We start from the raw sequence: 144179 nt of genomic DNA on the forward strand, positions 1-144179 counted from the left end.
TGCTTCTATGCAGATATGTTAAAAATGTTTAATGTTAGATTGGAGATTAGATTTTTCCAGAGACCAAACGGCTTTTACTTTTTGAATACGCTTCATATATTTCTTTGTTTCACATATATGCTATTTTGATTGGATAACATCGTCTAGTAGGCTACCTAGTACATAACTCTGAAGCCTGCAGACTCATTCTCTCATAATACTAATTCAAATTACAAAAAAGGAAAAATCGAATTGATATGATAAAAATTTGCCATAGAAATACTCAACAGTTTTGAAAATTGAATCTTTCAAAAACAGACTGTTGAAAATTAAAGTATGAATTAATGGAAGAGTGCTATTATAAACTAATTGACAGATCATGTACATATCGATACAGAAGTTCAGCAAGAGTCAGGAAATGTTGTCTTGAAAGGTCTTCATGGATAGGTGGTTTTACTGCGTTTTCCTTGCGTTCCTTAGCGTTTTTTCTGAGTTACCTCACATTTTCAAGAACTAATTGAAAGAAAATGTTCAAATTTGGTACAAAAGTTCAGCTAGGGGTTAGAAATTTTGTTTTGAGAGAGCTTCTTGATCACGATGAGGATACGACAAAAACTAGCGGTTTTTTGTGTTTTCCAGTATTTTTCTGCGTTTTCTCATCTCTTCCAAAATTTAATTCACAAAAAATTTTCAAATTTGGTAAACAGGTTCATCTGAAGTGCTCAAATGTTCTATTGAAAGGGCTTTGAAATTACGCCAAAATATACGTCCAAAATCAGCGTTTTTCTGCCTTTTCAATAACAGATTGCCAAAAAACGTTCAAATTTGATACAGAGGTTTTGCTAGGGTCTAGAAATTTTGTGATGAGAGGACTTCAATATTTCGTCAAAGATACGCTCAAAATTGGAGTTTTCTCCAAATGTTACAGCTTTTTCATTATCTTATAGACACAAATTGCTAAAATTTAGTACACAGGTCCGTCAAATATTTTTTTTTGGATTTTGAGTAGGCCCAAGTTTTTTCAGCGTTTTCAGGATCAAATAATGAAAATAACTCTAGAGTGTACAAAGGTTAGCTTAAGATTAGTGGTAGTAATGGTGGTGCTAGATCAAAGGGTTTCTTTTCACAAGGTTTTGATGCATTTTTCTACACATTTCAATTCATACTTAAGAGGATTTGACATCTTATCCATTGCTTGATGGACAGTTAGACGACCTGGCTCATTGTTTTCAAAATCATTGGATCCAACCATCTCCAACACATAATCAGATTTAGTCAAGTTCTTTATAAACTGAGTTCCATTAGCAAAGACCTGTTCGAGTTTTGCTCCCGGCAAAGTATGCCCTATAGACAAAAATTTCGAAGTAGTCAGACAAGCATCTAAGGTACCGTATTTAAAAATATCTCTACCTTGACTATTAACCAGTATATTACTCTTTACTGATTCACTGATTAGATTCTGATTTAGTGACACACCTACTTGTTTTCTTCTTGTCAGCAGGTGTAACGATTGCAGTTCTATGCACCTGGGCTCTTATTACTTTGAACGTATGCTTATGTCCTCCTGCCATTTTCAAAGGAAGTAACTCAGTCTCCTCAGTATCAAGGGCCGTAAAACTATTGGAAGTCTCTATCGCACTGCCTCCGAAAAAACGGGGAGTTTACAGGTCAACCTTGGGGTTGCAAAATCCATTGGGGAAGCTTTGTATTTCTTCAATAATGTAATTTCGGTTACCAACTTTAAAATGTTATCCGCTGTCTGCTGTGCATCACTTTGTAAAAGATTAATAATTGCATGCCTGGAACTGAGCTCAACCCTTAATTCGTTAGCAGAAGCTTCAATTCTTTGAGCTTTACTTTCAACTGCTCTATCTCCGCATCAGCATCAGCCTTCTCCTTATTACACAGTGAATCATTCAATTCATTCAATCTGCCCCTCTTTTATGTGCAAGTAATTCGCAATCAGCTGATTGTTACCAGGAACACAGAATTGCAATAAAGCCGCGAGATGTGAGACGAAGGCATGAACCAAACATTCGTGGAATACGTCCCATGTGAACAACTCATAGTGAGTTTGCCTCTGACGTCACCACGCGTGGAGAAAGTTTACGACCGGTGTAGTATGCGCAGATCGCCCGCTATGTACAGATGTACCATAGGCGAAAGCATGAGTTAGCACAGTGCAGCTAGTGAAGAGAGAGATAGTCTATGCGGAGATGGACCATCGCTTGACGTCACAGTGTCATACGTCACACGCACAGTCGACTCCCTTCTCATCGATCTCTCTCATTCTAGACTGTTGCGCGCGCATTCTCACAAATGCAATCAGCATTCACGCACTCGCATTCCCACTTGAAACTTCCAGCTGATTTTTACTGAAAGAAAACCAGTTTGCGCTATGTACAGATGTACCATGGGCGAAAGCATGAGTTAGCACAGTGCAGCTAGTGAAGAGAGATAGTCTATGCGGTGATGGACCATCGCTTGACATCACAGTGTCATACGTCACACGCACAGTCGACTCTCTTCTCATCAATCTCTCTCATTCTAGACTGTTGCGCGCGCATTCTCACAAATGCAATCAGCATTCACGCACTATAGTGAGGTCCACGTTCTAATGGCAGGGTGTGATTTGCAATGGTGTTAGAAATAGAAATAGAAATAGAAACTTTTATTTGCCATAAAAAATTAAAATAAATACAAAAAATAGTGAACAATAGATTACAAATCTCAACAAAAGAAAAGCAAAAGTAACATTGTGTTCAAATACAAGCAAACATAATATTATGGCAAATGTACTGGGCGCAAAGAAATGAAATTTCCGTCCGCGCACAGGAGTATCAATAAATCTCTAAAATTACAATACAAGGACTATTTTTGAAAATAAACTGAAAAAAATAAACATCCATAATATAATGAGTAAGTTAATGAAAAAGAAACATTGTTATAAGAGTAATGAGAGTAATGAGGTCTATAATTAGAAAAAAAAAAAAAAAAAAAAAAAAAAAAAAAGCTATTCTATTGCTACTATACTCTGTTGCTATCCTTGTCTATCGTACAACAAAACAGAAGGCGCTGTCTCTTTCACGCATTGCAATGTTGCCACATCGGTTATCAACAGGGTAGAAATGCAACTAATTTACAAAATATCTCAATCATGAAAATTATAACATCCTTAATAAATATTTTCTCTTTACAAATAAAATATGATTAACTATTTTCAACAATAATGTACAGTTAAATTCATCAGATAAACCTGTATCAGCTGTTTGGGTGGCAAGGCTGAGATCTGGCAACCCTTTTCTCCTATCTTCCTACACTGCCATTATAACGTGGACCTCACTATAGCATTCTCACTTGAAACTTCCAGCTGATTTTTACTGAAATAAAACCAGTTGAAATGAGTACAAACATCTTGTGATGTACCCTCCCCTCTCAACAGCCACCGTTTCATAAAACTAATTTTTATTATTATTGTTCTCATTTTCTCATTCCTCCCAGATCTTTTTCTTTCAGCACACAAGTTAGAATAGAATAGAATAGAAATAATGCTTTAATCTTCAAATTTGCAACATACAATGAATGAGAAAACACACATTTATACGGCTTGATTGAACAATCGTCAGCCGGAAAGTCGGTAAAACCCAATAATACTATTATTACATAAATCAAAGCTATGCAGAATGTTCTTTTAAATAGTGAAACAAAAACAGAAAAAACAACCTTAGAAACAAAATAAATCAGTAATGTTGAATTCAATAAAGTGAACATTCCATAAATTAGTTTTAATAGTAACCTACATTCTAAACAAAATCCATTAATTTCATAAAAAGAAAGCTATACTTTTTATATTATGATAATAACTGTCAGCAGTTGGGAAATCATAACATAGAATTAATATTCCCTTTCATTTCGTCTTCCTATGATGTCCTCCTGAGAATATTCGAATAACCTATATTGTATTATATTATTATAACACGATACTTCTACCCAACTCAGATTCAATAAATAAGTTTCAATTTATTATACTAAGTTACCAGTTAAACTCCTGTGTAAGTAATCGCCTACAACGCCAGGCATCTCTACAGTAGGAGGCCAACCCTACCCAATCTCTTCCATTCATAAAAGAAACGAAATCATCCCTTGATAGCTCCCCAATTCCAAACCATTTTCTTCTCCATTCTCTTAAACAAGGACATCGAGCTATGAAATGATAAATATCCTCAATTTCTTTCAGATTACACATGGAGCAAACATAATTCCCATCAGCAACCCATGGCTTGTAGTTTAAATGGATCAGTTCACCCCTTGCTTTAAGTATCCACCTCATGACCCACATTTCATAATTATAATTTTTGTCACCCAGTTCCAAATTGAGAGTTTTGTACCATGTGTGGAAACGCCCATCTTGAGCATCCGGCAAAAAAATTCCCTATGCATCTTGTTTAAACCTGTGATTATTTTTTTAAATGAGTCATCCCAATTAACTTCGTACTCATAATTTATACCAATTTGATTACTTAATTTCTTCCACTCTTTGAACCAGAAACACTTCTTTTGAATAACTTGTTGAGCCAGGAATTTAGGGAGCCTTTCATCTTTCATTTTCATAACTCTTAGAATATAATTGTAATGGAGTCTAAGGCAATATTCGAATAGAGGTGTTAGTTGAGTTTCAATAAACAACATATAATTTGGTGTATTTATTGGAAGTGCAAAAATCTTCTTGATGAAAAGGCGCTGCAGCTTTTCTACACTATCATATTGTCTAAAACCCCACACCTGTGCTCCGTAACACAAGATCGCCCTTGCACAAGCTTTGAACAACTTACATTTGGCTGAAAAATCTACACTACTACTATTTAAAATACCTTTCCATGCCACATTCAATGCTAATTTTGCCTTGTCTAATTTATCACTCACTTGAGCTTCAAAATTCAAGGTTGGAGTTAGAACTACCCCCAGATATTTATACCTGTTGACACACTCTATCTGCTCATTTTTATATGTCCATTTCTCGCTCCTAGCCATTTTTCCCCCGTTCCTAAAAACCATTACTTTTGACTTATCTAAATTAGCTCTTAATTTCCACCTTCCACAGTAACGCTCTAAATTGTTTATCATGTACTGGAGTCCCACTGGCGAGTCCGAAATCAAAGCTATGTCATCGGCATACAATAAAACCCTAATCCTCTTACCACCTATTATTAATCCTCCCCCTAATTCATCATGTAAGTCATTCATAAATAGGGAAAAAAGCAACGGGCTCAACAAACAACCTTGCCTCAAGCCTGACTTCGTTTCAAAACGTTGGGAGAGACCCCCATTGGCAGTACACCATACACTAGAAGTTGTGCCTTCATTCAATGCCCTCAAAATATTCAATGTCCTTGTTGAGAGACCTAAGAGACTAAGCTTATAAAATAGTGCATTCCTATCAATTGAGTCGAACGCGGCAGAGTAATCCACAAAAAAGCAATATAGTCCTACTACCCCTTTTTTTCAGCCAGCCGCAGACTAATGATGGATGTTAGGGCGAATATATTATCAATGGTCGAGTACCCCTTACGAAAGCCAGCCTGAAACTCGTTCAAGATTTTATCTTCCTCCACCCAGCAGTTGAGTCTATTAAGAATTAACCCTGCAAATATTTTGAAAAATGTTGATAAAAACTAATGCCTCTGAAATTAGCTACTACATCGCACTCACCCTTCTTGAAAAGGGGAAAAAATATTGACGACTTAAAGCTATGTGGGACTCTACCTGATGTAAATATAGAATTGTAGACATTCAGCAATTTGTTTAGAAAGTTATCAGGTGCATTTTTATAATACTCGAATGGGATCTGATCTTCACCAGGCGCTTTATTATTTTTTACTAATTTTAAAACTCTACTCAGCTCTTCCCTACTAAAATCTCTATCTAATCTGTTGTCAACTATGTAAGGTTCAGCATAGAAATGAGGTAAAGCTAACATTTCGGGATTCAAGATGTGTTGGAAATAGTTTACCCAGTCTTGAGGAGTTATGGCGTTTTTACAATATTATTCCTTAATTTAAATTTATTCAGTGCTTGCCAAAAGTCCCTAGAGTTTTGTGCGGCAGAAATTGAATTTATTAGAGTCTTCTCATAGCTTTTACGTTTCTCGTAACATATTTTTTTAAATTTATTTCTCTCATATAAGTACAATTTTCTAGTGCAATCATTATCGATACGGTGATACAAAAATTTAAAAGAGATAAAACCTTGCTTCTGGCTTTCCAACACTCATTATCAAACCAAGCTTGCTTTCGTTCAAAACTAATTGAACTTTGACCGTTTCCTAGAGCAAGACCCACTTCTCGAATACATTCTGTGAGAGTTTGGCTTGCCTGATCGACATCATCACTTAATACTACATTATTAACTCTACTAGCTATCTTATCTTTATATTTTTCTCCGATAACTTTATTCCAAGCCAATTTCGGCAGTAACGGTAAACATTGATACTTATCAACTGTTTTCTTACCTACATTCAATACAACTTCGATAGGCAAATGGTCAGAAAAAGCCTGAGGAACTACTTTAAAATCAGCTACATAATTTAAATAATCTAAATTAATAGCTGCAATATCATTGATTATTGGGCTCAATAATCACGCCGTCAGCGGGGTGGAAGGGTTGTAGGTAACCAGGTCACTTGCCGCCCCTTCAGGGAAGGTGTTTTTCAAAAAAATGTGAAACTAGGTATGAAGGTATGAAGAAACTCGTCAAAAATATGATACAGTACCAAGTTCTGAAAAGCTAAAATATCATTGAATAATCATTTTTTAAGAAAAATAAAATGAAAACTTGAAAATCAGTTTAATGTCCAGGTCAGAAGGTTGGATATTATTCAATTCTGATTATGATCTAACATAAAATTGGTGAAATTCTTATAACTATGTTAGTTTTGAATAGATTGATTTGAAACTCCATGGGTGTGTTAATTGTATGAAGGGAAACGTTCATGATTTTTTGTAGAATTTCCCAACGTTCCCTTCTCCGTCCCAAACCAATAAAACATGGTAGTTCTGATGCTACATGCGAGAAAATTCAAAAGTTGCGCTATTCTGAGCTTCCTCTTTGCTTCGCGGCAAGGAACAGGATTGGATTAAATCGCCCGCGGAACAACACTATTGGTCTACTCAGAAGCGCGACTTTTGAATCCTCTCTCATATACCATCAGAACTACCATAATATGTTTTCGGTTTAGGAGTGAGGATGGGACGTAGGAAAATTCTACAAAAAATCATGAACGATTCCCTTCATACTATTAACAAACACATGAAGTTTCAAATCAATCTTTCAAAACTAACAAAGTCATAAGAACTTCTCCAATTTGTTGTTAGTTTATAACCAAATTGAATAATAACCAACTTTCCGACCTGGACATTTAACTAATTTTTGAGTTCTCATTTCATTTATGTTAAAAAAAAAGATTATTAAATTATATTTTAGCTTTTCTGAGCTTGTGATCATATTTCATATTTTTGACGAGTTTCTTCATACCTATTAACACAATCAGGTATCTGATATGATACATGAAAGATTATTATATCTTATATGATATAATCTTATATGATACAGTTCTTGAGTAATTATCATTCATTCTGTATACTCTTGTATATTTTTGTCATTGAGTATACACCTAACTGGATGAATACTTCTTGTACAAATCAATTCGTATTCCGTATAATTCAATAATATTCTAGTAATTTGAATTAGAATAAAATATTATATGAGGAACTGTCATAAGGCTGTTGGAGAATGTTTATTATAGAATGTAGTAACAGTTTGTAGTATTCAACGTTTTAATTCAAGTTCAGTATACTTTCTTGTGCATATCATTTATCATTGTCATATACTGTACGATAGGTATCGATTGAAACTTGGAATAAATTTGAATATTAGGCGGTGTATTTAAAAAAAATAATAGGCGATGTTTGGCAAAGATGAATTATTCCAAACAATATTGTGATTGTGTTGTCGAAATGCAATAAACCTTAGCTGCAATAAACTTGTAGATCTGGGAATTTTTTTATTCTCTAACTAGTCTATCAACCTCCTGCACACGTTATTCAGCTGTAGGTCGGTCAGAATAAATAAAATTTAAACGACCGCCATTGTGTTTTATGAATTCGAAAAATTGTCATAATTTATTCTTTTGTAGCTCTATCTAGTCACAAATCATTGTGCAAAGTTCCTATTCCTATTAGAAAACAAATTGTAAGTTAAAATAACAAAATGGCAGGTGTTAGAGTAACTGAGGACTTTCGGACAGTTTGAAAATTAAATAGAAAAATATGTTTTGTACCTAGGAACAATTCCCTAGAATATTGGTAGGAAGCTCGGAAACACTCTGTATATTGGCTTTGAACATCTATTGATCTGCACTCTGATAATCATAAAAATTCAACTCGTCAATCAGGCCATAATGAAACATGTTCATTGAACTTGAAAATTATAGTGGCGACGTAGATGAACTCAGTTGGCCCTTTAGAGGCGCACTAAGAAATCTTTTGGCGATATTTCAACTCTAAGGGTGGTTTTTAAGGGTTCTAAGTTCGTCTTTTAGCATGTATATTCTTGTTATTCCAATATCTTAAAATTATAATTGAAATGTCCATGCCATATGTTAATATAGAACTATAATCTAGAGAGAGTACCTCTTCGAACACAGTTGTTCTGGTAACTAAATTAAAAATTTTGTCAGGTTGGCATTAAGTAATAACGCCAAAGATACGCCTAAAATTGAAGTTTTCTCAGCTTTTCTGCGTTTCCTCACCTTTTTCAATAATTGATGGAAATATATTTAAAAAAATTCAGTACACAGGTTTAGCTGAGGTTGAAGAATTTTGTTCGCCAAAGATACGCCGATATAGTAACAGGTGTTTTCCGAGATCAATATCGATTGTCTGATTATTCAGAAACAATTATTGTTGTTTTGCATTAGGATTCTCTAGAAAATTATAAGTGATCAGAGAATCGACAGTCTTTAAAAAGTTGAATGAATATAAGTTTTGCGTAACCTTATCCGAGATAATGAAAACCGAGTTGAAAGTAATCAATTTATTATAAATATCGTTGAAATAAAGATAGTCATTAAAATGTGATAAGCATCCTCAAATTCTTCTACAACTTTGTCACACTCCATTCTCCCCCTTCGCAAGGACGTTACAAGGGGGTCTTGGTCTGGACCCACCTCCCGAAATTCATATTTTCATTAAATTTCAAAAAATAAAGATGTTTTGAATCTTTCAAAAATGTTGAGCAGATTTTGCGTTTTATCAGCGTTTTCGAGGATACAGATGTTTAAAATTAATATAGAAGTACAGTTAGGGCAGATCAACTTTGTCTTTGAAAGGATTCGAAATTTCATTAGAGATAGGCCTACGCCCGAAAATAAGGGTTTCAGCGGTTTTCCAGCCTTCTTCTGTGTTTCCTTAGCTGCTGCTTGATGATACGCCTATTTCCTAAGCATTTGGAATGAGCTTTTCCTAGTTTTTCAGTAACTACTGAACTTGAAAAAGTTTAAAATCGATACACGGGTTCAGCTTAAGTGCTGTATTGAAGGGTTTTTCCCCAGTATTTCATTGCATTTTTCTAGATTTTTCAAGTGCATTGGAACTCAAAGAAGTTGGATGGAATTAATGTTTTGAAACTACTTCTCTACTTATCATTTCTATGTCAAATTTCAAAGTACTAGACTGAAATACAAAAATCCTTTTAAAGTATCATATGTAAAGTAACGTATGTGTTACATACGTCTTCGTATAACGTACTATGTCTCTACATGGGAATAATATTTTTAATAATCTTAATTAGAATAGACAAAGATATTTGCAACTCTAAGCTACTTGGATGTAATTAATTAAACAGTAATTGCGTCGAACTTGAAAGTCTCTATAATCTATTAAATATTTGAAGGGAGAATGTGGAATGTAAATGGAGGCGAGTGAAGCGAGCCGACTCTTTTTGTGTGTCATACCTCTTTCTTTAACAAGCAATACTTATTTTTCCAATACTTCCAAATATATCATGATGCCATAATGTGAGCATAGTGTAATAAATTGTATTTGTGGAAAAATTGATGGATTCTCCAAACATATTTGATTGCAATTGCCAATAGGGCTAGTCCCATATTGATACGCGACGCGGCGGGACACGAGTCTGCTAGATGAGATAATATTATTTTTATGATCATAATATTGTAATTTCCACAATGAGACAAAGTTCATTATAAATCAAATATGAGACAAAGCTTCATTGTAAAATAATGAAAATTACTTTATAATATGATGTTAACTCATATAGCAGACTGGGGTTACATCATGTCACGTCGCGTGTCGTCGCAATATGTGACCAACCTAGAAGTTAGGTTTCAAATCTTGGTTTTTTATAAAGTTTATAAATTAATAAGTGTATAACATTAACCAGGTTTCAGAAATCTACAACCCCTTTTTCTATAGGTGCGTACAGACTTACGCGCCACAATCACGCGTATTTCGCTTTTCATCAGCTCTATATCTTCTGCATTTGTACAGAAAAAGTAAAATACAGATATAATAGGCATAATATTAGCTGATGAAAAGAGAAATACGCATGTTCGTGGCGCATAAGCCTGTACGCACCTTCACAATGAACAGTTCTCACTCTTGAATGTTCCCCTGTCAAGAATAACTTATGCTGCATACCTGAGATAAACTGATATTTGTATGATGTAGCGCACCTTAATATAATATAGCCATGAATTATAATATCTGATTCACAAATAAGGTCCATATTGTTCTTACGTGACTGTGTTTTTGATATAAATTGTATTTGGTGAATACCAACCTATGTAGGTAATCATTAGCCTAATTATTGAATATTTAATATTTCACTTCTAGCCCCTCCCACAGCAATAAATAAATCCTGGCTATGTCTTCAACCCTCAACTGACAATAAGAGTAAAGATAAAGAAAAAATAGAATTGGATCGTTTTCAACTGTTGCAATTATTTCACAGAAACTTGAATTTATATTGTTTTATTTTTTACAATAAAAAAATTTTATTTTTATGTTACAAAGACTGAAAGCTCAGAAGCTTAGGCGTGGATAATATCGTACAGGACGACAGTTCTGGAGACTTTTTTTAATAACAGATTTTTCTGGCGATTTGAGCCCTGAATAATTTGTACTGCATACTAAAATATTATAATTGATATTATTGATTCACAGCCAAGTATAGATATTCAGTTATAATAAACCAGTGTGTACGGTTAGTGGTTTTGGGTACGAATTAAAATGGCTGGTGCATTGAAAAAGGAGCTTAATGTGGATTATTCATGATATTAGATAATGGTGATGAGTACAGTAGTAAACGTTTTATCTGTTCTTATTACCATTATTCATAATGGTGGTTATTTATAATAATAGTTTGATTATCTGTTTCCCAAAACTGTCTAGTCCTCAGTCAACCTATACACAATACTACTAAATTTCAAATTTTCTGCTTATTGATTTTCGAAAAAAGCTTAGAAAACGTAGAAATAGTGACAAGCACTGAACACTAATGAATGATCAGTTTTCAGGAATAACCATTTTCAACTACAATATGGGAGAAAGTATTTTGATGGGAATTCCCTTACATAATCCAGATGCATTGGAATCCTGGTGATAGTTTGTTCATAATATACTGAAAATATGTATTGATCTCTAATGAATTTTCTACAAGCTCAGTTTTTACCAAATAAATTTTTCAAATTGAAGATCTTGTAAAGTTGATACAATCAGAATCCCGTGAAAGCTGTGCTATACAAAATTCATAGTTTATAATAACATTTTTCCAAATTTTGGACGCATTTTTGAATGCGTTTTATTGAAAAATATAGTAATAGTAATTCTATAATATTATAAAGTATAGAATTGGCTTACACACAAATGGGATGGGAAATTCGCGAATGAGGCATTCGCGTGAGAACTACTCAACTGATTCACTTGAAATTTTGTACGATGATTCTTGATTTACTGAGGAGGATTATGTTTTATTCCTACCTACATCATGTTTGTTAATTAATGAGTAATAAAAACAAATTTATTTATTCTGTGATACAAAGTATATGTGGGATGAAAGAGCCAATCGAATCGTTTTATTATTGATTGTCCATATCTACAATTGAATATGTTCAATATCAAAACCTAAATTCAATCTAAACCACTATTCAGTGCTTAAAAAATACCCTTGCGGAGTATGGTTTAACTGCTGGTATTATTTATATTTATGATTATAATTATTCTATGAGTCTAGTTCAAGCAGCATAATTATTCAAGGTTTATTGATGATAATAAACTGGGCTTCTGTATATGGCACAAAAAAACTGAAATCCATTCGAAGACAAAAATTTAGATTCTATCATTTTAGATTATTTTAGATTATTTTGGATTATATTTATTATGTATTCCAACGCTGGTGAACAGTGAGTAAATAAAATAACTGTTGTAGCTTATAATATTGTTTAATTATTATTAAATAGTATAATAATATATGAAAATAATACTGTTTAATTATTATTCTAGAAGAATCGCAAAGCGTAGATTTGTAGAGAGAAGAATAAAAAGAATTTGATTTATGTAGGTACTGAAATTCCAATTTCCAATACAGTTTATCAATATAGATGTAATAACGACATGATAGTCATTATTCAATAACATTCCTAATTAGCCAGATATAATCGATTATATCTGTATAATCGGTATTTACTCACTGTTCACCAGCGTTGAAATACATAATAAATATAAGCTCTTGTTCTATAATGAAAGTTGTTCTATAAAAAAAATATTTATGTCAAGTGAATAGTAAGGGAGAGTAGGTGAACAAGAGTGTGAGAGAGAAGTACTGTATAGAAGTGTGTGCTTGTGTGAGAAAGAAGGAATGTATAGGATTGATTGAAAGATACATTGACAGAGCATCAGGTACGCGCGCGCGCGCGGAATTATTATTTTTTCCTTTTTAATATTACTATTGTGTATGGTGTTCTATGAGAGAGAACGAGTGAGAGTGAATGTCGAGAGAGAATGATTGTACTGAGCGAGCGGTGGGAGGGGAGCACGTTTGTGAGAAAGAGGGAATGTATATGATTGAGAGGAAGAAACTTTGACAGAGCAGAGTCTTCTATGAGAGAGAATGAGTGAGAGTGAGGTTTGAGCATGGTGTCGAGAGAGAAAAAGGGTATCGAGCAAGCGGGGGGAGCGGAGTTGTGGGGAGAGAAATACCCCTCAATGACGTCATAGTTTCGATAGGATAGGTGTGACGTCATTTACGCGTGACGTCATTCATGGGCGTTCTGTACATAGTGGGCGATCTCCGCATACGACACCGGCCACGCTTCAGATTAAACCTGTTGAATTTTCAGGCGTGAACTGTGCTCACAACAGCTCTACAGCTGTTTATCATTTTTTTCTATTTCCTGTTTTGTTGTATTTCTGCTCCAAACCACCAAAAATATTTTTATTTATTTATTTATTTATAAGGTTAGCAAAAAAATACAAGAATCGGAAAAGAAAAAACAGGCTATTGCCTAAAACTTCTTCAATTTCCTAATTTAGTTTTAAATTGTCCAAATATTATAGGTTATGTCCATTCGAATTTCTACACCAAATCACAATCTAAAATATAAATTAGAATAAAACAAACAATTTTAAATTTGGATGGATTAATAATAAGAGTTTCTTGAAAACATGAAACAAACTATAAATTGTATAAACAAACTATAACTATATATCAGACGAGCTTGTGAACCAAATATGAACATTTTCTTTTGATCTGTTCCCAAAAAAAGCCGAGAAAATGCAGAAAACTCAGATGTTGAGTATATGTTAGACGCTCAAATCTCTTTCAATACAACATTTTTTACACCTCAGTTGAACCTGTAAATAGAATTTTAACATTATCTGTCTGTTGTACCCCTCACTAGATAAATTATTACGGTATTATTATTATTATTATTATTATTATCATTATTAATATTATTATTATTATTATTATTAGCCTGCCTCATAAGCCTGAATGATATAGCAGGATTCCCACATATCAGTATCAGAATTAATGCCAGGTTCACTGAAAATATTATTTCCACGAGGTCTTATAGGAATAATGGCCGGCAGACTCGCTTCGCTTGCCTTATCCGTCTAGCCAAGGGGCTCCGCCCCCCGAACCCCCGGCTGAATCATCCATGATTGAGAACAGCAGACTCGCTTCGCTTGCCTGAATTCTTTATTTTGAGCTTGCTTCCTCACTTTAAATAGTAAAATACAGACTTTCAGGCTCGATTCAATCACTAGTTGACTGAAACAACACAGAAAAACGCTGAAAAACTCCGCCGATTCTGGTCGTATCACAGGAAAAAGTTTGAAGAGAAGAATGCTTTGAAAAGCTGTAGTAAAGGAACCCTCTAAATTTTTAGCCCCGCCATTACCTCAAAAAACCTGTGTATTGAGTTTAGACTTTCAAGTTCAATTTTTCCTGAAAACCCCTTTGCCAGAATCTTGAACACCTCTCTCTCCACAACACAACCTCTCTAGACTCTATAGCTGAATCTCTGTAACAGGTCTAGACGTTTTCTATCCATTTGTTCTCAAGGAAGCTGGAAAAATAACGATAGAAAACGCTAGACAATTTGTTATGGAGAACGCCGATTATTTTTGGCGTTCCCAATTATTTCAAAGCGCTCTTAATACAACATTTTGTACGCCTTAGTTAAACCACTGTACCAAATTTCAAACTTTGCTGTCAATTACTTATCACTTCTCATAAAACTGTTGAAAAAAATGGCAAATTCGAGCGTGTCTTCGACGAAAATTTTGAAGTCCCTCTAAAACAGAATGTTTGCTCTTGATTAAGGTGAGAAAATGCAAAAAAAGCTGGAATAACAGCTCTAATTCATATCTGGCGTAATTTATAAGGTCCTCAACAACAACACCTTATTGTACACCTTAGCTGAACCCACGTACGAAATTTGAACATTTTCTATCAATAAACTATTGAAAAATCGCAAAAAACGCTATGAAAACGCTGCAAAACCTTCTATCTTGGGCGTGATTTCTAAGTCCTGTCTAGAGAAAATTTTTAGACCCTAGCTTAACTTATGTACCAATTTTTAAAGTTTTCTGTGAATTAGTTCTTGAAAGAGTTAAAAAAATGCGCGAAAAAGCAAAAACGCAGATTTTGGGCGGTCCTTCAGAATTTTTTCAAATCAAACTTAATAAACCTGCCAAATTTGAAAATATTTGGTTTGGCAGATTTTAAGTTCTGTTGATTATGAATCAGTGCCATTTCGCATTATATATTTTATATCATTTGTAAAGAAGATAGGTAGATTGATATTCGCTCGGCTGGGCTGAGTGAGAGTATTACCTACCATTATAACTCATGGGAAGACTATTTCCACTGAACTGGACTCTGATTCTGATACTGATAAATGATAATCCAACACTTATTTACTACTAAACATTTTATTACTAGTCATTAGTTACACAAAACATAATATTAGATGAGCTGAATTGAATTAAAGCTAATTGGGTTTTCAAGGTTCCTAATTATAATAATTGCCGGTATTTTGTAGCTTGAATTTTTTTTTTGTACTGTTCATTTAGAAAGAATATAATTTTTATTACAGAAATCTATTCTTATTAATGCGCAGATGCACCGCTTAATGAATCGTGATTATAAAGACGCTGTATTTTAGAAAATCAGAAATATTCAATTCATATAATTTGTTGAAAAATTGCAAATAATTATATTTTTTCGTGATTAAATTATCCACGTGCAATGCAATGTGTCTTCTTATGCTCTTTCATCAACTTATGCTCTTTCCTCCTTATTATGTTTATGTGGTCATCAACAGCAGCAGACAAAACATCATTGTGTACTTTTCATGAAAACGTTCCCACAGGATATTTACTGTATTTCTATTTCTTCTTAAAATATTTGCTATAACCATATTTTGATGTCTGCATAGAATGTATTTTGATGGCTGTATTATGGAAAATTTATTAGCGTCTTCTAATTGAAATGCCAATTTGTGAATTTCTAAGGAAACCCTTGAAGAGAGCAAAGGAGAATCTTAAAAGTAATTATAAACATTATCAACTCGAAACAGTTGTTTTTAAAATAATTGATCAGGTTACTGGAAGCGTTTAGCTATGTAGTCACACTGATAGCTTACAATCCATCTGTAACTATGAATTTTTAGATTTAGAGATTATGTATATAAGGTGTCGGTGATTTCGTTCTCCTTGTTTGAAGTACCTATAGCAACAATCTATTCTCTTACTTCAGCGAAGGTTGATGAAAAATAATTTGTTGGTTACCAATAAATGAGTTCTTACTACTTATTTTTGAAACTAAAAAATAATATCAACTCCATTCCATGAGCCTCTATTGCTAACGTTTTAAATGATATATTGTTTCTATTCTTTAAACAAGGGGCACAAAATCTTTGACTCTATATATAAATAATCTGTACCTCTATCTTTCTCTACAATATACCTCTAAGTGTAATAATTTCACTTGGTACTTCAGCCCCAAATGAACTTTACCAAACTTAGGCTATTTCACAACTGTAGGTACTTATCAATCGAATGTATCAACATGTTTGATAATGTTTTAGCTATGACGTTAAAAATGATTAGTTAATCAGTTCAGCTTTGTAAAATATTATCTGTTTTGAGACTCAATTGCTAAAATTGAAGTATATTCGTCGACCTTTTTCCATTCTGATCTACTAGGTAGGCCTAAAGGCCTATGCTATGAAATTTGAATAGGTCAACAATAATAGTATCAAATGATAGCATCTTATAGTATTTCAGATGCAGATCCTACTAAACTCATAAACAGTACACCGTACTATAGGGTGGCCAACTAACTAAGGGTGGCCACTAACGACAGGACAAGTGTGTTAAACATGTGTGAACATTTATATTCTCGTTATACATAGGCTATCATCAGCGAAGGGCTTCGAACAAAATTTATTGAGGTAAGGTTTTTGTATCTTCGATTTTTTTATATTTATTTTTTCTTTGCTGCTTATTTGAAGTCAACATTTTTGTAGCCTACTTGTAATTATAATTTGTAATACAGTAGTTTCACATACAGTGTAATTTGTATACAGTAGTCGGAAAAGAAAAAACAGGCTATTGCCTGTAAAAGGCGTATAGTTGGAAATTTTAATAACCAGAACTGATTCACTAAGTTAGTTACTGGTTACTTATTACTGGTTAATAGTCACCAACTCCTGACTGCGATTTCTCAGAACATGTTACATAGTCCTATACCAAGTATTAAATCAAATTATTTATCCACTCAAATATAAAAACTATTCAGAAAATAAAGCAGAATTCAAGAAACAAATAATTATCATACTTTCAATTCATAGGTTGTCTGGTTTAATTTTTCACATCATCAATTAGAATTATTTTAATATTTTTAATATTGATTAGAACTGAACAAGTTACAACCGTACTCATGAAAAGTTCAATGCTGGACGTGGTTCGTGAAGTGAGTGGGATAAACAAGTTAAGGATATATTGATACACAAGAATAAGCTACTGCAAATAATTGCCATTTTGTAGACGCAAATAAACTATCTTGATTCATTCACAATCACGGTAGAAAAGCATTTCTGGACTTTTTATGTAATAGTATATTTCGCACCTAGGGTCGAAAATGTACATTTTCCGGCTCGAGATCGCGGTTTTCAAGTTCGAGACGAAGTCGAGAACTTGAAGCATTCGAGAGCTGAAAAAAACATTTTTACCTGTGTTGCGAACACTATTTTTCGCCACACCAAAAAAAAAAAAAATGTTAAGTTGGCAATTTTGAATGCAAAATTTTAAGGTTATGCTACTATAAATCATACAATGTTAATGAGGTTATGATAGTATCATCGTATTCTATTGTTCGGTATCAAAACTACAAAATAATTCATATCAAGTTATAGAAATGATCATTTATTGATAGTTTAAATACCTATTTAATTATACTAGATACATAAATACATATTAAATTATAAAACATAAGCATTATTGACAGTTAATTCTTTGTTTTTTATGTAAAATAAATTATACAATCATTATACTTTTTATACAACAAATCTCTATTATTTTATTCTTTATTATTTAAATAGAAGTCGAATGTGCAGTTATGATTGTTTGAGAACATGAATCCTCTAGCAGATTCTACTACTTTTTTCTGAGAGGTCAAATGTACATTCAAATTGTTTGTATTTACAGTTTATTCTGATTGGTTCTCATGACATTTAATCTCAAATATTTAACAGACTTTTGTGCAATCTGGCCTTATAATACAGTATTATAAATAATAATTCCAAAATAAATAATAATTCATCCATTTATTGGATGAAATTCATTTACCAGATAAAAGCGCTTTGCGCCCGGTGTCGTATGCGGAGATCGCCCACTATGTACAGAACGCCCATGAATGACGTCACGCGTAAATGACGTCACACCTATCCTATCGAAACTATGACGTCATTGAGGGGTATTTCTCTCCCCACAACTCCGCTCCCCCCGCTTGCTCGATACCCTTTTTCTCTCTCGACACCATGCTCAAACCTCACTCTCACTCATTCTCTCTCATAGAAGACTCTGCTCTGTCAAAGTTTCTTCCTCTCAATCATATACATTCCCTCTTTCTCACAAACGTGCTCCCCTCCCACCGCTCGCTCAGTACAATCATTCTCTCTCAACATTCACTCTCCCTCGTTCTCTCTCATAGTACACCATACACAATAGTAATATTATAAGGAAAAAATAATAATTCCGCGCGCGCGCGCGTACCTGATGCTCTGTCAATGTATCTTTCAATCAATCCTATACATTCCTTCTTTCTCACACAAGCACACACGTCTATACAGTACTTCTCTCTCACACTCTTGTTCACCTACTCTCCCTTACTATTCACTTGACATAAATAAATAATTTTTTTTATAGAACAACTTTCATTATAGAACAAGAGCTTATATTTATTATGTGTTCCAACGCTGGTGAACAGTGAGTAAATACTGATTATACAGATATAATCGATTATATCTGGCTAATTAGGAATGTTATTGAATAATGACTATCATGTCGTTATTACATCTATATTGATAAACTGTATTGGAAATTGGAATTTCAGTACCTACATAAATCAAATTCTTTTTATTCTTCTCTCTACAAATCTACGCTTTGCGATTCTTCTAGAATAATAATTAAACAATATTATTTTTATATATTATTATACTATTTAATAATAAGTAAACAATATTATAAGCTACAACAGTTATTTTATTTACTCACTGTTCACCAGCGTTGGAATACATAATAAATATAATCCAAAATAATCTAAAATGATAGAATCTAAATTTTTGTCTTCGAATGGATTTCAGTTTTTTTGTGCCATATACAGAAGTCCAGTTTATTATCACCAATAAACCTTGAATAATTATGCTGCTTGAACTAGACTCATAGAATAATTATAATCATGAATATAAATAATACCAGCAGTTAAACCATACTCCGCAAGGGTATTTTTAAAGCACTGAATAGTGGTTCAGATTGAATTTAGGTTTTGATATTGAACATATTCAATTGTAAATATTGACAATCAATAATAAAACGATTCGATTGGCTCTTTCATCCTCTTTGTATCACAGAATAAATAAATTTGTTTTTATTACTCATTAATTAACAAACATGATGTAGGTAGGCATAAAATATAATCTTCCTCAGTAAATCAAGAATCATCGTACAAAATTTCAAGTGAATCAGTTGAGTAGTTCTCACGCGAATGCCTCATTCGCGAATTTCCCATCCCACATGTGTGTAAGCCAATTCTATACTTTATAATATTATAGAATTACTATTACTATATCTTTCTTAATGAATTAATTTCTACTGGATGTTATGATATTTTTTAACTAGAAATAAATTCATTCATTTATTTATCGTCTATTTTCTGTTTATCAATGTTCTATATGCATTTTAAACATCATTCTAGAATGATATTATCATGCTTTATATTGAATATATTGATGCTACAAAATAACACCAAAGGTACAGGCTTCCTAACGCTCTGTGAACTTGTAGTGCACAGGTGTCGAAATATTTTAGAAAAATTGAAAAGAAACTTCAAACTTCACGTTGTCAGAATATGTTGTGAAGCTTTAACTTTGTACAAGCATAGTCTTTTCAATAAAACGCATTCAAAAATGCGTCCAAAATTTGGAAAAATGTTATTATAAACTATGAATTTTGTATAGCACAGTTTTCACGGGATTCTGATTGTATTAACTTTACAAGATCTTCAATTTGAAAAATTTATTTGGTAAAAACTGAGCTTGTAGAAAATTCATTAGAGATCAATACATATTTTCAGTATATTATGAACAAACTATCACCAGGATTCCAATGCATCTGGATTATGTAGGGGAATTCCCATCAAAATATTTTCTCCCATATTGTAGTTGAAAATGGTTATTCCTGAAAACTGATCATTCATTAGTGTTCAGTGATTGTCACTATTTCTACGTTTTCTAAGCTTTTTTCGAAAATCAATGAGCAGAAAATTTTGAAATTTAGTAGTACTGTGTATAGGTTCACTGAGGACTAGACAGTTTTGGGAAACAGATAATCAAACTATTATTATGAATAACCACCATTATGAAAAATGGTAATAAGAACAAATAAAACGTTTACTACTGTACTCATCACCATAATCTAATATCATGAATAATCCACATTAAGCTCCTTTTTCAATGCACCAGCCATTTTAATTCGTACCCAAAACCACTAACCGTACACACTGGTTTATTACAACTGAATATCTATACTTGGCTGTGAATCAATAATATCAATTATAATATTTTAGTTTGCAGTACAAATTATTCAGGGCTCAAATCGCCAGAAAAATCGTATATTAAAAAAAGTCTCCAGAACAGTCGTCCTGTACGATATTATCCACGCCTAAGCTTCTGAGCTTTCAGTCTTTGTAACATAAAAATAAATTTTTTTATTGGAAAAAATAAAACAATATAAATTCAAGTTTCTGTGAAATAATTGCAACAGTTGAAAACGATCTCAGTTAATCTCAGGTATGCAGCATAAGTTATTCTTGACAGGGGAACATTCAAGAGTGAGAACTGTTCATTGTGAAGGTGCGTACAGGCTTATGCGCCACGAACACGCGTATTTCTCTTTTCATCAGCTAATATTATGCCTATTATATCTGTATTTTACTGTTTCTGTACAAATGCAGAAGATATAGAGCTGATGAAAAGCGAAATACGCGTGTTTGTGGCGCGTAAGTCTGTACGCACCTATTAGAAAGAGGGGTTGTAGATTTTTGAAACCTGGTTAAAGTTATACACTTATCAATTTATAAACTTTATAAAAACCCAAGATTTGAAACCTAACTTCTAGGCTGGTCACATATTGCGACGACACGCGACGTGACATGATGTAACCCCAGTCTGCTATAGGCCCTATGAGTTAACATCATAAAATTATAATGTTCATTTTTTTATAATGAAGCTTTGTCTCATATTTGATTTATAATGAACCTCTGTCTCATTGTGAAAATTACAATATTATGATCATAAAAATAATATTATCTCATCTAGCAGACTCGTGTCCCGCCGCGTCGCGTATCAATATGGGGCTAGCCATATTGGCAATTGCAATCCAATATGTTTGGAGAATCCATTAATTTTTCTACAAATACAATTCAGGTTGTATAACACTATGCTCGCATTATGGCATCATGATATTTTTGGAAGTATTGAAAAAAGAAATATTGCTTGTTTAAAGAAAGAGGTATGACACACAAAAAGAGTCGGCTCGCTTCACTCGCCTCCATTTACATTCCACATTCTCCCTTCAAATATTTAATATATTATAGAGACTTTCAAGTTCAACGCAATTACTGCTCAATTACATCAAAGTACCTTAGAGTTGCAAATATCTTTGTCTATTCTAATGAAGATTATTAAAAATATTAATTCCCATGTAGAGACATAGTACGTTATACGAAAACGTAACATATACATTATATGATACTTTAAAAGGATTTGTGTATTTCAGTCTAGTACTTTGAAATTTGACATAGAAATAAATGATAAGTAGAGAAGTAGTTTCAAAACATTAATTCCATCCAACTTCTTTGAGTTCCAATGTACTTGAAAAATCTAGAAAAATGCAATGATACACTGGGGAAAAAACCCTTCAATACAGCACTTGAGCTGTACCCGTGTATCGATTTTAAACTTTTTCAAGTTCAGTAGTTACTGAAAAACTAGGAAAAGCTCATTCCAAATGCATAATAGGCGTAATTAATAGGCACATAGAAATAGGCGTAACATCAAGCAGCAGCTAAGAAAACACAGAAGAAGGCTGGAAAACCACTGAAACCCTTATTTTCGGGCGTAGGCTTATCTCTAATGAAATTTCGAATCCTTTCAAAGACAAAGTTGATCTGCTCTACCAGTACTTTTGTATTAAATTTAAACATCTGTATCCTCGAAAACGCTGATAAAACGCAAATTCTGCTCAACATTTTTGAAGGATTCAAAACATCTTTATTTTTTGAAATTTAATGAAAATACAGTATGAATTTCGGGAGGTGGGTCCAGACCAAAACCCCCTCGCAACGTCCTTGCGAAGGGGGAGGATGGAGTGTGACAAAGTTGTAAAAGAATTTGAGGATACTTATCACATTTTAATGACTATCTTTATTTTAATGATATTTATAATAAATTGATTACTTTCAACTCGGTTTTCATTCTCTCGGAAAAGGTTACGCAAAACTTATATTCATTCAACTTTTTAAAGACTGTCGATTCTCTGATCACTTATTTTCTAGAGAATCCTAATGCAAAACAACAATAATTGTTTCTCAATAATCAGACAATCGATAATGTTGGCGCCACCTGTCACTCCCCTCCTTGTCCATCCATTGTGAAATTGAGTTGAGCAATGTATATTTAATGAATGAAAATTTATTGATAAATTAAAAAATTTCCTGGATTTTGTCCCTATTCACTCCTGCGTCCCTATTCACCCCGGTTTACGGTATACAAAATGAATGATAATTACTCAAGAACTTTATCATATAAGATTATATCATATAAGATGTAATAATCTTTCATGTATCATATCAGATACCTGATTGTGTTAATAGGTATGAAGAAACTCGTCAAAAATATGAAATATGATCACAAGCTCAGAAAGCTAAAATATAATTTATAATCTTTTTTTTTTAACATAAATGAAATGAGAACTCAAAAATTAGTTAAATGTCCAGGTCGGAAAGTTGGTTATTATTACAATTTTGATTATAAACTAACAACAAATTGGACAAGTTCTTATGACTTTGTTAGTTTTGAAAGATTGATTTGAAACTTCATGGGTGTGTTAATAGTATAAAGGGAATCGTTCATGATTTTTTGTAGAATTTTCCTACGTCCCATCCTCACTCCTAAACCGAAAACATATTATGGTAGTTCTGATGGTATATGAGAGAGGATTCAAAAGTCGCGCTTCTGAGCAGACCAATAGTGTTGTTCCGCGGGCGATTTAATCCAATCCTGTTCCTTGCCGCGAAGCAAAGAGGAAGCTCAGAATAGCGCGACTTTTGAATTTTCTCGCATGTAGCATCAGAACTACCATGTTTTTTTGGTTTGGGACGGAGAAGGGAACGTAGGGAAATTCTACAAAAAATCATGAACGTTTCCCTTCATACAATTAACACACCCATGGAGTTTCAAATCAATCTATTCAAAACTAACATAGTTATAAGAATTTCACCAATTTTATGTTAGATCATAATCAGAATTGAATAATATCCAACCTTCTGACCTGGACATTAAACTGATTTTCAAGTTTTCATTCTATTTTTCTTAAAAAATGATTATTCAATGATATTTTAGCTTTTCAGAACTTGGTACTGTATCATATTTTTGACGAGTTTCTTCATACCTTCATACCTAGTTTTACATTTTTTGAAAAACACCTTCCCTGAAGGGGCGGCAAGTGACCTGGTTACCTACAACCCTTCCACCCCGCTGACGGCGTGATTATTGAGCCTAAAATTGAAAGTGGTATCACATGATAGCTGAAGTTTTGTTCCATCGATTTCTATTAATTTTTTCTGGAATACCCTTTCCCTGGGGGCGGCAAGTGACCTGGTTACCTACAACCTTCCCCACCGATCTGGTGTTATGCGCAAAAAAGCTCTCAGTTTGGTCGTGCTAGTGGGGGTATGTTACTAGGTATTAATAAAACCTCAGATTTCAGAGATAAGTTGAATTTTAAAAATATTGATAATATATGAAAGCGATTGTTATAAAATTAGATAATTCTGTTTTCCTAAATGTATTGCCTGTATATCAACTGTAATAACTGGGAAAGAGATTTTCAAGAGATGAACAATGTATTGCTGCAAAACTCAGATGAGGGATTTCTAGTGATAGGAGATAAAAACGTTCGAATCGGTAAAGAACAGAAAATGTCTAGTTATGTAGGTCGGACTGTGTATAGTGGGTTAAGTAGTGGAAGAAATTCAAAAGATACTATAGTTAACAGTAGGGGGCGTAGATACTTACTTAGATATGTGTACAGAATTGGGATTTATTATATTAAATGGAAGAATGGAGGGCGATCTAGAAGGAGAAATGACGTTTGTTGGAGCAATGGGCAATTCTGTAAATGATATTGCAGCTATTAATTTAGATTATTTAAATTATGTAGCTGATTTTAAAGTAGTTCCTCAGGCTTTTTCTGACCATTTGCCTATCGAAGTTGTATTGAATGTAGGTAAGAAAACAGTTGATAAGTATCAATGTTTACCGTTACTGCCGAAATTGGCTTGGAATAAAGTTATCGGAGAAAAATATAAAGATAAGATAGCTAGTAGAGTTAATAATGTAGTATTAAGTGATGATGTCGATCAGGCAAGCCAAACTCTCACAGAATGTATTCGAGAAGTGGGTCTTGCTCTAGGAAACGGTCAAAGTTCAATTAGTTTTGAACGAAAGCAAGCTTGGTTTGATAATGAGTGTTGGAAAGCCAGAAGCAAGGTTTTATCTCTTTTAAATTTGTATCACCGTATCGATAATGATTGCACTAGAAAATTGTACTTATATGAGAGAAATAAATTTAAAAAAATATGTTACGAGAAACGTAAAAGCTATGAGAAGACTCTAATAAATTCAATTTCTGCCGCACAAAACTCTAGGGACTTTTGGCAAGCACTGAATAAATTTAAATTAAGGAATAATATTGTAAATAACGCCATAACTCCTCAAGACTGGGTAAACTATTTCCAACACATCTTGAGTCCCGAAATGTTAGCTTTACCTCATTTCTATGCTGATCCTTACATAGTTGACAACAGATTAGATAGAGATTTTAGTAGGGAAGAGCTGAGTAGAGTTTTAAAATTAGTAAAAAATAATAAAGCGCCTGGTGAAGATCAGATCCCATTCGAGTATTATAAAAATGCACCTGATAACTTTCTAAACAAATTGCTGAATGTCTACAATTCTATATTTACATCAGGTAGAGTCCCACATAGCTTTAAGTCGTCAATATTTTTTCCCCTTTTCAAGAAGGGTGAGTGCGATGTAGTAGCTAATTTCAGAGGCATTAGTTTTTATCAACATTTTTCAAAATATTTGCAGGGTTAATTCTTAATAGACTCAACTGCTGGGTGGAGGAAGATAAAATCTTGAACGAGTTTCAGGCTGGCTTTCGTAAGGGGTACTCGACCATTGATAATATATTCGCCCTAACATCCATCATTAGTCTGCGGCTGGCTGAAAAAAAGGGGTAGGACTATATTGCTTTTTTGTGGATTACTCTGCCGCGTTCGACTCAATTGATAGGAATGCACTATTTTATAAGCTTAGTCTCTTAGGTCTCTCAACAAGGACATTGAATATTTTGAGGGCATTGAATGAAGGCACAACTTCTAGTGTATGGTGTACTGCCAATGGGGGTCTCTCCCAACGTTTTGAAACGAAGTCAGGCTTGAGGCAAGGTTGTTTGTTGAGCCCGTTGCTTTTTTCCCTATTTATGAATGACTTACATGATGAATTAGGGGGAGGATAATAATAGGTGGTAAGAGGATTAGGGTTTTATTGTATGCCGATGACATAGCTTTGATTTCGGACTCGCCAGTGGGACTCCAGTACATGATAAACAATTTAGAGCGTTACTGTGGAAGGTGTAATTTAAGAGCTAATTTAGATAAGTCAAAAGTAATGGTTTTCAGGAACGGGGGAAAAATGGCTAGGAGCGAGAAATGGACATATAAAAATGAGCAGATAGAGAGTGTCAACAGGTATAAATATCTGGGGGTAGTTCTAACTCCAACCTTGAATTTTGAAGCTCAAGTGAGTGATAAATTAGACAAGGCAAAATTAGCATTGAATGTGGCATGGAAAGGTATTTTAAATAGTAGTAGTGTAGATTTTTCAGCCAAATGTAAGTTGTTCAAAGCTTGTGCAAGGGCGATCTTGTGTTACGGAGCACAGGTGTGGGGTTTTAGACAATATGATAGTGTAGAAAAGTTGCAGCGCCTTTTCATCAAGAAGATTTTTGCACTTCCAATAAATACACCGAATTATATGTTGTTTATTGAAACTCAACTAACACCTCTATTCGAATATTGCCTTAGACTCCATTACAATTATATTCTAAGAGTTATGAAAATGAAAGATGAAAGGCTCCCTAAATTCCTGGCTCAACAAGTTATTCAAAAGAAATGTTTCTGGTTCAAAGAGTGGAAGAAATTAAGTAATCAAATTGGTATAAATTATGAGTACGAAGTTAATTGGGATGACTCATTTAAAAGAATAATCACAGGTTTGAACAAGATGCATAGGGAAATTTTTTTGCGGGATGCTCAAGATGGGCGTTTCCACACATGGTACAAAACTCTCAATTTGGAACTGGGTGACAAAAATTATAATTATGAAATGTGGGTCATGAGGTGGATACTTAAAGCAAGGGGTGAACTGATCCATTTAAACTACAAGCCATGGGTTGCTGATGGGAATTATGTTTGCTCCATGTGTAATCTGAAAGAAATTGAGGATATTTATCATTTCATAGCTCGATGTCCTTGTTTAAGAGAATGGAGAAGAAAATGGTTTGGAATTGGGGAGCTATCAAGGGATGATTTCGTTTCTTTTATGAATGGAAGAGATTGGGTAGGGTTGGCCTCCTAAAAACTGTAGAGATGCCTGGCGTTATAGGCGATTACTTACACGGGAGTTCAACTGGTAACTTAGTATAATAAATTGAAACTTATTTATTGAATCTGAGTTGGGTAGAAGTATCGTGTTATAATATAATACAATATAGGTTATTCGAATATTCTCAGGAGGACATCATAGGAAGACGAAATGAAAGGGAGTATTAATTCTATGTTATGATTTCCCAACTGCTGACAGTTATTATCATAATATAAAAAGTATAGCTTTCTTTTTATGAAATTAATGGATTTTGTTTAGAATGTAGGTTACTATTAAAACTAATTTATGGAATATTCACTTTATTGAATTCAACATTACTGATTTATTTTGTTTCTAAGGTTGTTTTTTCTGTTTTTGTTTCACTATTTAAAAGAACATTCTGCATAGCTTTGATTTATGTAATAATAGTATTATTGGGTTTTACCGACTTTCCGGCTGACGATTGTTTAATCAAGCCGTATAAATGTGTGTTTTCTCATTCATTGTATGTTGCAAATTTGAAGATTAAAGCATTATTTCTATTCTATTCTATTATAACTTGTGTGCTGAAAGAAAAAGATCTGGGAGGAATGAGAAAATGAGAACAATAATAATAAAAATTAGTTTTATGAAACGGTGGCTGTTGAGAGGGGAGGGTACATCACAAGATGTTTGTACTCATTTCAACTGGTTTTATTTCAGTAAAAATCAGCTGGAAGTTTCAAGTGAGAATGCTATAGTGAGGTCCACGTTATAATGGCAGTGTAGGAAGATAGGAGAAAAGGGTTGCCAGATCTCAGCCTTGCCACCCAAACAGCTGATACAGGTTTATCTGATGAATTTAACTGTTCATTATTGTTGAAAATAGTTAATCATATTTTATTTGTAATAAAGAAAGTGTTGATAGCAACACCATTGCAAATCACACACTGCCATTAAAACGTGGACTATAGTGCGTGAATGCTGATTGCATTTGTGAGAATGCGCGCGCAACAGTCTAGAATGAGAGAGATTGATGAGAAGAGAGTCGACTGTGCGTGTGACGTATGACACTGTGACGTCTGTAAAGCGATGGTCTATCTCCGCATAGACTATCTCTCTCTTCACTAGCTGCACTCTGCTAACTCATGCTTTCACCTATGGTACATCTGTACATAGCGAAAACTGGTTTTCTTTCAGTAAAAATCAGCTGGAAGTTTCAAGTGGGAATGCGAGTGCGTGAATGCTGATTGCATTTGTGAGAATGCGCGCGCAACAGTCTAGAATGAGAGAGATTGATGAGAAGGGAGTCGACTGTGCGTGTGACGTATGACACTGTGACGTCATCGATGGTCCATCTCCGCATAGACTATCTCTCTCTTCACTAGCTGCACTGTGCTAACTCATGCTTTCGCCTATGGTACATCTGTACATAGAGGGCGATCTGCGCATACTACACCGGTGCAATATCTCATGGATAAATGGATGAATAGAATTTTCATTACTATTTTGAAATAATGTGATGAAAAAAAAATTAATATAATTGCATGTTTCACAGTTTTGTCTCAAATTACTCAAAATATATCTAAAAAATGATTGAAATTTAAAAAAAAAGTAAGTACAGTAACTAATATAAACCAGTTTTTTGGACTCAGGGGACCTTGAAACGTATAGAAATTTAGAAATTGGGGTACCTTAATTTTTTTCGGAAAGCAATACTTTCCTTACCTATGGTAATAGGGCAAGGAAAGTAAAAATAGCTAATAAAAGTCAAAATTCATCAACAAAAAAAATGTCATTGACCGAGATTCGAACCTTGATCATGCTAATCACCGAATTATGAGAACTGATGTATTATGCCTTTACGCTCTCGGCCATTGCGTATTGTTGAACATAGGGGCCTGACTCATAAGACTAAGCAGACACGTAATACTGTACTGTGAACTAGACTTCTAAAGTTTACTTCACTCCTAAAAAGCATACAACAGACTTAGACTTTGGCTCATGACTTATATCAGAGAAAACTCCTATAATGAGAATAACAATGTAGTGCATTTATAATATCACACATAAGTTAGTTCTGCATTGTCCCACCAGATCGCATAAGCATGTCAACAGTCGCTTGTAACGGCTTGTAATGAGTGGAAGGAGAAAAGTGGGCTGGCATGGGAATATGGAAGGAGAGTGTCAGTCTTTTGATCCGGTTTTTTATAGCTGCATCTGGCAGCCTGCCAGGCTTTCAACTCATTTCTGAGGAAGCCTCAACAATAATATTGCAAGCACAACCAAAGGCCAATTAGTGGCCTATTATAAAAGACAAACAATTTCATTCCTTTGTGACATGTAGCTTTCTGCTGGGACAACTCTAGAGCTGAATTATGAATATATATAATTTCTATTTTTCTATAATCTGTTGATATGAGAAGTTCTTTGATATGATAAGGAGAAGAAAAGGAGGATGATAAGAATAATGAGAAAAATAAGAAGAAAATATTATTTGATGATCATGAGTAGAAAAGAGTAGGATGAGATGATGATAATAATAATAAGAGAAGGAGGAGTGATGATGGGATATGACAGATAAGGAGAAGAAAGAGAAGAACTTCTGATCATTTTCTTTCCCTCTCATAATTATTATCCTTCTTCTCACTTCTTCTTCCACTATTATTCTCAGCTCTTCATCTTCTTCACGTTCTCTTCCTCTTCCTCCTCCATTTTCATCTTCATTTTCTTCTTCTTCTCCTTATTCATTTCTTTGTTTCTTATTTTTCTCCTCCTCTTCTTCCTCCTCCTAGAAGAATAAGAAGACACAAAGAAATAGCAGAAGAAGAATAAGATGGAGATGAATAAAATGAAGATAAAAATGGAGGAGGAGGAGCTGAAGGAAGAGAAGGAGAAGGAGAAGAAGAAGTAGTAGTAGAAGAAGAAGAAGAAGAGGAAGAAAAATAAGAAGGAGAAGAAGAAGAAGGGGAAGAAGGAGGTGATGGAGTAGGAGGAAGTGTGAGTGTTAACTATTGTTATATTCTTATTGTTGAAGTTAAACTAACAATTTCTTCCAGGTTTCAGACTGGACAGACAACCAGTCCTCTTTTGAAAATACATGTTCTATCCAAAAATTGTTTTTGTTCAAAAAAAGGTCTGGTAAGCTTTGTTATGAAATACAGTCGAATCTCTGAAAAAGTCTCTCTTTGTTTTTGGGGACCCAGGAGAACATAAGAATGTTCACACATATCAGGTCACATCTCTCATCATTATCATCATCAGTCTCATCACCCTTATACAAACCATGACATGGGCATCATCCCCAGCAAAAAAAATTCTCACCAAAATATTAGATTAATAGAGTTTTTGATGTGAGATTTCAAGTTATAAAATAAAATCATGGTAACCATGCTCTTAGTGCCACAGGTTTATGCAGTCTAGTAATTTCAAATTATATTCTAAATCTGTACATGAACTGAATCACATCAAAATAACGAAAGTTGAATTCCATAAATTTAACTACAACCCCTCCACATTCCCCAACCGCAAAGATTAGGCCCGGGCTAGGGACCGGCTTGCGGCTGTGTTACATATACGAGATATACATATATTACAATTCATATAATAATTAATCATTTCTCATCCATATAAATGGAGTATATATGAGTATATTGTGATTCCAGGCTACTAACATCCTGCAAAAATTCAGCTTCACCAATATTATGGATAGGGTGACTTATGTAGTTTAAATGAATGTAATAATAGTAATACATCAGCTTCTTCTTCTTTTCTCATGTTATCTTATTCTCTTCATCTCCTACTTATTTTTCTTCATCTCCAAACTTATTTTTCTTCATCATTATATTGTAGCTCATCTTCTTTTTCTCCTACTTCTGCTTCTTACTATATTATCTTTTTGTCATCATGTTCTATTATTTATTCTTCTTCTTCTACTCAAAATCGTCATTTTATTCTTATCATCTACTCATCTTCTTCTTTCTCTTCTCCTCTTCTTCATCATTCTATTCTTCCTCTTCTTCTCCTTCTTCTTTATATTTTTTACTTCTTCTCATTGAAGAAAGAGAAGAATGGGAAGGAGTAGCAAGATAGAAATAAGAAGTGGTAGAACATGAAGAAGAAGGAAGAAATCTTCTTCTTCATCTTCTTTTTTCTTCTTCTTCTTCTTCTTTTTTTCTTCTTCTTCTTCTTCTTCTTCTTCTAGGAGGAGGAAGAGAAAAAGAAGAAGAAGGAGTAGCATATGAGAGAAATAAGAATTAGTGGATCATGAAGGATGAGAAGAGGATAAGAAAAATGGAGATATACTATACAATAGTGATAAAAAAATAATAAATATTTAGAAGATGATGAACTGAAAACTTCATATTTTTTCTTCTTCTTCTTTTTCTTTGTCTTCTTCTTCTTCTTCTTCTTCTTCTTCTTCTTCTTCTTCTTCTTCTCTTCTTCTTCTTCTTCTTTTTTCTTCTTTTTCTTCTTCTTCTAGAAGGAGGTAGAGAACAAAAAGGAGGAGGAGTAGCATATGAGAGAAATAAGAATTGGTGGATCATGAAAGTGTTGAAGAGGATAAGAAAAATGAAGATCAACTATACAATAGTGATAAAAAATAATAAATATTTAGAAGATGATGAACTGAAAACTTCATATTTTCTTCTTCTTTTTTTTCTTCTTCTTCTTCTTCTTCTTCTTCTTCTTCTTTTTCTTATTCCTTCACTTCTTTACATACAATAGTGATAAAAAATAAATATTTAGAAGATGATTAACTGAAAACTTCATATTTTTCTTCTTCTTCTTCTTCTTCTTCTTCTTCTTCTTCTTCTTCTTCTTCTTCTATGACAATGAAGAGATTAGAGAAGAAGAAGGAGTAGCATATGAGAGGAATAAGAATTAGTGGATCATGAAGGAGGAGAAGAGGATAAGGAAGATGAAGATATACTATATAATAGTCATAAAAAATAATAAATATTTAGAAGATGATGAACTGAAAACTTCATATTTTCTTCTTCTCCTTCTTTCTCTCCTCCTTCTTCTTCTCTTTTTCTTATTCCTTTACTTTTTCTTAACATAGCATTCTCATTCTAACAGAACACAGAGTAATATAAATAATGATACAGTCATGAATCAGGTGTGAGTTTCCCAATCATCAGGAGAATGTTGGGATGAAATGCAAAGAAAACAGAAGACGGTTGAATAATATTATTATCACAATAGTCCCATAATTGCTATAATTGCTTCACATGTTGACAGGTGTCTGGTGCTGAGTTGACTGTGTGGGTGCGTGTCTGTGTGGTGTGTGTGTGTGTGATAGTGTTGTAGGAGTGAGGGGCGACTACCTGTCAGTGGAGTGGGTGATAGATTTGTTGTGACAACGGAGTGCGGAAGGGGGGAGAGCAAGACCGGAGTAGGGTTTTGTGCGCTATCTACAATCTGGCAAAGGAACTACTCGATTACGCGTGAACAGTATGTCCTATTCCACTGGCCTTCTGTTGTAATTCTGTGCTTATATTATTAAAATTAATATATTATCTGTCTCACAATAAAATTTTCACTCTGAATTAAGTCAGGTAACGTATCTAGGCTACTACTATAATATAGTGTATAGCAGCAAATTTTATTCCGGTTTGCTGGCATTTTCACAACAAAATATTGCTCTGAAAATAGTTAAATCATAGAGAAAACATTCGAAGATTCAATCTTGAGTGGGCCTAATGTTTTCTCTATATGGTTAATATTGAAGAAAAAGAGTTTTAATAATGAATTTTGGAAAAATTACTAGGAATTTTCAGTCAAGGATGAGTTTCACCAGTAGGCTTACCGTACCTTAAACTTCAGAACTCTGCTGTATTTTCTTATTATTATTGTTGATTGTATTGCATAAAGAAGTGGAATTCGATAATAAAAAGAAACAATAATTGTTAATAATTATTATTAATTTCAAATATTGATACAATTATTGTACTTTGATTTCAAATTCGATTCTTCACTTTTAAATACTAGCGATACGTACCTTTCTGACAATGGACAATACAGCCAACACTATATATGTTGAGGCTATTTATAAATATTAAATTATGAAACAGTAATTTATAAAATATATTATAGACATAATACCGCGATTCACGATACATAATTATATAGATTATTACAGTCGTTATGAGATTATCTCTCTATGATTTGTGAGATCGAACACGATCAGCTGTTATTCAAGGTCATTTTACAGCCCTAGGGCCGTAAATTTTTACCGGCCTGGTCGGAAAACAATCACTTTCGGCCTCCATATGACGCACGTAAACCAGCTCATTACATCCAAGTGTGGCGAAAAACATTTTTCAACTACATTGCAGCAATTAATCAATCATTCGAAGAAATAATGACGCATGCTGGATATTGCATGGATAGTCAATATCCAGAATCCAGAGTAAATGTAAGTAGGTATTGACTATTCCCATACCATTGATTTCGTACGTTAACACTTATTTATCAGAATTAGCAAGAAAAAGACTCACAATATTCTATGTGAAAACTGTGTTACATCATTTGAAGTTCCACAAATGCTACACTCAGCTGTTTGCATCATCTCCCACTGTGTGCATGGAGAAATAATTGAATTTAGAGTTTTCTATGAAATACTTTATTGTATTATTTAATTACACATCAAATACGATAAATTGTATCAAATTCAAGACCATGAACTCTTAATAAATTATGGTATAAATGTCACAGTAATTTATTATAATTAATAATTCATTTATTTGGAATAATTTCCATTTTGTTTTCTTCCTTTGCATTTAGTCCGAATAACTCGGAAAACATGTCGGTACTGGTATCTGGCTTACTGAATGAATCGACCATACTATTCCATTCAGCAAGATAATCTACCTCTTCATTTTCCGCTCTGGTTGATGCACTCAATTCAGCCTGCCGCTCAATCTTATTGGTGTCTCTTTTGTCTCGTTGTCCTTCTCCAAATAAATTACTGAGTGTTTCTTTGAATTTATCAAAATCCATGAAGCCAGAATCGTTTTCAATTTCAGGATCCTCCAAGTTTACCGGCTGTAAAATTAAATCTGTATCTTAATAACGTTTACTAAGAATGTCAGCAGCTTGTTGTGAAGTAAAGCCAGGATTTTAGTGGATTAATTCCACAAATTGAAACAATTTGTTGGATTATGCCTACATACCTTTTCTGATTGTATTCAAACAATCAACGATCTTCTGTATGGCCTACAATCACTGAATGACACTCTATAATTAGTCAGTCAAACAGGCAACCTCTTATTCAAAAGTACAATAGGAAAAGACATACCGGTACTAGAGAAATAGCATGTCTCATAATATGTTGTGCATTCCTTAGAGGTATATTTCAATCCTATTCTATATGAGTCTGAGAGTCATAATATTTTTGTTCTTGAGAATTAATCTTATTCAAAAGTTGTATTTTTGATAAAAAAATAAATATTCGGACTTCATAGGCCGACTACTAATCATCCTTGATTCTAAATTTCACTCGATTCCAGGGGGTCTTGCTCTTCTGGATATAATAAATGTAAACATTATATTCAAGGGCATTTTTCATGAATATTATCCTCCACTGATCAAATTTTATTTCATTATCAATTCAAGATTGTATACAAACAGTTATCACGATTTCTGTTTTTACAATTACACATATCTCATATCATTTCTTCAATTACTGTATTTATTGACATTTAATCAATCAAGTTTCATTGGATCATTTATGTTTTTCTACTCACTTCATGAATGAATAACCTTTTTCACTATTCTATTTGAAAATAATTATAAATTATTTATTGAGGATTCTCATTATACGGTATTTCATTTTACTTTCAAAATTTCCAACTCTTAATTAATTCATATCATTCTACATAAATATTTGGAATTTCATTCCTAATAATTCAAGCTTTGCTTCAAAAGTATTGTTCATATATTTTCATTATTAATTTCAATCATCAATTACGTTCTCTACAAAACCCACTTTATATCCTTTATAAAATTCATATTGTACTAAAAAAATAAAACAATTCTTATTTCACGCTACTCAAAGAAGAGGTAGGTAGTCTATTTTCCCAATAAAGACCAGACTTCTCTCCATTCACAGGCTTAAGCCTTCGTGGATGAGAAGCATGATAAATCTTTTTTCCTCTCTTCTCAACAGAAATGCCAAGATTATGGAGGTTGTCCAATGATAATAAATAATTCATATTGAAACTTCCATGTGGATTATCATTTAAAAGTATTCTCATATTTTCTATACTCACCCTTTCCTCAACGTCAAGTTCCATAGGCTGAGACTTTATTATATTTGTTTGACCTGAAAATAAAATCAATTATCAAAATAAAAAAAACATTGAAATTAAGTGTCAAATGCAGTAAGCATACACTTTATTCTCTTTTAATGTTTTTCTGCTTATCAAGATCACTCTTATTCAAGAACTAGCAAATAATAACTTACTATTCATTCCAATCAATACATCAGAAATAGAAAATCTATTTTTATCTTGACAATTTGAAGTAAAAATTATTAAGGTTCAAAAGGTAAATACCTTATTTATTATATGTCTTTTTCTTCTGAAAAGTGCTTATTAATATTGACAGAAAGGGAAATTTTGGTTCAGATTTTCGGTTAAAATAACAAAAAGGTAAAATTATACTTATATTATGAGTAAGGAATATTGATATTTTATTTGAACAAACTATAAGATGATTAATTATTGATGTTATTAAAATGTTATCCAATAGTCATATGTATGTTTTCATATTAATTGGTATGGCTATGTATGATTAAATGCTGAATTGCGTATATTTTATTATTCATTTATTTATTCCATTGACAATCACAAAAAAAATTATTATAATATAATATTTTGATGAATAAAAGTTTCGAAAAAAGAATGCAAGGTTATAATTTCACTTTTGACTTTAAAGTTCAATTTTAACTTTAAAACTAATAATTTGAAATGTTGATATTCAAAATCGAATTAAAAACAACAATAATTCACTCAAATCTCTACTACCTAATTGAAAATTTTTGAGTAATTTTGCAAAGTTATGGTGTATCTATTTTTATTGTGTATGATGCCCAAACAATTTTTTTCACTTTTGCGTTGGTAATAGGATGAGACAATGAAACCTTTACTGTATGCCTAGCGGAGAAATTTGAACCCTACTAGACCAGGCAGCGCTAGCAGATTGACGGGTGCAACTCGGTTAATTTTGCAGGAATTTTTCATTGAAAATATTTCTGTTGAATATTTTTTTTTTATTTTAATTTTCCGCATGATATTTTTGAATATAAATTCAAGAAGGAATTCGTCTCTTTGTTGTGGATCCTTTTAATCCCGTGGATGAATTTTCAATACTAAGGTGAAATGAGAGAGATCTTGTCAGTTCCACTTAATATGCACTTTTAATGCACTTGAGGTATCATCATACGAAAAAAGAATAGATAATTCTCTGAATACGGTATACAACGAAATCAGGTACGGTAGTACATCATTACCGTATACATTCGAGAATAAATCAATAATACTTGCCACGTCGGGAAACTAAACTACAATCAAAATAATAAGTACAAGCATTATTTCTTAACTAGCTAGAAAAAAATAGCAATAGGACAATCGCCAAAAAATGATTTAAAACTCAAAGTACTATCCAAGATGAATGCACTTGAATGGGTTTGAAAATAGATAATCAAATATCAAATGAATTTGAAAATAAATTACAATTACAAATATAGGGATTGCAAATGAATTAAAAAAGTAAATACCGTATACCTTCAAACATTGTGCGTGAGGGCTAATTGAAGAAAGTGCATGTGTGATGATAAAATATTATCAAACGTGCATGGCCTATTGGAGAACTTGTGCCCACGACTAGGAGTATAACAGGATGAAAATGCAATGCCCAGTTCACTAAAAAAGATTGGTTGTCTTTTTATACATTTTGCCAATTTATTTGAACATTTTAATTCCTTATGAAAGTTCACAATAATTGAAATGTCAATTTCCAATAAAGCTTATAATTATGAATTGAATAAGGTTGAATATTTGGATTCAAATGGATTGAATATTTAATTATATAAATATTTAATTATATCGAAGCTAGCCTATGTTTCGAAACTCTTATTGGATTTTTTTTGTGTTTCTTACTGTAATTTCCCTAATCGATTTTAGGAAATAAGACAACAAATATTGTGAAAGATAGAAATTAAGAAAGAATTGATTCTTAGATACGGTATAGCAGCTCTTCAGTAGCTATATATGATTTAATCTAGACTATTTTTATTTTTTCATCTTATTCTATTTCATCTGTAGGTTAGTCTGTGTCTGAAGAGCATGGATGTTTAAAAGCCTAGCAACACTGAAATCACGAAAATCATATGTTTATAAGTTATATAATTAATAAGTTCTTGCCAAAATGTAATATGATTTGCTTCTATCGAAACGCGTACCGCAATATTATTCTCCCTGAACAGCTATTGGAAAGCTGAGAGCTAACTTTTATGGAACAGGAATGGATACTTGAAATAAGAGTATGACATGATACACAAAACTAGAATGAACTTATTGTAATATTGAAAGTTATTACAATCAAAATAAGTGTAAATTCGGCGGCTATATGTATGGGAACCCTCCAATGAGTTGGAAAATGTTGTAGATATAATACTGTATCTTTCAGGATAGTACAGAATACTCGTAGGTACCGTTATTGGTCGAATACTTTTCCTTTTGATATAGGCTACAACTGAATTTCAACTTTTTCTATGGGAGTGACTGAGGGGTCCCAACCCAAATTTAAACACCCATTGTTAGTACATAGTTTTAAATGGTTTTCTAAAACAATGAAATCGGTATCAATAAACACTTTCTATGACAGGTACTTGTATCCAAAATAGCGGCTGATTGATAAGCTTCAGTTTTTTAAGAAGTGATGAAACTTATAGAACAACAGTTCCTTGAATGAATAACGAAATGCATTGGAAAAACTGGTTATTCATTTAGAAATCTATTCACTACTATTTAAATTTTATTTTGAATGATGCTCAAAATGCCCTCCTCTCGTTTGACAGAGTATGCCAGTGTGTCATGAAATGATGATACCACATTAATTAATGACTCTCCGGTGATGGTTTATGCTGCTTCTCCAATTTTATTTCTTATTGTGAGGTTCACGTTATAATGGCATTGAATAAAGGAAGGAAATGATATAATTTCTCAAAATGCTAGCTTTCAACACATCAAGTGTTTTTCAAGGCTAGAAATGAATTGATCCGCCTCAATAAATACTCATTCAATGGGAACAAGTTCTGTTTATTATGCAATAAAAAGGAGGAGGAGGATGTTAAAAATGTCATTGGAACAAGTGCCATATACTTGTCAGATGGCAACATTATGACAGGGCAGCATAATGACGGGAAGAGCTGAAGAACTAGGTACCTGAGCGGAGTTTACTGGCTGAAGATACATGCATAGGCCTACTTTGTTGATGCATGCAAATTCAGACACTACATACAGTCTCACAGTTTAATTGATAGTGAGTTGATAAATTTCGAATAGCTTACTCAAATATGACATATGTTGTTAAAGTAAAAGTAAATTATTCATTCATTTAAGATAGGAGAACAGCGTTGCCGATTCTCTACCTTGCCACTGTCTTCTATAGAGGATAGCCGATACCGATATATCTGATGTAATATTAACTGGTCATTCTTATTCAAAATAGTCTATTATATTATATTCGTCTGGAAAATATGTTTTCAATCATTAAATAATATTTTTTTTATAATTGAGATGAAATATTTTGTTAATTGATTATATTTCTATATTTTTACATTATTGGATCTGGCAACGTTCCAGAGCTAGAAAAGGATAGCGCTATCTGCTTTGAAGAATGATAGCAACACCAATGTTAATCAAATACTGCCATTATAACGTGGACCGAACTATAGCTCATTGATATTTTGCAGCTTCCTACTGTAGAAAATTGGTACTTTTTTAGTGGCCCCATGAAAAGTAGGGGTTGATCTCGCTCAAAATAATCCAAAAGTGTCGAGGCGGGTGATCTTTTGCTGGCAATTCGATACCGGTACCGTATTCGATTGCCCCTCTTCATCCTATCTTCCAGGAAAAACTAATATAAGTTAAGTTTACGATTTGACGGACCCAAATTCCATAACGTGGTGGGGCATACAATTTTATTGATACCAAATAAAATTGTTGATCAACATGGAATAGAATATTGAAGATGCACACAAACTATCATAGAAGATTGTAATATTACATTTTTCTTCTCACATTTGAATCAAATCTTCAATTCGAGATCTATGGAACTTTATAGTAAATGTCAGAGTCATCAATAGATGGATAAACTTTTTGACGGAGAATTTATTATCGTAAATGTTTGTTGCATTGTTCCATGATGTCACCGAGGCAGGGTTAACAAATTACTAAATAAATCGTTTATTTAAATAGAATATATGTATAAAAATTTAAAATAACATTTTCAAAATAAAGTTTTATTGAGAACAGATGTAGAATGTGAATTCTAAACTTGTAAATTATAATTTTGTGTTGACGTGTCTGTAAAAATCGATACTGAACGAGGCGTTGGCTTTCGTGACTTGCAACTTGTGGTCTTTTCCTGTTCTTCCCTTCTTCTGAAAACATGGCTGGCTGTTGTTTGTGTAATTTTGTGCTCTGACTTATTGTCAGTTTAAGTGAATTTATTAATGTTTTAAATTGAGTTTTATACAAGTTTATTGTGTACTAGTTTATTATTAAATAGCGGTTTGTATTTTCAAGCCAATAGCCACTGTGTTTCAACTGTAAACTAGATAAGTATTTTAGTTCGTAATAACTCTGAAATAATTAGGCTTAAGACATATATGTTTCTTTGTGTATTTGTGTATTTTCATCTGAAGATTATAAGTTAATTTGCTCTGAAAACTAGATTTCTCATTCATAGGCAATAGATCCATTCACAGTTTATCAAGAATCTATTTTATTGGAGCCGACAACTGTCCTTAGGTTGATAGGTGTTAAATGCTATTCCAACCGTTTAAGGAAAAATTGGTAGCACGGCAAATGTTACCCCTGTGGTGGGACCGAATTACAAAATAAATATGTCCCAAATGGTACACTATGAAATCCCTGGTTATAAAAATTATTAGTAGGATAGATATCTTGATAGGTTATGAATGGTTTGTTGCTGAGTGGGAAATCGGTTCAAGAGAGATCAAGTCCTAATGAATATATTATCTGTGCAGACTAGCAAAATGGCATACAATATGAAAAATATTAAAAATGATGATGAGTTAATAGCTGCCTTAACACAACTGTTTGATGAGCAAAATGCTAATTTTGATGCTAGGTTTGATGATATGAAGCAAGAATTTGCTAGCATAAGACTAGAGCAGGTTAGTATAAACCTTCTATTGAAAGATGCACATGAAAAATTGAGTGATAATCATGAAGATGAAAACAAATTGAAGCATGATAATAGTAGTGTTAAGATACAAGATCAGCTCATTCAAGTTTCTGACAATGTAGGCCTAGTTACTGTTGTTGGAAAAGTCAACCCTAGTGAGATAGTAGAATTGAATAAAGAAGTAGGTAGGGAGTTGTCTTCACTGAAAGTCAACTATCATGAAAGTAATATTGCTACATTGAAGGTTAGGAAAACTATAAGTAAAGTGAATGTTTACATGAGACAGGTTTCTGTGGAGGTTAGGAACAATGTAAACAAAATGAATGTTGCGTTGAGTCAAGTTGATGAGTTCAACTTTCAACTGAGAATTGAAAAGGTGTATGCTATGCATTCTCAAGTGAACATGACTAACTTTTGTAGGCAAAACGGCTTTGTTGAAACAAATGAACCCATGAATAAAATCATGCTATTGAAGAAAACAAAACGCAAAGTCACCATTGATGTATTAGTATTCAAAGGTTGTTTCAAGTTGCTTACTTACAAAATGATGACAATGAATCACATGATGAAAGGGTATTCCCCAACACACAATGATTAGGGATCCTGTGTTATGCCGGGATTCAGAATAGCATAATCGCTACACAGTGTATGGTAAGAGTCCATAATTGTGTCTTTTTTCTTTCCTGTAGCCTAATTTTCTTGGCCCTTAATCTTTTCAATTTTCGATTCTTTCCTGTCTTTGTGTAATATTCAGTAAATTTCTTCTATGAAGCATATCTTAACCAATCTTGTCCATAGTCATTTAAATTTGTATTTTTTCTGAAATAATATTAGAAGTTGAAATAGTAGCTTATTTTCCTAATCTTTATTTGTTGATAAAACTTAACTTTTCTAAAATCTATCCATTGTAGTGTAAAGAATTGTTTGCTTGTGGTATATTTTTTCATCATGTATTACATATTTTAATCATGTCTATTTTTTTTTAGGTATCATATTAGGTAATTAGGTTTTTCAGAGCAATTATGTCCCATGTTCTCATCTTTCATTGCATATTGTGCCATAAGCCATATGTAATTAGGTTATAGTTTTCTTCTGGGCTTTTAACCCATTTTGCATTTTATTTTTTCTTTGCTGTCCAATACTTTGGATTTTTGGTAGACAAGTAGGTGTGATTCTTTTAGAGGTGTGGGCGTGAACCACATATGGCTGGACTCGATTATCTGACCTACTTGTTTGCGATATAAAAACCTTATGACTGCAACAACAAATGTTTGTAAAACCTTTTGCATACTTTTGTTTTTGTGGTCCGATACTAGAGTCTGCTATCACATTGTGCAAAATGATGATTAATTATGAATATTGTTTGCCTTTGAAGCAAAATATTATTGATGTTTTGAATGGTTTCTTGTTTAATGATTGATAGTAAAGTTTTGTCATGAAATGTAGTTTGTGTTTAGAACATTGAAGAGTCGAAATAAACTATAGTATCCAACAAACGATGATTAACAATATTAAATAATTTGCTTTTTATACAATTTTGAACAAAATTAGAACTAAATAATTTTGTAACCCTGAATGATAAATCATAAATGTGAAATGAACATGCTATAAATGAAATGTTATATTAAATGATAATGAAATGCAGATATATTATGAAATGATTGTGAATAGAAGACCAATTGTCTGAAATTATTGAAATATGTATTGAAATTAAATTTGTTGTGATAATCTGATGTTTTTTACAATTTTGATAATGATACAGGGTGTTATGAAATTCTATTTCTATTTTGAAGAATGAATTAAAATTTTGATATTTGAACAGTGAATAGATGAAAATGAATGATTTTTTTTTAAATTTATCATTGATATGTCCATGTTTCACAATTTATGTATTGCTGACTGTATAATAAGATGTTAACAAATTTCAATTTCATAAATACTTAAAAGTAATTTTTATGTGTATTAGATTGTATTGATAGCCTAATCAAAGTTTTTCTTTTTAGTTTATAAGCATTTTAAGATAACAGGTACAGCACAGACATTAACATTGAAATAGTTATCATGTGAATCTCGAAATCAGTAACAAGTGAACGCCATGAAGAGTGTTAAGAACATTTGGGTGATTTTCAAACTAGTGTGACATAACTACGCCAATATCTACGCCTAAATCTACGCTGCGGCCTACACCAATAACTACGCCAATGTCAACACCAATATCAACACCAATAACTACGCCAAAATCTATGCCGATGCCTGTGCTGATGTCAACGCCAATATCAACGCCGATGCCTGCGCCGAAGCCAATATCTGCGCCAATGCTGATGCCAAAATCTGTGCCAATGCTGATGCCAACAACAAAAATCAAAGCCAATGCCTGCGCCAATGCTGATGCCAACACCAAAATCAACGCCGATGCCTATGCTGATGTCAATGCCTGCGCCAATGCCAATAGCTACGCCAATGCCAAAATCTGCACCAATGCCAATGCCAATGCCTGCGCCAATGCCAATATCAACGCCGATGCCAAAGCCGACACCAAAGCATACGCCAATAGCAATGCCAATGCTTATTGCTGACTCTGTATCTCAAACTTCAACACTACTGCATTACCTGGAGGTAATTGCCATCCATGTTCACATTCACAACTTTGAATTCAGAAGAACAGTCACAGTATCATGAAAGAATTGATTCAAAAAATCCTCTCCTAAATTATTCCTGTATGCAGAACTCTAAACCTTGAAAGCTGAAAATATCAAAAAACCAAACCTTACCTAAATTAATCCTCACCTAAATTAATCCTGTATGCAGCGTCTATCTCTTTTCCAAAAAACGAATTACATTGTCATTTCAAGCCTGAAATGTACATTGTATAATTACAAATATGATACAAAATTTATGTGACTCTGTATTGAATTTGGAATGCAGCCGTCTACTACAAACATGAAGCAATGCTAACTGAGATGTCACCTGTATCGAGTTTGGTATGCAGCAGTCGACTACAAGTATCAGCCCAACACTACGTGCATCCAGATCAGCCCAACACTTAACGTCATCACATTGGAGTCACACTTAACTGAAAATCATACTGAGTGCCTTAACGGACTGTTTTCCAAAATGTGCATCAATAAAATCAACCGCATCAATAGTGAAAGAAATGAACATTTTTTGATTTATTGAAATTTTATGTGAAAATTAAATGTAACAATTCATCAATTCATTTAAAAAAAAATAAATAAATAATAATAATAATAAATTTTTCATTCAACATACTAAATTTGTTTTATGCAATAAAAAATTAAATTTTCTATCTATTAAATTTATGTGCAATTTCAAAAAACTATTCTTTACATATTAAACTTTCTGTTGAGATATTTTCCTTTAAATTATAAAGCTAAATCAAATATAATATTGATATTCTATATTTTGAGATATTGTTTGGAAACATATAACAAATGCTATTGATGAATTTTTATAATAATTTTCAATTATAGGGTGACATGTATTGTTTTTCTAGAAAAAATTGTTACTGTTCTCAAATTTAAATTTCAACAATTTTCATTAGGGTCAATGTAAATTTTTTCTTTAAATTTTCAAACAGTAAAATTTTTTTATGTCAAGAGGGGGGTATTTGTAATATTACATTTTTTTCTCACATTTGAATCGAATCTTCAATTCAAGATCTATGGAACTTTATAGTAAATGTCAGAGTCATCAATAGACGGATAAACTTTTTGACGGAGAATTTATTATCGTAAATGTTTGTTGCATTGTTCCATGATGTCACCGAGGCAGGGTTAACAAATTACTAAATAAATCGTTTATTTAAATAGAATATATGTATAAAAATTTAAAATAACATTTTCAAAATAAAGTTTTATTGAGAACAGATGTAGAATGTGAATTCTAAACTTGTAAATTATAATTTTGTGTTGACGTGTCTGTAAAAATCGATACTGAACGAGGCGTTGGCTTTCGTGACTTGCAACTTGTGGTCTTTTCCTGTTCTTCCCTTCTTCTGAAAACATGGCTGGCTGTTGTTTGTGTAATTTTGTGCTCTGACTTATTGTCAGTTTAAGTGAATTTATTAATGTTTTAAATTGAGTTTTATACAAGTTTATTGTGTACTAGTTTATTATTAAATAGCGGTTTGTATTTTCAAGCCAATAGCCACTGTGTTTCAACTGTAAACTAGATAAGTATTTTAGTTCGTAATAACTCTGAAATAATTAGGCTTAAGACATATATGTTTCTTTGTGTATTTGTGTATTTTCATCTGAAGATTATAAGTTAATTTGCTCTGAAAACTAGATTTCTCATTCATAGGCAATAGATCCATTCACAGTTTATCAAGAATCTATTTTATTGGAGCCGACAACTGTCCTTAGGTTGATAGGTGTTAAATGCTATTCCAACCGTTTAAGGAAAAATTGGTAGCACGGCAAGATACTTAGTTTCCGGTTTCCCATTAGGGAACTTTGGAATATATATGGCGAGGTGGAACTACCCTTGGGTATCCCCACCATTGAAAGCCATACGCTAATAATAATAACTGAAGAGTCCTTAATTAATGCTGTACCATCGTTTTACGACAGACTGGCATATACTGTCAAACGGGAGGAGGGCATTTCGAGAATATTTTTAAATGAAATGTTAATAGTAGTTAACAGATTAGTAAATAAATAACTAGTTTATTCAATGTATTTAGTTATTCTGTATAGAAGTCCAACCTAAGCGCATTTTATGTGAATACAGAGCTCAACAACAGTCATTATCAGTGATTTACTGAATCCTGTCATCAACAATTGCGATTTATTCCAACATTCATTTGAAATATTTTGAGTTCATTCATTTACTATGCGACTAGAATTTTTGCTATTGTGAAACATTGATACTTGTATTGTAAGTTACTCCAAGTATTTCATGATCAAGATAAATCTATTAAAAATCTATTTTGAAAAACTCCCCATAATTCATATTTGAGAATGACATTGTAGCCAATAAATAAATGTATAAATAAATGATTTTCCCTGAACATCAGATAACGATCAAGTCATTAGATTTATTCAAGATAGAGGGCGATTTGTGAAACCGAGAAAGAAATAGTGAAGGAACGATGAAAAAGCTGCTCTGGAAGAGATTGTGGAACTGTATCTCTCCCAGTTATTTCAATGAATTGTACATAATTTAAGTTGATTATCAAACACTGCAACAAATTGAATTACCAGATCTCTTTCTTTGAAGAAGTGGAAGGAGCTTAGTGAGAGAACATCATGAGTAAAAATAACTGTAAATTATTGAAATTTTATTGAATTTATTGTAACCATGAGAGACTTGTTCCGGGTGTTACACCATCAACAATTAGAAATAAACCAGGAGAGCTAGAGCTAGTGACAATATAGTATTATAACTATTACTGAAAAAAGCATACCGGATACTGATGTAAGATAATAGAATAGAATAATCAGATTTTTCGCTGGAAAAACTCTTTTTTCTAGAAGCAGAAAAGAGCTACAAATTTTATAATTTTTGGTTATCCTACTGGAACATACTACTTTTTCTAGTTCAATTGGAAAATTCTACTTGAATGCTTGGAATATGGAATGTGTGACACCTACTACAAAATTAAACGAAAAATACATTTATAATTATTGAAAGATAATAGCATAAAATATTTTCAATATGTAGATCCAAAGACATACCTACATAAGCCTGCGTATTCAGAATACATTACATTTCTCTGGAACATTAGTTACATTACAGTATATGAAGTTGAAACATCAAAGGACAAGAATTCTCCTAGAATACATAATATTAGATACCGCATATTAAATTTTAGAAAACACTTCACTTATATGGGCTACTTTTGTTCAAATTTAACAATAAAACAATATGAAAACTTGTAGTACCCTTTATTATTAAAAACTTTAAAATATTTCAACGACTAGTTTCGACCATAAAAATGACCTAAGTTATGGCGAAACTAGTCGATGAAATATTTTAAAGTTTTTAATAATAAAGGGTACTTCAAGTTTTTATATGTTTTTACTAAATTTTAGAATCTCAATCAATCCTTTTCCAACTGATCCTGATGTATTATTTATTATAATATTCTTATTTAGCTCTTGACTGTGTAGTTAACATTGATGTGCTTATCTAATCTGTACCGTACTTACTTTTTGGAATCATTGTGAATAATAACAAAGGTGTGATGAGAAGAGCTGGTCTAATTTCGATGTGAGCCATTTCGAAATCTTCTGATGTCTGTAAAGATATTCGAAAAATTGCGACTCTTATAAACCACTTCAATCCCACAATACGCGATACAAACATATAAATAACAATTTTTGTAGGCGTGTCAGCGTTGTCAACGAGAACAAACTGCAAACTGCACCAAATTATACCCACAGTTCGCTCCAGCGAATTGAAATTCACAAGGGGAGATTATCTCATTCCGAACAATCATTAGCATATTGGTTAATAATTGACAAGCATAACTATCTTTCGATTGCGTCTACAGGAATGATTTACACCATTGAAACCACCTTCCAGGTTCATTAACCTAAGAATAAGCTAATTCTTATGCAAATAAATTGCATACACATAATGTAATTAAGGAAGTCACGGTAATGATTGATGTTTGTTCTTATAGTAAACTCTAGATAGTTCAAGTGAAAATTAGCAACAAAAATACTTTAAGACGAGATACTATGAAAACATGAGACTTTTGGAAATTTTAAATATAATATTATAATTATTACCTATTATTAGCGTACCGTACTTCTTTATTGAATTCAACTACAGATATTTTGATCAACGGGGTTTCCGCTCATCTATGGCTATACACAATAATTCAGAGTCAAAATATAACTTTGGTAGGCATAACGGCAGCTACGGCACATAGGCTACCCAGAGAGAGTACCTATATAGAATGTAGGTACTTAATTCTATACTCTCTGCACATACCACGTCCTTTAGGATTCATAAACTCAACATAGTTCGATATTATAAATTAATGTTGAAATACTTTTTGTCCTCAGGCTACATCAGCAGTATCAGCGGATAGATGAAGGATTTGATTTTGTTCATTATTATTAGGTAGGCTACATGATTGTAGGGCCTACCGTCCCAAACCGAAACTATATCACAATGAAGTAATATAAAATTCAGTTCAAGCACCTGAAATCATTGCTCAATCAGTAACAAAGGTACGATATCATGATGTAATTAAAAAGCAATAAGAAATTGCAAAGCAGGTTGAGCTAGCCGCTATTTGCTGCTCCTGTCCAAATCTATAAATTAACCAATTACGTCACCACGTTTATATGAGAGAGGTCGTATAATATATAATATATAAACGTTGAAGTCGGTAACATTCAACTGAACTACTCCATAATACATAGCAGAGAGTTGCTACAAAAATTTACTATATATGCGTACATTGATGATAGATAAATGATTATTTCTATGATAAATAGAATAAAATAGAAAAAAAAATTTATTGAATAAATAAGCTATCTTAAGCGAACCTTAAAGAGGCTGCTTAACAATGTACCATATAAAAAAAACATATATATATATATATATATATATATATATAATATATATATATATATATATATATATATATCAGTGAACGTTATTTTACAAGAATTAACTTAAAAGTTAATATTATCATGATAGGTATTAACTGAATATAGTTGGCTCAGCTCTCAAAATACTCAAGTGTTATAATGTACAGTGAGCCTGAACTTACATACAAGAAAAAAATAGAACGAAATGATTAAAAGAAAACAATACATTGATCATGAATTTCATTATGCTACATCTAAAGTGTAATTTTTCAACCGAATTTTTAAATTTCTTTTCAGTAAGTGCATATTAACTAACAAACTCGGCACAATGAATTATCTGATGGTAAATAATTGAATGTTTTTTGTACGATATAGATTAAGGTGTTTCTGGTTAAATTATTCGAAGGAAACAGAAATATTCCTTTTATATATTCAAGACCTTAAATCTATTCGAAAGGTTTTCATATGAAATTCTCCTTGAGAATTGCTGACCACACGTGAAATCTTCCGATGTACCGAAGATATTCTCCTAAGATAAACATTATTGCTTGCAAATCCCCTACCTTGCAATCTCATAACGGACATACACCATAATTATATATATACCTATACATCATCCTCTTCACTCCATTGGGTATTATCTTTAATCTAATACATTTTGGTCAATAACTGTTTGAGTCTATTACAAACATTCTTTGTATGAATATCCCAACGAGAATGATTGTCGACTATTATTCCTAAATGCGTATAATTGATTCAATTTTTGATATGAACTGACAATCTCTTGTAGGCTACATGAGAAAAATTTTGGCTCTTGCAGTTGGAAACATTCACAACAATGGTGCCTAATTTTGGGTTCTTTAAGACTTTTCATGTAGGATGAGGTTATAGTAAGAACCTTGGTTTTGGTAACATTTATATTCAAACAATTATTATGAGTCCATTTACCCAGATTATTGGTTTGTAACCGGGTTTCGGCCATATCTAACGACTCATGAGAGGAAATCAACAAAATATCATCTGCAAACATAAACATTTTACAGTGAATCAAATATCTAGGTGAATCATTTGTGTAAGGTAGAAACAGTAAAGGTCCCAGGACTGAACCTTGAGGCAGTCCCACATTTGAAGTCCTCTCTTAACTTAAATAGTTCTCAATTTTAACAATAAATTTTCTATTCCCAGATAACTTTCAAATAACCAGATGCGTAGTAAGATTGTTAGTAATATCGTTGAGTTTTGGTTCAAATGTTCAAGAAACCCAAGGAAGTTTTCTGTAAATTCTAATATTCATGTATCATAAGCCCAACTATGAAACAGAGTCTGTGATCTGTCATGGTCATAGTACCAAGGTACAAGGTACTATTATAACAAGTATGCTACAATATTTCATATAAATAATTGTACCAGGGTAACTAAGTAACTTGGTCTATATGGTCGTGGCTCGAACTATACAAATTAACAGCACTAAACAACTGTTGCCCTAAAAATAGATGTTATATAGATTATAATTATAAATTTATAACAGTAACATCTCATTACTATTAACAGCTGATAAACAGCAACAGCATATAATATAATTGCGATTGTTATATTCTTCATTTTCATTCTATCAAATTTTTTTGAATCTATTGTAGGCTATTTCGCAGCATTGGTTTGACAAGGTTCTAACTGCTTCACCATAAGTTTCCAGATATTTGAGATCAAAGTTTCATCGACTCATAATTTTGTTAAATTTCAAATAAAGTTGTGGTTGTAATTTTTCTTATGCTTTTAAATAATAACTTATGTATTTGAATGAGGAAAATGGAAAAAAAAATTTAGAATGTTATTGCTGTAATAGGCCTTTGTTCAGTTTTGCAGTTAGAATCTTTTTTTATCCAAGATATGAAATATTGAATAGAACAAGGTTCTAAAAACTACACTTGAAGCCCTTTCAAACTAGCATTACTAGCAAATAGTAAGGATCAAATGGAGAGTTCCAAATGTCATGAATAATTTTCAAAATTAATTTATTAGTGAAGGTCATGAATAATTGATACTGCACTTTCCCTAGATAATTTTTTACCCGAATAAACCTATCTATATTTCTAGATAGCCTGCATATAATTTGGCGGAGTTGGAGAAGGGTAGAGCTATCTGTTTTGTCCAAGAACAGACAAGGATAGAAAACCAATGTTAGCCAGATGCAGACCTGAATCTCACTATAGCTTAGTCAATAATCTGTCCTTTTTTGTGTTCTGTATAGCCATGAGCCATGCCTTCAATATAGTAAGGGACGGATTATCCAATGATTTAGTGTGTTATAGCTTTGTAGTATACAGAGTGAGTCATATCGTATGTATGGGAACCCCTCAATAAGTTGGAGACATAATACTGTTGGAGATATAATACTGTTGGAGATATAATACTGTAACTTTCAGGATAATTTATTAGTCGAATACTCTACCTTTTGACGTATAACTGAATTTCCACCCCTAAGAGGGTGACTTAGGGGTTGTAACTCGAATGTTTTAAACATAAACACCCATTGTGTGGTACATAATTTCAAAGGCCTTTTTGAAACAAGAAAGATGGCATCAATAAAAAGTTTCTATATGATACTATATAGTATCTTGTATCAATATAATGGCGGCTGATTGAAATTTTAGTTTTTAAAGAAATGATTGGATGGAAGCCATTTTGAATATGGGGTATAGAATTAGCGAAACAAATAGTTAGCGAGTTCAAAATCTCGGAAAACATCTGGTGGGAGGAAGCTAGAAAACTGCTGAATTGCTAAAACTGGAGCTTAAAATTGCTTGAAGCTGAAACTGCTTGTACGGTACCAGTTGAGGCTGTGCAAAGTCTAAAAATGAACTTTTTACTGGTCTTTTTCCTTTCTGCTTTGAATGATATTGATTAATAATGTGAATATCTTCGGAACGGTTTGAGATATCAAAGTGCGGTTTCCGTCATTCATTTTTTCTTGAAATTCCGTATCGAGATTATGTATCGCAAGACCACCTTCCCATTAAACAAAATAGAGTTGCATTCAAAATGGCGGACCAGATTTTCAAATTCATAGTAAAGTGATAAAAATAAGCTGGAAAATATTTTTATAAATTAATAAAATAACTTTTTCATAGTAAAGTAGTACTTTCCATTTGAGTAGAATCCCCAATCACACCCACCGTCAAATTACCTTTGTGTATAAGATATTAAGCCGTTCTCGGACTTTTAACCCATCCTGTATATCTTCAGCTAACAACTATCAAAATGAGACACATAAAATTAATAAAATAACTCCAACAATAAGATTCAGTATTTATTAGCCTAATTCTTTGGTTATTAATATAAAGTTATGTAATATGTTAATAAAGTAACATATTCTAAAGATATTGATGACATTGCGATTATAAATGAACACTTATTTTTAAATGTAACTCATTCTGATAACAATTTTATCTTCTTTTTTCTATTTACAAACTTAATAAACTGAAATTATTTTAAATGACATAATGACTTAAAAATAGCATGAAGTTGATAAACTGTAAATTATTTTCATAATGACATAATGACTCAATATTGTCATCAACTCAATTAGCTGGAAAATACTTTTATAAATGAAAAAAATTATTCAGTCATGTACAAAATTATTACACTTATGTGAGAAGGCATATGCCCAAAACGGTCTCTTCTCAAATTTTAAATACAGTCCAAATCAAAATGTAGGTCAAGCTACTATCATTTATTAAAATAACAATTCACACTTCAAAAAAGAAACAAATTACAATTAAAAATAGATATAATGAAGAACTAAATCGTATAAAGTGGTAAAATTGATTAATTTAGTTCACTTATAATACAAGCATTTGAGTTAGTTAGCACAGCTGTGCTTCTAGTAGAGATGATTGTTTTAATTTTCGGAACAAAACATTTCAAATTAATATTTATTTATTTGCTAAGTAGAAGGAATTTTGTTACCAGTTCGGATCTTAATCTTTCTAAATTCAAAATTGATTGTTTCAAGTGTTTGGTACCGTAAGAAAATTGGACAAAATTTTATAAAGTGAAGAAAACATAACCCATTTTCTGGACTATTTTAATGAATCAAAATTCGGGGGAGGAACAGTTTTAAGCTTTATCCTCCCCAAATCATTTTACATGATAATTTTGTATCATTGAATCTATAAAATTATAATAGTAATTTATATATTTCAAACACTTATGATAACAAATAATAAAAATTAGTCACGAAATAAAATTATAATAGTCACTCGTTGATAAAAATATAAAAAATGTCATATATTTTAGAGGTCTTAGTACATCTTGGACAGGAAATTCCATCAAGTTCCTCATTAAACGATCGTTTCACTTGTTCTAGGCATTCATTGCACATTAAGTGTCCGCACTTCTGTACTACCATATTGATATTCCGCTGCTGGCTACAGCGATAGCAAAAGCAACAGAATACCATAGATAAGCTCCTGTAAAATAAAATCAAGTTATTAATTTATAGGAGATGAATAAACTCAAATAGATAATTTTTGAGCTGGAATAGTTTATACCAAAAATACAGTGACAAAAGTTCCTACTTGTTTTAAGGCATTACCATATAAACTTGAAACTGTTACTGATAAATAGAGTTACAATATACACGATCACGGAATAAGCAATCTAAGGAAGCATTAATAAACAATTAGAAGTTTTCTCTGACAGGTGTTTCTAAAATAGACCGTCAAACTTTGTGAGTGTTTTCCTTTCATCCAAATAAAGAAAAAAGTTTCCGTGAACTGGGGTCCTAAAATGCATTGTTACCGTGATAATGATGGAAAGATTGCACATTTTTATCCAATTTTATAATATTATTTTGTGGTGGCAGTATGAAATAGCCAATGAGTATAATGATTTCAATGAATCAAAAATAACACTTTTGAAAATAAAATCTCTGCGTTGATCAATAAAATACCAACCAAAATTGTGAGGTTTGGTTTCTTTTTAGAAAAACAAAGTGAATGAACATTTTTTATTCAGAATTACATTATCTACAAATCCCTCTTATCCAAAATACAATTTGACTATGATTATAATAATAATATCCTTTTTAAATTGAATAATTACGTCTTTTGAAATTTCTTTCATTGTCTCAACAATCATTGAAGTTACAAACTCCTAATTGGTTATTAAATTTCTTATCTATTTGTACATAAGAACCAATCAATTAAGTATTGTCATGATACAGACACCACAAAATAATAACATAAATTTGGAAAAAGTGTACAATCGTCCGACATCATTATTTCGGTAATGATGCACCTTAGAGCTAATGTTTACAATAACTTTTTTCTTCATTTTGATGTTAGGAAGCCACTAACGAAGTTTGCTGGTCTTTTTCAGAAACACTTATATTCACTACACACTCATATAATGAATTTACTTATATTGTAACAGTGGATAGAGAACCACAACAATTGAACGAAATTCAAGAAATCCTTTTTTTATGGTTACTGCAAATAATAATTATTCCTCGTTGGAATTTCAATAGCAGCTGTCACCAATAATTATAGTAAACTCTGGTTACTAAAGGTGACTTCAATTGCCTACATAGAGATTGCCTTTTTGGCATTCATCTGCTAAAATTCATAAACACCCTCGTACCGTAAGTTATATGAATGAGACAAGATAGATTTAAGCATTCCATAATCAATAATGTTTATCAAAAATATTTTAAATCATTAATTACGTATTTATTTAAAAGAATATATGCGCAATATGTGCAATCTGTCATTGAAAACAGATTATTCCAAATAGTTACGATTAATAATATTCGAATTTATTCTTTGAAATTGTCAATTAATAAATATTGTCATGAATAATTATTATTGTAAGACTATACTCTATAGCACCTAAAGCTAAGAACCATAGAAAACTCATGAACATTAATATTGATCTATTCTATGCTTAGAATAAAAAATAGATAGATGATAACAGAACAAAAATACCACTTGAAAGCTTGAAAACATTAAGAGTGAGTTTCTATTAAAAATATATCAATATTCAATGTCATGATCGAGCTGTATTGTGAAAACCGTAGAGTATGTAAAACTGAGTTGAAAAAGTTTGAAGAGTTACCTAGTTTATACATATATATATATATAAATAGTTTATACTAGGTACATGTATTGACATGTTGTGATGTTCACATAAATTTTTTACACTATAAATTGTTAAACTTTTTTCACAATAAAAACGTAGAATAATGAGAAGAAAATGAAATAAAGAACACAAGAGAAAAAGCTGATTGGTTAATTTTTTATATTAAAATTTCATCTTTTTCAATGTAGAGGAAATTGAGAGTAAGCTGTAATGAAAAAAGAGGAATATTAGAAGGGAAACAGTAAAATTCCAATGAAAACTTAAGGAATACCATAGAAATCATGAAAAAAAGTTATGGTAGATTCTAAACTACTAAGTTAATACAGGAATAGGCAGGCGCATTAGGCGAGTCCTCGCGTATTAACGCTGTTAGGTACACTTTTTTCCTAATTTAAATTGGATAATCATTCTCAATATAATTGTTAAGATCATTATACGAGTGAGAAAACGTGGCAACTGAAATTTTTACGTGGTCTAATAAGCGAGTTATGGGTTGTTGAAAGTGCTAACTCCGTTTTCTTTCCAGATCATAAACGGTTTCGAATTGTCCATTGGAATTGTTTTTTAATACATTCAGTACATCATTGGCTTTGTACTAATATGCGTTTTTTCGCGATTAATCCCAAAATAAACAAGTTATCGAATTTACAAAAATGTTACTTTTTTATTAATGAACGATATGGGGAATAAAATGTTTTAGTTTGGAAAGATACATTTTTTGAATTTTTATGAGAAGTTCTGTTAATATAGTCAAAACTGTTTATGATCTGAAAAGTTAGTACCTCAACAACCCATAACTCGCTTATTAGACCACTTAAAAATTTCAGTTGCCACGTTTTCTCACTCTAATAATGATCTTAACAATTATATTGAGAATGATTATCCAATTTGAATAAAAAAAGTGTACCGAAGAGCCTTTTAAAAGGTTATGAACTACTTACTAAGGTCTAAACTACATAATTAATTGAATCGCTAATTGCAGAAAGGGAACATGTCCAACTTTTTCAAAAATCGTTTTTTTTTTCAAAAAATCAACTAGGTATTTAATGTAAGATACATGTCCAACTGAAAGCATTGTAATGACGTTTTGAATATATAGTTTACTACAGGTTTAGATTCAGGTTTAAATAAGTTTTTTGTCTCTCCTGTAAAATTATGAAAACTGGACATGTTCCCTTTCTGCAATTAGCGATTCAATTAGGTTTATTACCTTTTTTTAAAGGTGTCGCCTCTTCTTATTTGCTAAAAAAACCATAACCAAATTAATTAGTTGTCATTATAGATAAAATATCACATGCAAATGTAATACAATATAATAGGATAACACACAGTAATCGTGAAGGTATTGCAGAAACAAAAACCATCAAATAAGAACGCAAAGGAAAAATATGCTAATAATTTGAGAAAAACGATATAACAAGTTTGTGAATTTGAAATAAAGTTAATTTCCAAGTAACAATTATTTTTAATGGTCTCCAGATTTTAGTAGAAATACGATTTCACCTTTGACCACTAGCCTATCAGATAAGATAACATGACCAAATATTTTGATGAAATTCCACTACAACCAGATTTCGTTCTTACCCGATTTCTTTATAATCTGGACTTAATGAAGCTCTTTGGCCAGTCGATTGCCTTAGTTCAGTAACATTCCTTATTGGTGGTCCTAATAGGAATTTGAACAAGTATATGAAAAAGTGCATATTTGAGAAAGTGAATAATGTATTTATTAACAATAATAGTTTAACAATAATTATTTATTGCACTTATATACACGATTTTTCACATATTCCATGTGAATTTTATCGCCATTCTATCGAGAAAGTAAAGATTCAACTTAACGAATAACGAATTTAAAAATCCTTCACCTTCTTCTTGAAGAAAAAAGACGTTTTCCACAAAAACCGATAATTATCAGGCAGAATAATACAGTTATAGAACATATTATTACTGTAATACCAAAATTGACTCATTGATATAATAATATTATAATGTTATCTATTTGATAGTCAATAATATTAAAAATAACTCATCAATAAATAACAATTGAACTCATGAAATGTGATAAAAGTGAATTTTGAGTTCCTATAAATCGGTATAATTCAATTCAAATACAGTATGGTATATTGCATTGAATACCTGTATGACTAGAAATGGACTGTCTAGAAAGCTGGCTAAGAAAATAGGTCAAGTTGGTTTGAGGATTGGATGGGTTGGGATGAGAAGTATAGATGTAGGTTGGCTGGATTCCTGATGACAGAAATGAATGGAAACGAGAGTTCAAATTTTTGTATGAGTGAATGGAAGAGTAAAATTTGCAAAGAGCAGCTTCAACGCAATTTCATAGCCCATACATCCTGCTGGACAAGAAAGAAGAAAGGAGCTAGTTGAGATTGAACTTTGATAACAAGACGATAGGCTTCATACTCGAGACACATTGTGAACTTCTGAATTTGAAGTTTGATATTGGACAGAAGAGGCACAATGACAAAATGACAGACTATTTGAAATTTGAGACAATGAGAAGACATAAAGCGTATCCTAGGAGTTCGTCCGGTTCTAGTGGGGATACAAAAATGTATTTGGGAAAAAACATACTAATGGATACGGAGATAATAGAGTGATTGAATGAAAAAGAATGGAGTATGTTAGAGCCTTATGTGGAAAGGGCAGTTTCTATTGGACACGAGTAAAATTTGCAAAGAGCAGCTCCAACGCAATTTCATAGCCCATACATCCTGCTGGACAAGAAAGAAGAAAGGAGCTAAATTAGTTGAGATTGAACTTTGATAACAAGAAGATGGGCTTCATACTCGAGACTCATTGTGAACTTCTGAATTTGAAGTTTGATATTGGAGAGAAGAGGCACAATGACAAATGACAGACTATATGAAATTTGAGACAATGAGAAGACATAAAGCGTATCCTGGGAGTTCTAGTGGGGATACAAAAATGTATTTGGGAAAAAACATACTAAAATGGATACGGAGATAATAGAGTGATTGAATGAAAAAGAATGGAGTATGTTAGAGCCTTATGTGGAAAGGGCAGCTTCTATTGGACACGAGTTTATAAGCGATTTTAGATATTAAATTCATTTGTGAAGCAAGTAGTAGTGTTTATTACTCTGTATTTATTTTCCGGATTCGAGTCATAATTTTGTATTAAATAATTGATTAACTCTATAGACGTAGTTGTGAAATTTGTAGACGAACGGTTCAGTTTACAAGGTTAATATATTTATTTTTATTTTGTTTATTCATTTAATTGCATATGTGTGTGAAGTTTTGCATCACTTTTGTGTTTGTACAAGATATAAATGGAGTGTAGAGATGAAAAATAATATGATAACGACTCCTGGCAGACAACCTTTCTGGTTATGTCATAAATTTTGTCTTGTGTCATTATATTTCTCATAATACAATCACTTTTTATTTTTTCTACAAATATAATTTGGTTAGTTTTTAGACATGGCTTTAGTGTATTATTTTATTGTTTTTAATAATAAAATGAAGGCATTTTCTATTCTATTCTTAAAGTTGATACGATCATCGTAATCTAACAAGCCATCTGATTTATTTCACAGAGTGTCAATCTACACAAGTCTTTTAAAATTCACAACTGAAAATAATTTTCATTTGTATGACATTCATATTCAGTCATACTGTATTAGAGGAGTGGTGATAAAACTTTCTTCATCATTTTTAAATTAATTTTTGGAATATAAAATTTTTATTGTATTTATGCATGCGAAAATTTCTTATTTAGAAAATTATAATTTCATAGTACCATATTATACAAAGGAACCACTACAGAAATATATATTTAGCTCACTAGCGGTAGAAGAAACCGTATCAAAATACGAAAATACAGCTGAAGTTCCATCCTATAGCATTAAGAAAAAGAAATCTATATTGAAAAAGCACTGAAGAATATATATAAAACATTGCACCAAGATCCCGTGCTGCAATTAAAAGTTTGTACAGACTGTAGAAGTAAATAGTATGTATCCTAGTAGTAAATAGTATGTAAATATAAGTTAATAGTAGTGGTATCCAACCAGAATACCTGTATTGGATTGATTGAGGAGTTTGAATGGATCCATATCTATAAAAATATTTTTAAAAGATAATTGACATGTACCCTGTTTAATCTTGGTACTGCTACGCAGACACTGCGCCGGTAACAATGCTGCCTCGGCTATTCTGGCTGTCACCGATCTGGTTGGTACCGCACGTACTGGTAAGGCAGATATAGGCCTACTGCTTGCCACTCTATCATCTACAAATATACAATTACCACTATTTAATATTCAAAGCCTATCCCTTGTAATCAAACGAAATAAAATAAGATATCAATCTATAAAAACGTATCATAACAATTGTAAAATTGAAAGGAAAGCTTCTTTGAAAAAATTCAGCTGTAGCCTTTTCATGTATATTGTAAGGCAGACGTACACAGCAACATAGAGGGGAGAAAAATCCCTCCTCAAATGTTGCACAGACGTCCGTTTGTATGCATAATATGTCTGCTCACGTCTGTATGCAGACGTTTGATTTTTTCTCCGTCTGTCTGCATACTTGTGTCTGTTGATGTGCGCATTCGCCTTTAAGCCCACAATGTGGTAGGTGAAAACTTATGTGTAGACATTATTTACTAATATTTTATTATTCAAGGTCGAAATTGGAGGAAATGCTATCACAACAAATTAACGAAAACATAGCAAGACCATCAGTAAAAATTACAAAAAAAAGTTCCAAATCAGCTTCATGATAGTCATATATAGGAATGGCCAAGATGAAACTTCTAGCTAGAATTTACTGTTAATGGAAAAATATTGATATGGATATTGAATATTTGGTAAAATTTGCATTTCTTGACAGCAAAAAGTAAACAGTCCACCAGAGGTAACAATACATCCCTGGCAGCCTCCAAGCAGACCTTGGGTTCGCATCCATATCGATTTTGCAGGACCTCTTGAAGGATGAAGGTTCTATATTGATGCTAACAGCAAGTAGCAAGTTCAAGCCGTACAGACAGTGAAGTCTCTCTTATATGCCAAGGAAGGAGATATTGAATTTTTGGAACCTTTACTCAAGATCAGCTGTGCTTTTAGAATTAAGTTTGTTTTTCGGTAATTCTTCAAAATTATATTTTTAATATGTGAATATTTCATATTTTAGTTATAATAATGTGAAATATTTCTTACATTTTTAGTTTTGGAGTTTCTGAATTTGAAAATCTACTTTGTGAAAATACTTGAGGACTGGAAATTTTGTGAATTGAAGAACTGCAAGACTTAACCCATTTCAGACTATGTTATCTAAATTTGGGAGAGGAATAGCTCAAATTTCTCCTCTACCTATCATTTTGATAATGTACTTATTGCATGAATGAATAAATGGAAATATTGGAAAAACAGTGACTTGAATACAAAAAATACCTGTCTGGGCCCCTTACTGTTTCTGTTGTATGTGAACCAATTACCAAAAGAGTTAAAAGATCACAGAGCTCTGTTGTTTGCTGATGACACATCGCTTATCTTTAACAATTATTTATTAGATAGTCTAGAAATAAATGCTTTTACTGGAGTACAGTCAATTGTCCAATTCTTGAAGCAAAGGCAATTAACAATAAATAGTAAGAAATGTCAATTCCTACAATTCAAAAGTAAATATAATTCAGTAGATGATAGAGAAATAAATGTGTTTGTAGAGGAAAATGAATTAAACCAAGAAGAGAAAGTAGCATTCTTGGGAATTTTATTGGACAGGAAATTAACATGGCATCCTTACATTGAGAGGATATGTAATAAGATATCATCTGGGGTATTTGTCCTGCGGCAGCTTGCTAGGCTGAATGATAAAAAACTACTGTTAACTGCTTACCATGGACTTATACTATATCATATCAGGTATGCTTTTTTAGTATGGGGTAATTCATCTCAACAAAATATGGACAGAGTGTTTAAGATTCAAAAGAAGGCACTCAGATGTATAGAGAAAGTGAATAGGTTAGACTCTTGTAGGCCTTTATTTAAAAAGCTTGGTCTATTAACTGTGCCATCTTTGTATGTATATGAAGTTGTAATGCATGTGAAAACGAGTGGTGTGATCCAGAATTCAGATGTTCATGAGTATAATACGCGAAACAGAGCAGATTATCATATAATGGGTCACAATAGTAGGTTATTTGAACAAAAACCAGATTATATTGATAGGAAATTTTATAACAAGCTACCTCAAATCTTGAAAAGTAATGATGATTTGAAGATTTTCAAAAAACAAATGAAAAAATATTTAGTTGATAGAGCTTTTTATAGTGTACAAGAAACTAGGTTGAACTACTTAGTGTTAGAATTATTATGTAATAACATGACTTGTCTTATACTCCATGACTGGAGTCTTTAGGACGTAGTATAAAAAAAAAATACATGTGAGCTACTTTTAAATGAAGTAGTTATTAAAATGGAATAAAAAGATAATTATACCTTCAGGTGATTGATAGTTACCTGCTGATGCAACTGAAGTGGGCCTAGTGGTTGTTTCACTTTTTCTATTTTTTGATGGAGCTGGAGTTGGCCTAGTGGCTGCTCCACTTTTACTACATGTCCTTCCAACTGCAAACAAAAAACATAATTATTATCAATTATTCAATCATGAAGTTCCACCTAGTTTCTTGAAATTTAGATGACTAGTTATAATGTAAAGAATATAATGTTCAACTAATTAATTCATTTGTTAATTTATAGCATGATCGCAAGTAAAACTTACGGCGGCATGAAACGCCCTGGCAGTGCGTTACCAAGATATTTACTTTCAAAGTGTGTATACATTTTTTAGACCCTCTCGCTGTGTTCAGAAGCCTACGTTATATACTTGGAAAATATAAACTGTAAATAATAATAATCTAAATTATCATAAATAACAAAGGCTACGGTACTTTAAGTAATAAAAATAGAATGAAATGAAAAAAGTACCGTTTTTGAAAACACGTTATATTTTTCTGAAAACAATAGACGTTTTTAAATTATTGAAACATTACTGAAAAGTGAACAATTTACTTTTTGAGTAAGCTGAGGAAAGATTTTAGTCGGCTAGTGCGAATGGAGAAGATAAGAGTAACATCAACTGCTCTGACTTTCTTCCCAGTTCATAAAATATTGTTTTGCACTATACAGGCCGGTAATATCAAGTAAATAACATACTTTTTGTAGATACAAGTTTCTCTCTCCATTCACATCTCTGTGCCTTTCTACTTTCTAGCAGAGCTTGATGTTTCCAGATAGTATTGTGAGATACTGGACTGGTTGTACATATAAAAATGTGATCAATTTGATCAAATTTCAAACCATTCAAACACAAAGCAGCACTTTTGCGTGGTTCACATTTCCCTGATTCCCATGACTAGCAAGTTCTCTTTGACTCTTAACTAAAGGCAGAAAGTATATAAATCAGTTGTTTTTTTATTAACACCGCGATCTCAATATTCAATGTTAATTCCTTATGATATGGTTGTATAAATATATATATATATATATATATATATATATATATATGACCCCCTTTGTCAATCGAACAGGAAGTAAAGTGGTGCAGATTTGAACATTCCAACGGTCGTGACCCCAGAGACGCGGTAGAAAAGTTGTGTAGACCACAGAGCATGGACGAACGGAGGCGCACTGATTGAAGGAGCATTATGGGATTAGTTGGTGGGCTATTATGGGTTACAAGTGGGAGATTTCAAATTTGAGTGGGTTATGGATGAGTAAAGGTGTAGATTATGAATTGATAGAAAAGAGGACATTTAAAATTAGAAAATGGAATTATAGAATTGAATTGGAATGAAATTTATTTTTATTTTTATTGAAAATTTATTATATATTTGATAGCTGTGAAATTTCTTATATATGATGAAATTTATTTCAATTTAATTGAATAGTTGGTGTAGAGATGATGAAATTTTTTTTCAATTTAATTGAATAGTTTGTGTAGAGTTGATAGTTATGGTACTATTGCTGTTTGTTGAGACCAGGACTGGAAGCAGCTCCAAGCACTTTTCAGCAGCTCCAAGGCTTTTATTTGGGTGCTTGGAGCTGCTTCCAGTCCTAGTCTCAACGAACAGCAATAGTACCATAACTATCAACTCTACACAAACTATTCAATTAAATTGAAAAAAAATTTCATCATATATAAGAAATTTCACAGCTACCAAATATATAATAAATTTTCAATAAAAATAAAATTTAAAATAAAAATAAATTTCATTCCAATTCAATTCTATAATTCCATTTTCTAATTTTATTCTACTTCATTTTGGATATCTAATTTTAAATCTCTCTTTTAAATCTCCTCCTTCAATCAGTGAGCCTCCGTTCGTCTATGCTCTATGGTCTACACAACCTCTCTACCGCGTCTCTGTGGTCAGGACCGTTGGAATGTTCAAATCTGAACCACTTCACTTCCAGTTTGATTGACAAAGGGAGATAAATATATATATATATATATATATATATATATATATATATATATATATATATATATATATATATATATATATATATGAATTACAACAGGAGACATAAGACATAAATAGATTGAATACACTTGAAAACTTACATTAGAAACGGAAATTTTCGAGGACTGAGTTCCCTTCCTCAACCGAGCAGACAGCAGTGAGTGGTACAGTACGAAATCCAACGGTTGTGACCACACAGTACGCACGGAGAATCACAGGAAGGACAGGCTTGAGGTTCTCAATCCCAGGGAAGTAGGTAGTACAGAGCTTAGAAGTTTGTGGGATTTGGGAATTTTTTGTGATTGGATTAGTGCCAGTTTTGGAAGAGATTTGTTTCTGTAACAACCTATCAGATTAGTTACATTTCAGAAGGGATTGGTGGAGTTTTTTGAGGTACTGGTCAAGATGGTGATGATCACTGCAAATTTTTTGACCTCGGATTGAGAGGCCAATATATATATATATATATATATATATATATATATATATATATATATATTGAAAACTGCATTCTGCTCGGTTGAGGAAGGGAACTCAGTTCCCGAAAATTTCCCCCATTTCTGAAGTAAGTTTTCAAGGGTTTTCAATCTATTTATGTCTTATGTCTCCTGTTTTAATATATATATATATATATATATATATATATATATGACCCCCTTTGTCAATCAAACTGGAAGTGAAGTGGTGCAGATTTGAACATTCCAACGGTCGTGACCCCAGAGACGCGGTAGAAAAGTTGTGTAGACCACAGAGCATGGACGAACGGAGGCGCACTGATTGAAGGAGCATTATGGGATTAGTTGGTGGGCTATTATGGGTTACAAGTGGGAGATTTCAAATTTGAGTGAGTTATGGATAAGTAAAGGTGTAGATTATGAATTGATAGGAAAGAGGAAATTTATATATATATATATATATATATAATATATATATATATATATATATATATATATATATGGTATATATATATATATGTATATTTATATACCATTTATTCAGTCTAAAAAAACTGTGTATTCATAGCTATAATCACATACATAAGAAACACAACTGTACTGGTATTTTACAAGTAAAACAATAATGTGTTGTTTGATCTAAGGTGAAATATGTGAGCGACACTACAATGATTGATTAGTAAGATTTATTATTATCCTGGAATGTGAATAAGTTTTAAACCGTTTGAGATATCAATGTGCGGTTTTCGCCATTCATTTTCTCTTAAAATTCTATATCGAAATCATGTACAATATCATATGTACCTATGACCACCTTTCTATATGGAAAGCATTGTATTAAAATGACAAATCCAAGAAAAGTAGTTTCTTATTTTAAATAGGATCCCAAATGAAGCCTACTGAGAAAATATCTATGAAAGAGAAATACAGTAAAAATATTTTTCCATAATTCTAACCAACCTTTTATAACATGGCCACTACTAAGTCAAGTACCTGGCCACTACTAAAATTATCTGATTCAGAAACGGCCTCTTCTAAATAGAAATTGAAGTTTCAAGGAAAAATCATTATCATTATGGATGGAGTGGATTGAGGAATATTCACACTGTATAGACAAGACGATTTTGTCAAAGTATTTGATATACTGTACCAAGGAAGGAGATATTAAATTTTTGGAATCTTTATTCAAGATCAGCTGTGCTTTTAGAATTAAATATGTTTTTCAGTAATTCTACAAAATTATATTTTTAATATGTGAATATTCCCTATTTTAGTTATAATAATGTGAAATATTTCTTCTATTTTCAGTTTTGAAGTGATTCTGTTATCTTAATTAGGGAGAGGAATAGCTCGAATTTTTCCTCTCCATATCATTTTGATAATTGCATGAATGAATAAATGGAAATATTGGAAAAAAATGAATCAATACAAAAAATACCTGTGAGCTACCTTCAAATGAAGTAGTTTTCAAAATTGAATAAGAAGATAATTTTATTTCAAAATCTATTTGATTTCAATTTCAATGAGCAAAATTCATTTCATTAAAACACGTAATTGATATTTTGAATAAAAGCCTTCAGGTGATTGATAGTTACCTGCTGATGCAACTGAAGTGGGCCTAGTGGTTGTTTCACTTTTTCTATTTTTTGATGGAGCTGGAGTTGGCCTAGTGGCTGCTCCACTTTTACTACATGTCCTTCCAACTGCAAACAAAAAACATAATTATTATCAATTATTCAATCATGAAGTTCCACCTACTTTCTTGAAATTTTAATGACTAGTTATAATGTAAAGAATATGATGTTCAACTAATTAATTCATTTGATAATTTATAGCATGATCGCCGTTTTGAAATGGACATATTGTTCAAAATTGGGAGATAAATCTTTAAAAAGGTATGAAACTTATGGCGGCATGAAACGGCCTGGCAGTGCGTTTAACAATAAACGTTTTTAAATTATTGAAGCATTACTTGAAAGTGAACAATATTCGTGTAAGCTGAGGAAAGATTTCAGTCGGCTAGTGCGAATGGAGAAGATAAGTAACATCAACTGCTCTGACTTTCTTCCCAGTTCATAAAATATTGTTTTGCACTATACAGGCCGGTAATATCAAGTAAATAACATACTTTTTGTAGATACAAGTTTCTCTCTCCATTCACAGAGATGTGCCTTTCTACTTTCTAGCAGAGCTTGATGTTTCCAGATAGTTTTGTGAGATACTGGACTGGTTGTACCTACATATAAAAATGTGATCAATTTGATCAAATTTCAAACCATTCAAACACAAAGCAGCACTTTTTGCGTGGTTCACATTTCCCTGATTCCCATGACTAGCAAGTTCTCTTTGACTCTCTTAACTAAAGGCAGAAAGTATATAAATCAGTTGTTTTTTAACACCGCGATCCCAATATTCAATGTTAATTCCTTATGATATAAATTCCTTATATATATATATATATATATATTTATATATATTTATGACCCCCTTTGTCAATCGAACAGGAAGTAAAGTGGTGCAGATTTGAACATTCCAACGGTCGTGACCCCAGAGACGCGGTAGAAAAGTTGTGTAGACCACAGAGCATGGACGAACGGAGGCGCACTGATTGAAGGAGCATTATGGGATTAGTTGGTGGGCTATTATGGGTTACAAGTGGGAGATTTCAAATTTGAGTGGGTTATGGATAAGTAAAGGTGTAGATTATGAATTGATAGAAAAGAGGACATTTAAAATTAGAAAATGGAATTATAGAATTGAATTGGAATGAAATTTATTTTTATTTTTATTGAAAATTTATTATATATTTGATAGCTGTGAAATTTCTTATATATGATGAAATTTATTTCAATTTTATTGAATAGTTGGTGTAGAGTTGATAGTTAGGGTACTATTGCTGTTTGTTGAGACCAGGACTGGAAGCAGCTCCAAGCACTTTTTAGCAGCTCCAAGGCTTTTATTTGGGAGCTTGGAGCTGCTTCCAGTCCTAGTCTCAACGAACAGCAATAGTACCATAACTATCAACTCTACACAAACTATTCAATTAAATTGAAAAAAAATTTCATCATATATAAGAAATTTCACAGCTACCAAATATATAATAAATTTTCAATAAAAATAAAATTTAAAATAAAAATAAATTTCATTCCAATTCAATTCTATAATTCCATTTTCTAATTTTATTCTACTTCATTTTGGATATCTAATTTTAAATCTCCTCTTTTATATCAATTCATAATCCACACCTTTCCTTATCCATAACCTACTCAAATTTGAAATCTCCCACTTGTTACCATAATAGCCCACCAACTAATCCCATAATGCTCCTTCAATCAGTGAGCCTCCGTTCGTCTATGCTCTATGGTCTACACAACCTCTCTACCGCGTCTCTGTGGTCAGGACCGTTGGAATGTTCAAATCTGAACCACTTCACTTCCAGTTTGAATGACAAAGGGAGATAAATAAATATATATATATATATATATATATATATATATATGAAAACTGCATTCTGCTCGGTTGAGGAAGGGAACTCAGTTCCCGAAAATTTCCCCCATTTCTAAAGTAAGTTCTCAAGGGTTTTTAATCTATTTATGTCTTATGTCTCCTGTTTTAATATATATATATATATATATATATTATATATATATATATATATATATTATATATATATATGACCCCCTTTGTCAATCAAACTGGAAGTGAAGTGGTGCAGATTTGAACATTCCAACGGTCGTGACCCCAGAGACGCGGTAGAAAAGTTGTGTAGACCACAGAGCATGGACGAACGGAGGCGCACTGATTGAAGGAGCATTATGGGATTAGTTGGTGGGCTATTATGGGTTACAAGTGGGAGATTTCAAATTTGAGTGAGTTATGGATAAGTAAAGGTGTAGATTATGAATTGATAGGAAAGAGGAAATTTATATATATATATATATGTATATTTATATACCATTTATTCAGTCTAAAAAAACTGTGTATTCATAGCAATAATCACATACATTAGAAACACAACTGTACTGGTATTTTACAAGTAAAACAATAATGTGTTGTTTGATCTAAGGTGAAATATGTGAGCGACACTACAATGATTGATTAGTAAGATTTATTATTATCCTGGAATGTGAATAAGTTTTACTGTACCAAGGAAGGAGATATTAAATTTTTGGAATCTTTATTCAAGATCAGCTGTACTTTTAGAATTAAGTTTGTTTTTCAGTAATTCTACAAAATTATATTTTTAATATGTGAATATTCCCTATTTTAGTTATAATAATGTGAAATATTGCTTCTATTTTCAGTTTTGAAGTGATTGTGTTATCTTAATTAGGGAGAGGAATAGCTCGAATTTTTCCTCTTCATATCATTTTGATAATTGCATGAATGAATAAATGGAAATATTGGAAAAAAAATGAATCAATACAAAAAATACCTGTGAGCTACCTTCAAATGAAGTAGTTTTCAAAATTGAATAAGAAGATAATTTTATTTCAAAATCTATTTGATTTAAATTTCAATGAGCAAAATTCATTTCATTAAAACACGTGATTGATATTTTGAATAAGAGCCTTCAGGTGATTGATAGTTACCTGCTGATGCAACTGAAGTGGGCCTAGTGGTTGTTTCACTTTTTCTATTTTTTGATGGAGCTGGAGTTGGCCTAGTGGCTGCTCCACTTTTACTACATGTCCTTCCAACTGCAAACAAAAAACATAATTATTATCAATTATTCAATCATGAAGTTCCACCTACTTTCTTGAAATTTTAATGACTAGTTATAATGTAAAGAATATGATGTTCAACTAATTAATTCATTTGATAATTTATAGCATGATCGCCGTTTTGAAATGGACATATTGTTCAAAATTGGGAGATAAATCTTTAAAAAGGTATGAAACTTATGGCGGCATGAAACGGCCTGGCAGTGCGTTTAACAATAAACGTTTTTAAATTATTGAAGCATTACTTGAAAGTGAACAATATTCGAGTAAGCTGAGGAAAGATTTCAGTCGGCTAGTGCGAATGGAGAAGATAAGTAACATCAACTGCTCTGACTTTCTTCCCAGTTCATAAAATATTGTTTTGCACTATACAAGCCGGTAATATCAAGTAAATAACATACTTTTTGTAGATACAAGTTTCTCTCTCCATTCACAGAGATGTGCCTTTCTACTTTCTAGCAGAGCTTGATGTTTCCAGATAGTTTTGTGAGATACTGGACTGGTTGTACATATTAAAATGTGATCAATTTGATCAAATTTCAAACCATTCAAACACAAAGCAGCACTTTTTGCGTGGTTCACATTTCCCTGATTCCCATGACTAGCAAGTTTTCTTTGACCCTCGACTCTTAACTAAAGGCAGAAAGTATATAAATCAGTTGTTTTTTTTAACACCGCGATCCCAATATTCAATGTTAATTCCTTTTGATATTTCAAAAAGTAAACTCCCATCCTAATAGTACACTACCCATCCTTTGCAATCATTGTTATTGTAATATCTTATTTATGCTTTAAACTAATTAATTGCACTGTGGAAATTAAAATTTCATCCTCCCTTTATGATATTCACTAGATTTGAGTTTCTATACAGTTGAGTAACATGTTGAAATATTCTGTTATACAATCCCTGTGTTGAGAAAGTGTATGATCGGTCATATCCACTACGCACTATAAAAATACAGTATTATAAATGCAGTGACTTAGAAATCAAAATATAAAACATACCAGTGAACTTCTCTAGTTGAACGAAAGCTATAATAGTGCAAAATGGAGTATTAATTTATCAAAAGGGGATATTCTGTTTGCAATTTATTCGATTTCAATTTTTATTGAAATGCCTGCCAATTTAGCTGCTGATACGGATGTAAAAGAGGCCACCCATGCAGGAGTTGCATAAATTGATCCTCTTCTTTTTGTAGCATATGTGCAATTATTGCAAACGAATAATACAATGATTACCCATATAATAATTTCATGTGATTTTTAGTCTTATCAACCAATCGAAAACATAATCGCTTTCAAAACGTAGACAACTATTTGGAATGCAGTGTGTGCATTAAATTCTCAAATATACAATGAAAAAATAATTATTTCATTTAGAACTTCACATTTGAAAACAATTATACTGAAATTTGGAAACAATTATTGGATATTGGATTCGAATATTGAATATTGAGTATTGACTATTTGGGAATTGCTCTTCCTGTTGGTATGAGAATTTCAAATTTTGAATTTGTAATCCAATAATAACAATGTCAAGTGTCCTCTGGCTGGCTTAGGTCTGGTGTTTTCAGGTCGCAACTGATCGATTTCAGGGCCTCCAACGTGTTCATCCGAAACACAGGAGTGGCCCGAGACAAATATCTTGCCCGAGTCAGGATTTGAACCCAGGCCTCTGAATTATAGATCAAGCATCTAATCTACTCGACTACAATGGCCATTGTAATTCAATATATTTCTTTTCTATAGTATCAAGTGCAGTAAGTAAGGTAGAAGACACATCTATTACCTCATTTTGATAGTCTTGTGCATTGCTCATCCTTGCTTTAGTTTAGACATGTAAGAAAAGCAAAATTAATCTCAAGAAAATTCTTCTTAAATCATTGCAATCAGAATTATCATTAGTTTCAATAAGAGAAAAATCTAATTGCAATGAAAATCTTTGGTAAGTTGACTACTTTCCTTACTATGGTTATAAGGAAAGTAACCGTCTATCAGAAATGTTTGGTCCACCTCATTCAAAAATAAATTCATCAGGTTGAAAAATAGGGAGGTGGTTATATGATACATGATTTCAACACAGAATTTCAAGAGAAAATCAATGGTAAAAATCGCACATCGATATTTCAAACATTTTCAAAGCTATTCACATCCAAGGATAGGCCTACTAAAAGAGATACAAAAATGCATTTAATTAGTACATAAAAATCAGTACAGATCAAACTTTCCTGTTAGAAGTGTAAAATATGTGAGTGGATGTTATTATATTACTATAAATGTTTACTGACAATTGAAAAAGTAGGATTATCATATATATATATATATATATATATATATATAATATATATATATATATATATATATATTAGAGATAGTAATAGTATGTAATACGGGGAATATTGAGAGGTTTGAATTGTAGTTTTTGTTGTGCTTTTCTTTCAGGATGTTGAACTGAACAAAATTGAACTGAATTTTTCCAATATGAGCTCTAGTGAACCTTGATTTTGATTGTTAAAGAATTTATCCATACCCAAAGTAAGCACCTAAATTTTGGGTTTGCCATAAAAGATTTGCCAACTTGCTTCTTATCCATCAAAATTTTTGCAGTCTTCTAGCATTTCCATATTACTGGCTTGGATTTCGTAATGGAATTAATGCAAATGTATTTAGAAATGTATTTGAACCGTGCGACCCCACGACGTTTTAACCTGAAATTAGGCCGGGCGCTCCACGTGTTATCTTGAAAATTGGAAAATTTGAGTGGAAGAGCGGCAGTTCTAAACGAGTTGTCACCGCGAGGAGATGTGGTCACAGAACAAGTCTCGGCCTCTAAAATAGGATTCAGCTTATTTAGATGGAAAATATCCTTATTATTTATTATTTTGTATATTTTAAAAGCATGTAGTCTGGAAAATAGTAGTTAAAATGTAAACGTGAGTGTGATTGTGAGTGCCGATTTACTTGTTAAACTTTCGATTCCATGGTGAGTGCCAAAATTAAGTTCGAATAGATTGACCAAACAAATTGACCGAGGCCCTAAATTTATTGTAGAGTGAGTTAGCGAATTCTTGTCTGAATATCAATTATGAATCGTCTCGATAAAGTCCTTATTTGAGAAATATTCTTAGAAATTAATTTTTTTAATGTTGTAATTTAGAAACAAGTAATTGAATAAATAGCCGGAGTGGTTACAGTGAAGATTATGATTCGATGTAACAAAATTTCAAACATGACCGATAATTATTGTATTTTTAAATACAACTAATAAATCAATATCAGTAGCATTTCTAAAAGATCTCTTATTTGGCATTCCTGGATCGTGATAAGTTACTTAGTTGCTAAAACAGGTGTTGTTAATACTTAATAGTGGATATCTTGGCATTTGCATGAACGAATCCATCCAAAGCTCCCAACCGTGGATTCAAATAATTTAAACAGGTTAATAGTTGAGTGGAGATTTTAAAAACAATTATTATAAATTTTCCTTGTTACAAAATGTGGGACTAACAAAGTCCCCCTGGCCTCCCACCGTTACAAATGATGTCAAGTGTGGAGTAGTATTATATTAATACCTCCACCCGTTACAATGATGTCAGGTGTGGTGTAGTGGTGTAGTGTTATAGATACCTCCACCCGTTAGTATAAATACATTTTTTGAATATCTCAATATGTGTTTGAATCGATGCATCTGAAGCTACATTACAGGCTATAATCATAATATCATATTTATTTATAATTTATTTTATTGATATGCGGCCTACTTCAAATAAAATAAGATTCAGAAGCAATGCTCATCATTATAATAGGAGCATATCATATGATTGAAGTGTCCACATGTGGGCTGTCCCAAGGTGGGCAGATGGTCATAGCTTTGTTTTAGACAGAATAACTAGAATAAAAATAAGGAGTACAATGATGTTGTATATGTCAAAATATCCATAAAATAATACAGAAGGCATATTAGGTATGAGACTATCTTTGAATGGTGAATTTTAAGAGTAAATATTAAAATCCCTCTCCTCAAAAAAAAAATCTTCGCAGTTAAAAAAAATGTGTTTTCAATTTTTTTTTATAACAACTGGTGCTACAGTTGGAATTATTATTTGTGTAAATAAGGCTATGAACAGCTGATAAAACAATGCAGTTGTTGCCAGCCTAACACTCACTAATTTTCCACAACTTGAAGTGTCCCAAAGTGGGCTAGTTTACCCTATCTACTATTGTTTATTGTAATCGAATTTTAATATCTTATTGGTTCAAGTCACAGTAACAGTTACTATTGACGTAGGACTAACTCCCTTTTGTGGTTTGAACTGAACAACATGAGGACACAATAGTAGTATTTTTGACAGTTGTACTGATCACTTCGATAATTTTGATAATTTACCTTCCTCTTATAAGATTTCAAATGTGTTATTAAATTAATTTTCGAGACTATCTGATCACAATTGTAAAAGTTCATGTGCCTGTTACAATGAATCTTGATTAGTCCAAGAGCATGCTTTAGTCAGTGAGTGAATATTTTATATTGTTCTAATACAGACTACAAGTCGTCATTCCAGTGTTTGAGTCTTGAATGTGTGTATGTGTGTGTGTGTGTGTGTGTGTGTGTGTTGTGTGTGGTGTGTGTGTGTGTGTGTGTGTGTGTGTGTGTGGTGTGTGTGTGTGTGTGTGTGTGTGTGGTGTGTGTGTGTGTGTGTGTGTGTGTGTGTGTGTGTGGTGGTGTGTGTGTGTGTGTGTGTGTGTGTGTGTTGTGTGTGTGTGTGGTGTGTGTGTGTGTGTGTGTGGTGTGTGTGTGTGTGTGTGTGTGTGTGTGTGTAAGTGTGTGTGTGTGTGTGTGTGAGCTTTCTTTTCATGCTTTCATACTTCAAACTTTTCATACTTGTGTGTGTTTGTAAGAGGGGTCATACGGGGAGAATTGTGCTCAAGCACAACACGAAACGGGGAGCGGTTACCAAACGGGGTGCACCCGTTTCGTACCTCAGTGTGCATCCTCTCAAAACGACTTCTAGGACTGTTCTGAATCCGAATCACTACTTTACACACTTTTTTCCAAAGTTACCCCGTTTCGCATCTAGAGTTCACATACTTGCGCTTACAGAAAAATCCACCAGATCCGCGCCACATTCGTCATACACACATTCATCATACACTCTTTCCGGTTGGACCTACAAAACGGGACTCTGAAGTGTGTATTCTCCATTATTATGTAGCCTACGAAATGAGATGATCTGAGTATGCCTTTTGAGTTAATATCCTACTAAATGGGGTACATAACCGGTATTTATCTTCACATATTTTTGTCTATTATGTTTCGAAAGTGGAAGTCTACAGGTTTTTTCTTTGACAGGAAGTCACTGAAAATTGGCAACACTGTCTATAGTCAAGTCAATGAATACATTCAGTGATAACTTCTACTGCGAGATCTATATGGATTATCTACACTCTCCACACCACATGTTATTATTCAAAAACATAACAATGTTTCAAAAACCTCGTACCTCTCCCTTGATGTTTCCAGCAAAACTAAGGGAGGGAAGCTAGAACTCTCTACAATTTGAAGCAACATTGCTATTTTAGATTGTGCTTAGAAGTTTAGAGGGACTTTTGATATGGTTCACTGTTAATTTCAATATAAGAGTTTTTAAATTATTGAATCACTGACACAATAATATTGTTGTATAAGCTGTAAGAAATGAGTATGGGATTTCCACAGTTTCAGATTTTTCACTTGATTATAATGAAGTTATATTACTGAGAGTATTCACTTAAAATGAATAATAATTATGTTCAAAAAGGAAAACATAGGGAAGAGTTGTCAGAAGAGGAATGCTTTGTATTATGAGTTCATACTATGTAAATTAATGAATTAACATTCAATTCTAATCAAAATAATGAAAACGAGACTCCTCAATAATTCTCGAGGAACAAGAAAACTTCACACTGTATTATAATTGTAGAACTTGATATAATAAGAGTATGATGTATCAGAAGTTGTCTATTATAGTAAGGGATCATTTATTCAGTATACTTATACAGTATATTTATACAGTATGCAATCTCCCTTTTTATTCGGATTAGTTGTAGGCTACGGTATGTTCAAATTGAGAAGTTTGTTTTGAAATTCATAGAATTGACGAAATTTATCCCATGTTAACATTTCAAGTAAACTCTCAATAATATTATTATTCTGTAATCGATAAGAATTATTTGAAACTTGCTTGAATTCTAAAGCTGATTAATGCAGTTGAAGATTGATATAATGTATAAAAAATGATGAAACTTGTGAGAGGTATAGAATCGTCTACATTTCAAGTCAGATTGAAAGCTTTAAATTTGAAAGAATTCTCTATTTAAGGGCCGGTTTCCGAGCTCGGGATTTAGCTAAGTTCACTTTTGATATGGTTCACTGTACATTTCAATATAAAAGTTTTCAAATTATGATAACACTGACACAATATTGTTGTATAAGCTGTAAGGAATGATTATGGAATTTCCACAGTTTCAGATGTTTCACTTGATTGTAATAAAGTTGTATTACTGAGAGTATTCAGTTGAAATAGATAATAATTATGTATGAGAAGAAAATATAGAAAAGAATTGACAAAAGAGGAACCCCCAGTATTGATAGATCATACTATGTAAAATTATGAACATTCAATTGTGATTAAAATAATGGAAACGAGTAGAGTTCAATAATTCTCGAGGAACAAGAAAACTTTACACTCTATTATAATTGTAGAACTTGATATAATAATAGTGTATTGTGTCAGGAGTTGTCTATTAAAGTAAGAGATCATTTCTAGAGTATATATGCAATCTCCCTTTTTTCGGATCAGTAGGCTATGTTCAAATTGAGAAGTTTGTTTTGAAATACATAGAATTGACGAAATTTCTCCCATGTTAACATTTCAAGTGAACTCTCAGTAATTATTATTCAGTACCGTAATCAATAAGAATTATTAAAACTGGCTTGGATTCTAAAGCTGATTAATGCCGTTAAAGATTGATATGATGTAGAAAACAATAATTGAACTTGTGAGAGGTACAATTGTCTACATTTCAAGTCGGATTGAGAGCCTTTAATTTGAAAGAATTCTCTATTCAGATGGTATTGTCTGAATAGAATAAAATTATTCGAGCTCAGTAGAGTTTTTTTGAAATTACGAGAATTCACCCTCCACAAAAGAAATTGAAGAAATCTCTGAGAAATTTCATTTTATTTATATTACACGTAGGCTATAGACCAAAAAATATGAGGTTGAGAATATAGTCGAACCTCTCTATAACGTACCTTCACTTGACGAAATCCTCTACACAACGAATTTTCACCTGGTCCCATGACATTTTGGAGTTTTGTCTGCTTATTTACCTCTATTTAACGAATTTCGGACCTCTCAACAACAAAGTTTTCTCTTGACTTCAACATACAAAATGTAGTGTGTATAGGAAGTAGACGATCATTTTCAAGGAATTGTTTATTCAACAGAAAGGTCAATAGACTGAAAATAATGACAATTCAGGTAGGAAGAAGATGGGTAGTGGACAGTCAATAGAGGTTGAAAGACATGTCGGTAATTGAATGCAAGTTACTCTAAATTGAATTTCAAGAACTTGTCATTTGTAGACCAGGCAGGTGAACGACTGGACTTTCTAAATCTTGCTTTGTCACACATTTCAATTCTTTGAACTGACTAAGAAGATGATGGTTGTGACGAACTTGAGGAGAAGAATCCGTCAGATCAAGAAGTTCTAGAAGCTTTCAAAATTATCAGGCAAGGATTACATCTGAAAAATAGTGTTCCAGCCTTTTTATGTTCGACTGTTTGAATAGATGTGAGTCGTTTATTGAACATGATGTTTTATTCAAATGCAGAATTCAACCGAAAATTACTCACTTTTTCAAATAAAACATTAAAAAATAGGGAAGTTGAGTTATTATAGTATTTATAGTGAATTTATTGTCAAAATTACCGTATTTTGCGTTCAATCTAATACAGTAGTAGTGTAAAAAGTACTAAAAAATCTTTGGTGAAGGAAGTTGAAAAATATTGTTACTGAGTATGAACTTTGATAAAACTCTACTAATAGTACACATCAAGCTTTCTAGAAATAAATTGGTGAGTTTACTTACCTATTACATTCTATAAATAATTAAAAAACAGGGTTTTTTATTTTAAACAGAATGAATTTTCAAATTTCCATATTTATATTGGCCTAATAGGTACCCTACCTACTTTCGAGATGATATATTTTATGTACCATATTCATTTATTCACCGCCGTGATACCATATTACAAGATCCATAAGATCGTGGCAGTTTTCTTGACAGAACAACCTCTCAATAACGAATACCTTTCAGCAGCGAATTTTTTCTCGGGATGATCGACTTCGTTATACAGAGGTTCGACTGTATTTTAAAAATTGTGTTATATGATAGAAATTAACATACGTGAGCTTCATCTGTAGTGGGAGTAATTCTCATTTAAGAAATACGGAATGTGAAGGACTCAAATCTCGTTCAAATTGCTCTGGAGTTTTGCCCTCTTTTCGAATCATAATGAGCGTTCTCAATTATTTACTAGCTATTGAAGAGTATTGCAAACCTATTGAAGATTAAAAACCTATTAACATTACTTATTTATCTCAAGTTAGTTTCCTATTGACGAACCTCTAAATATAGATGATTTCTTTTATGTTTCAGATGTTAAATATTCTGAATAGTTATAATATAGCCTACTCTCAACTCTCAGGTGATTGACAATTACCTGTTGATGGTTTTGAAGATGACTTGGTCTTAGCGGATGAAGCTCCACTTCCTTTGCACGCGCTCTCAACTGCAAAACAACAACACAATTATTCAATCATAAAGTTCCACCTACTTTCTTTCAATTTCAATGACTAGTTATCATGTGAAGAATATAATGTTCAACCAATTCAATAATTTAATAGTTTATAATAATTGAATTTTTTTGAAAATACTCTAAGGTCAATTACCAAAATTCTGAAGTACCTAATTGTAATTGATAATTACCTCCTAATGCTGCAGACCAAGCTCCTTCATCCTGGGCTCTTGCCACTGCAAACAAACATAATCTATTAACATTCTTGAAACTTCTCATTATTCAATGAATAAGTGACATAGAAACATTCTAGTATTCCCACAAACATATCAGTTATTCAAGAAAAGAAAAAATATAGTTCAGAATAACATTATCCACATCATTGCTCAAATTAATTCGGATGTTATAGGACTTGGAGAAAATTTCAGCATAGAAACATTTGGCAATGGAAATGGATGGTGGTTTGCATACCACTTAAATCTCTAGCTTATAAGATTCCACCTAATGAGTGAATCACCCTATGTGAAAAAAGACAATAAAAAAAAGCGTGATAGTACTGATAAATAGTTATAAAATATATTATGTTTACAATTGAATACCTAGTCTCTCCATCAAGGACCTTTTTCCCCCTCTTTCTTCAGCCTTTTCTTCCTCTATGGTTTGTAGAGGAATCGTTGGTAACAAGTATATGTTACTTGTGGAGTCGGAAAAAATCGCTAAAATATAACAAAATAAAACTTAGAATGTTTATACCTAAAAATATTTCTTTAGAATCTTATAGATATTCATTGATCAGAACTAGAAAAAAAGTAAATTTCTATGGCTTTTGTTGGAGTGGAGTTCCTTGAAGGTCTTACACCTCACCTAAATTCAAGCCGTCAATGGGCCTTACGACTGTTTACTTCAGCCGGGACCAACAGTTTAACGTGCCCATCCGATGAAACACTGAAATGACCATGATCATTATTATTATTGTTTTGACATGTCACCAGTCATTTGATTAATACTCAGTGGCGGCGCTTCCATAAGGGCCAAGTGGGCCGGGGGCCGGGCCCACCCAAATGAAACAGTAAAATACATTTTAAAATGCTTTAGGTTATGTGGCTTATTATTATTGAATAAAATACAATATAAATTAATTTTGAACTGTCAACTGGAAAAAAATCTTGTTGAAATACCATGCAAATGCATCCGTAGCCTTCGTAGAGTACGTACGAGCTCAATATATTATTCAGTATATCACTGAATAGGTACGAGTTCAGTATATCACTGATACTGAAAATGTGATGTACCATGTGACGATTGTGAATAAATAAATAAATAAACTTTGAAGTTGACAGCTTATTCTTATGACTGATATCAGTTTTGTTTCAACGTTTTGGACAGTGAGACTCTTCAAAGAATTGAGAATTTTTCCACTACCTTTAAAATACAATCCAAAAACTGACTTCAATAAAAAACCACAACATCACCAACAAACATAGAATACTAACACTATAAAAAATATAATATTTATTGAACACTAACAGAAATAATTTTGATAATTGTAAAAATACAATACCTAAAATTAACCAAAATTACTCTAGGCAAGACACTCAAAGACATTCAATTTATTAATTCATTAACTTCTTAATTTAATAAATTAGCTCATTTATTAATTTTTCATTTATTCATTCATTTATCTATTTATTTATTTATATATTCATCTATTCATTTATTCACTTAGCTACTCATTTATTTATTTATTTAACTATTTATCTATTCATCCATTTATTTATTCAGGTAGCCTATAATAATGTACCGTACAACAGTATGGGAGTACATGGAGAAAATCTCAAAAATAGCTCCCCAATCAAGAGAATTACCAAACAATTAGTTTAAACTGATTGACAGAAAGATAAAATATGAGGAAAAATACTATATTATGTTAGTAGAAACAAAGAACAGAAACTGAGTTAACAAAAATATAAGATAAGAAAGAGCGAAACAGGCCACTTATGATTCTGAGGTCCAACATAGGAAAGTAGGTGTCTACATTGGGCCAAGCTGATAACATGCCTTCTTGAACTGACCAACGATCTATACTGTACAGTCCGAGCGCAAATGCCATGAATAAGGCATTCCGTGGTCATTTTCGGGTAACAGCCGTGGGAGATGTCTCAATTTCTTCGTTAGGTCTAGCATAAGTATAGTGATGATGATAAGTCGAAATCACATGCAAACGCAAACACCTCGGAAACAAGATGGACGCCATAATTTTCAGGGTTTTGCTATATCAGCGTTTTGAGTTCAAAAATTGAAACATGTCCTAAAAGGACATCATTTTGGAACTCTGGAGAACATTCAAAAGACTGTGACCGACCAGTTAAAAGCCATACCAATTGAAGACTTCCAGCGCTGCTACCAAGAGTGGAACGACGACTCCGCCGATGTATAGCTTCCCAAGGGAACTACTTTGAAGGGGATAACATTGTTGTTTGAAAATAATAAAAACTTTGGTTAGTATGAAATCAGTCTCATTATTTTTCTAACACACCTCATAAATCATATTTCAGGAACTGAATACAACTGGAATATCAAAGGTAACTATGCTTACATTATATTTACATAGCTCTATAATATAATAGCAATATTGGTGAAGTGTAGTTTTAGAGCAGAGTCACAGTGATCCATCACTGACTATTTGTTTCGTTTGAACGCCTGATCTGTTGTTCTGTAATAATTAAGTACGTATGATTACATATCAATTTGAAGGTCTTCCTGTGTTCTAGAAGTTTTATTTGTAACATTGTGTTGTTCAAAGATTGCATAATAGCCTTTTGAAGAGAATAGAAATGTATGCAAACGTTGGATATCGAACCATTTTAGCTTGCACACTGATAACTACCAAGCAGTCGCAGCTAAAATAAAAAGGTATGACATCAATTGTAGGGAATTATGTGAGGAAGACATGGAAAGTATTTTACAATAAGATACTATCATTTTATTTGGATGAATGAAATACAAATAAGATATTACAGTATAAACTATTCAAATTCAATTTTCAGAGTATAATAAAATCTAACCTCATACCTCATAGTACTTCGTTTATCGCGAGACCTGGTGGATAATTTTGGAACTACTTGGGCAATATCCATGGTGCTGAACGTTTTTTTAAATAGTTTATGAGACGGAATCAGTCTATGCTTCTAGAATTGAAAAGAGTTCTCTGCAATAATATAGGTACTATCATTTTATTTGGATGAATGAAATACAGATCAGATATGCAGGGTGATTCATAATTATGGTAAAATACGTGATAGTAGAGGTAAAAATAAGAAAAAAAGTTCATATAAACATATATCCATAAACGCTTCATTAGCGAGCTATACAGGGTGAAAGATTTCGCCCGGAATTCAGTTCCTCTGGTGAAATACACTGATGCTGAATTGTTTGGGGACTAGTTTTTGAAAAACTTATGCTGGATTCATATGGAAAAATATAATAAAATCATCTTATTGTCATTTGAAAGAATAAAATAGTATAAACTCAACCTCCCACATAATTGAACATAATCTTTTAGATTATTTAGACGAATCAGAATAAAAAATACTTGGTCAATTTCCTGTTATTCAGATTACCTTTTTAGATTCGATAGAGCTATGACCTTCCACTTTTGCTTTCGGAAGTGCTTAATGAACAATTATTCTCATATATATAGACTATATATATATTGTTTATTTTTCTGTGTGGCGAAAAATAGCGTTCGCACCACGGGCAAAAATGTTTTCCTCCACCTACTGTCTAAAGTACTTACTTTACTCCCTGAAACCTAATACTAAAGTGTCACTTTTTCGCTCTCGGTAGTAAAAAACAGAAAAACTCCCCAGGGAGTAAAAGTGACTCCATTTAAATAACATGGGGAGCATCTCTATTTTGAAACTCACATTGTAATAGGTTAGAAGGTCTAAGCTCAGATGAGAAAGCATAATAGAGGTGTCTGTCATTGAGTCAACTGAATTCAATACCACAACCAGAAATTTGATTAACTCATGAAATATATGTTTGTATGATAATTATTATATTCTTAATATTAGTGGACGATAAAAATTTATACAATTTTAAAAATATTTTATTCTATTCAAAATACCAGCCAACAAATATTTTTGATCTGCAATTCAAATCTGATCCGCATGATCTGGAGTCAGCCATTTTTGATAGCTGCTCAGCTGATATAATTGTTACAACTTTTGCTGATAGATAGCACAATCGGCAGTGCCAATCAGACGACCGGTTTTTAGGTTTTAGATTTAGGTTATGTTATAGGAATCATTGTAAACAATACGTAAGTTATTAGAATGGCTTTATTTGCAGTTTCTATAGAAAAATGTAGATGGAGGAAAAATGTTGTGTACATCACAAGTGAAAAATACCTTTTCGCCACACTTGGATGTAATGAGCTGGTTTACGTGCGTCATATGGAGGCCGAAAGTGACTGTTTTCCGACCAGGCCGGTGAAACTTTATGGCCCTAGGGCTGTAAAATGACCTTGAATAACAGCTGATCGTGTCCGATCTCACAAAAATCATAGAGAGATAATCTCATAACGACTGTAATAATCTATATAATTATGTATCGTGAATCGCAGTATTATGTCTATAATATATTTTATAAATTACTGTTTCATAATTTAATATTTATCATTGTGTTTTTGATATCAAACAATAGAATACGATGATATCTCCATAGCCTCAACAATATAATGTTGGCTGCATTGTCCATTGTCAGAAAGGTACATATCGCAAGTATTTAAAAGTGAAGAATTGAATTTGAAATCAAAGTACAATAATTGTATCAATATTTAAAAGTGAGCTAGAGTAATAATTGTTTCTTTTTTATTATCGAATTCCACTCTTCTTAATGCAATACAATCAACAATAATAATAAGAAAATACAGCAGAGATCTGAAGTTCAAGGTAAGCCTACTGGTGAAACTCAGCCTTGACTGAAAAATTCCTAGTAATTTTTCCGTAATTCATTATTAAAACTTTTAGATAATTTGTCTTCAATATTAAACCATATAGAGAAAACATTGGGCCCACTCAAGATTGAATCTTCAAATGTTTTCTCTATGATTTAACTATTTTCAGAGCAATATTTTGTTTTGAAAATGCCAGCAAACCGGCTTCAAATTTACCGCTATACACTATATTATAGTAGCCTACATACGTAACCTGACTCAATTCAGAGGCTAAGTGTTATCAGTCAGGCCCCTTTATTCAACAATACGCTAAGGCCGAGAGCGTGAAGGTGTAATACATCAGAACACAGAGCTCAGTGAATAACAAACATGATCTAGGTTCGAATCTCGGTCAATGCTTATTTTTTTGTCGATGAATTTCGATTTTTATTACCTATTTTTTATATTAGTTACCGTAATTTAAATTTCAATCAATTTTTTACATATATTTTGAGACAAAACTGTGAAATATGCAATTATATTCATTTTTTCATCACATTATTTCATAATAGTAATGAGAATTCTATTCATCCATCTATCCATGATATATTGCACCGGGCGCAAAGCTCGTGTCTAATATTAATAGTATAAAAATATGGTCACTATTGTAAATTATTAATTAGTAATATTGAAATTAATTGACAGTAAAAGTTGTCATAACCAAGATTCTAACTATCAAAATGGGCTGTTTGAATTTTATTTATTTTTTAATTTCTTATATATTGGGAAGTTTTTTTTGGTATATGATATATTGCACCGGACACAAAGCTCGCGTCTAATATTAATAGTATAAAAATATGGTCACTATTGTAAATTATTAATTAGTAATATTGAAATTAATTGACAGTAAAAGTTGTCATAACCAAGATTCTAACTATCAAAATGGGCTGTTTGAATTTTATTTATTTTTTAATTTCTTATATATTGGGAAGTTTTTTTTGGTGTGGCGAAAAATAGCATTTGCACCATGGGCAAAAATGAATTTCCGGCTCTCAATCTTTTCTAGTCCTCGGCCTACGGCCTCGGACTTAAAAACCAATTTCGAGCCGGAAATATCTCATTTTCGGCCCTAGGTGTGAAATATACTATTTCTCCCTCAGGAAAATTGCTGCCCTCGGCTTCGCCTTGGGCTTCAAACTTTTTCCCACAGGGAGAAAAAGTCATACTTTTCACTCTAGATATACAAATAACTATTTTCCGGCTCTCAATCTTTTCTAGTCCTCGGCCTGTGGCTTCGGACTTGAAAACCGATTTCGAGCCGGAAAAGTCTCATTTTCGGCCCTAGGTGCGAAATATACTATTGTTGCAATATTCTTATTAGAACTAAAGATATGGACGATTTCCGTAATGCTTGCCAGAAAGCCTTGAGACAGCTAAGGCAAGGTACCCAACCAGAGAGTTGAGTGGTCGAGTATGCTCCACTCTACGGGAAGGCAGCTCTATTATATTCTAGTATACTCTTTGCATGCAGTTCGCTATCCAGTTAGTATACAGAGTGGGTGAAATGTCCGAGAAGGCTTAATATCTCATACACAAATGTAATTTGATGGTGAGTGTGATTGGGGATCTTACTCAAATTGAAAATACTACTTTACTATGACTTCAAAAATCTGGTCCGCCATCTTGGATCCGCCATATTGAATGCAACTTTTTTTTTTAAATAGGAAGGTGGTCATGCGATACATGATTTCAATACGAAATTTCAAGAAAAAATGAATGGTGGAAACCGCACATCGATATCTCAAGCCGTTCAGAAGATATTCACATTATTAATCAATATTATTCAAAGCAGAAAGGAGAGAAAAAAGTATGAGAACGGCTTAGTATCTCATGAAAGATTGTGATTCCAAGGTGGGTGTGGTTGGGGCTTCCTCTCAAATTGAAAAAACTACTTTACTATGACTTCAAAAATCTGGTCCGCCATCTTGGATCCGCCATATTGAATGGAACTTTATTTTTTTAAATAGGAAGGTTGTCATGCGATACATGATTTCAATACGAAATTTCAAGAAAAAATGAATGGTGGAAGCCGCACATCGATATCTCAAACCGTTCAGAAGATATTCACATTATTAATCAATACCACTTATGTATTTCATTTCTGATATGCATGATATTTATTAATAATGTGAACATCTTCTGAACGGTTTGAGATATCGATATGCGGCGACCTTTTTTTTAGAAATTTCGTATCAAAATCATGTATCACATGACCACCTTCCTATTTAAAAAAAAAACGTTGCATTGAATATGGCGGATCCAAGATGGTGGACCATATTTTTAAATTCTTAGTAAAGTAGTATTTTCAATTTGATTAGGATACCCGATGACACCCACAATAAAATTACCATTGTGTATGAGATATTAAGCCGTTCTCGGACTTTTTTCTTTCCTTTCTGCTTTGAATAGTATTGATTAATAATGTGAATATCTTCTGAACTGTTTGAGATATCGATATGCGGTTTCTGCCATTCTTTTTTTCTTGAAATTTTGTATCGAAATCATGTATCGCATGACCAACTTCCTATTTGAAAAAAATAAAGTTGCATTCAATATGGCGGATCCAAGATGGTGGACCAGATTTTTGAAGTCATAGTAAAGTATTATTTTCAATTTGAGTAGGATCCCCAATCACACCCACCGTCAAATAACCTTTGTGTATGAGATATCAAGCCGTTCTCGGACTTTTCACCCATTCTGTATATAGATCGTTAAGGAACTGACTGGGCGTCTTATATTAGTAAAGAAACAATTTCGTCGCGGGACTGGGATTACCTGTTTCCTGATGCACCGTAATTATTCCAGATGAAGTCCTGCGATAAACAGGCGCGTACTTCACAAATTTCCTAGCTGGACGATAAAGCGGTCGTTGAGAGTGATCAAGGTCTGCAATCAATTTTTCACATCTTAGAAAACATACAACGTATTTTGTGAAACATTTATATAATTTCAGAAAACAATGAATCCTAACAATATTCAAAACATTTTTATTTTTATCTCATTAGAAACGTTTCCATTTTGGAAACACAAACTACTAAAACCAATATAACCTAATATAATTTATTAGTTATGAGTAAGTGAGTGAATCAGTGGCATTTTGCTTTTAAACTTTTAAACTCCCCACCAATATTCTAGGGTCTAGGGTATTGTTCCTGGGTACATGTCTAAATATCATTTTCAAAAGTCCTTAGTTACTCAAACAGACGTAATTTTGTTTTTTCACTCACTATTATTTTCCTAAATAATGGCTGAACATACAAAAGTGAAACTTTGCACAATCATTCATGACAACTAGACAGCTACAAAAAATTATGACAATTTCTCCAATTTATAAAACAGAATGGCGGCCGTTTAAAAATGTATTACTTGAATAACCAAGGAACCGTGAATTTTATAAAACAAAAAAAAAGAATAATTTTTATAGTAAATTAATATACGAATCGTTCAACCCCTCATTTTTCTAGATTCTACGAATATTAAGTGATATATGACAGCTTTAGTAGTAGGTAACCTAGCTTTAGAGGGTAATCTAACGTTTTATTATTGTTTAAAGTAATTCAAATTCGGCTTCCATATCTTACTAATAACATGCGATGCAATTTGAGATTGTTGCATTATTGAGGCAGACTTTAACAGCATGCCTTGAAGTGAAGTTCAGTGGTAGCCTATCACTAAAGCTACCATATCTCACCTAATATTCGTTCAATCTTGAAAAATTGGTTGTCAATCGATTTGTAATTGAATATACTAGAAAAAGTTATTCTTATGTACTTTTTTTGTTAAATAAACGGTTTTTGTTATTCGATAAATAATATTTTGATCAGTTCCCATTTTACAATATGAATTGGAAGAATTGCCAAATTGTAGCTCTGTCAAGTTGTGATAAATGATTGTTCAAAGTTCCACTTCCTTATGTTCAGCCATTATTTAGAAAAAAATAGTTACTTTAAAAAACAAAATAGCGTCTGTGTGAGTAGTTAAGGACTTCCGGACAGTTTGAAAACTATATTTAGACATCTTTCGTACCCAGGAACAATGCCTAAAAATTGCTAGGGAACAGGGGAGCCAAGCCCCCCCAAGGGCAATGGCGTATGCCCCCCCCCCCAATCCAAGTGTAATGCCCCCCCACAAAGTACCCCAATTCCCAACCATTTAGTTTTTAACATTAGTCAGTGTATGGCAATATAATTCACATCTTACATTCTAATCTTCCAAAGGTCATTATTTACCTTTGGTCTTGTAAGGAATTCTTTCTGTTTTCACAATATTGTAAAAATATATACATTCTTATCTCTTTTAAAATAGAAATAAAGTATCGTTTTGATATCATTTTTGAGACTAGCAGTGCACCCGTTCTTGTTCGGGAGGACTAGAAAGTACTACATTACATCAGGAAAAACTACATGACAAATATTTTAATAGTATGTTGAAAGATAAGTTAGGGAGGCTTTGTTTTTTAAATGTCAAGGTTTCTTATAAAAAGTTGAATAATAATACTATCATTGATAATTCTTTATTGCAAAAGAATATTGCATAGCAATTTTGGTAAACATTCATACAAATTTGGAACGATTTTAATCATACAATATATTATCATGTCGGCAAGTTTAGGTATTCTAAATCCTATACTATTAAACGAGCAATTTCTGTTTAGATGGTTACGGTATATGTATTTCACTGGATCTCGAAAACGGCTCTAACGATTCTCACGAAATTAAGAACATAGTAGGTTTATAATATAAAAATTTGATTGCACTAGGTCTCATCCCTGGGGAAACTCACTGAAGGACATTGAAAGAATTTATTCATCCTTGGAAAAACAGCTGATAATTTCGTCGTCTGTTGATAATGGAAGTGAGTGAGCGAGAGCATGTGTGTGGGACTGAGACAAAATTATGACTCAGCTGTTGAACTTTTGTACCTAATTCAATCAGGTACTTAGTGGCAGTTGTACAAAAGCCGGTCAAATTTTAATCCTGATTAATTCCAGTAGAACCAATCAGATAAGCTATCTTTTGAGATGGTCTTCTGTGATTTGGTTCACGTGAAATTAATCAGGATTAAAATTTAACATGCTTTTGTGAGAGAAATTTTTGCATTCCTCTGCGAATTAAACTCAATCCACTGTGATTAGATAGAACCTTTCTGTATGAACTATGAATATTTATTATAATTTCTTCTTTCGTAATAATTTTTATATGCTTTTGTAGGTATTCCAGAGCGGAGCTTGGTGCCCCGATATTTATCATAAATTGGAACAGGTTGTCACTGATGTTGTGTTATTGGTAGTATTCACTTTTTAACATTACAGGAGGAAATAACACAAGTTGAACAAAATGTACCTTCAAATGGTTTGGTTTTTGGATATCATCTGAACAAGTACATTTTGTAAATTCTATCTATTAATACCAAATATTAGGGCAGCGAGCTTTGCTCGTTATTTATTCATTGATAAACAGAACTCAATTCTTTAAAATGATTGGGGAAGGACTAACAGACACAGCCCAAAACTGTTTCTTCCCCGAATTTTGATTTATACACAATAAAATTTATAGTTGGAATATTTAATATTCCAAAAAGTAGGTTATGTTTCCAAAAAGTAGTATATAGTGTTAAAACTTTAAACACTTATAACTTTTGACAGAATGATCAGATCTGCTTGTACTACAGCTCATTCTTCTCGCTAGTTCGATTCGCATTGACCGCTCAAGGCGGTTCAAAATCATGTATCATAACTGAAATTTGATAGAAGAATAAAAAATTCCTCCTTTAGTGTATTTTAGACCATATTTAACACAGATAAATGGCCGATTTCTATATTCAAAACTGTGTATCTCGGTAACCCGAAATGATAAAAAATGGTACTTGGTCTTGATTTGAAGAACTTCTCTTTCATGTGAGGTAAATGAATTTTGTAAAAATATAATCGTGAGGTAAGATACGTTTCTTTAAAAAAATCAAGAAATTTGCGTTATATTCCTCATTTTCACAGTCTCGACAGTTTTTCGATAATAAACAGTCATGCAAGATGGATTTAAGGCAACGTAGCTAGCTTATAGAGCATGTAATTCTCTTTCATTTGAGACCAATCGCAAGTTTCTATAATGTACCTCACTCGTTTTAGAGACTCTTGAATAACAGTAAAGTCGCAGAAAAAAATGAGAATAAAAATAATCATTTTCCCAATTGGCTTCAACTTTTGAACGGTATTACAATACAATATGAAATTTATTTGCCATAACATTTTACAATCAGTACTTACATTGAAAATATGATAGATACTATAAGTAATATTATAAATAAGTAAATTTATATAAAAGGCACTACCGGCATAAGTGGAACTTGTTCGCCAGCAGTGAGTGCGATTGAAAATTACAAATATTATAACATTAATCAAGACTAAAAGTGGATATATACTATAATATCCATAGTAGAGAATCAATAAAAACGTACTATAAGAGACGTATTATACACTATGATCTTACAGTTATTACAAAATTATCATTTCATACACTTATCTTAAAATAAACTCTAGATTTTACCCAGTCTTCTATTTCACTACTTAGTTTTTTTGTTATTCTATTTTTTTGTCGGTATTGAAATCAGATAAACGATTCATGAGAGCGAAAAGAGGAGGAAATTCTCTACAACCTTGACTTCTTTTTGGACTTTTTATCTGAAGTGTTTCACAAGATATGCAACTTTGAATATGCGAAAAATTTGTGTTACATTAATCATTTTCACAGTCTCGCAACATATAGAATCACTAGTATCCTTTCATTGTCTTTGATGTCAGAAAAAAATAAAAATAAAAGGGAATGAATGATTCTGTATAATATAATGTAATGTCAAACTTGTTCCAGAAAGCACAAATGATGGACTCACCTTGATTTATACAATACATAGAAAAAATTATTGACAAAAATGTAAATAAGTGCTAGTGCGTTGCCAATATCATTAATGGAAAATATATTTTGTATTATATTGGAAAATATAATTGAAAGCTGGGTACATACGTAACTTTGAGAGTGAAGTATCATCATCAGAATGATTATCTTCAGAATCATCAACATCAGAATCACCATCATCATGGCTAGGTGCGTTTATCATCATCTTCTGCAGGTGGTCTGAAAAAAACATAAGTATGATAATTTAATAATATTACTGGATACCAATTAATCGAGTAAAATCAATCGCTGTGTGAAACCAACATGTAAATTTTTAATAATTAGGTATCATCTTTTTTTTAAAGCACCACTTCATAGTCTAATTGTGATAACTACTGTAACGTAGTACATTTTTATACATTTTCTTGAATACACTACCGGTTTTGGCTAACTACACTACTCTCAAGTATCCAAATGAATTATATTATTATTATCAGGCAGTTAACTAATAACATGCCATATTCCAATTCTTCACGAATATTCTTCTTCTTGAATATCAACGTTCTTAGCAGCTTATTTATTAATTATTTTGTCGTTTTTAGACTTTTCAAGTATTGGGTTATGATTTTGAGCATGTGTTCAACATATTATATGACTTACTGTAGCCTATAGAATTTTGAGTGTCAATTATATTTTGAATTCTTCTTCCATGTTAAATTCTCCAGTATCATTTCCATGGCACAATATTGTCACATAATAAATTGATAGAATAGAATAGAATAGAATTACTTTTTTCATTAGAGTGGCGATGTTTGGACTTTAATTTCCATTCTATCACTTAACGCTGTAAAGCGTTATTTAAGCTACCCAAAGCTATGTGAATTATTCTCATATTTGGAACCTAGTTAAACATTTCTCAATAGAGTCACATGAGGTCATGTGACAATTTTCATTTCGTGATAATAATAATAAATTATCATATTTCGAAGGAGAAAAGCAACAAAACGTTTGAGAATTGGAGCCATGATTAACTTACTTATCAAAGAGTAAGTTGTTTGCTATAAATTATATCTGAAAAAAGGTATTTTTGTGATATTTTCTAAAATCCTAAGTTTTTAGTTATTTAAGAATAAAATTTCAATGGCCGCCATTATGTTTCATGAATTTAAAAAATTGTCATAAATGATTGTGCAAAGTTTCACTTCCATATGTTCAGCCGTTTTTAGAAAGAAATAGTAAGTGGAAAAAAATAGTGGCTGTGTGAGTACTAAGGACTTCCAAACAGTTTGAAAATGATATTTAGACATGTTTCATACACAGGAACATGGCCCTAGAATATTGGAGGGTAATTCTGAAAAAAAACATGTATTTATTGTGTAGAATCACTATTATCCTTTCACTCTATTTGATGCAACCAAGAAAAAAGGGAATAATTATTACAACATATACTGAAAATCATAACCCATTATTTGAAAAGTTTAACAACAAAATAATTAATAACTAAGCTGCTAAAGACGTTAATCAAAATCACAATCCATAGCAAACATATTCAAAGAAGCAGGCTACAAAACAGCATTTAGAACCAACAACAACTTGAAAACCCAACTAAAAATACGGATGATAGACAGCTCACAATTTGGAAAAACAGGGATTTATAAACTAAAATGTAATTCATGCCCAAAATTCTATATAGTTAAAGTGACGGTCTGTCCGTAGATTCAAAATAAGATACAATGAGCACATAAAAGCATTAAATTCGAATTCAGAATCCACATATGCAGAACATTCATTAGCCACAGGACACACTCACAAAAGCATACAGACAGACATTGAAATCTTACACATTCTTCAAAAAAGCCAGAGACTCAGCACACTAAAACAATACGAAATTTTGAAACACCTCAAAAATGACAAATCTAATTTAATAAATGATCAAATAAACTTCAAATCGAATGTAATATTTTCCCACATTTTTGCCACACAGTCCAACCCATAAGAGCAAGCGCCCCTGGTGTCAGGCTGATTAAGCTCCTCTCCAGGAGTGAAATGCATTCCTCAATCAATATTCCAACAAAAGTAAGTGTTTTTTTTTAAATATTTACAAGTAACACAGTGTCTGAACTACAACAAAGTTATTACATAGTGTTTCATCATGGAAAGCAACTTCAATAATTGATGATTATTTATAGAATAATTTTGTGTCTAACTTGTTCTAAAAAGCACGAATGATTGACTCACCTGGAAGCACATCCCGAACTTCATCAACATTAGGCCTACATGTTTTGGTTTTCACAATTTTCGTAGGGGGAACTGGAAAAAACAACAAAACATAATAAATTTAATTATTACTAGAAACCATTTGATCAACAAAACCAATTTTTACTTTCCTTGCCCTATTACCATAGGTAAGGGAAGTATTGCTTTCCAAAAAAATTAAGGTACCCCAATTTATGAATTTCTCTATACGTTTCAAGGTTCCCTGAGTCCAAAAAAGTGGTTTTGGGTATTGGTATGTGTGTATGAGTGTCTGTGTACACGATATCTCATCTCCCAAATAACGGAATGACTTGAAATTTAGAACTTAAGGTCTTTACAATTCATGAAAATAGTGAAATATCAACGCAGAGGAGCTGCGGTAAATAGGAAAACGGACCACATAAGACGGATGCGTGTGGACGCAATTTTTACTTTCCTTGCCCTATTACCATGGGTAAGGAAAGTATTGCTTTCCGAAAAAAATTAAGGTACCCCAATTTCTAAATTTCTATACGTTTCAAGTTCCCCTGGGTCCAAAAAAGTGGTTTTTGGGTATTGGTCTGTATGTGTGTGTTTGTGTGTGTGTGTGTGTGTGTGTGTATGTGCGTCTGTGTACACGATATCTCATCTCCCAATTAACGGAATGACTTGAAATTTGGAACTTAAGGTCCTTACACTATAAGGATCCGACACGAACTATTTCTATCAAATGTTATTCAAGATGGCGACTAAAATGGCAAAAATGTTCTCAAAAACAGGGTTTTCGCGATTTTCTCGTAAACGTCTCCAACGATTTTGATTAAATTTATACCTAAAATAGACATTGTTAAGCTCTATCAACAGCCACAAGTCCCATATCTGTGAAAATTTTAGGAGTTCCGCCTCATCTATGCAAAGTTTGATTTCAGATTCTCAATTATCAGGCTTCAGATACAATTATTTGAACAAAAATTTTCAAGTGGAGAAGATTGAGCATAAAAATCTACAATTAATGTTCAGTAACATATTCACATAACATTGAAAATAAGCTCGAAATTCGAGAAAATTTGATTATTCAATTGCAAACTGTTGACAACTGTTGATTCTATATTTATCATTCACTATGAAGAGATAGCAGACATCATGTGTCTCCAGCGTTATTGTCCTGTCACCAGCTGGCTCAGATTTTTGAATAGTAGACTTGAGATGCGGGTGAACATTACCGTCTGGTTATCATTTTTCATGACGGCAAGGAAAGTTGCATGAGTGCGCCACTCCAGATGTCAATGAAATGTCAATACTGTATCTATTGCAATTTTTATTGGTATTCCAATTACAGTCAACATTTTTGTTTGAATGTATACATAACTTTTGTATATTCAGTTTTTAAAATTAAAAAGTGGTTAGATGTAGTGTGATAAGCAATTTATAAAAGTGTTTTACTGTAACATGGATATGAAAAAATATCTATTTTGTATTTCATCATTCAATATAATAGAAACAGACATAAAATATTTTTGAGGTTTTAGCTATACCATGGCAGAGTATATTAAATTACCATGGTAATTTGGTTGTAACCATCTCAGTTTTTTAAACAACTTTCATCATAATAATTTTTGTGGATCAAAATTGAAGTAATATGGTTTTTATTGTGTGTTTTTATTTCACCTTACTAATGTACCACATTGCACGGTAATATTTCTGTTACACGAAATCATATGTAAATAAATGGAAATATGATTTCGTATTTTCATCTCTTTCCAAATGATTTTAGAAATATTACCATGTAATTAATAAGGTACCGGTTCAAAAGTATGGCTAATTCAACGTCTGTTGATAGTTGAAAATAATGGTTACCACGATGTTTTTTCAACTATTATTCAACGTTGAAAATAATGTGGAAACGGCGGACATTTTTTCGTGTTTTCAACGTTAAGGTATTTCGTGTTTCTAACTTTATTTCAACGTTTCTGTGCTACCTGGGAAAGAATCGAATGCTTAACTAATGGTTGATTATAATGTTCATCAAAACGTTGATATAACGTTTATTGAAATGTTGACCGTAATGTTTATCAAAACGTTGATATAATGTTTATCAAAACGTTGATATAACGTTTATTGAAAGTTGACTATAATGTTTATCAAAACGTTGATATAACGTTTATCAAAATGTTGAATACAACGTTTAAATAAATGTTTATTAAACGTAAAGGTCAGTACCAAACTAAAGGTTGAATAAACGTTTAGAAAACGTTATGGCCAACAACATAAAACGTTGTCTAAACGTTTCAAATGTTTAAGAGATAACGTTTATTAAACGTTGTATAAACAACAGTGTGCTGTGTGGGAAGATGCCAAAATTTTCAGGGTTTTTGAAAATCGGGTAGTTCGGGAATGCCAAGTATAGAACCACTAGTAATCTTCATTTATTTTGATAACATAATAAAAATAAAAGGGAATTAATGATTCTGTATAATTCTATGTCCAAATTGATAAGAAAATAAAAAAACGTGTAGAACCCTTTATTAAAAACTTTTAAATACTTTAACGACTAGTTTCGACCATATATGTGATTTTCAAGTTGAAATTAAAGTTAAAGCTTCTTTTGAAGTTTTTATTGAAGGGTACTACAAGTTTTTATATTGGTTTTATCAATTTGAACAAAAGTAGCCCATATAAGTGAAGTGATTCTGTGTCCAAATTGTTCTAGAAAGCGCGAATGATTGACTCACCTGGAAGTACAATACATAGAAAAAATCTAAAAACATGCTAGTGCGTTACCAATATAATTTACTGTCAGAGAGTGTAGGCTATATAGGCTACATATTTTTGGTCGCATCTGTATCGGAAAATATAATTGAAAGGTGGGTACGTACTCAGATCTGCAATAGGAAGATCATCTTCATCATCAAACTTTGTGGGTTCCATTTTCTCCAGGGGTTCTGAAAAAACATAAATAATTTAATTATCACTGGAAACCAATTAATCGAGTGAAGCTGTGTGAAAGCGACTTGTGAATTTGGGAACTTTAGTTTTGTAAGTATAACTAATATAGAATCCCCAGATGGCTGAATTGATCCGATATCCTAAATATTGATAGAATTACAGACGATTTCTTGAAAATCTACAAATTTTCCGCCACCATCTTGTTTTTCCGTGAAAGCAAATACTTTTGAGATTGTCATACGGAGTTTCTCTCACTACACATAATTACAATGATATTGTTACCATTTGCAAGTATGTACCTTCTTGAAATACACCGATTTCTAATTGTTGGGTTTGGCATATGGTAGAAAAGGCGTGTTTTCAGTTGCAAACAGTAGCCTACATTTCTCTTTTTCCAATGACGCTACAGAGGTGGAAAATGGACTTACAGCCCTCAACTAGATATCATTTTGAAGCATTGGAAATATCCTATAAGAATGTTTTACTAATAGAAGTTAATGTTTACTGCAAATACATTTACAAGGTGGAAAGTTGAATTTTGTCCCCGAAAAGAGATTTTAAATGTTATTTCAATGTTTTAAATTGATGTTTTTAATGTTATATTAATCACGAAAAGAATACTTAAAATGAAATAAATCTCTAGAATATTGATGTTTGGGTAATAATTAACACTTTATTGGTAGTAGAATCGATCCGATATCTCTCACCAGAACTGAATGGCAATTGATATAAAAAAATCTACTAATTTTGGTGGCCTTCTTGTTTGCTTGATGTTTGATTTCGACTAATCATCATTGCGTTTCTTATTGTAGGCTACTAGTCCCAAGAAAGAAATTAAGACACCTTCACGGCTGTTACCTGAAAATGACCACGGAATGCCATTTTTAGTACATTTGCGCCCAGACAAATAATATAAGTTATTTTGAAAATATATTTGAATTCTTCTTTTGTGTTAAATTCTCCAGTATCATATCTAAGGCCCAATATTGACATTATGACAGAAAATAATAGAATGACGTTTTCATTTGATTAAGTGACGAAATTTGGACAGTAATTTCCACTCTACCAGTTGATTCTGTGAAGCGTTAATAAGTAGATTGCTAACTTGTTATGCCCCCCGTCAGAACAGTTGTTTTAAATGGAAAAATGTTTCAAAGCTAATGCGATACATTATTCCAACAATAAATTAGAAAAACATGAATACCAAGATAATTTCAATTTTAATAATAACAGCAGCCTAAATCAAGCAAATAGAAAAAATAAATAGGCGGCATGCTTGGAATAAATATAAAAATAAAATTAAATAAAAAATCTGATCGGTGAAATTGCCTTTTTTTAGTGATAAAAAAATGGCAGCTGTGTAAGTAACTAAGGACTTTCGGACAGTTTGAAAATTATTTTTGAATAGGGTATGTTTTGTATCCAGTAACAATGCCTTAGAATATTGGTAGGGAGTTCGGAAACATTCTGTATAAAACTCATTCATCTCTATAGGGCAATAGGGCTTCTTGATAAATTTAGAATCACTGAGTTAGTATCTTTCACATTCTTTGAAATCACCAAAAAAAAGGATAATACGGTAACAGTTTTATATAATATATTTTAATGACCAACTTGTTCCAAGAAGCACGAAGAATTGACTCACATGGAAATACAATAGTCTACTTAAAGAAAATTATCGTGAACTCTAAAAACATATTTGAGAAAAAAAGCAGTATGTGCTTTGGAAAAACGTATTCTAGATAATGAATTATGTTTGCACACCTAACTTACTTGCTGCTGATTCCGTTTTTTTTATTGATTTCTTTGTAGTTTTTGTAGTTTCTGATATTGTGGTTTTTTTTATGGCGCCTTGTAGATGAACTGGCACTCTTGGAGCTGCATCCGCTGAAAATGACAAAAACGTCAAAAAATATCAACATATTTTCAGTAATTTGCATAGTTATTACAAATAAAATCAATTCAAAATAATTATTATACAGAGTTGGTGAAAATTTTAGGACTAGCTTAATATTTCTTTCACAAAGATATTTAGACAGTATAAAAACTAGTATGAAAACTGGATAATATTAATGAAACCCAGGTTTCATCAGGGATCCTATTCAAATTAGTAAAACTATCTTTCTGTCGCTTCAAAATTTCTGTACGTCATCTTGGATCCACCATTTTCAATCCAACTAAATTTTTCAAATGGGAAGGTGGTTAACTGGTCAGATGAAACATGATCTCGATACAAACTTTCAAAAGAAAATGAATGAAAAACCCGCTCATTTATGTCTCAAACCATTTCAAAGTTCACATTCAAGGACAAATTATACAACTAATTGAATTAATACAAATCTATAATCTTACTATCAAACTTTATTTTTCAAGTGTTAGTGAACATTTATAGTAACATTTACTCACATATTTGATGTTCAGCTGTTCTCAGACGTTTTTCTAAACATGTATATAGTGTAGATATGGTAAAAGAAACTATATAGATGGAAGAATGAGAATAAAACCGTTGAATACATTATTTTGTGTATGACCACGCTCAAGCAAAGTTGGCGAAATATAACAAACTGGACGCATAACCGATTGAAAACTTGACAAACTGAATACATGACATAATAAAATCTTGAAGAATTGAAAATAGGCCTATAACAAAATCATCGGTAAATTAAGGATCTATACGCAAAATTTCAAGTTAACCAATCCAGTAGTTCAGACGTGATGAGCTACAGTAGTTCCCGTACGTGTAGGCCTATAAGCCAGTTCATTCCTTTATTATATTATAAATTATTGCCAGTTTATATTCGATATATCAAGTGCTGCTGTCACTAGAACAGCCTAGAACTGTTTGATAAATTATTACTTATTTATAGGGAAGTGATTATTTGTTGTTACAGAATAATATTATCTGTTCAATTAAATTTAAACAGAACTGAGTTAATCTTGAAAGTAATATTGAAGATTGAAGAAACATGTTAATGGGAGGGGCACGTACCCTACAACTTACAAGTTATACAAGTTATAGATCAAGGTGGGCTACACTCATCTTGGAAAATAACCTTTAGATAGAAACAATATATTCCTCGAGATTCTAACAAAATCGAAAACGATAATGAAAACACTGTGATGTTGTATGGGGAAAAACCCAGGACCATCTATCCTTTGGGGGTATTTCTTCCCCCCCTTCATACCTCTTGGTTTCCCCCCCCCTAGCAGTTTGGTGAAATGGCGCCACTGCAATTGATCAAGTTCAGCTGTGTGAAATCGACATTTAAATTTGTAAATTATAATCATATATTTTCAACGGGCTACTTCATAGTTTTTAATTGTGATAACTACATTACCGTAGTACCTTTTTATTCCTTTTTTCAAAGATACTAACGGTTTTGGCTAACTGTGACACTCAATAATTGTCCAAATGAATTATTATTATTATCAGCCAATTAACTAATAACATACCGTATTCCATTTCTTTATAGCTTGAGTATCAACGTTTCTAGCAGCTCAATTATTTAATATTTTCACATTTTGAAACTTGTTAAATTATTGGGTTATGATTTTCAGCATGTGTTTAACATATAAATGACTTACTGTATACAATTTTGTGTAAAATATATTAGTCCGGGCGCAATTGTATTTCCTTTGTCAATCAAAGGTAGATCAAGGTAGGCTACACTCATCTTGGAAAATAATCTTTAGATAGAAACAATAATATTCCTCGAGATTCTAACAAAATCGAATACGATAATAAAAACTCTGTGATGTTGTTTACAAATATCAGGATTTCATTGCAAAATCACATACATCTTCAGTGAAGATGATACCATTGATGTTGAATCATGTATGTAATTTCGCAAGAAATTCGTGATATTTCTAAACACCCTAGTGTTTTCATTATGGATAGATATTTTTATCACAACATCTCACCAACAACAGCATCCGAAGTCAAAATCGAATAATAATGAGTAACTTAGGCTATACTTCCCTCCTGAGATGGGAGAACAAGAATAATTTCATGTTACGAGGCAAAAATTAACAATTAATGGTTAAAAAACCTGATACCCTATTGGGTTGAATTTGAAGCGTTGTAGATATTAGTGGAAAAGACGGTTTGTTAGGTTCTTTGAAGCAAATAACTCTAATCAACCATAAGTCACAACTTGATAAGCTTAGAAGCGTAAGAATACTCACTTTTCGAAAGTACGATACCAGTGCTAGAAATGTGTCTGAGATGTTAATTGTCGAAGTGCAGAAAACGACTGAAGTCATGAAGTGGTTTGCTAAAAGCCATGAAGTGGTTGAAAGCTACCACCCATATTTCCCACACCATGTTGCGTGGTGTGTATGTGCGAGTGCGGGAGTGCATTGCATACCATGAATGAACCCAGTCTCTTTTCTAGAGACTGGAAAACTAACTGCGTCATTATTCCAATTGACCAATCACAGGTCAGAAGTATGGAATGCACCTTGATTCTTGAGTAGAAATCCATCAACTTCCTGCCTGACATCATAGTTTTGCCAACATAACAAAAACTTGATCGCGTTATCAAGCTAGTAGACAGACGGGGGTACGCACAGCAGAAACAGTTTTTCAAACATGAGGCAACGCTCAATGGCGTCTATACACTCTTTTTCCTCTAAACTCTATTCTCTTACTCGTAAAACTAGAATAATTTGCAAATACTGCAGACTGCACTGAATAACATGATTATCAAAATTAACGTATTCGTATTAGCAGGACCTGACTAGGCAGACTAAGCAGCTCTCTAGGAGCCCACGCCACATTTAAGAAAAAAGGGAAAAACATATTCATTCCATTTTCTAAATACAATTTTCTCATACAACATATCTCGTTTGCAATGGACATTTTATCTATGCTCATTCCCTAGAAAAATCCAAAAATTAGATCCTCATTAGATCCTTAGCTACTACACCTCATTGTACTGTAACTAACATTTTAATTCAATATTGATATCGCATTTAATTAAAAAAAAAAAAAAAAAACAACGCCTAACTTAGGAGCAGACGATGGTAGGTAGATACAGAGAATTCACTTTTCTGTGTCTTTTTCAAGGAAAATTACCGTTTAATCTATTTGTTGATTCTCAACTCCTTTTATTAGAATAGCTGCAATGAAATTCTGAGAATAAACGTTGTTTTTCTTGGAACGATATGTCCAGTCACTTTAAACATTGGTGTTTGCCATTTATATTGTAGTTTTGATTTTTTAATATATTGTTTCATGGGAGAAGTCAAGAACCATTTTTTTTTCATGCAAAATTTCCTTGAGCTAGATACAGAGTTGCCCAGAACATTGTATTTTCGGTTCATTTTCCAGCCCAAAATATCATATTTTCGGTACATTTTCCACCTTCCAGAAAAATTTACTCTCGCCTTTTTTCAGATTATGAAGAAATTCATAGTAGAATTCAAAACTCTCTATCTTCAATGAGTACCGAGTTAAAATTTTTCAAAAATCAGTAAAACTTCAAGAAAAAATCAATTTTATTGAATTTTGGTTTTTGATCAACAATATCTTCCGATTGTAACCATTTTAATGTATGGTTCAAAATCCCTCTGGGTGTAATTTTGTGCTCTACAATCTTAGACCGCTCTATCTCATGTAGATTTCCAGGTACACCTGACAACAATGCTTCTTGTATTTTGAAACACCTAATTTTTAGCCTCAATCATCCTCACCAACTCCATTGTCATCACATTTTGCACAATGATAAGTTCATAAGATCATTTTCTATGAGAAACACCCGTTGGATGCTCTTAATTTTGTGGAGAATGCGTGCATAAGGACACCTCAAAGATCAACATTTCAAACAGTCATAAATTTTGACACAATAATCGGATCTCATCGTCCTTGAGCTCATTCGGTCGAACAATATAAAATCTTTCTTGAGTGTACTTTAACTAATATTCCAATACACAAGAAATTACCAATTTCTATATTCAAAGCTATCTCCTTAATCCGTTATTATAAAAAGAACTACTAACTACTTGTCTTGAACAGAGTAGGTAGTATCTTCACTTCCATTTTCTATGAATGATTCATAAAAAAAATATGTTCGAAAAGTAAGATTCGATTGTTGAAAAATCAAGAAATGAAGATACTTTCCTGATATTAAAAGTCTTGGCAGTGTTATTATAGGAAACAGTGATTCAAGATTAATTTTAGGCAACTAAGCTCATAGAGGATGAAATTGTCTACAATTTGGAACTAATCATTGGTTTTTATGATGAACCGTTTTAGAGACTATATCAACAGAAAATTTGCGAAAAAAAATCTTCATTCTAGAATCGGCTGTAACTTTCTAATGGTATTGAAGTGTATTGTTAATTGGGGTGAGAAGAGGAGAAAATTCACATCCTTACAAGCTTTTGAAATTTCATTTTAAGTATTTCACAAGATGCGCAGCTTTCAATATAGAAATTGGCATTTTTTGTGTTTTGAAATACAGCTTAAAGTACACTCAAAGATGAATTTTCTATTTTTCAACCGAATTTGACTTATGATGCATAATTTTGAACCGCCTTGAAGAGCCGAGAAGAATGAACTGAAGTACGATAAGGTCCGATTATTGTGTCAAAAGTTATGAGTGTTAGAAATGTTGATCCTTGAGGTGTCATGTGCGCTTCAAAAATTAAGTGCATCCAACGGATGATTCTCATAGAAAATGATCTTAAGAACTTATAATATAATTGTTTGATCTCAATGTGATAACAATGGAGTTGGTGATGATGATTGGAGCTAAAAATGAGGTGTTTTTCAAAATACAAGGAGCATTGTCATGTGTACCTGGAAATCAATAAGAGATAGAGCGCTCTTCCTGGTCTAAGAGTGTAGAGCACAAAATTACATCCAGTAGTCCAGGCAATGAATGCTCAAAAGAGGGTAAAGAAGGAAAAGTCTGGAAGGCAACTTTCGACCCCACAGTTCTGTTTAGGGTAGGAAGGAGGTAAACATATAAAAAGTCCCCATCCCTACCCCTTGTGTAAAGCGGGTGGGGGTGGTTCAAAGTTATCATTTTCTGGTTTCTCGCATATAACTCGAAAATTATGTATCTTACAGACAAAAAACACGTTTGCCTCCATTTTTTTCTTCTTTTGCTACTTTTCTACAATAGACCAATATTGACAAAGGAATTTGGAGGGAATGTTTTGTACACAATTTTTTACTTTGCAGCTTTGTTAGGAGGAAAACATATCAGAAGTTATTCCTAACTCATGTGATTAGGGGATGAGATGAGGGTGGTTTAAAAGTTGCATTTTCAGCTTTTTGCTTCCGCGCTCATATCTTGAGAAGAATGCGTTCAACCGACATAACTAACAATAATTCAAAAATGAAGCTTGATAAATTCTCTACACTTTCTATTCAGTGGAATTTTGTGATATTTTCAACAGTTCCCGATGTATTCGCTCTTGAAGGTGTGCGATTGTTGAAATAACAGGTTTTTATCCAATTTTTTGCTCTTTCAGGGCTTATAATCTCCAACAATGTGAAAATTAATGCTTATTTCAGGTTTGTAGAGCATTAAATTTTCTTTGAATGATGTATTATTTCACTATTCCAAGTTTTCGTTTCATTGTCATAGCAACTTCAATGTAGGGGATGAAATGTTGAATGCTGCAACAATTGATCATTTGACAATTTGGACTAGTTAGTAGATAAATATATCAAAAGTGCGCATCTTTATCACCTCTGTTGAAGGTGTGGAACCGCTGAGTTGACGCTAGTTGCAATATTGAAAATTTCACCCCCTGCATTAAAGTTGCTATGACAATGAAACGAAAACTTAGAATAGTGAAATAATACATAGTTTCAAAGAGAATTTAATGCTCTATAAACCTACGATAAGCATTAATTTTTACAATGCATTTTTGGAGATTCATAAGCCCTGAAAGAGCAAAGAATTGCATAAAAACCTGTTATTTTTACAATTGCACACCTTCAAAAGCGAATTTCTCGGGAAGTGTTGGGAATATCACAAAATTTCACTGAAAAAAATGTACAGAATTTATACATTAAAGTTTCTATAATAATAGAACGAAAACTTAGAATAGTCAAATAATACATCGTTTCAAAGAGAATTTAATGCTCTACAAACCTAAGATGAGCATTTATTTCCACATTTCATTGTTGGAGATTATAAGCCCTGAAAGAGCTAATGTATCCAGAACTCTTGGGAATATTACAAAATTCCACTGAATAGTAAGTGTAGAGAATTTATCAAGCTGTATTTTAGATTAGTTAGCTATGTAGGTTGAACGCATTCTTCTCAAGATATGAGCTCCGAAGAAAAAAGCTGAAAAATTCATCTTTTTAACCACCCTCATCCCCTAAGCAAATGAGTTAGGAATGGGGACTTTTGATATGTTCTCCTCCTAACTAGTCTCAACAAAGCTGCTAAGTCAAAAATTGTGTACAAAACAATCCCTCCAAATTCCTTTGTCTATTGTACAAAAGTAGCAAAAGAAAAAATTGGAGGCAAACGTGTTTTTTCAAAAATGTCACACTTTCATGAGCGAATATATCGAAAACTTGAGAACATAAATAAAAAATGTAGCATGAATATTGTAGTAAATTATGTAAGCTTTAATTTTGTATATAACAAATGTCCGTAAGATACATAGTTTTCGAGTTATATGCGAGAATCCAAATAATGGTAACTTAGAACCACCCCAACCCCTTAGCACAAGGGGTAGGGATGGAGACTTTTGATATGTTCACCTCCTTGCTATCCTAAACAGAGCTGCGGGGTGAAAAATTGTCTTCCAAACTTTTCCTTCTATAAAAGTTAATCCAATAGTCCTTTCCTTGACTGGACTATAGAGGGATTTTGAATTATACATTCAAATGGTAACATCGGAAAATATTGTTGATCAAAAACCAAAGTTCAACAAAATTGATTTTTTCTTAAAATTCTACTCATTTTTGAAAAATCGTAACTCAGTACTCATTGAAGATAGAGAGTTTTGAATGATTCCATTCTATTACGAATTTTATAATCTCTAAAAAGGCGAGAGTGAATTTTTCTGTCCGATTACAGGATTTGGCGGAAATAGCTGAAAGCTGGAAAATGAACCGAAAATACGATGTTTTGGGCTACTCTATATCTAGCACAAGGGAATTTTGCATGAAAAAAATGGTTCTGAATTCTCTTATGTATCCAAATCCAAACAATATATTAAAAAATCAAAACTACAATATAAATTTCAAGCACACCCCCTTCTCCATGTCTATATTGACTGGACTAATACTCAATTTTGAGATTTAAGCGATTTTTGAAAAATCGTAACTCAGTACTCATTGAAGATAGAGAGTTTTGAATGATTCCATTCTATTACGAATTTTATAATCTCTAAAAAGGCGAGAGTGAATTTTTCTGTCCGATTACAGGATTTGGCGGAAATAGCTGAAAGCTGGAAAATGAACCGAAAATACGATGTTTTGGGCTACTCTATATCTAGCACAAGGGAATTTTGCATGAAAAAAAATGGTTCTGAATTCTCTTATGTATCCAAATCCAAACAATATATTAAAAAATCAAAACTACAATATAAATTTCAAGCACACCCCCTTCTCCATGTCTATATTGACTGGACTAATACTCAATTTTGAGATTGAATAATAATTTGAACTGGTATCTTTCTCTAAATTATCCACAACCAATAATTATGGAAAAAGAGGAATTCTCGTGGTAATTGTTCATAAAAAATAGTTTATTTCAGCTTATTTTTATTTTGTTATGATTGTCATCAGATGGAGTTTTTATCGAGCACTAATTTTATTGTTATTATTTCAGCATCATAAGATAATACATGAGGAATATTTCCATCAATAGAGATAGAATCGAATTAATATGATTGACAGGGGGGATTATTACCACAGATGGGGAATTTAACGCAGACTGCGTGGTAATTGAAATTCTTTGGAAGTTCCAAAACAAATCTTCCAAGTGAAACAGAGATCGAAATTGTTTTATATCTTATATGACAACTTTATATCTTTTAAAATCGAAGGCAAATTTCAAAATTTGCGTTATTGGACTTTGGAGGTTACCACTGTAATTGATGATAAAATTGTATATATATATATATATATATATATATATTATATATATATATATATATATATATGTGAGAAACGGATATTCTGTTTTGGATTGTAACATTTTTACTATAATAAATTATAATTTATCGTCACCAATTCAATTTCCTTAGTCATCTAACTATTTCCATATTCACTCAGGTTTCAAGTACCGATAGCAGTTGGGACAAAGAAATAAACTGAGTAAACATAAAGCAAACAGAGATTCCTGAATTTAGCATAATATTGTTAACAGCAGCTCATTATTGTAAATTCGAAGCGTCTACACCTACATTTTGTATATGTTTTCAAGCCAATGTACTTGTTTTTTCTCTATTCCCAATTGATGATATCTAATCCTAGTTGAAGAAGATAAATATAAATAAAAAATTAAATAGTTAAACTGAGAATCAACCAGGTTCCAACAAAATTACAATACGGTACCTGTGCAGGTCATTTATGCCCAAAAACCCTGATATATTGAGATTTATTATTAATTTGCATTTTCAACAGTATTAGCCTTTTACAAAAAACCATGAAAATTGTTCATAGACCGAATTGTTCATAAACATCTCAATAATAGTGGTACAAAGTCTTAAAAATTCGATTTACTCTACAACCAACTGCAAGGAAAATTATAACTACAGTTTACACCTAGTAATAGAGTTGAATACGGTATTGAATGTTGAAGATAATACAAGCATTCTTAAAATTCATCAGAACAAGTTACATTTTTCTGCAAGTCTTCTAGTGAGAAAATAGTGAACTAAACAAGGAATACGTTTTGCCCTTCATTTACCAGTGCAGCTCTTAAAATGATCAATTGGTTTTTTGAATGTGATAGACTTTAAAACCCCTTAAATATTGAAGAGGTTATTTATTACCTCCATAATAATTATCTCATGCATTCGAATAGCAATCAAAAATACAAAATATGATTCTGATAAAAGCCTTAGAACGGATTCCGTGGCTAACCTGAGAAGAATCCTCTAGGTACGGTGAAGGGTGACGTTTGGTATACAAGCGATCTGATTGCTCTCTTGTCTGCCTGCCTTGATCCTTCAGCATTCAGCTTCCAACAACATGACTGTATCTAGGCTTCTTCCCTTCTAGGCTAGAGAGGGATGCTATTTCTACCTCCCACTACACCCCGTCACAGGGGAAAATACACACTCTCTACTAGAGAGCACCTGGTGGACGAAACTCCAAACTTACTCTGTTTTCGATGGCCTGTCAGCTGTCATTCCCTACCAAAGACCTTAGATCTACCAAAGATCTCTTCAAGGTCTTTGTTCCCTACAGTATTCCTTCGAGGTCTGAGTGCTCTTCATGCTGCTAAGGATGATACATGAAGTCAATAATTTTGCCTATGAATGCAAATGAATAAATAAATGAACTTCTCCTATCAAAATTAAACTTTGAAAAGAAAAGTGAAAGTATTCATTCTACACGCTGAACGATGGACACACTTGTGAAGTTGTGAAGAGCATACTTCTCTATAAATGGTTGGATGCCTGTAAAGGCTTGGAAAGCAGAAGTTGATCAACTTGAAAACAGTTTTTCATAAAAAGTCTTGTGCTCCATGCATTAAAAAAATGAAATTCAAACTCATCTGATTTTAAATAATTCTATGTTCTTATTTTGGAGTTTGGAGTCGAAAAATGTTTCAATCAATTAAAGACTGACTTGAAATTCCAGGACAAGATCATCCACAATAAATTTACAAAGATCTACAATTTCGCCTTCTCCTGACTTCCTGATATTAGATCTGTATCTAGATCTTCTAGAATATCTTATTCGGTAAGAGATAAATTTATGAAATTTTGAAAGTAAATTCTTCATGGTTCATTGAATAAAACAAAAATTTTCTGAGAATATAAATTTTTGAGAAAGCTATCCCATTTACAATTACTTTTAGTTGGAATATTTTTGGTCATTTCTTGTGAATGGAATAGCTTAATAAAAAATTTATATTTTCAGTAAATTTTTGTTTCATTCCATGAACCATGAAGAATTTATAAATTTCATAAATTTATCTCTTACCGAATTTGAAATGATCTTTCCAAAAATGTTATCCTTAGACGCTCATATCTTAAGAAGAAAAACTTTATTCATTTTGATAGCTTCATAGTATACGAGTCCAAAAACTTTGAAAACTATCACCAGTTGTAAGTATTTTTAGCCTGTTGAAAAGCCTGAAGGATAAGAGAAATTTACAATATTTTGTATGAGTCCTTTGACGAAACTCATTTTGCACAAGATGTGATCAAATTCGCAAGTGCTACTGTTTATAGAACTACTTTTAATAATAAACCTCACTATTTCAAAACAGTTGATTGAAAAATTCAGCGGCATGTAATAAGTCAGTTTACGTTGTTCTCGGATCTCAAATGAAAGATGATAGAAAAAAGTTATTGTTATTACATATTTATTATTTTTAATAATATTATGGTAATGTTGAATAATATTTTTCCTGATAGATCCAGCGATCCTGATGAACAGCGCAGCGAGCTGTGCATCGAACCGAGAAGCGAATTTAACAAAAAATTCAGTCACCTGGTGAATATTTAAAATATTAATGATGGATCTGTTCTGTTAATTTATTCTATCGAGTTCCACATCAAATCATCAGTTTTCATGAGTGCCAATAATGTTGTATATGTAAACAACATTTGAAGACAAATGTTTCTATGAATATAAATGATATTTCTCTAAACATTATAATAATATTATCAAATAATCTTATCATTATTTTCTTACTAATCAATTGCTCATCCATTTTGAATCATTTTGATGAGTAGATTCAAATAAATTATTAAAGAATTAATCAAGCATTGTATATCTGGTTAATAATAAAGCTATTCTAATCAGGAAAAAATGATATTTACAGTTAAATCTCGATTAGCCTATAGGCTACTTTCACACGATAGGAGACGTGCAACTTGAACACTGAACAGTGTTCACGTTTTTTTGTCGAAGTACATTGAGTCAAATCGTGTCTTTCACATGGTGACCCCGAGCCAGGAACCTCCTTTTGTCACGTCTTTCCCCCTCGAGGCAAGCAGAAAGCAGAAACCGGCTTGGATCGAGATACTAGCCGACAAATCTCCGCTTTCACATGGTGATTCTACGTCTCTCCGGTCACCACTTTTTCTCAAAAACTATCTTTCTTGATAATGAAGATAGAAAGATTCTGATTTCGGATTTGGATTCAGCGACCCCAAATTCTCTAAAGCGTAGATCCCGTTTTCGAAAATATCCGAAAACAAGGAAGTTATGGCTGTTTTTAATAAAGCTTTCTATTACCATATAATTATACGGTAAAAACGAACAGGTACTGTACTATACAGTACGTATACAGTACCTATACAGTACCTATTATAATACAACTTACACTGTATCCGTGTAGAAATTTTGGATATTTATCTTTATTTCTGAAAATAAGGGAGTAAGACAACTTTGAAAAACCAATGTTTTCCTGCCGATTGACAAAACAGATTAAACATTTTTCTAAGACATATTATTATATCTCACACTAAAAACGTGTAACGTGGTATCCAGATATCCACTATTCAAGCTATCAAGCTTTTCATAAATTTATTTGTCTCCTCATGTGCAGTAGGTTTGCATCCAACTTAAACATTTCTATTATAATAATTAAATTGTGATAGAACACATTATCGTATTGATCTTCTAAAACCAGTTACATGCACATCGATTTTCGTAAAATTGATTTTTTACCGTTCTTATGAACTCTACCAGGTTCAGCGCAACTTGTTAAATATCATTACCTTTGATTCAACAGATTCATAAGGACGGCAAATAATCGAACAACAAAAAAGCAAAAAGTTTTTGTCCACGGTATACGACATAGAAAAGCAAAAGCTCACGCTTGGTCCATAGTTTTACAACTGAGGATTCAGCTCAGGCTCGGCGACTAAAATCGATAAGTCATGACTATGTTAATCACTACTCATGATACAAAGTATCGTACTGCTTTGTACTATGATACATGGTTTTCATTCTGTATCATTCTTTAATAGAAATAAAACTAGATTCTGGTGTCAGCATCAAAGTCGCCAGGCTGGTATGGCCTATTCATGACTTTTTCAATATGCATTAAGTTATCCATTCAGCAGTTCTAATACAAACACAGACATCAGTTTCGTTTTACTTGGAATGGAATGACATTTTTTATTCTTTCAATTCCTATTATTACCATAGATTGATTCAGATCAGCACAACGTTTATACTATATGTTCTCATAATAGATTTTTATGATTGTTGCAATGAAATAAAGACAATAATTACTGGGAATTCAAAGTGATTTCAACGTTTTAAACCTGATGAATTAGATTGTTGAAAGACAATTGAAATTCAGTGAAGTTTGCTTTACAAGATTCCTTTTCCTCGTATTTTGTTGGGTGATGAGTGGAGATGTTTTATGATTTTATATTTGGATTCATCTTTTCAAAGTGTAATTTTTTTTGAAAACTAGAACTTTTAAAAATTAAAAATGTTCAAGTTTAAACTTTTCAGGTGTTTAAAAACTTCTTAAAACCTCTTCGTGAGGCAGGAGTATTGTTATCTTTAGTACGTTTACCATATTATAATCATTATGATAATGGAAAGCTATATTAAAAACAGCTATAAGTCCCTTGTTTTCGGGTATTTTTGAAAATGGGACTTACGCTTTAAAGAATTTGGGGTCGCTGAATCCAAATCCGAAATCAGAAATCTTTTATCTATATTTTAAGGAAGCTAGTCTTTGAGAAAAAGTGATGAGTCATACTTTGAGCAAACTTCGGCTTACTTGTTAGATCCGTCGGCTGAATTGAAAGATCCCCATGTGAAAGCAAAGAAGAGCTGCAAAATATGAAATATAATCTTCTGTAATATGATCTTCAGGAGGCAGGATTCTGCCGTATGAAACTGGCCTACGGTGTTCATGAGATCAGGGTAATTTAAAATATGCGTCTTACCAGATAACTCGTTTTTTCAAGAGCTCAATAAACGCCTTTATTTTTTCCAATGCTGTACTCGCAATACGGAATCGCATTGCGGTTATACTTGTATACGGTTGTATTTGAGCGCTACACGGCGAATTTTAAAACAAGCATTTCTTGATTGATGTTTTTTCGCGAAATAACTTAGGCTCTGATTGGCTGAATAGTTCAGAGTTTGGCAAACAGCATGCACCTTGTGGTAAGCGAATGAAACGAATGTTTGATGAATGAGTCTTCACATTATAGAAGATAATGTTATGAAAGATGAAGCCCTTCAAATTTTGGGTTGGCAGATTGTTTTAAGTGTTTACTGTTTAGAGAAGAAGACTAAATAATATAAACTATATTGCAGTTGTAATTATGTATTGTGACTTGATATTGTTATTAAGTTATAGGTCGAACTCGAGATGGAACATGAAGATATTTATAAATGCAATAGAAAAACCAAAACTACATACTCGTTAAGAGGTGATCGAGTTGAACAAAGTGAGTGAACGCTTAAAATATGCTTAGACAAGCGAAGAAATTTAATCGAAGAAAACTCAAGAAGATATGCAATCTACCATCATCCCAAAAGCAAAATAAAACAGTCGCGATCTTCTGAAGTAGTGGAAAGAAAGAAGATAATATGATGAATGTTCGCTGTGCCGGACGTTGTGCGGTTCGCTGCACTGTTCGAGGTTCGGTTCGGCATGTTTGATGCGCCTTTAGAACTAATAGAATGAGTATTATGAAACTAATAGGATGAGTATTATGATCATTTAGAGTAATATAAAAAAAATTGAAAAAAAAATTACTTTTTATAAAAATATTTTATTTGATTAACCAATATTCACAAATTAATATCCTTAGTAACTTATATTCAAGCTACAATTATAGCTATAAAAATTATGTTCTATTTGTTTTTAAAGTTTCTCAGATACGCTCATCGGAGTACAGGAATTGTTCAAGCTCTGTTGTGGATCTGTCAAAATCTTTGATCACTATGATTTTAAGAGTTCGACAAACTCATTACAGAACTTGAACAATATACTAAGAATCTATGAGAACCTTTTGAAAACAAAACCTACTGTTTATAGCTATAGCAGTAGCTCAAATAATATGCTCTGTTTATCGAAATATTTAATGTTATTCGTTGATCCAACAATATTTGTGTCCCGCTAGAGTTTAAAACATGAATAGCCTTATTTCTAAATTGAAAAACTCATTAATAATATGGTCTCTTTATCGAAATGTTTAATGTAATTCGTTGATCCAACAATACAATATTTGTGTCCCGCTAGAGTTTAAAACTTGGTTACCCTCATTGTTAGATTGAAAGACTTATTTTAAATAATATGCTCTCTTTATCGAAATATTTGATGTAATTTGTTGATCCAACAACATTTTTGTGTCTGCTAGAGTTTAAAACATGGATAGCCTCATTTTTAAATTCAAAAACTAATTTTCTATTGGATAAACTTTTAGATAACACATCGGTTAGCTGAACTGGCTGAAACAGATTAAATATTGTTTAGCTGCAGCTATCCTCACGGCTTGTGATGGTTAGAGAAGAAGATTAGAAATTATTTTTATGTCATGCTTCTCCTCCTTTTGGTTACTTTTGCTTCTTGGATGACGAGGGTTTCATCGCGTTGTTTGCCTTTGGAGTCTTGGACTTGGCTGCCGACGCAGTGGAGGCTGGTTTGCGCCTGCTGGCAGCTGCCTCTTTCCTGTCATTTGCCTTTTTAGGCTTGGCTCCCTCAGCAGTGGGCTGCGCTGATTTCGGCTTGGCACTGGTGCTACGCGTCTGTGTGGCTCTTTTCGTAATCTTGAACGATCCGGTAGCACCATTGCCTTTCGTCTGGGTGATAACTCCGGATTCTACGGCTACTTTCAGATACTTTTTGATGTACGGTGCCAGCCTCTCTGCATCGACTTGGTAGTTAGCTGTTATGTATTTTTTGATAGCGTGAAGTGACGATCCACCACGCTCCTGGAGTCCGGTAATAGCAGCGGTCACCATCACACTGGTAGGCGGGTGTGCTACCCTCGCACTCGAGCTGGCTGCTTTGTTTGCCTTGGTTGATGAAGACATCTCGATAGGTTGAGCTGGCTTCTAGTGAGCAGGCTGGCTGTCAGCTAGAAAAAAATTTCTACCTTGGAAAATTTTTGTATAGCTGCAGTTGTAATCAAATGTTGAGTAATTCATTATTTTTATTGATGTTGGTGCTATTATTAAAGCATCACTGATCAAGCATAAGCAAGTTCTGTAGCCTACTCTTATTAAAATCTTCTCATAAGTGTATTTTTCATGATACACTTCTGTATAAGGGAGATTCTGTTGCCGAGAGGTTTAACCAACACTAATTTGTTGTTTCTAGAACTCAGTTATGGGTAATAATAATAATTATTATTCTAGTGTTAATGAGAATATTACCTACTTTTGAAATATTAATGCAAGAATAAAGTTTAGGCGATGTTCACTCCCACCCAGTTGAACTTTTAGGCATGAGGATGAGATGTGAGGCTTTGAAGAGCTTTGTAATTTTTCATGATTTATTAATAATATTGTAATAGGATACAGAAGTATAGCGTATTGTAGTTGGCTCCCTCATCATCTTAACGCGTAATCTCTATCATTATCCGACAAACAGATGATGAGAACAACTATTACATTGATTAGTTATGAGCAAATACTGAAAGGATACAGTATGGTCCCTACTATTACTGTTCAATAGGCTAATCATCATAAAATAATTTCCTCAGCAATACTATGATAATCATTTTAAGATCTAGAAATTTTTTTTATTGAATCAACTCATTGAGATTGAGCCCACCTCATGCAGAAAATTACTAATGCTTTTATAGGATTAATGCCTAGAATTTTATCAGGGTTACAAACTTCTTCATAAACCGCGAGCTACGAAGAAGTTTTTTTTTATTCTAGGTTTCCACTTGTTATTTAGAATGATAGAATTTTAAAAACAAGAACGGTTTACATTTATTTATTGTTGGTCATCGCTTTTCACGAGATAATAGAATTACTAAATCTCCTATTCTATTGTCTCTGGTTGAGAACACCGCATGATATGCTCACTCCATTTTCTATTGATGACACACAGGCAGTTCATCTATTTATAAAAGGTGCATTTTTATAATATAGAAATCCTTTATATAGAAACGGCGAAAAACGTTCACATTTCATCCACTAATACTATATATTTTTTTTCAAAATAGCCCATAATCAATTACAAATGATTTGGATTGTTAACAACGATGGTTTAGTAATGATCTGTTCTAGCGGTAGGCCTTTTCAGGGAAGTAAATTTTTCATAAGATGGCGATTTCGTGGTGCTCCACCAAAAAAATATTGAATATACTATAGTGTAATAATTGATCATAATCACATGTCAACTATTTAGAAATGCAAGTAAAATGTATGTTCATGTTTTATCTTAATATATAATGGTTGGTTTTCTATGCTATGCCTGCATTGACATGAATGAGATCATCAAGTTTTGGTTAGCTTGATTACTATGTATAACGTTCAATTCTCAATAGCAAACATCTAGGATTCTTGAAATATCATTGTAATTGAAATTCAAACCGCTCACACAACATATGCCTCAATTTAAAGGTGATTCAGTCACTATTTAGTAGGAATTTGATAAGAAATAATAAGAAGTAAACACAATAAATTATTCCATCCAAATGTCAAGTATTAAATATAAATATTGAATATTCTAAATATCAAGCAATCACAATAACGAACAAAATACAGAATATCAAATTATCAATGAGGCTATAGGTAAATGAGATGGATAAACTTGTAATGAGTTATCTGATTAACATGAAATACTTATAGTAGTATAGGTAACGTGAGGCTGTGTAACGTGAATCAATCCAATTTCTTGCCAGTCTATACCTACAGCGGTCTTGTTTTAAGGCTCCAAGTATCATATTGAGAAGGATAGTGAAACATCAATGCTCTACTTGCAAACCAACACCCTTATTGAATTCAGTCTGTTTCGGTCTTCGAGTCTTTGAATCCAGAATCTTCAAGTTTGGATTTTGAAACATTATGTGAGACTTTGAATTCAATAGTCAATGAAAGACGAGTAGTGATTAAAAACTCCATCAAATATGAATGATAATTAAACTTTATAAATGTATCTTTTTGAAAATGTTAAGAAATGAAGCTGCTAGCCTTCTCATATCAATAAACTGTAATTTAATCGAAAATTTTCTTTCAAAAATTCCTGAAATGATTCACTCATATATTCATTCATTTCACCGCAATATTCCTTACAAGTACTCTCAGTACTCTACTAAGTGGAAGTTCATTTTCCTCTATTATTCTCAGAAAGGAAAAGTCAAACCTTATGCTACATTAGTTTCATCAAAAGCAAGGCTGAATTGAGTTTACATTGTATACATTTTGCTTATAACCTTGATAATTCAAAAAATGAGTCTTTGAATTGTATAACTGTTATAAATTTCTTATACTCCTATTGATTTATTAAAAATGTTGTTCAGTATACAAGCTGACAAAGCTATCAATGGTCCGATTACGAAACTCAAAATCTGCCCATGTAAAAAATGATACAAATTTCATTCTGCAACGTACAAGCCCGAGTCAGCATTTGCCTTAACAGTAATCAAATTAACTTGAACCCAACTCAAGTTCAACTAACTGATGCATCCCGCATATTGCTGGTGTCACATAGATATCATTGCAGATGAAAGAGATGTAGCCGTTACGACATAATAATGATTGTAACTAAAAATTTAGTAACTGTAGGCCTGAAGAATGAGTTTTCGCTTTTCATGACATCAATTCCTATAATCAAGCTTGCTGAGCCCATCAGCCATGAGGGGTTCCCAATATCCCTATAGATATTACAAATAATGTTGTAAATACATACATCAAACATTAAATTTATTTCTATGGGATTTCCAGTACGCATGAAATTGCAATTGACTACATCATAGCCTATTTTCAATTCTTCAGAACCTCTTACCATGTTTTGAATTGAATGTATAGCTTGTTTTATTTTTGACTACCGTATACTACAAAAATAAAGTATATTATATTCATATAATATTACGCTTTATTTACTTTGGTACTCAATCATTCCAATAAAATTGAATACATGCTCCTGTAACTTTTGTTGAACGGATGGATGATCGTTTGGGCCAACTACGATAAATACTATCTATGAATTTCAAATCGAACACGGGTTGTTCGGAACCCACCTTAAACGGAAAACTGTAGGTCATTACTTCTCTTATCATTATTATTCTCATTTCCCGCCTATAAGCCTGGAGCTTATATTATGGACATAAAAATTGATCAGTAAGATCAAAATGTGAATGTTTATTCATTTATGTATTCTTTATTTTCATAAGAAGCTTGATTATTGGAAATGATGGGAAGAGAAAAAATAAGGTTACATTAAGCTATTTCCTCCCGAATTTAGATAAGTTTACAAAGTCCGAAATAAGGTGATGTCTTCATGTACATATAAAATTAAATATATTGGGGTATAATATAAATACAATAACTAATATGATTTTTTTTGGATATAGCAATGGCTTGGGACTTGAATGAGATAAAAGTGTATAAATGTATGTTGATTTATTTACTCACCTCCAGTAGGACGTGCATTTGATGGGCCAGCAGCAGATGTAGATGGTTGAGGACGAGAAGACATTACGAAACAAATGTTCACAGATGCAACAGAACAATATTCACAGTAGAAACGTTCTGGAACAAAACGCATTGTGTTATTTATTTTTAAAATTCAGTGTTAATAGAATTAAACACCTAATTTAAAAAAAAACAATTCAACTCTTGTATTTTATACAGCAGGGGTGAAAAGTCCATCATGGACGCACCCCCTCCCTTAGTAATGAGAAACCCCAGTTTCTCCTACTATCTATATTTTTTCTTGAGACCCCAAAGGTCTCAAAGATTTTGTTTGATTTGATTTCAGGGAATCACCCAACAATTAAAAGGTCACAGTATGCGTCCAAAACTTTGTTCAGAATGGTTTTTCAAATTTCCTTCTTATACAGCATATATAGAGGGTCCCACGAAACCTATAACAGCCGAAGATCATGGATTCTTCATCAAATTTGTAACAAAAAATTTCCAGTAAAATTTTCTTATACCAACCTTGGTTTTCGAGATTTCACGATTTCTCGATATTTATTTAAAACGTTAATAACTAGAAAACTATCATTCAAAATCTTATTCTAAGGACATGGTTGGAAAAAGGAATAAATTTGCAATGAGATTCATATAATGTGTTCCTTTTTTGACGTTTTTGAACTTTTTGTGAGCGCTCAAAGTTGAAAAATGTACATTCGTCGTCGAGTTCAAAGCCAAATTTCAAACAGTTTGAACGCTCATAAAACGTCAAACAAAACGTCAAACTTCGGTCCACTTTTCGACCGAATTCCACTTATGATGCATGATTTTGGACCGCCTTCACGAGCCGAGAAGAATGAAGTGAAGTACGATGAAATCTGAGCATTGTGTCAGAAGTTATAAGTGTTTGAAATTTTGATCCTTGAGGTGTCCTAAAGCGTGCCTCTAAAGCGTACTAGGAAATACCGAAATGAAGTGCATCTAACGGGTGATTTTCATAGAACATGATCTTATGAACTTATGTCATTGTGCGAAATATCAATGTGAAGACTATGTAGTTGGTGATGATGGTTGAAGCTGAAAATTAGGTATTTTTCACAATAGAAGAAGCATTGTTGTAGGGTGTACCTGGAAATCTATGAGATAGAGCGCTCTACCTGATCTCAATCGTAGAGCACAAAAATGCGCCTGGAGGGATTTTGAATTATACATCTAAATGGTAACAATCGGGAGATATTGTTGATGAAAATCTAAAATTCTACAAAATTGATTTTTTCTTCAAATTCCACTCATTTTTGAAAAATCATAACTCAGTACTCATTGGAGATAGAGAGTTTCGAATGATCTCATTCTATTAAGAATTTAATCTGAAAAAAGGCAAAAACAAATTTTTCTGTCCGATTACGAGATTTGGCAGAAATAGCTGAAAACTGGAAAATGAGCCGAAAATACGAGGTTCTTGGGCCATCCTGTATATAGCACAAGGAAATTTTACATGAAGAAATTGGTTCTGGACTTCTCTTATGTACTCAAATAGTATTATTATAAAATCAGAACTTCAATATAAATTGCATGCACCAATGTATATAGTGACTGGACTAATAAAAATATACAGTAAATTCGAAATACATTTTTGAATATTTTACCACTAGAATTATCCTGATTAAACTGGAGTTGGACAGCTGATAGTGAACTCAGCGTGGTAGGTAGCCACTTGTTAGATGATATTAGAGTTCTTTATTCTTGTAAATTATGATTTATTTAGGCTCATACACTCATTCAGTTCTACAGGTCCATGCTGATATTAAAAGTAAAATTGAAAAATTTAATAATCTACAATGGAAAAACTATCCGATTGGGCTTTCATCTTACGTAAGCTTTGTATCACAAAATGAATAAATTTAATTCTACTATTAAAATCGTAATCAATGTATCAATGAAAATAAGGATAGGCGCCTATAACCACCCTCGATAAATTAAGAATCTTCAATTGAATCAATCAATATGTTATTCATCTATTAACAGGAGAATTGATTAAGTAGTAATGATGATATACTATACTGATGATCAGAAAATGTTGAATATGTATTATGTAACATAGAGATGAGATATAAAAATGAAAGAATGTATGAATGGAAGGGAGAGTAGTAAGTTATTGTCTTTGTTTCACAGACAAGCTAATGCCCGCTCGGCTCGCAGTGTATCTAACAGAGTTGGGAAGTTTATTCCATTCACGACATGATATGACAAGGAACAATAAACAGATAGTTGCTGGTTCAAGGGTGGGCCACTGAAAGAAAATAGGTACGGTACGGTTTTTCAATAACGGGACATTTAAATAGTTGATTTTGTTTTTCAGAACAGAACATTTGATAATAACTCCGTTGGAATTGAGACACTTTGAAGCAAAATGTTCTATCTTCAACAGAGCTATTCGAATAGCTCCATGAATAAGTTTTCAACATGTCACATTACATTTTTACATAACAATTGGAGACAATCGAATGAAGCTATATATTGAGTCATCTCAAACCGGTTTTGAAAAAAATCAGGAAACTATCCTCATAAATAATGTATTGATGGCTAGTCTCACAAATGTATCTATTGAATAGTATTGAATTTTGAATGCAACACTTTCATTGATAATAATTATAGAATATGCTTCACATCCACAAGAAAAATCGAGTGTTATTCAATAACGGAATAAAATACTTTTGCGGGAATGAATTTGAATTCAAGAATTCAATCTAGTAAATACATAACTGATTATTAAAATAAAAGTTCTCATTGTTATGCAATAACGGAATAAAGTACTTTTGCGGGAAGGAATTTGAATTCAAGAATTCAATCTAATAAGAGTAAATGCATGAATGGTTATTAACATTAAAGTTCTCATTGATGTAAGTTGCGTTTCAAATTTTTTTATGAAATGAAATTCAGGCAAGTATTGAACAGCAATGAATAAAATTAAAAATGTGTGGCTGGTGAGAAGCAATCCTGATTTTTTTTTTGTGAAAGCTTTTGTACAAAGAACCAACCTTCCATAATCTCCATCATGATATGATCATGATTGAGAATATTTATTCGAATTTCCTATCAATATAAATAATAAATCCATACATATACACTATGTTTTATTACTCTACGCCATTGAAATGGCAAAACTTTGTATCTATGGAATTGGGGCTATCAAGTATTGACAAGACAAATCCATACACTGCAGAATACGACTTGTTTTAGCCACACCTAAGATTACTTAATGAAGCGAATTTTCTAACTTCCATATTAAATCAATTTATCATAGTATAAATAATAATTTTAATTACAGAACCAGATCAAATCAACTGGATAATAAAATAAGGTTCATTGATTGGATTTCATAGAAATTATTACTAACTGTAAAATGTAATTATTGTAAGAATGTAGTTCATTCGGCGTAGCAGTATGCCTCTCTAATAATTTATTAAGTGAGCAGAGTGTTAATTTGGAATGGGTGAATCGAAAATTAATATTAAAATTGAATACTATTCCTTTGTATTGGCGAAATTAATAGTTACTGAACTGTACTTACTCGATTATACCAAACCTCCTCTCGGAACAAACGTTGAACCAGAACTGACTCCTTGCCTTGGAGAGGCCTACCGGAGAAAACATTTTAAAGATAATAAATTGCTCTGTACTTGCCTGCCTTTTAGATAATTCCTAATCTAATCTCTCAGAGAAGGAATCGGAGAAATAACGATTCAAGGGAATGCTTATTGGAACTTTCATTGTAATATGGCCACATAAAAATTAGAACATGTAGCTACCAACAATAAACTTATATTGTTTATTGTTATATTTATAAAAAATAATATGTCATGTTCATGAAGGTGTTATTTTGACACCCAGTTTTCCAAAATGTTCCATGGGGAGGGCCCCCGAACCCCCTTCTCACATTTAGGGGTATTACATACACCCCAATCCCTTTTTCCCCCCTTCAAATTGTCTCCCTAAAACCGTGCTTGCCCCCCGGCGCACGCCCTTCATTCTGTTGCATGAGAGTTGGAAGGCAAAAGTATTTTGTTGCCTGTGCGTTTTCCTCTCTCAACTAATTTGTTTTGTTTTTGAACCTGAGTCTCATTCATATTGGGGATTGGTCACTGACTTTCAAAATGGCAACACTGTTGGTATGACAATGCTAGTGCTGAATCGCAGAATATAAAAATAATGGGGAAGAGAGGTATAAGTATAATCACAATCACTATAACTATTGATGTATTGTATAGTATAGCACATCTGATGACCTGACATTCGGTCTCCGGCCTGCTTACAGAAACAGCTAAAAATAGCCACGAGTACCTGCGGTAGCAGAATAGCTACTGGGCTATATTCCTGCGTGGACTGCATCAATCCAACAAGTATTCATATTCTCTGTACAAAAAATGGAAAGGTAGTGAAAAGTGGAAAAAAGTTACAAATAGTTTGCAACACGTAAAATGTCGCAAGTTACAATACTTAGGTCACATTATTTGGAATGAGAAGAGATACACACTGCTGCAGCAAATACTCCAAGGCAAAATTAACAGCAAACGAGGCCGAGGAAGAAGGAGAACATGATGGCTGGCAAACCTGAGGCAGTGGTATGACAAATCATCCGCAGAGCTGTTTCGCATCGCAACTATCAATGTCAACATTGCACTTATGGTCGCCAACATCCCAACCTGTAAAGAAGAAGTTTGCAACTATTTTTCCATCAAATATTGTGATATCTATATGATACCTTGAGAGGTGTTCTACTCAGACACCCTCCTCTCACCCGGACGCTTACTATTTGTCTATCGGTAATACATAACCATCAAACTGTCCACTCTCTCACTCTCTCTCACTTGTTCTTTCTCTAAACCACCCTTTTCTCCGATTAATAAAGACAATATTCTTGAAAATATTTTCATAAGAAATGACAGTATTCTGTTCTAACTACGGTATGCTGATTTATTGACACCAGAAAATATAATTCATGTTATCATATTCCATCACTCATATTCTATCATTCCATCTTCAAATCGATCAATAATTATTGTTCATCTCCTATTTTGTATGCTCACTCTTGAATAGTTTGGATAGTTAATTAGTTATGTATTATGTTTTGTAGTGTATAAGCTAGATAATGGAGAGATAAAATAAATGGATATCTATATTCACAAATTATTTGTAAAGCACAGACAATCCATTTCAGGATTTTGGGTCGTATGTTTCTGCACATCCTCGCACGATCATTTTTTTCGTACAGAGATTACAATTTTCGTATGGAAATGCATGCGATGTGATCGCAGTGTATTATGGCTTAATAATATTTTCATCGACTTACATTTAGACGACCACTGCAGCAAAATGATGAACGATACGACGAAAGATCACAATTATGAGATTATGCTAATCGAAAATTATGATTTACACTCTACAATCAACTGTAGAGTGGCAACATCTGTCTGTACTAAGGAGTGATACAATGACAATGATTATCGGTGTTAAGTGATTGTAGCAATTAGGTATATTATTTATTTATTAACAAATTGCAATATGTAGCTAACAATTATAATTATATAGCAATTGTTAACGTATTGAGTTCGATGATCTTATTGCTGAGTGAATGATTACTTGATTATTGATTATTAAGTGATTTTTGATAGATTGCTTGTGTACCGGTACATAATTATAGCATTTATAAATTTTGCAAATGAAAATACGTATGATGAGTCAGCTATAAACATTAGTGATCATATGGTTACGCCAAGCATATCCACAGCTGTCGACATACCAAACTTGATTTGAGTATACAGGTTAATATTGAATACATGAAGAAAATAAATATGCATACAGATCATTCATTTCATTGTCAAGTTGATCAGTAGACTATGAAAATCACATAATTCCAAAATAACTTCCCTTAAGACATGACATTTTATTTATTTGTTATTTTTCTCTGGATAATTATCAAATGAATTGACTTCTTTTCCTCATTCATCATGAATAATGATAATAATAATAATCAATTCTTAATAGCTTTGCATTGCCTATTGTCTATGAGCCCTCCGAAATGTCCCCCCTCAGAATCTTCCTTGGTGAGTAGCCTAATATCCTACTTTTCAGGAGGAGCACTGGAAAAATCAGAGCCATCCCCCTCACTCTCACCTTGAATGAGGTTCATTGCTTCTAGATGGTGAATCCAGGTCTTAAATAGTGATAAAGCTGATCAGGATCAATATCGACAATATATATGTCATATTATATAGGTATGTCATATGTCAATAGCAGTGGATTGTCCTAGCTTTACCATATGGAATAGTGAAATAGAAAACTGATCTATTGAGGCCAAATATGATAAATTTTATCAATTACTATGAGTACATCTTCATTTAGTATTGTTCATTGTATCTAACCTGGGATCATTCATATTTGAGAAAAATTAGCCTACAATTCTCCTTACTGAAAATGAAGGTGGATGGCTTTCAGCAAAAAAAAAAAAAAAAAAAAAAAAAAAAAACATGGGACAATATTATAGTAGTTATATCACTGTAAGATGATTTCAGCTTCAACTAAGGATCTATAAGGTTTTCCAATCCAATAGAATAACTGGTCAAAAGTCCCACTCATTTTCTCACTGTTTGTTTAGTGTGATAACTCTTGTGGTATGGTAACTCTAGGATAAAATGGATAATTTCAAACTCCTGCATCTCTAATTAATAGAGTAAATGCTTCATCCAACAATGACGATAATTTGAAGTGAATTTCACCATAGCTGGTATTTTAATGTATTATTATTATTCAGTTGTTCGATTTGTGCTTCTCCGCTACTCAATGAAAGGATAGTTATCGTATTCTATTTGAATAGAAATGTATTGTAGAATAGAACATAAGAAATTGGATCCATTTGAATATTGTGCCAGTAACCAACTGTGTGATGCTTAGATTATTGGAAGGTGACCTGTTCTCCAAAATTTTACTGATAGAAGATCATCGACATCAGATAATATGTGTAACTCCTTGCCAATATTTTTTTCTATTTAAAGTTGAGCTAACGCTCTAAGTTCAACAATTATATGAGGTAGGAGTATAGTATAATATAGAATAGATTTGATGTTAAGCGAAGCATTCGACCCAGAATGATCAGCATAACTAAAAATCACAAATTTTTAACTTGTGTCACTCATCTTCCAAGGATTCACAATGTATTCTGGACATGGAGCTTAGAATAGATATGGTCATATTTCTATATTATTCATAATTCATCCATTTATACGGATTGGTCCTAATGTTCCTAGTACCACTGCATTTATTGTAATATTGTAATAAACTGCATTTATAATACTGTTCTATTCAATGTGGTGTCTACTTATGCATAGCATGGCAATTCATTCAGCATATTATAATCATTCCAGCTGCAGGCGTCACTGTACTGTATTTATCGGCTGATGGCAATGTCTCCAGTTCATTGCTCATGACATTTTCCATCCCACAGAGTCACCCATTATTTAGTGCTAGTCTCATGTGAACAGCAAACTTTGAATGCTTTGCAAATTGCATTGAAAAGTAGCTATGGATTGATAGTTGTTTATGTTCTATTGACCGAACGTAGTGAGGTCTATGTTTCAACTCGATTTGCTTTTGTCTGTCTGTTAACGCGATTACGGCCAAATGCGCAGATAGAATTCGATGAGATTTGGCAGGAATATTCCTTTTTCAACTGCTCGTCGATGTATACACAAGGTTTTTTGAAATTTTGCATTTATGAAATTTTGGATAATATGAAAAGAAAAGGAATTCCTCCATACTTTGATATCACTATACATATCATCTACTTCTATCAGACTATAGAATTATGCATAATCAATCAGCTGACAAGTGTATTTTATTCATTGCATGCATTACACAGATGTCTGGCCGTGTCTGTTTCTATAAGGTAAGGTTTCAATATTTTTTATGATGCCTGCCGATCAGTATCAATATTCTCACATTTGAAAAACAAATTTAATAGGTGATTGAAAAAATAAAAATGATTGAATGAACAGAATGAATTCAGTAAATATAGTAATATAATTTTATATTCAATAAATTCAGGGAATAAATGCCCAAGAAATTATAATATTCTTGATTGAAAAAAAAATTAAATAGTCGAGACATATTTCTATCAGATGGAAAGATTATCACGAAACTGGATAAATCATCATATTTATGGGATACACATTCAAACGTGAACTGAGTTTATCAATATAAGTGAATTTTTTATCTAGGAGAAAACAAATAACAGTTTTTAAGAGTAAATTATGATTCAACTGTGAATATTGTGATTCAACTGAATCAACTAGAACAGGTGACATCATATACTTTTGGATGAGAAAAATGCGTGATGTCTACTGTTCACAGAACTACTAGTAATAGTGTATCTTATATAAAACTAGTGCCAGATCATATTACTTCAGCATATAAGACGATTACCATAATTTTCTATTACTAAAGTTTACGTCTAATCACTTCACTTGAATGGGCTACTTTTGTTCAAATTAATAAAAACAATATGAAAACTTGTTGTACCCTTTATTTAAAACTTTAAAATATTTTAACGACTAGTTTCGACCATAGGTCATTTTCAAGTTCAACATATGAATACAGAATATTACTATACACACTGCATATAGATGACAATTATATGAAATCCACACGAATCAAAGAAATCCAATCTTATAGATAGACTTACATAAAAGTAATATGGACTATTTCTCGCGACTATGTCAACGAGAGTATTGACCTGTGAGCATTTCAGGATGAAGAGAGAATTGAAATAATTAAATTTCTTGTGGAAAGTAGAAAGGGCAAAGTGGAAAAAACAGAATAGAATAAAATATGTTTTTATCTTTTAAAGAAAGCAAATAATGCAATAGGCTATATGCAAATTGGAAAGCGAAAGTGTTAAGGGAAGGAATTTCAAGCTCACTTCTCAGTAACTGCCAAATGTTTTGCTTTACAGACGCTAATTACAATTAATTAATTCCGTCTGGACTTTTATTTGACAAACAAATTACTAAACGTAGACTATTTATACATTCTAAATAGACTACCTAATTATTGATAGACATAATTCTATGCCTATGAACAAACAATAATAAGCCTACACGGGCTGTGTAGGTGTAACTCTATATTTAAGGAAAAAACATTCTATCTATAATATTGGATTAAGATCTATACTATCTATTGGATTTTTTCCATGTGTCTAATCCGTTTTTGTGGTCATTCACGACATGGCAAGCATTTCAATACGAAACAATACAAAATTGCTTTTCACAAGTTCGATATATTACTGTCACTATGTACATGTACCGGACTGTACATTACTGATCTACTTGATGTAGCCCATTTAGTTACTGTGAAGCGAATGCTCTGTAGCCTACTTGTATTCAGTGCATTTATAATAGAGCAGGCCTAGCAAATTCCACAATTCCACATCTCAACACACATTTCAAGGTTGAGTGATTGAGAAGAATTCGAGGCCCGGTTGCACACAAGCCGGTCAAATTTTTACCTTGATTAATTCTACGAGGACCAATCAGAGAAGGCATTTTTTATAAGATTGCTTCTCTGATTGGATCACAATTTAAATTCAACCGGCTTTTTGTGCAACCGGCACTTGAGCTCTCAACTCTGCCAAATAAATTAATAGTATTTCCATTTTCAACTCCACATACTATTTGCTAAAGTCTTCTTTCTAAAGCTCAAATATCACTGACATGAAAAATAAAATACTGAAGAAAAATAACAAACTAGTTGGAATAATTAATTCAGGAAGGAAACAAATAGACCTACTCGAATAATGGACTGGAAAAAAATTATGAATACAACAAATATATTTGTTCATGTTGAAATTTTCCATTACCAACTAGCTGGTTATAAGTTATACCCATTCACAAATGTCGTGCAGCTTTGGCACAATTGACAAATCACATTCAGAATTCCCACTGATATCCATGATTCTACTGCAGCACAAGTAGAAGACAGAAATAGAGAGATAAAGAGAAAGTGACTTAGTGAGTGAGAGAGAGAGTGAAAGAACAGAGGAATGAGACTCGCTCGGGTTTAATGAAATAATCGAGAAGAAATTGTTTTTGTAGCTCTTCTATAAAATTCCTAAAAAAGTTATCTTGTTACAAACTTGTTTTTGGTTTTATTTTCATTTCAATGTAAAAAGTAATTATGATTGGAGTTTAGTTAACAGATCTTCGTTTACTGCACTTGTACATGTGTCTGATTTTCTGTACATCTTTCCTACTGAGACCATCACGTTGTCCTAGTTTAACTCCATGCACCTGGAAAAATGAAAATATTTGTTAGATGACGTCTTTAAATCGAATGGAGAGAGAATCTAAGTTTTTGCCTTTATTCCAAAAAAGTCAAGTCACGTGGGAGACGTTGAAATCAATCAGGCGCGACCTGAGAGCTCTGACACCTGACTTGAGCCAGCCAGGTCATTACATATTATTGTAAAAACCAAAAACCAGAAACCCAAACATTTGATAATAATTATTATCGATGTGAGTTATGACTGCAAGATTTTGTTTCAAGTGACAATAAACAATATTCAATTTGGAGGAGAATTAGAAAAAATCTGGTGTGGTACACTCACACAACTTTCCTTGCTCATTTTACTGGGAGCCTCATTCTTAAACGACAATAATTTAGAGAAATAACATAATGACGATTGGCGGCAACATAATTATTTGAAACTACGATCAGACTACTGTATATGTGTGTTTTCAGAGTACCTTTTTCCTTTGTGCAAATTGTGAAATCCGATGATTTTTTAAAAGTCGTCAAAACAGCTGTCCTACAGATGAAATATCTCGACTATGTGTTATTTTTATAGACTGCTCTACCTACCTACCTCATGCACGAGAAGGAGGTTACAAAGACCATTTCTCAAGGATGGGTGAACCCCCCACTAGTTCCCCAGAAAGGAGACTCATGCCAGTTGATGGAGCTGATAAATAACTATACAGAGTATGAATTTGAAATAAATCAGTCGAGTAATTTTTGAGAAAATCGTGAAAAACATGGTTTTTCAGTAATTATCCGCCATTTTTCTCGAGAATATTACACAGCTCCTGCAATTTTCCTAGAAATGAGACTCATGTCAGCTGATAGGGCTTATAAATAGCTGTCCATGGTATAAATTTGAAGAAAATCGTTGGAGCCGTTTCCGAGAAAACCGTGAAAAACATGTTTTTTTAGTAATTATCCGCCATTTTTCTCGAGAATATTACGCAGCTCCTGCAATTTTCCCAGAAATGAGAATCATTTTAGTTGATAGGGCTTATAAATAGCTATCCATAGTATAAATTTAAAGAAAATCGTTAGAGCCGTTTTTGAGAAAATCGTGAAAAACATGGTTTTTTAGTAATTATCCGTCATTTTTCCCGCCATCTTGAATTGAATTTCTTATTGTCGGGTCCTCATGGTATAAGGACCTCAAGTTTAAAATTTCAAGTCAATCGGTTAATTAGGAATGGAGTTATGGTGTTCACAGACATACACACATACACACACACACACACACACACACACACACACACACACACACATACACACACACACACACACACACAGACCAACACCCAAAAATCATGTTTTTGGACTCAGGGGACCTTGAAACGTATAGAAAACTTGAAATTGGGGTACCTTAATTTTTTTTGGAAAGCAATACTTTCCTTACCTATGGTAGTAGGGCAAGGAAACTAAAAAACACATAATCCAAGCTAGGCCTTCAATCACCGATATAAAATGAAATAGGCCTATTCTAGCAACAATAATCAGTAACAAATTAGACCTGATTATTAATTCGTTCATTGATATTGAGCAATCACTAAATTATTCCTCCACTATTAGAGTGGAAACACATTCACTGAAGAAGAAAAACATTTTTCAACGTCAGTGTTCTTGATGAAAATTACCATAAGATAACAATCTTTTTAAAATAGTTACAGTGTTAAAGTGTCTGATTATAAAAATCACAGTTACAGTGTGATCATGAGTCTGTGTTTAAAGAAAGATTACTTTTGCAGAGAAAGTCTTCGATTTTCTATCCTTCAAATGTGAAAGGAGTCAGCTCATATCAAATAGCATAAACAAAATCGAACTGTAGCAAAGCAACTTTATACATGCCAAAAGTTATAAAGATCTTTATTCATAGCTATTCTGACTTGGAATGGACATACGCAGCAGAGAAAGTACTGTTTACAGCGGGAGGGATACAGAGGCGAGATGTTGCCGTTCTGAAGCGGCCAGAGATCTCAAACTTCTAGTGACTGTTCATGTTCTCATGCTACACAATGCGAAGTTACCTGTCTGAAAGCGGTCAGACAACTGACAAATTGGAAACTGCACTTCCACCTACTACTATATTAATCACTGTAATTAGCTGATCTTCCTCCATTTCTCTGCACTGCATATTCCTCCATGTCTGAAGTAAATTTGCACGGACTTTTTTATAGTCTCATAAGAATTAGGAAGAATATTTTCACTGAACCGGACACGGACTCTGATTCTAATATGTGGGAGTCCGCCTCTATCTTGTATTCTTGTACGATGTTCTTAATAGTTTAATCCTATACCACAGTCATCATTATACTTTTTAAGATATCCTGATTCAGTATTCTATTATGCTCTGTAATAAAGCTTCATTTGACTTTTTTGTCTATGAAAAGGAGAACTTGATATAGCCTGTTCCAATCGAATAACAAGAGACCGTTCTTTGAAAATTCAAACAGTAGTAATAGAAATAGTCTTTCTTTATCTGTTGATATTGTAATTGATAAAGAGTAACGCGGAAACACAGTTTTCAATCAATAACGCAAGTCTTGCTTTGAAGCAACAGAACTTCAACTACAACACTAGAAGTTCAGAGTGGGCGAATTCAGATGGAAATAGTAATGATTGATCATGAAAGTATAAATTTTCTTTATGCACTATAAGCATGAACTCAGAATGAATTTCTAAATACGAGAAGTTCTATTAAATTTATTCTAGTTACTTTAGATATACATTGCAATTTGCAATGATGCCATTCAACAGTGATTAAATGTACAGTAAATTGTAAGTGACACCAGGCCGTTCATTATTGAGTTGAAAGCTGCAGTTTTGCCTTTTATCAACCTAGAATATGTAAAAAATTATTTAATGGAAGAGGGTAAGGAAAAATATAACCTTTGAAACTATAGTTGGTTGACTGTTCTTTGAGAATGCGTTCGACGAATAGTGCATGACACTCCTGTAGTCATATCCAACACCTTGGGCGTCAGTCTGTTGTTTTTTTGCCTTTTCAAAGTTGTTCTCACGACCTGAAATAAATCGAAAGTGTTTAGAACAATGAAAAGGTTTATTAAAAACCTTTCAAACAGATACATAGAAATATCATTTTCAGAGGAAACATTATTCATCTTATATTCTATTGAGATTTGAGATTTATTCGATTTATGAGATTGAGTATAATACAGCACGGTCTTCTAATCTTTATAAAGTTATGAAATAATTATTGTTCTGGAGTGCCAAAAATAGGTTAGATGGGTGGCCAGATAAATGGCGAGTAAGAGTGGATGAAAGAGAGAGAATGAGTGTGATGGTGTCAATTAGAGCTGCCAAAAAATGTGCAATATGAATTCCCTATGAATAGAGAGCGGTCTGTGACAGTCGGTCTGAAGACCTGTGGTACAGTATTATTTTGAATCTTCATATTATGTAAAACTGCATTCAATGTACTGCAAATAATTAAATTTAGCTGCTGTGCGATAGTATTCCAATAACAAAATGAGCTTTTGATTCTGTAGATCAACTAGATGAATACGAATTTATTTCAGTGAGCATAACAGATAGTGAACGTCACCATATTTGTATCACCGACGAAATAAAGTTAGTACAAGAGCAAGCACAATAAAAACAATTTGTTTCCACTTTTTGGCTGAATTTTTTGGAAAACGAAGAAATAACTAAGTAATTTCACTCTAAAGAAGTTTATACCTGATTCAATATTCTGCCAGTTGATTGAGACGTGTTGATCTCTTTCCCAACGATTTTGTTCATGTAAAAATCCAATGGCGTGCATCATTTCATGCATGACTGTTCCTTTCTTGGTGAGGCACCCAGGTGACTGAAGATTCAGTTCTTGAACGCCACCCAAACGGCCTACAGACGACCAGCATCCTGAATTGGAGTTAGTGATCATCACGTAATCTGGCTCGGACCCTGTCCTAGGAACGAACTTCACACAGGTCAGCTTATGGTATTCATCTATTGCTGACATGATCATTGCTCTGTCTTTTTGACCTGGAAACAAAAAAGAAATAGATTAATTATTCACTCAATAAAACAAAATGATTGTGGAAGGCTTGTTGTGGTCAGAACTCAGAAGGTATTATGTACTGTAGTAGTCTATATAATAAAAGCGAAATGGCACTGATCCATTCATTCACTCACTTATTCACTCACTCACTCACTCACTCACTCACACACTCATAGAAGTAGGAGATTTCAATACCGATTTTGCCAGGCAGGATAAAATGACAGAGGATATTAGAGATATTATTAATTTGAATAATTTAGAAATTAAGGTCCACGAATATACAAGAGTAACTCGAACTTCACAGACAATTATTGATAATATCCTCACAAATATAGAAGGTTGTAATGTCAGGTTAGGTAGCTCAGATCTATCAGATCATAACTATCAAATTTTAGATGTTAAGTTGCAGGGCCAGAATCCAAGCAGAAAAAAACCTTTTGTGAAAGAAATTCAGCAATATGAGCTAGGAAATACAAATCGTTTGAAGCAGAAACTGCTTCAAGAAAATTGGAGTAGTGTTTATAACAGTTATTGTAACCTAAATTACAAATATAAGCAATTCATTGATACTCTAAGATTTCACATTAGTGTATGCTGTCCGATAAAAAAGTCAAAGTAAAAAGTAAATTAAACAAAGTAGATGAATGGATAACTGAAGATATTCTTACTCAAAGAAATATTGTTAGGGAAGCTTATGAGGAATTTAAATTAGTGAGGGATGTTCCGAGTGAAGTCATATACAAATGTCTAAAGAAAAACTATGCAAAAGAAGTGAGGAAAGCTAAGTGTAAGAAAGCAGCTGAAATATTAACAACTAGTACCAATTTTAACTCTGCTTTTTGGGAGGTAATTAATAGAAATAGGAGAGCAGCTCAAAAAGATACAGTTACTAATGTCCCTAGGATAATCGATGAACATGGAAATTATATGGATGATAGTATAGACATTTGTAACTTTTTCAATAAATATTATCAACAGGTTGCATATAATCTCCAAAAGTCACTGAACACTAATACTTATAATACAACTACATTAAATGCTGAGCCAATTGAAAAGGTATTAAAATTTCATCCATTATCAAGAGATGAGTTGTCAAGAATAATAAAAAATTTGAATAACAAAAAAACAGTAGGATTGGATGGGGTCTCAAGCAAAATTTTAAAAGAATGTGAAAATGAATTACTGGGCCCTTTATTGCATCTCCTTAATACTTCACTAGAGCAGGGTATTTTCCCTGATGATCTGAAACAAGGAAAAATTTTGCCAATTTTCAAGAGCGGTGATTCTGAAAGAGTTGAAAATTATAGACCCATTAGTATTCTAAATGTAATACATAAAATTTTTGAAAGAGTAGTTTTAAATAGGTTATTGATGCACCTGGAAGAAATTAATTTCATATGTGATGAACAGCATTGGTTCCAGAAAGGGAAATCTACTAAGACTGCAATAGTATCCCTTGTTGAAAGACTAATAGATATAATAGATTCAGGTGAGAAGGCAGCTGCAATATTTCTTGATTTATCCAAAGCTTTTGATTGTGTGAACCATAGAATATTATTGGAAATACTAAAAACTGTAGGTGTGAATGGTATAGAACTGAAATGGTTTGAATCATATCTCATAGGTAGAAACCAGTGTGTTGAGCTTACCAAGGTGGATGGGAATGAAATAGTAAAAATTAAATCTTAAAAACTGGAGGTCAAGGCTGGAGTACCTCAAGGCTCATTTCTGGGTCCCTTACTGTTTCTGTTGTATGTGAACCAATTACCAAAAGAGTTAAAAGTTCACAGAGCTCTGTTGTTTGCTAATGACACATCGCTTATCTTTAACAATTATTTATTAGATAGTCTAGAAATAAATGCTTTTACTGGAGTACAGTCAATTGTCCAATTCTTGAAGCAAAGGCAATTAACAATAAATAGTAAGAAATGTCAATTCCTACAATTCAAAAGTAAATATAATTCAGTAGAGGATAGAGAAATAAATGTGTTTGTAGAGGAAAATGAATTAGACCAAGAAGAGAAAGTAGCATTCTTGGGAATTTTATTGGACAGGAAATTAACATGGCATCCTTACATTGAGAGGATATGTAATAAGATATCATCTGGGGTATTTGTCCTGCGGCAGCTTGCTAGGCTGAATGGTAAAAAACTACTGTTAACTGCTTACCATGGACTTATACTATCTCATATTAGGTATGCTATTTTAGTATGGGGTAATTCATCTCAACAAAATATGGACAGAGTGTTTAAGATTCAAAAGAAGGCACTCAGATGTATAGAGAAAGTGAATAGGTTAGACTCTTGTAGGCCTTTATTTAAAAAGCTTGGTCTATTAACTGTGCCATCTTTGTATGTATATGAAGTTGTAATGCATGTGAAAACGAGTGGTGTGATCCAGAACTCAGATGTTCATGAGTATAATACGCGAAACAGAGCAGATTATCATATAATGGGTCACAATAGTAGGTTATTTGAACAAAAACCAGATTATATTGGTAGGAAATTTTATAACAAGCTACCTCAAATCTTGAAAAGTAATGATGATTTGAAGATTTTCAAAAAACAAATGAAAAAATATTTAGTTGATAGAGCTTTTTATAGTGTACAAGAATTCCTTTCAAACCTAAACTAGGTTGAACTACTAGTGTTAGAATTATTATGTAATAACATGACTTGTCTTATACTCCATGACTGGAGTCTTTAAGACGTAATCTAAAAAAAAAAAATCATTAATAATCAACAGAACTAAAAATCTACTGGACCTAATAGGTTCAAATTTGGCAGGATTCTTCAGTTGGCTATCTAGAGGCGCACTAAGAACGGATTATGAAAATTTTCCATAGATACGCACAAAATCTGCGTTTTTTCAAAGTTTTTTTTTTCAATTTTCTCAGTTCTTTCAAGAAATAATATTTGCAAAAGATGTTCAAATTTGGTACAAAGGCTCAGCTGAAGCATAAAAATGTTGTATTGTAAGTTAAGTTCCGCCTTGAGTTAAGACGCCCTAGTTCTGCCCAAGATCGGTGGTATTTGAGCGTTTTCTACGCCTTCTCCAGAACTTATTGACATATGTTAAAATTTAGTAAAGACGTTCAGCAACGGTTTAGAAATTTTGTCTTGAAAAAACTTCGAAATCACGATAAAGGTACCCCAATATAGACCCTTTTACAGCGTTTTCTTAAAGGTTTTATTTTACAATATTTTCATTGAGTTTCCAATGCATTTCTCAAGAAAATTCATACTTTATAGGGTTGGATTTGGATGTTTGTTGAGTTCTCCACATCATGCATGTTTCAAATTTTAATAATTTAATAATGGACTGGAATACAATAATTCTCATAATATATCGACCAAGTGAGAAATATCTGAATATTTATCAATTATAATAAAAATAGATATTTTTTGCAATCTTGCGCTACATAATTCAAATAAAACTGGTGATTGAATTGAGCCTGAAAGTCCCTCCTGACGTTTTGACAGAAGGAAGCAAGCTCGATTGAAAAAAATGCAGGTGAGCGAAGTGAGCCTGCTGATCCAGCCGGTGATCCAGAGGGCGGAGACCCTTGCTAGACGAATAAGGCGAGCTAAGCGAGCCTGCCGGCTGGTATGTAATAAATGAGATTGAGATCGAAAGTTCACTTTCAAATTATTATTCAAAACAGAGATAACACAAAATTTGTGAATTTTCAAGAAATCTTTTCCAATCGAACATCAGATGGAATATACTTCGGTCCGTATAAAAATCAATAACTATTCCTCCCACATTTTCTCGAATCGTACTAACTTTCTTCATCAATAAATATTCCGTATACTATAAAATTTGAGTCAACCTACTAAGTTGAAAAACAATTTCATCTTATTGAATATTGTCAATTATTATTATTTAAAAAGATGGAACTCTTGATTAGTTTTATTGCTATGTAATTTTTAGTTTCAAGTGATACGTTTTATTAGATAAGCTTTTGCAATTTTTCATTATTGATGACACGCTGAACTGATTGACAAAAATGTGTCATTACGAGAATTGAATACTTTGTAATTTAATATGCAATTCAGGCCCTTGTGAACTGTATAATTAATTGAAATTCCATCCCTCTTGATAATGTTTGAATAATCTGTAATGGCATATTATAAGTTTACTGGCCTTTAGTATTAAGATCGTTCAAGCTTAATTTAGCAAGCTAGACACATCATCAACCTTCCATGAATGCTCATTTCACGTATTTTAGTTGATGCATTTGAAATTTTCAACAGTCTCTGTGATGGAAGCTATTTTGATGAATAGCTTACAATGACCAACTTGCTCCTAACAATAGCATTCAATGAAGCATCCTTCGAAGAATTCTCAGCTTCACAAAAATAACTTGGTTTCCAGAAAAGTATTAGTAGAGACACAAATAGAGACATTAATACTATACAATAATTTCTGTCTTTGACAGATTATTTGCAAAGGGATTCTAGTCACTAGCTGGTCAAAGAACTTTTTGTCTTCAAGAGGCATGCTATTCTACCTGTCTCTTCATCTACAACGTATTGTCCCTCTGAATCCTATAGAAAGTTTGCTACAATAGTATACACGGGAAAAGATAGTCCTTTCAGAAATCTGGAATTCCCTGTTTGATGTTTTTCCGACCTTTGTCTGACTTTTGCTAGGAATTAGGATCTTATAGGGGCCATCTTACATCTGAAAATAGTATCTTTGTTCTTTACGAGAAGGTCTTCGATGTTCAAGGGATGAATAATTTCAGTCACAAACAATTATTCTTTAGTAAATAGTAGACTTTGCAATCCATAATAATGAAATGTTGGGTATAATATTCATGACTGTCACGTCTTCGTTCTTTGATCTTTTTGTTTTGTTATAACATATAAATTAGATGTAATATAATTCCCTTTTCGAGTGGTTTGAAATCTCATAATGGTGATACTTAATACTGTATAGATTTTTACTTTGACTGAAGAAATTGCCAGCTCATAAACTATGGAAATCATATAACTACTCATTTACAATCTCATCTCATTTTCGTCTAATCTTCATAGTTAATTATTACTGGATAACCTTGACACATATTGTATTATAATTTTAGTGAGGTATCATTTTGAAAACTTTGAATTGTGAATGTAATATTGAAAAGTATAGAGATATGTAATGTTCTGGAATTTGTGAATAATCTGCTCTTGATTGAGTCGTCCAACATCCAGAATTATTATCAATATTCTTTCATAATGACTTGTAGTAATAGTAATAAAAGAAATTCGTTGAGATGGAAAACGTCTTTGTAGCTTCTGTGTCGATTCGATAAAAGCGTCACTCTCACACCGTCTCGCACTCACACACTCACTCTCTCTCTCATCTACTTCAATAATAAAAATTAACTCCAATAACGCAGAGCTCGGAACGCCTGATCGTTCTCTTTGTGCACACACAGACACCATTCAGTGCAGAATGAAATGTATAACTATTAGCTGCTTCACTTGTATTTACTCGAGAAATTTTGTTGAGAATAAATAGCTTTGTTGAGGTTTTGTTCAAAATAATCTACAATAATTCCTTAATCGAGTTAGTGTTAATTATTATTGTAATATCTTTTTTAATACCTTTCACTAAGTTGAATGAATTCTCTTAAATAAATTCAGATGAGTTCGATCTGTACAAAGCTGATAACTATTACATCTTGACTCAAAAATGAATACTTACTTCATCATAGATACAGATACAATAATTATTGATAATGTATATAATATGAGTCAATAGATGAGACTCCTCGTTTAACGCGTTTTCTCTGAACCACCCAGCACCACTCAGTTGTCTCTTAACCTAGCTCCGCAGTGCAGGCTGGATGCTTGTCTGACTCGGACTAGGCGCTGAGACAGCAAATAATAGCAGCGTTTTATTTTTTTTGTGTTGCCTATAAACTCCAGTCACCAGTAAAAAGTTTCCAGAAACTTGGTGTACTACCATATTAATGAATTTTCATGATGATTTTTAATTATTTAAAAACATTGTTGACATTCTGAGCCTTTAGGCTAAACTTGGGGTCGCTGAGAACGAATCTGCAATCAGAATTTCTCTATCACGAAAAATAACGAAAAAAACCCCAGCTGTTGATCTTCCGGCAACCGTTAACAGTCATCCTGCAATGCGGCCTAAACACTTCCAAGCCAGACACCCATCTCAAATGACAACAACGCCAAGCTGTGAGAAACCATCCTGCACTGCGGCGCTAGGTTTACAGTGAAATTAAGGTATAAACAATTAACAAGTTATTGATCAACTGTTTTTCTTGATTTTTAAGGGGAAAATATTAATGGCTTTCTAAAACTTACTGAAGTATGGACTGATTTCATAAGGCACAACGCCTTTCGGCCATCTGGCTGATGCGTTTTTCAGTCCATTTCTAGTGAGATCTTCATTAGTTCTCCTGAAAAGAATGTCTCCTTCTGCATATTTGCCGAGCTCCTCCGGGTTCAGCTCACTTTCGGGATCCCATTGCGATACCGCGACACCTGAAAAATAGTTTAAGAAACAATAGTTTAAGCAAAAACTCGTACATAATAATGTTCATCTCCTATAATAGAACAACACTGTTCTGCAGTCAATACCCCTTGACAATCGTCAACAATCTTGACAATGATGGCAATCTGCTTTATTCTTATTATTTCTCATTGCTTGCATATATTTCAGCGTCCACCCGTCCATCCACTTCCTTCATCTTTGATTCCTCTACTTAGTATTATGATATTAATCTTAAGTATCATTATATCTAATATTACGATTCTTGATATTTTAGTCGTTTACAGAAAATATTAATTGCTCATGCTTGAGAAAATTTTTCAATTTAATCTGTATTCAGAAATAAGAATAATTTTTGTGTCACGTTTTTTCCATATTTTCATAAGTCATGAGTTTTACTATTCGATTTCACAATTTTTAATAAAAGAGAAAATAATAGCTTATAGATCCGTGCATCCTACCTATTCTGTGTGTTGCTATTATAATCATGTAGTTTTCCAATTTGATATTCCATATTTTCATGTTAAATTCTTATTTCCAGGTAGGCTAATCGATGAATAGAAATTGAGTACAGTCTCATATCTCAGAGTATCAATATTTTTGTTAGTTTTGAGTTTATCTAAAGTTTAATACTTCGTACTTCACAACTTATACTTAGTTTTGAGTTCATCAACACCTGATACGTTGAATGGAGATCATAAACTTGACCAATAGACTTGACCAAACTTGACAAAAATTATAATAGAGACAGTTTTGGGCGAATGCCTATTTTATCTCTTCAAATTTTATGCCCAATAGATGATTTTGATTTTGATCAATATAATATTGATACGGTACATAACAGCAACTATTCATAATGAAATTCTCTACGGTTTTACAACCAATTTGAGTTACATTTTGAGATTAATCTTCGTCTATCGAACAATGCTTTTGTGTATAAATAAATAAATCCATTTCATTCCATTACCAAAACTAGAATTGAACAAGTGACACAAAGAGCAGCAAAATGTGATTAATGAGATTCACCTTGATTTGTCTGTATTGTAGCATTTTCTCACACCAGAAAATTATCCTACGAGTTGAACTTCAGTTTCAATACACTTCATCTTATTTACAATTTTTTTGTTTGATTTTTCTTTAGAAAAATTAACTATAATTTCAATATATTTTTGTTAAATGCATGTGTTAATTCACATCACATGCTGGAGACTGATCATATGTATCGTTATCATGCATTAAAAATTACCTTCCCTACGGCATCAAAATTTGAATATAAGCAACGGCAAGTTCATTTAGTTCACTTTCCTGGTGACGGAATATTGTTATAAAATTTTCTGATTGTCGCAATAATCACATCACTCTATTTATATGAAGACAGGAAGAGTCATAGAAAGACTTATTAGATACCAATAGCACAGATTAACTGAGAAAGTAATTCTTGAGTAAATTAGCTACTAATTGGAAAAATATCTCTCATTGAAAAGAAGTATCGGAAATACCTGATCTGACAAGTACCTAATACTGATCTGAAAAGTGACTGAAAATATTCGATTATCCAGGTCGAAAACATTACTATATTGGATAGAACAAAAACAGACGCCAGCCTGAAACATTTTCCCTTTCTTTAATTTAGCTCTTTAAATTGTCCAAAGTAGGCTTAGGTTATGCTCATCTCATCAACAATAATTTTCACTTTTCACAAGCCTAACTGATAAAACTCCATTGTTTTAAATTTTGATAGGTTGATAGAAAAAAACAACTGAAAAATTATGATATCATGAATTAATATTCACATTTTTTAGACTAAAATATCATGATCTTTACGATGATCCACTAAAGCTATGAAATCAGATGCTTATCAGAAAACTTGAACTTTCACAAGTAACGAGAACATTGAAATTTTCTCTCTCTCACTACCTAGTGTTTCACTCATTTCATCTGTTGCTTCCTGTTTGAGTTGAATTTGTTTCAGATGACGATGAGTAGATGGAAAAATATTGGTCAATGACCAATCATTATGATTGAAACGCATTTTCAGTTATATCGGAAAAGGATGGACATGTGATATTATTTTCGTAATCGATTGTTATTATCGGATATTTAATAAGTAGTTATATTCTATTTCATTTCACTTTACAAGTGAAATTAATACCTCGAAATACATGGCAAACATACGACTCAAATGTGACCTGGATTTTAAACTAGTTTATCAATCTCTTTTGGAATATTACTGTCGTGTGGCACATCATTAAATTGATCGGTTTCGAATGTATGGGGAAAATATGTCTCTCATTTCTCTCACCATTTTGAGATTTGAATTGCATTTCTATCATAATTTGGAGTTGGCTCAGTGTCAGTGAGAATGGAAGGTACAGTACTATTCTTATTGTATAGTTTTATACTGGTTGAACAACAGCAGGCCTACCTACATAAAGTGCATTGAATTTGTCGTATTTTGCTACAAACTATTCATCATGAATTGGACTTTTCCTTGAAGTTTGTCGAGTTATTATCTTATCTTAACAAAATGTTATCTGTTTATTTCAAATGTTCTGCGCATTTTGTTAGTAGAGAGAAAGTTTATTCCTTATATCTACAAACCAATCAGATGATTCATTTGCAAAAAGGTTTTGTAGAATCAAATAGAATCTATTCCATATTACTCTTCGGGAGCTCTGCTGAATATAGTATAATTGAGAAATCTTATTATAGAATTGGTTTAAACAATAATAGCTCGATAAATGAAATAGTAATAGCAATGGTTTCATGCAAATCCAACCACTTTAAATCTAGCTTCAATATAACTACTTTTTTTGTGTGAAAAGTCTGAGGACTTTTCGGGTCGGACCGCGTCGCGCCGTGTTCCTAGTGCACGGAGCTCAGGTCGGAAATTTTCCGCGCTCGGGTAACTTCGTGAGGGCTTGGCTGTTTCCGACCTCTGCTTTAGCAAACAGTCTGCTGTTCTGTCGTCTTCCAGTTAACATTCTAGTCAACTACCTACAATTATTACGGTAAGTTAATGGGATGCACCAACATTTTCTCTTTTTTCCTTGATAGTTCCTCTTTCTCTGCTTCATCCACAGCTTCCAAAAATAACATTTCTTCATCCGAGTCACTCATCACTCACATCTTGCCACTCTATCATAACTTCAAATTGGAACTGACTTCAATTAGAACTCTAAACTTCAACAACTATGTCTTAATTCAAATCGCAATTGACAAGTCTACGTCACGAATTGCTAGTCCAAAACTAGTCGCGTCGCGCCGCTCCACCGACCTATTATAATGCACGTTCACCTTTATATGAATATAAAATAAAACAAATTGGTCCTTTATTCTGTTTGTATCCAGAGAGTACATAATGTAATAGCGTTCTATTAGTACATAATGTAAATAATAATAATTATAAGGTATCATCTATTATGAAATGTTAACTTCTTCTCGTTATCGAACCGAGTCTGAAGCAATCGACAATAATCGAGAATAACCAGGCTCTTCCTGATTGCACTATTTAGTTTAAATATTCTAAATCTTCGTGCACATATTGCAGGTGATAAAATTTGACTATCTAAAGGAATCGCGAAGCTATCAACGAAATCCAAAATCAACAAGAAAGATTGGGTAGCTATGGCAGATATTGCATTTGAAAACGTATGTGTGAAAAGTATCACTAACAAAACTCTCAGAACTTCGTAATTGAAACAAATAATAAGAGAGTGATGGACGACTTGAGAGTGATATTAATGGCTATCAATGAATGGACTTCATCAAATTTTTCACTTATCCACTTATTGTCGGCATTGACGTCTTCAACGATTTAGCATTCATATCTGCAATAGAATTGCTCAGTTTAGTAATGGAGTCGAATCTAAAGTTTGCTTTCTATTATGAACATTCCAACTACCTTTCATTCGTGGATATACCTGCTGTGAGTATAGGGGAGTCAACTGCTTCGACCGAGTGTCCGAGAGGGTTTCTTCCTGGTGTAACCAGTTCCGAGAGATTCATGAACAGTATGATGGAGCTGCGGAATCTGCTGCAGGACCACGATGAGGCCAACGGAAAAATATACAGACAGGTGCTTTCTACCCTGACTGATAAGTGTCTGCTGTCTTCATCAAGTGTAATCCAAAGTGTAGTGAAGCATGAAATGAATATCTATGACAATCACCTGAAGTTCTACTTGTGGCCAACAACTATTGTGTACAGTATGGGATACTCCCTTGAAAACGGAGGTATGTACACCAAATTCATAAACCATAGTAGGACGTTTGAGACAAAAGAAAGATTTATTCTAGTAACAAAAGACACACACAATGCTCAATAGTGCTTATTAATGATTAATAAAAAATATGTCAACATTAACATAGTTGATTGTAATATGCCTAAAATATCATGGATGATGGGTACCCGGTTGCGGGAAAACTAGTTAGCCTATATATTAGAAGAGCACAAAATGGTAAAGACTTGGTCTTGTGTCAAACAAGGGCAGGTGTGCTTGAAATAAGATCAGCAATTAAAAATTTACCTAATAATAAATCAATTGATAGGTTGAATATTGACTACAGAACCGTTTCATCTTATATCATAAACGGCTCTGATAGGGTATACGAACACTCATTCGTAGATGAAGTTTTACTTATGCATGCAGGCTACTTAGGCTACATTTCTGAAATTTCAAAGCTAGAGAGTTGATTATTTTAGGTGATTCTAGGCAGATTCCTTATATAGAGAGAAGTGGTCTTGAATCTAAATGGTTTCAAATTTAAAACTTTTGTGTGCCAGCCCAAACATTTCCAGTTACTAAACGATGTCCGATTGATGTATGCTATGCACTCTCTACATAATATGATGATAAAATTCTAACCACTAATCAAACAGTATCATCTGTTAGGAAGACTATTACATATGGAGCTGATTGTCAGCTTAAACCTGAAACTCTTATAGGCTACTTACTTTTACCCAAAACGAGAAACGGTTATTGTGTGGTATTTTGAAAGATAGAGTGAACCTAAAAATACTATACATGAGGCACAAGGACTAACATCAAAAAGAGTTGTTCAGGATGAATACAAAGCCACTGCAGATTTACAATAGTATATCGCATGTAATAGTTAACTTATAGTTTCAGATATATCACGATGGGTCGAATAGATTTAGTGACAACTTTGACGAACAGTATAATATACTTTATCATTATAATATATTATTTGAAATGAGTAACTCATGTTTGTTGAAGTGGCATACGCAGCAAATATGTTTAAATATCCCGAAATGTGGTCCATAACTGATGATATTCTTGGATTACTGGAAGTTGAAAATCTCACGCAGGAAATTGACGATTATACAAATTATGTTCCTACAATAACGGGCAAAAATGTCGAGTTCCTTAATGTGCTCTCCACTAATATTCGTGGTATAAATGCAAATTTCAATCAATTCATCTGTTGTTTAAATAGCTTCGAAACTGACGTTCATCTAATTGTATTAACTGAAACTTGGCTGACTGAAAATATGCCCTTTTTTACAACATCCCAGGATACACTGCAGTTGACAGTTATACTAAAATTAATAAATGTGATGGTTTGTGTGTCTACATCAAAAATAATATCGATTTCAATGTAATTTCATGTGATATCTCTGAAGCCAACTCCCTGTGCATTGATTTAAGGTTATCAAATGATAATATACTAAGAGTTATTGGAATTTACAGATCACCCAGTAACAATAACACAGAAAATTTTGTTAATGGCCTAAACCAGTTACTTGATGCAATTTTATCTATGTTCTTGAACAAGCATAATATAATAAATAATAATCAATATGGCTTTCAAACATGTAAAAATACCGAAGATGCTTCAATTAAATTTACTAATACCGTCTCCCAGAACCTTAATTCTAATCTAAAAACCATTGCTGTTCTATTAGATATGAAGAAAAGCTTTTGATACCATCCCTCATGATTCTCTTTTTGATAAGCTCCAAATATATGGCATTAGGGGAATCTTCATTGACCTTATTAAGAGCTACTTGACTGATAGAACTTAATCCCTATCTGTAAATAATGAAACTAACACCACCGAGCTCACCCCTTATGGCCTCCCTCAGGGCACTGTTTTATCGCCATTACTTTTCATAATTTATGTAAATGATCTATTAAGTTAAAAACTTAAAAACTCAACCATAATAATATCCTCTGCTGATGATACAGCAGCTATTTTCTCAGGAAGAACGTGGGCTGAGGTTCATGAAATTGCAGAGCAAAACTGCTTGAGCATAACAAAGTGGCTAGATAAAAATACTTTGAGCTTAAAAATACAAAAAACCAACTATATTACCTTCTCTTTCAATAAATTAGGACAGCCAGACAGAGAATTAAACTTGAAACTCCATTCAAATTGCAACCTTGACCCCAACTCCTGCACTTGTCCTATCATTAGTAAAGTTAAAAACTGTAAATATCTAGGTATCAATATAGATGAGAACCTGAAATGGGATATCCATATTAAATTAATTTGCAGAAGGATGAAATACCTCTCTTACAAATTTTATGTAGCTAGAGAAAATCTGAATCCAACTCATCTTAAAATGCTTTATTTTGCTATAGTAGCCTACAGTCGATAATGCAATACGGAGTAGCAGTATGTGGGGGGAGGTTGTTATAATTCCCATTTGGAACAACTTACTGTTCATAATGCACAAATTAATAATTAAATCTATTTTAAATAAACCCAGATTTCTCCCGTCTGACCTTATATTCGAGGAATTCAAGGTTTTGACAGTTAGACAGTTACCCGGTATATGTTGAAAATGTAAGTAAATATTTAATAAAAAAATAGAACCAATTTTCCATGTACCAAAAACCTCAATAAATAGACATTACCGCTTGAGACCTAGGCTACTTGAAATAAGTATTTCGTATATAATACTAATATTGAAACAATTAGACGGCAATTTATTTATCTAAGTACTAAAATAATCAATAAAATTCCGGATCATCATCTCAACAATGCTAAAATTACAAAGAAAATGAAGCAGGAAATCATTAATTGGATAAAAAGCAATTATTTTTTCAATCTTTAAATTATTGTAACCGGTTCCTGGATCGTTAATTCACATCCTATCCCCTTTCCCTCAGCCATGCCTATCTACCTACTTTCTTCCACTTCCCCATCACACACCCTTCCCTTTCAGTTATACCTTACCTGCCTATTACATGGGAAACCATAGTTGGGGCAAGGTCCCCTTCTTTCTTCCACCACACATCATTTTAGCAATATTGTCTTTTAATGTGTTAATATCATTGTTACTGTTATTGTTTTGTTGTATATTGCTTTTACTCATTGTATTTTTGTGTGTTGTGAATAAATTGAAATTGAAAATTCTGACAACCTATTTAAAAGGGTCGATGTCAAACGAGGCAAACGACAGAAGAGTCCTGCGACAGTCGAGACCAGCGACGGTAGAGACCGACGACATTCGAGACCAGCGACGGTAGAGGACTCCTGAAAAAGTGGCCTCAAATGTCGCCTGCGTTAGGCGACAGTTGAGGCCACTCTAATTTTCGTACACTCCCGACAGTCGAGGCCTACGACCGTAGAGGACTGTAAAAGTCCTCTACGGTCGCAGGCCTCGAATGTCGTCGGTCTCGACTGTCGCGCCCCCATTTAAAAGATGATAGATACAAGGCATATAATACATTTTTTCACTTTGTTATTTCATCAGATTAGCTGCTATACTTATTACGATTATGAGTGTGGGGGGGGGGTGCTGGCTGGCGGTAGATGGAACTATTTTTATAACTGTGCATTTGAGAAGTAGTGGGGGTCCACATGAATATAATAAATGGATGGACATACACAACTAGCGCCCAGCGGTCAAATGGGGGTGATACACGGCTCCCTTACACAAGTACACTGTCCACGTATTGACGTCATCACTGCCAGTCCCATTGTATTTGTCCCGCTCTCGCTCTCTCTCTGTCGAAGAGATAACGTTATATATGCTTTTCAATAACCGTCTGCTGTATTCTATTTTACTGTATAGCTGTATAGCTGTATTGCTGATAAAGGTCCTTGGGAAACTTTTGTTGGGAACCCCTGGCCTAGAGTCTACACTTACCAATACCTTCTATTTAACCTGACAACGCATGCAATAGAAAGACAAAGGGGATAGAAATGTGATTTTTCCTTATATATAGATATGGATATAGGTATAAAAGTGCTTTATTGATATCAAATAAATCCACAAGAAATTAAAAGAATACTATACGGCTTGATCTGTGATCGTCAGCCGGAAAAACTGGTTTTACATATAATAAATATAGCACTGATAGGAGTATGAAATAATTGAATGAATTAGTATTTCGACTTGTGTCTCCAAATTTGCAAACAGAGTGATTTAAAGAATATTCTAATACGAAAAATACGGCATTCGATTTAGTTCTTTCAATGGTACTTTCAATTATTCAAAACGTTACCTGATCAGAAAAAAAATTGCGGTATGGTGACAAATGCGAACAACTTTTTTCTAAGGGTCAGAATAATGTATCAACAA

General features: G+C 32.6%; 3 protein-coding genes across 12 annotated transcripts in view; all 3 read right to left on the reverse strand.

The window, feature by feature from the left end:
* Positions 1–33849: 33849 nt before the first annotated feature.
* LOC111045475 lies at positions 33850–47083 on the reverse strand. Its single transcript, XM_022330902.2, has 3 exons — positions 46867–47083; positions 35527–35579; positions 33850–34300 (listed from the first exon to the last, which is right to left on the reverse strand). Exons 1-3 carry the CDS (start codon positions 47021–47023, stop codon positions 33992–33994), a joined length of 519 nt encoding a protein of 172 aa, XP_022186594.1. The 5' UTR covers positions 47024–47083; the 3' UTR covers positions 33850–33991.
* A 4823-nt stretch (positions 47084–51906) lies between these two features.
* On the reverse strand, positions 51907–118452 carry LOC111045478 (flocculation protein FLO11). 10 transcript variants are annotated; one of them, XM_039441698.1, is made up of 16 exons: positions 118314–118452; positions 114740–114856; positions 95782–95895; positions 93939–94004; positions 91066–91137; positions 88957–89067; positions 84716–84826; positions 77541–77657; positions 77133–77177; positions 76867–76935; positions 67967–68074; positions 64970–65077; positions 60914–61021; positions 58546–58683; positions 55987–56068; positions 51907–52733 (listed from the first exon to the last, which is right to left on the reverse strand). In XM_039441698.1, the coding sequence occupies exons 2-16, from the start codon at positions 114801–114803 to the stop codon at positions 52520–52522; spliced, it is 1527 nt and encodes a 508-aa protein (XP_039297632.1). In that variant the 5' UTR covers positions 114804–114856; positions 118314–118452; the 3' UTR covers positions 51907–52519. The 10 variants fall into 10 exon arrangements, with proteins under 10 accessions (XP_039297632.1, XP_039297631.1, XP_039297640.1 ...); XM_039441697.1 differs by having other exon boundaries at positions 95773–95895; XM_039441702.1 differs by lacking the exon at positions 55987–56068 and adding an exon at positions 55613–55644 and having other exon boundaries at positions 52597–52733; positions 95773–95895.
* A 6423-nt stretch (positions 118453–124875) lies between these two features.
* Positions 124876–144179, reverse strand: part of LOC111045474 (zinc metalloproteinase nas-7) — a 33875-nt gene continuing 14571 nt past the window's right edge. Inside the window, exons 2-5 of the mRNA XM_022330901.2 lie at positions 135437–135616; positions 128786–129091; positions 127976–128109; positions 124876–125082 (exon numbers count right to left, since the gene is read on the reverse strand). Coding sequence (XP_022186593.1) covers positions 124981–125082; positions 127976–128109; positions 128786–129091; positions 135437–135616 — 722 coding nt within the window. The 3' untranslated portion in view covers positions 124876–124980. The remainder of the gene's footprint in view (positions 125083–127975; positions 128110–128785; positions 129092–135436; positions 135617–144179) is intronic.

The sequence above is a fragment of the Nilaparvata lugens genome, chromosome X, assembly GCF_014356525.2.
Source record: "Nilaparvata lugens isolate BPH chromosome X, ASM1435652v1, whole genome shotgun sequence".
NCBI lineage: Eukaryota > Metazoa > Arthropoda > Insecta > Hemiptera > Delphacidae > Nilaparvata > Nilaparvata lugens.

Bases quoted from the DNA above. Each gene is read 5' to 3' on its own strand.
- LOC111045475 (XM_022330902.2), bottom strand. From the start codon at position 47,023: ATGTTTGTATCGCGTATTGTGGGATTGAAGTGGTTTATAAGAGTCGCA. The intron at 35,580-46,866 runs GTAAGTACGGTA...TTTTATTTTCAG, and splicing joins ATTCACAATGATTCCAAAAA to GTCAAACAAATATAATAAAG. The intron at 34,301-35,526 runs GTGAGTATAGAA...TTAATTTTACAG, and splicing joins AACTTGACGTTGAGGAAAGG to CCGGTAAACTTGGAGGATCC.
- LOC111045478 (XM_039441697.1), bottom strand. From the start codon at position 114,803: ATGTCTTCTCGTCCTCAACCATCTACATCTGCTGCTGGCCCATCAAAT. The intron at 95,896-114,739 runs GTGAGTAAATAA...TGTCATTTTCAG, and splicing joins AAATGCACGTCCTACTGGAG to CGGATGCAGCTCCAAGAGTG. The intron at 84,827-88,956 runs GTATGTACCCAG...AATTGATTGCAG, and splicing joins TACTTCACTCTCAAAGTTAC to ACCTTGATCACTCTCAACGA.